Source organism: Cyprinodon tularosa, unplaced genomic scaffold (genome assembly GCF_016077235.1).
Source record: "Cyprinodon tularosa strain WSP-4 unplaced genomic scaffold, ASM1607723v1 ctg169, whole genome shotgun sequence".
Classification (NCBI taxonomy): domain Eukaryota; kingdom Metazoa; phylum Chordata; class Actinopteri; order Cyprinodontiformes; family Cyprinodontidae; genus Cyprinodon; species Cyprinodon tularosa.
In genome coordinates this window covers 583,602-703,398 of record NW_024038523.1, presented here as the reverse complement: position 1 = coordinate 703,398, position 119,797 = coordinate 583,602, and the positions used below count along the sequence as shown (strand labels likewise).

The window sequence follows — 119,797 nt, the reverse complement described above, 5'->3', positions numbered from 1 at the left end:
AGCTCCTACAGCCACATTTTTTCGTAAATTGGATGTTGATGTTTTAAAAGCCGAAAGCTCCGTTTTGCTGGACAGCCACATGTTGCACTGCATTATCACATCGTTCCCTTTTGTGCATTTGAAAACAAATAATCCTTCTAAATATGGCCGAGTGTTTTTCTGGCTTTCGTCTCCAGAATATGTTTCCTCATCCATACACTCTACGTCATGATTAGCAGCTGCCATCTTTCGAAGCGCAGCACTGGATTATCAGACAATACAAAGAGTAATTTCAAGGCAGGGCCACATTTCATTTTTTCACCATCCGTATTTATTTATTTATTTTTTATTTTTTACTCAGTAATGTGAGGGGGTTTTAAATGTAGCAAAGTAAAACTAGTTAGGTTAAAATTTACTCGAGTAAAAGTAAAAATTACATATTTCAAAAACTACTCAGAAAATTACAAATTACTCATAAAACGTACTCAATTACAGTAACTTGAGTAAATGTAATTCATTACTTTCCACCCCTGCCATTAGACAATACTAGCAGAAGTTCCTGGGGGCCCCATGAAACATGTAAAGTTAATACGACTTTTCCTTATTTGTGCACATTAATTATGTTTTTGATGAAAATAATTTCACTAAAATGCCATCAGAACGCTTAGAATATTAAGTGTGTCTCAGCCTCCCCCTTCAGTGTCCACCATATTGGATCAGTCCATTTGCTGCACATGTTCAGAAAGGTCCAAACAGACAGCAGCAAACCATTTGAAAACAAACCATGCAAAGAGCAGTGTTGCCAATTTAGCCACTTTTCAGACCCCTATAGCACTTTGATTTCTAAAAAGCTCCTAGCGCCAAATCTAGCAACTTTTTTTTCTGCTACTGGAGACTTTGGAGACAACATCTAAAAGCAGCGAACTCTGCTCTCCAGAGCAAGTAGATTGGTAACCCCGCCTCCTGCTCTCCTCTATCTTGTCTGCTGTCATGATTCATGCAGCTATTATTTCATCCAAATGAAAAATGGAGAACAGATAAGCAGTTCATGGCTTGTCTACAGTGAAAAGAAGGACTGGGTTATTTACTTTGGCCTTTTTGGAAACACAGGAAGGAGCAATCAGCTAAGTGAGCTTAGTGCTTGGAAAAAATCTTTCATTCCTTTAGAGACAGCATGAAAAGTCAGCTGAGTACAAAACATAGAGAGGAAAACAAGAAGAAAAGGGACAAGAAGAGAGGGACACAACCTAGAACAGATAATGGATGTCTATTCTATTAACATTTATCTATCTGTTGAATGGATCTGTTTTATGTGTTGTCTTCTCAATTCAGAGGGTCCCCTGCCTGTCTTTGCCAAGGGCCCCAAATTTCCTAAATCCGCCCCTGAGTTTAAAATCATCTCATCAAGCACTTAGAAAATAATAACTGAATAGCAAACCATGTAGCTTTTCATGGTGGTCTGAATCATGTGAGAGTTTCCTATAATTCGGATCCACCTTGTGCCAAAAGAGGCTGTGCTCCTGAGGACGGCGTCAGTAGATTATTGCTCGCTGAGTGAACTCCTCCATGGTTAGTTTTCTTTGAATCGCTGTCTGCCCCAAATCCCAAACAGAATGCTGTGCCATGCTCTGCCAGCTGTGATTTTAATTATACTATTGTGAATATAACAATCTTAAGAGACACAAGTACTACCCTACAACTAGTCACACGGATGAACGGAGTCAGAAACTTAAGCAAACGAATGAGGCGCTACTTTTATTAAAGGATATGCTTAACATCAGCTAGTATTCCCTTTTTTTTAAAGGTTAATCTTTTCCTTTAACTCAAGTGATTTTGTATTAGTTTATTAAAACAGGATATTTAAAATGAGCCTCATTGTAGCAGATGAAAAAATGCACCTGGAAATAGTTGATAAACTGGTATTAAACTCATCTCATAAAACAGGAAGGGTATTTTTATTAATGTACAAGATGGAAATTATCTCAGAAAAACATTTTTTCAAACAAATTCACCCTGGGGCTTAAAGTAAAAGCCCTTTAGTTGCAGGGAGACAGCAGAAAACACTTTGCCTCCTAAGAAGACGCGGCCGTCAGAGGGAGGTATGGTGGATGGCTCAGGAGAGGCAGCATCTTTCGCTGTATTAATTCATATGTTCCTCCCAGACATAGCAGCTGTCACAGTCAGTTAGCGGAGACGCATCCCCGTCCCTCTTCTGAGCAGTCCTGTGACATTTCCATCCATCACATGACAGCAATTGCTTTCCTAACTGAGGGAAATTTACGTCCTCTTAGGAAAAGTCAAGGTAAGTGATGTTACTTTGGTAACTGCGGCTCAGTGGGAAGAGTCGTTGTGCAATGCGATTGGTGGATTTATTCAGGCTCCTCTGGCCAGAGGTCGCTGTGCCCTGGCTGAGGCACATAACCCCAAGTTGCCTTCTTATCTGTACATTGAAGGTGAGAGTGACGGTTGAATGTCACTCGATATGAAGCGCCCACAGTATTAAGTGTAAATGGAGGGAAGACGCAGTGCACAAATGCATCTAAATAGAAAATATAAGTAGGAGAAGTGTGATTCTGAAAGATGCTCTCAGTAGTGATATAAGAAGACGGACCTGAGCAGAGCCACTGGAAGTACTTTTCAACAGGGGGTGCTGTGAACATTTTCGTTGTTTTTTTGTTTTTTGGGACAAAATACCTATGGGCCTATTGGCCTATTTAAAATACGATAAATAAAAATAGATAAAGAGATTGAGATTCACTGCTTTATTGTCATATACACTTCAGTGGATGCAACCAGGGTCTGTAACACAAATACATCATCAGTTCTCAGGTAAATATATGCGCTATTAATTTAACTTAACAATAAGATTCTCAGACTTGAAGAGGAGAAATAGTTTGCAGACTCACGTTTCCAGAAAAGTGGTTGACTCTTTGACTCCAGTCGGTGTGGGGGTGTTCCAGTGTTTGTCTCATTCGGTGGAGGGCGGACAGGGTTTACCCAGAATGCAATTGTTTGTAGGAGAACGGAGAAACTAACTGCCACTCAGATTTCCTGTGGGACTTGAACATACTGTGGTGCAGATGAATCCCTTGCTCAGTGTGAAACTCAAACGATCCCTTGGAGGAAAGTGGATCCAAACCTCCAGAATTATTTGAAAAGCAGTTATTCACAAAGGGGCTGTCTTTCTTAAATTTAACTTTGGTATGACTTTTTATCAATATGAAAAACTCACACGAAGAGAAAAGACAATTAGGAGAAATTTATTGATACAATTACTTTGTCTTTGGCGCTCAGACCTCGGCAGGAAACAAAGCGCTTAATTTTGATGAATATGCATGAACAGGAGTAAAGAACTGGGCTGTTTCCCCCCCAGGCCTGAAACTGGTGGTGGAGTGGAGATAGATGAAGTTGGTCAGTCTGTAGACTGCTGAGCTTTATGGGGAGATCCAGTGGACTGTGTGAGCTGATATTAGAGCTTCACTCAGTGACCTGGAAGATGGAAGTCCAGTTTGGATAACACAGGTTGAGAGAACCTGTCCATGATGAGCAAGCATGAAGTGACAGTGGAGAGGAAAAACTCCACATTAGGAAGAAACCTCTGGCAGAACCAGGCTCAACATGGCGGTCTTCTGGTTGACCGGTTGAAATGAGACAGGGAACACAGTAAGAGTCCGGGAGGAATGACGCTCTGATGAAGCTTTAGCTACGATGGTGGATGTAGGAGAGCAATGAGTTTCTTCAGTTGAACTTCCACCTAGGCTCCATTTTTCTGACTGCTTTCAGGGAAACAAATGACAAAATGTGATCTTTCTCTTCCACTTAATGCCGCCACTGCCATCTAGCAAACCAAGCCGGTGCCACAGAATGTGAGAAAGTTTTATTACTACAATGCCAGGCAGGAAATTTGAAACTGGATGTTGGCTGGAAGGGCTTTTCTGATCCAATCACGCTAGGTTGGGGTACGGGTGCTGCAGCTGGGCCTGCCGGTTCATCTGCCATCAGAGGCGGGTGGACAGTCTCCTCACTCAATCTGCTCTCCGTTGTCATGGTTACGGTACTAGTGTTCTTCGTCACTGGTGGTTTTCTAGAAAAATCCGTAATGTGTTTCTGTGCCATATTTCCTCCTTGTTTCGGTCATTAGACCTTTGCCATTTCTCAATATGTGATCATGTGATCGTAAGAATGCAAAAGTCGTTCCAATTGACAAGAACAAGAAGAAATGTCAAAGAAATGTCAAGGTCCCCGGATGTTGTTCTTCGCCCCTCCCACTTTACCCAGCATGCATCGGAGCAGACTTGTCCATTCTTGAGATTGACAGCTGTCCCAGCATGCACTGCGGCGGTGGCAGTTTCCAGGTTAGCGCTCACAGAGCTCCGAGTATTAAGTTAAAAGTTCTCTTTTCTGTTGCTGTTGTTCAATAAAAGGACGTTTTAAGATCTTTTGGGGCGAGAACATTATTCTTTTAAATGTCACTATATGGCCGATTTACTGATTTAATGCGCAATTTAAAAAAAAAATTCAGAAGTTGAGAGGACTGCAAGCAGCGGACCTCCGAGGCTAACGTTAGCCCTACTGGCTCTGATGGCGATTTTTTTGTTTTATTTGGCAAAATGTTCATTTGATTTGTGTTAATCTGACTGTGTTAATTATCCCCCCCCCCCCCCCCCCCCCCCAATGAAAAAAAAAGTCTGAATTTATTATTATCTAGAGACTATTAATAACAGGAGGTAAAATGCAGCTCCAGACGAGCTAAGCGTGTGGTGATGTCATCAGTATGCTTCTGTTCAAATTTATTTATGCTGCGTGCTCCCGTTCTCCCCGAGTTCATATTTTCCTGTGTTGTTCTCAAAAAACATACTCGGCGAGAACACGACTTCATACTTACGTTGTTGAGAATTGAGAAATGGCCAAAGTAAATGTATTAGTCTGTTGCCACAAGCAGGATACCTCTTTACTCGACGACCACTTGCTCACTTGAGGTTGTCATAACAATGTAACTTCCGTGAACTTGTGTTGATTACACCTCAAAATAATTTAATTAAAATCAAAATACACGTAATAGTAAAACAAAAAAAGTCATAATAATTTCCCAAAATATTCACAAGAAACTTATAAACAGTGCAAAGTATTTTTAATACATCAATAAAAAAAATCTCCCTCTCGCCACTAGGGTGTGCTGCAGTACCCCCACTTCCCGCGGCCATTGATCCAAGATGAGTGAACCTAAAAATGAAACAGCTGTCCCTGAGCCACCATGAAGACAGACAGGAGACAGAAAACTGCAAGACACAGAAATTAGGGATGAGAGAAACTAAACAGATGTTAAGATCTGTTTGCTGAATCAATCCTCAACATCGGGGTGTTATTCAACCCGACGTGCTGCACTAATGCAGAGTCAAATGCTATAAATTCTAATAAAGATTCATAATTCATAAAACACATTTATAAAAAATTTAGAGGATTATAAATCAAATTGTTTATTTTACCCAAAGCAAATATTCAATATTCACGTTCTGTTGCTGAATTTAATTTGTTTGCTCTGTCATTTATAGCTTATCAAAGTTACGGAGCGAAGCTATCTGATTAGATTTGATCATTTCTTTGATCTTCTTCTTGTAGATGAACTTGAGCTTCCTGTTTCTGTCAAAAGGAAGGCAACACAAAAGATGTAGATTGCTTGGATCTATTGGAAATTATAGAAATAGCAGCTACATTTTTATTAGGGAAAGACTGAAATCAACAGGATAAACTTCAACAAAATCAAACAGACAGATCAGTTATCAAATCAGGTTTATTGGTATGTGTTCATATAAGGTTGTCTTTTAATTCTGGTGAGCAATAAGGTCAGCGACAGCCAGCATGAACCGTGCCATCAGGTCAGCAAAGCAGAACCACAGTAAGGAAATCCAGGATCTTTTCCACAACGCCAGCAAAACCAGGAGGATATGGTAAGGCATACAGGCGATCACAGACTACAACACACCCTCCTCCCCGGTACATGCAGCTGTTAGGTCTCCTGTCTGTGTGGTTTGTGTTTTGTGTGTTTTTGTCTTCCTTCCTCCACGGCGCCTGGTCCTGATTCACCTCCTCACACACCTGCAAAGGGTTATCTCATTAACGGAGTGCTCTTAAGCTGCTGACTGCCACTCCTTCGACACCAGAGTCTTTTCCAGCTGTGGGTACTCGTCAGGAGGTCATCCTGCAAACTGGACGTTTCAACCTTCTCTCCCTGGAAGGATCAACTGAGCTTCAAACTGAGCTGGGGATTCAAACTGGAGGTTTGGATCCACTTTCCTCCAAGGGATCGTTTGAGTTTCACACTGAGCAAGGGATTCATCTGCACCACAGTATGTTCAAGTCCCACAGGAAATCTGAGTGGCAGTTAGTTTCTCCGTTCTCCTACAAACAATTGCATTCTGGGTAAACCCTGTCCGCCCTCCACCGAATGAGACAAACACTGGAACACCCCACACCGACTGGAGTCAAAGAGTCAACCACTTTTCTGGAAACGTGAGTCTGCAAACCTTTTCTCCTCTTCAAGTCTGAGAATCGATATTCCCACTGAACTTGAACTAACCGCAGTGTCTTCCCCTCACCTTTTAGTTCCGGTTGTCAGAGCAACATTGGAATCTCAACAAGCTTCTCAATAAACCTGTTAAAGATTTTCCCTGGTCTCTTCGTATTGGTTTATCTGCATGTGGGTCCGAGCTCTTGATAAAATAATGACAGCAGCAAACACTGACTGCTTAAATAGACTAAACAACTTCTTTGGAAGGTTTGACTCAATAAACAGCACTCCAGCAGTGAAAGCCGTTCCACACCAGGGGGAGGAGGGACTCTGCCTTGAGATAGCTGCCGTGTGGAAGACTCTAAGGAGAGTCAACCCAAGGAAGGCCCCAGGCCTGGATAACATTGGGTGTTCAAGGAGTGTGCTGGTGTCCTCACAGACAGCTTTAACACCTCGCTGGACCAATCCATAGTGCCAGCATGCTTTAAGTCTGCCTCCATTATTACGGTCCTAAAGAAGTCAGTGCATGTCGCACTGATTCCTATCATGATAAAGGGCTTCGAAAGACTGCTTAAAGAACACATCGTCTACAGTCTGCCGCCAACATTCGACCCATTTCAGTTCGCCTTCTATCGGAACCGCTCCACTGAGGACGCCATCTCCTCTGCTCTCCACCTGAGCCTAGCACACCTGGAGGAGAAGAACACCCACATCCAGTTGCTGTTCCTTCAGTTCAGCTACACCATCATCATTCCACAGCAAACAGCTGGGCTTCAATACACCCCTCTGCTATTGGCTGCTAGACTTCCTCACCAACAGACCTAAGTCAGTCCGGGTCGGACAGAACACCTCTGATGTCATCATCCTAAGCACAGGCTCCCCTCAGGGCTGCGTCCTGAGCCCCCTGCTGTTCACCCTGATGACACATGACCGCGTCCACAGGTTCACCACCAATCACATGGTGAAGTCTGCAGACGACACCACGGTGGTGGGCCTCATCAGAGATGACAACGACCAGGACTACAGAGAGGAGGTGGAGCAGCTGTTGGTGCAGAGATAACAGCCTGATCCTGACGGTGGATGAGATCATGGTGGACCTCAGGAAGAACCGGCCTAACCACGATCCGCTGCTCATCAACAGCTCAGCTGTAGAGGTGGTCAGCAGCACCAAATTCATCACTGACACCCCCACTGCAAAAACAATCCAGAAATAAGTAAAAAATGGCTTAAATTAAGTATATTTAGCCTTAATTTGAGCAGGTAAATAAGATGATTTGCCAATGGAATGAGTATTTTTACTCTTAAAATAAGATAGTTAGATAAGATTTACTTGAAATAAGACGATAAAATAGTTTTTTCTTATTTTAAAAGGAAATTGTCTTGTTCCATTGGCAAAGTGTCTTACTTACCTCCTCAAATCAAGGAAAAACACACTTATTTTAAGAAAAAATAACTTATTGAGATTTCTATTTTTTGCAGTGCTGGACTGGAAACACCACCTCACTGAACAAAAGGGCACAGATGCGCTTGGACTTCCTGCGGAGGATGAGGAGAGCCCACCTGCCCCCTCCCATCCTCCCCACCTTCTCCAGAAGCACCATAGAGAGCGTTCTGACCAGCTGTTTCACTGTGTGGTGTGGAGGCCTCAGACTGGAAGAAGGTGAGAACAGCAGAGAGGATCATGGGGGCTCCTCTTCCCTCCATTAAAGACATTTCATCCCAGCGCTGCGTGTCCCGAGCCCGTGACATAATCAATGACCCCTCACACCCCCAACATGGACTGTTCTCCCTGCTGCCCTCTGGGAAGAGGCTTCACAGCATTCAATGCAGGACTAGAAGGTTCTGCTACAACAATATAGACATGAAGAGTGTGCAGTGAGCAAACAAACATAACATTTGGAACAAGTAAATTCATTTATCAAAATGTTGAAAACTAAAGTAAATATTAGAAATTGTTTTAAAATTTTTATTATTATTATTTTATTTTAAAAGAGCTCAAATACTTAAAATGAATCAAATCCTCCATAAAGAGGGGCTTTAGCTACAGTCATCCATAGGGGAACCTTCAATCATTAGCACAAAATGAATATTAGTTAAATTTTATCCTGTTACCATCAGTCATAAAACTAAGAAAATTAAGTTATCATCCAGAATTGTAGAAAAAAACTTTCTTTCAAAAGGGTATTGCAATGATTTTGCTTTTACTTGAGTAAAAAGCTTAAATTGATTCTCTAACTCCTGCTAAACTGTTTTTAAACAGTACGATTTTTACTTCTACTTCAGTAACAAGCATTTATACTTTTCGCACCTCTGAACCTGAGCTACAATAATATTATTTAGACTCAGTCTAAGTCCAAGCCTCGATAGAAGTGAGAAGCCATGAAAAAAACAACAAAATAAGTCTCGAATGCATGCATCTCATGGGAAGACAGACGTTTGGTAACAGGCAGAATCATATTAAACTCCAGACAAGAAAACATGTAAATTGATCTGGATTAGAAACACCTCAGAGCAACAGCCTGGCGGGGAAACAGCTGCAAACAGCAATTCCAAACAAATTGGATAAACGAAAGGAATAGAACATAAACCCGGCAGCAGGGAGATGCAGATAGAGATTAAAATGCAGATAGGTAGGATGACACAGTGACTGGAACGCTGACTAAATCTCTATGCTATTCTGACATCACCACCGAGGCTATCACTATTCATGAGAGCCCTATGTTACACATGAAACATTCATTTTACTTCCCTTAAGGTGCTTCACAAATGTCTCCATCTGTTGCACCACGTTTACTCTGGAGAATTCAAATCGGACCTTGTTAAAAAGCCACAGCGGCTTCAATAAAAACATTCAAAGATTGCTTTGCAATACATGTTTATTTAAGAACAGGCAAAAAACAGACACCTGTAAGGCGTCATATAGGTTATACAGAGACAAACAGTGAGAAAGCTGGAGGAACATTCAGATCAAATCATTCATGAACTCCACACAATTTTTTTTTTTGCATATGCTGAAGCTTCTTAGCGACACGCTAAAGGTCAGGCTGTTAATGCAATTGTTGCTCTGCAATTGCTCCACTGGGTGGAAAGAAAATCATGAAGATTAATGACACAAGCGTCGACAAACGTTGAGGCAATAACGCGCAGTTGGCCGACAAAGAACAGACGTGTGATGAAAGGAAAACTAGCTGAATCCTTTTCTCGGCCACATGGGTGCAGAGGGAGACACTGATGCAAAGGAGCATGCATGGAAAGGTGAGGATGGCAAGGGCAAGAGGGAATGAGACAGCGGAGGAATGGGGAGCCTGTGAGGAGTGGCGGTGTCAGGGTAGATAGAGGGAGGTGGGTAGTGATTAGGTGCCAGAGGGGGAAGGAGAAGGAGGGGGCGTGTTGGTGTGTTTTCTTATTCTGCTGTTGATTCACAGGAAATAAGGACTCTTGGTTGAATTAAACCACTTCCTGTTGCTCTTTCCTTTTCTGTCTATCACTTAGATTAAAATATAACAAGAATCATTCTAATAATGTGTGTTTATAGGTTTCTATTTCATAAATTAAGCATTCACTGTTAGGTGAGTTTATTTCGTTTCATTTTGCCTTTTTGTGTGATTTTGCAGGTTTTTGTATCATAATTGATACATTAGAAATGTACACTCACCGGCCACTTTATTAGGTACCCCATGCTAGTAACGGGTTGGACCCCCTTTTGCCTTCAGAACTGCCTCAATTCTTCGATTGATTCAACAAGGTGCTGGAAGCATTCCTCAGGGAGTTTGGTCCATATTGACATGATGGCATCAGACAGTTGCCGCAGATTTGTCGGCTGCACATCCATGATGCGAATCTCCCGTTCCACCACATCCCAAAGATGCTCTATTGGATTGAGATCTGGTGACTGTGGAGGCCATGTGAGTACAGTGAACTCATTGTCATGTTCAAGAAACCAGTCTGAGATGATTCCAGCTTTATGACATGGCGCATTATCCTGCTGAAAGTAGCCATCAGAAGTTGGGTACATTGTGGTCATAAAGAGATGGACATGGTCAGCAACAATACTCAGGTAGGCTGTGGCGTTGCAACGATGCTCAATTGGTACCAAGGGGCCCAAAGAGTGCCAAGAAAATATTCCCCACACCATGACACCACCACCACCAGCCTGAACCGTTGATACAAGGCAGGATGGATCCATGCTTTCATGTTGTAGACGCCAAATTCTGACCCTACCATCCGAATGTCGCAGCAGAAATCGAGACTCATCAGACCAGGCAACGTTTTTCCAATCTTCTATTGTCCAATTTCGATGAGCTTGTGCAAATTGTAGCCTCAGTTTCCTGTTCTTAGCTGAAAGGAGTGGCACCCGGTGTGGTCTTCTGCTGCTGTAGCCCATCTGCCTCAAAGTTCGACGTACTGTGCGTTCAGAGATGCTCTTCTGCCCACCTTGGTTGTAACGGGTGGTTATTTGAGTCACTGTTGCCCTTCTATCAGCTTGAACCAGTCTGGCCATTCTCCTCTGACCTCTGGCATCAACAAGGCATTTCCGCCCACAGAACTGCCGCTCACTGGATGTTTTTTCTTTTTCGGACCATTCTCTGTAAACCCTAGAGATGGCTGTGCGTGAAAATGCCAGTAGATCAGCAGTTTCTGAAATACTCAGACCAGCCCTTCTGGCAGCAACAATCATGCCACGTTCAAAGTCACTCAAATCACCTTTCTTCCCCATACTGATGCTCGGTTTGAACTGCAGGAGATTGTCTTGACCATGTCTACATGCCTAAATGCACTGAGTTGCCGCCATGTGATTGGCTGCTTGGAAATTAAGTGTTAACGAGCAGTTGGACAGGTGTACCTAATAAAGTGGCCGGTGAGTGTATGTTTGTGTCATTTCCATTCTTTTGCATCACCACACTGGAAAAAATCGAAATCTAGATAAGTATTTTTTTCTTAAAATAAGTGCATTTGTTCTTGGATTATGGAGGTAAAAGAGACATTTTGCCAATGGAACAAGACAATTTACATTTAAAATAAGACAAAACAATTGCATTGTCTTATTTCAAGTACATATTATCTAATTATCTTATTTTAGGAGTAAAAACACTCATTCCATTTGCAAACTATCTCATTTAACTACTCAAATTAAGGGTAAATACACTTAATTTAAGAAATCTTTACTTATATCTAGATCGTTTTTCCAGTGTAAGGACTAATTCATGAATACAATTATTTTGTTATTAATTGTACTTTTTCACTTCAAAACCAGCTGATGCACGGAATAATAAAATTAAGCTGAAAACCTAAAATATTATGATTAATAGGGAGTTTTGTTAATCTTTGTACCTTTTTTAATGGTTTTGTAATCATTTTATAATTTTTTTTAATATCATGCTTACTATATTACTTGATTAAAAGTTTTTCTCTCCACTGTCGCTAAAAGCATGCTTGGTGTGAGGGTTTGCTGTACGGTCAATGAGTCGATGCAATCAACTGCTTTTTCCGTAATTCCTTGAGTGTCGTGAATTGTCACTATAGAAATAAACAGAATTACATTGAATTAAATTAATCAGATTTTATCCTTTTTTTGTGCAAAAAACTGCTTGATAGGAGACCTTATTTTCCCATTGTTTGCTGCTGTTTTAGAACCTGAATGTGTCCTATCTTTTTTTTCATTTTGCACCAAGTTATTCTTTCACCTTCTTACACCTTCTAGACAAGGCGAGTCCTGAAGGCTGATCTTACTGTCGCCTGAGAGGCTGTTTTTCAGTGTGAGATGTTTTGGAACAGGAGTTCAAAGGTTATCCAACATCCCTCAGTTTGTCCCAAACTGTCTGAAACTTGTTTTGGTTACGTTGCATGTTAATCCCTCCCAGCTTATGTTTAAGCGTTAAGTAGTGAAATCCTTTATTTGACCCAAACAGACAGAATATTGTGGACCGTATCTGTTCTCCTCGAAGGAATTTAATGAATGCTGCTTGAATGAAAAACACCGATCCGACCATTTTTTCCCAAAAACACGTCTTAAGTATGGAGGGTGATGAGTGCCGCAACACAAAAAATAAATAACCAATGAAATAATTAATCTTTAAGTTTGAAATAAAATCTTTATATTTTTCTGAGGCTCATATAATGCATTTTATTCTTATTAAATCAATTCTATATTTTGTTTTCCGGTTTTAATAAATTGATTAAACTGGATTATTATTATTATTATTAAATTAAAAACAGAACATTAAAACAGAGACGGAAGTTTGAGGAACTTAGTGAAAACTAGGAGACGCTTAGGAGAAACAAACATAAGAAAGAAGAGAATCCAGCAATGAGGAACTGCAGAGGAGGTGTAAATATGGGAGACAGGACAATAAATAGGCCAATCAGCTGACAGGGAGCAGGTGTCATCAGAGGGTGAGAGATCATATCTCTCCTATCCTGGCTTCTCTTCATTGGCTTCCTGTTAAATCCATAAAAGAATTTAAAATCCTCCTTCTCACATATAAATCCTTAAATGGCCAAGCTCCATCTGATATCAGAGATCTGATTGTTCCTTATGTTCCTAACAGAGCACTTCGCTCTCAATCTGCAGGTTTACTAGTGGTTCCTAGAATTTCTAAAAGTAGAATGGGAGGCAGATCTTTTAGTTCTCAGGCTCCTCTCCTGTGGAACCAACTACCAGTTTTAGTCCGTGAGGCAGACACCCTGTCTACTTTTAAGGCTAGACTTAAAACTTTCCTTTTGGATAAAGCTTCTAGTTAGAGTGGCTCAGGTTATCCTGAGCTATCTATAGTTATGCTGCTATAGGCTGAGACTGCTGGAGGACATAGGGACCCCTTTTTCTGCTTCTGTCTCACACCAAGTCTGGTTCTGCTGGAGGTTTCTTCCTGTTAAAAGGGAGTTTTTCCTCTCCACTGTCGCTACAGGCATGCTTGGTGTGGGGGATTCCCTTCGAGTCAATGAGTCGATGCAATCAACTGGTGAATTGGCGCTACAGAAATAAACTGAATTGAATTGAGGTGTGAACAGAAGGAGAGGAGCTAAGGAGAAAGGAAAGGGGCACTAGGGGGCAACAAAGAACTACCAGGCAAAACATCTGGATCTAAGGCCCCGTCCACTAGAAGTCAGACCCTGGCCTAAACGCACAAATTTTTCACCAAACCAGCCTCTCATCCATACGAAGCCGGCGTTTCGGGGGTCTGTAAACGATCTTTTTTTTATTAGGCCTTCAGAGTGGGACGATTTTGAAACGCCGTTTTCGCGTTTCCATCTTTAAGCTCTAACCGCATTTTTTTCCTTACACGTCATAGCGTCGCCTCTAAACACGCATGCGCGACACAGTATCACAACAACAATGGCGCTGTACTGTGTTGAATGGTTGCTGCTCATGGTACTCACCCTGCTGTCGGGCTTACAACAGAATCTTCTTCTTCTGGAATATCTCCAGGAAGAACAGAGCAATATCGACCACATAGTTCAGCACCTGAATTTGACTGAACCACGAAAATGGACCCGCAGGGCAACCATGTATAAATATTAGTGCGCATGCCCAACATTTCGTCGCCTATTTTTGCTTTGGCACCACAGCGCCACTTACAGGCCTGGCATACATTTTGCAGCATTTTCATGCATTCGTGTGGACGATCACATTTATTTTACGTCTCCGTCTTTACGACAAACATTCTGGAAAATATTAGCGTTTCGTGTTCGTTTTGACTTCGTGTGGACGGGGCCTAAATCTAGCTAGAAAATTACTTAAATGAAGCTAAACAGAAATAAAACTAATGACTAAAACTAAAACTAGACTAAGGAATAAATAAAACCAGAAATGCTTAAAAGAGATAAGTGAAAGAAATAACAAGGGAGAGTTAAACTGGGAATTCATAAATGACATAAATCATGACAAACACAGAATAACATAAAATAAAGCATAACTGAGAATCCAAAAAGAACATTTTCAACACAACCAAGAAGTTCAAAAAGGGCAGAATTATGTCACAAAGGATTTTGTTAAACTTGCTGCAAGAAAGTAACTAAAATGTTCTCCATCAAAGAGACTGAGATCTGCCACCAGAGGTCAGAAAACAAGGAAAGGGTTTGACAAAAGCGGGCGTTTTGAAAAAATCACTTCTTCTGTGAGAGAAGTAAAGGTCTTCGAAAATAACCACTAAAAATGTTTGTATTGGTGTAGAAAATAAAACGTTTTTATGTTGTGTTGAGCCCCATTTTTCCAATGGATGCTGCTTAGACTGTTGTCCCTTACATGGATCTGCTCCGAGTGAGGAGGCAGTGAAGGAAGCAGCAGCTCCAATGTGAGGCTGAGGAGAGTAAAGCGGAAAAGGGATGAAGAATGGAAAATAGAGGGAGGGGAGTATGCTCATGGGGCTCAGTGGGCTGATGAATGCGGCTGCGAAGAGACGTGGTGGGAGTTGCACAAACAGTCAAACAACCAGCCGTGGCTCCTGCATCAGGATAGAGATGGAGCTTTGCTTTCCTGAAGGGAAGCCGGGATCTAATCAGGAATAAAATAGGGGAGAACGTTCTCATAACACGTGGGATATAAAGAGAGGCGGGAGAGAAGGGTGAAAACAAAGGATAAAGCTGCAGAGGAGGTTGAGTGAAACAAGAAAAGCCACAAGACAGGTGGACAGACATCAAAGCAGGTAAGGAAAACTTCTACATGAGAAATAAATACGTTTACAGACTAAAATTTTAAGATACCTGATCATTTTAGGTGCAAAAACAATACTTTTTAGTAAAATAATCATAAGGAATTTAAAGTAGTTCCTTCTAATTGTGTTTAATTTGATGTTTCAGCACAATGCAATGATTGCTTCAGGAATATAAACATGCATGATGGATTTGCATAATTTTGTAAAACAGCAGGACTTTAAGCGCGCTGAAATTCTATTAGTGGCAGAGAGATTAATTTGTAGGAAGGGAGGGCACTACATACAGTGACAACAAAGACTCCTTAATGATTTACTGCCGTGATTATTTATTGGTGAGGCTGCGTGAATAAATCATGAGGCTATGACAGCATGAATCAACAGACCACATCACATTCCTTTATGCAGAAACCAAAGATCCAACAGGAAAAGACTAAAATCCTGGTTTGGTTCAGGATCTTTGTGGTGCAAATGAGTGTGCAACAGTAAAAATGAGGCGGCTAGTGACACATTAACGTTGGTGGGGAGGAGAGGATCGATACGAGATTCCTGTGCACTTGATGGTGAAGACAAAGGACCGTTTTATAGGCTCAAAGGAGTTAGAGTGGCTGCAGATTCCCCTTGGGGTGAGTAACCGGATTCCTGTCAGACGCTGCCATCCAATGGTGAAGCTGTGGCATCCTGTAGTGAGTGTGGAGGAGAACGCCTTGTCTTCTTATTCTTACTAAATTCCAATGTTCCCCCCTTTGAGATTTTTATTTGAGAGACCAAAGAAAAGCAGTGCATAACTGCAGGTAGAGTAATATCTCTGTTAGGTTAAAAAATGTAGGTTTGTAAAAGAGAAACTGAGTCCACACAGGAAAGAGATTCAATAGCTCCTGCAGAAGTGGAAAGAGCCCAATCCAACTTCCAACTCTTTCCCCGACCCCCCCTCCCGCAGTCGTCTTTTATTACCAGAACATAACACATGGTTACAAAACAGTATTGTTCTGACAGAACAATTGATCAGGTCATAAGACAGGATGCCCCACCAACTGAATCACAAGACAGAGTGGAGCATCTCCTTGCTCCAGTGTTTCATAAGCACACACACATTAATTTTATAATCATTATTGAATAAACCTAACAATCAAAGTAGAGCACTCCACAAATCTTGCTTTAACAGAAGTAAGGCTCTAAAAACTAACAAAGCACATTGCTGCATCCCATTAACAGACATGGTGGTGGTTTCATCATGCTACGGGGATACTCAGAATTAAAAAGATTTGTAGTTGAAAATGAAACTAAACATTGAGGTACACGGTGATGACTTATGCAGACTGAACCCCAGTGGGCCTCAGCAGATGGCCGCTCACACTGAGCCTGGTTCTGCTGGAGGTTTCTTCCTGTTCAAAGGGAGTTTTTCCTCTCCACTGTCGCTACAAGCATGCTTAGTGTGAGCACTGCAAAAAATAGAAACCTCAATAAGTTATTTTTTCTTAAAATAAGTGAATTTTTCCTTGAATTGAGGACGTAAGTAAGACACTTTGCCAATGGAACAAGACAATTTCCTTTTAAAATAAGAAAAAACTATTTTATCGTCTTATTTCAAGTAAATATTATCTAACTATCTTATTTTAAGAGTAAAAATACTCATTCCATTGGCAGATCATCTTATTTACCTGCTCAAATTAAGGGTAAATATACTTAATTTAAGAATTTTTTTACTTATTTCTGGATTGTTTTTGCAGTGAGGGATTGCTGAAGAGTCAATGAGTTGATGCAATCAGCTGGTTTTCCTTAGATAGAAAACTTTGAATCAATCTGATTGGATGATCTGGTGAACTGGAAAGTGCCTTGAGTTTACATGTGTTGTGACTTAAGAGATAGAAATAAACTGGATACAAATTGCATTGAAGCAAAATGGATAGCAAACCTGCGGAGGCCTAGTTGTTAAGGCATAGAGCTTGGAATCCTGAGGTTGTGAGTTCGAGCCCCACCCATACAGACTGCCACTCTGGTTCCCTGAGCAAAGACCCTTAACCCCACACTGCTCCCTGGGCGCCGTAAAAATGGCAGCCCACTGCTCCCCAAGGGGATGGTTTAAATGCAGAGGTAACATGAGATCAATAAAGTTCAATTATTATAAAACCTTTTTATTTTTCAATGTTTTCACTTCAATCACTTAAAATCCTCCCATAATACTGTCATATTTATGGTTTTACAAGAAAAAAAAGTGAAAAGATTTAGGGCCTGATCTTCAGGAGGTTTACATGTTAGAAGACAGGAGCCAACATGTTTGAATGAATACAGCAGATCTTCTTCCAAGGTGCAGAGTGATTTGTCTTCTTCAGCCGAGTGTGCAAACCTTTTTTTTGTGTTTCTTTAGTACCATGTAGATCATATTCTTACGACAAAACCACACAAATGGAAATAAAAAAACATTTACCACATGCAATCAGAAACTCAACTGCAGCTGCAGTTTTTGCATCTTATTTATTACTTCTGAAAGACAGGAGTAAACACACATGCAAACATATCTATACTTATTATTAATATAAAGGAGACATTAATATAAAGTAAAATAGGATGGAGAAAGATTCTGTGTGCAAGTAAAGAAATTGGAACCATCATAAATAACAATGGTACAATCAAATTAATAAAAAAAAAAAAAACTTGAAGCCGAGGGATTTTTTCCCCCTTTTTATTTTTGTTCTAAAAACTTTGAGACAGGCAACAAGGTGCACTATAACTATTTTGATGTATTACCATTGTTTTTTTAAATAAATATCATTATTATCCCCATTTCCTTTTGCACATACCAAGGGCGTAGGTTTGATTTCAACTTTGGTAGGGACACTATTCTTCAGTTTCATTGGTCCTTTGCAAAAATATGCATGCTCTTTTTTATGCTTAATGTGAGCTTCAGGGCTCATTTTGTTTAAAGAGAACAGCAGAATTTCTTGCTACATTAATACAAATCTTATAAGCACTACATGCACTAGATGCTGTTTATCAATATTTAAAGCATAACTTGCTCTGATGAATGTGGAATTAGGACTTTTTCCACTTTGAAAAGGTTTGCATTTAAATTTACCTGCGACTAAGACAGTGTCTGTTTAACCAAATATAGTCTATAATATGTGGATTTATCCTGTGTTTTCTTTTGAAGATATAGAATTGTGCAGAGGTAAACCCCACTCTTATTTTTTTTTAATCTAATGTGCTCTCTCTGGATCATGCAAAATAATACATTCAAGAGACGGCAAAGAAATGTATTGTATTTACATGTGCACTGGAACTAGAAGAGGAACTGACACTGAGCACTTAAAGTATTAATATTAGTAGTTGTACATCTGGGCTGTAGTTACTCTGTGTAGCTAATTTCATGTATTTTATCTATGACGGAAACAATCATATTAACAAATGATTTAAATAATCGTGAACTAATTTAGTAATTGATTAATCATAAACTGGAGTATAGAGCAGGAATTATACCAAGATTGTAAAAAAAAATTAGCATTTAAGAAGTAAAAAAAAAAAAGTTTTTGTCTGTCAGTATTCTCCATCCAGAACTCCTCCAAAGGAAACGTTTAAACCATCGGCGTCGCCAGACCCCATTTACTGGGGCACGTGCCCCAGTATAAATGAGCTGTGCCCCAGTATAAATCTCATGAATATTTGCAACAGTATTACATTTTTTTAATGCATCAATTTAGATATTTCCAACGGAAGGAGACGTATATTTCTACTCAAATGCGCAGCAAGTGTGTTGGTAACTCCAAATTGAGGATGTATTAGCGCCCCCACGTCACCGCATGTCACTGCATGAACTGCAGGTAAACTAACACGCTGCTCTCAACTGAGTTGGATGGGACACTGTGCGGCCGCGACGCATTTTTAGTTCTGGTAATGTTTCTTACCTGTCAATTTTATTATTTTCCCAGTGAAACCACATGATTTATAAGATACTAACTGAAAATTACTGCATTGGTTTGTAGATGGATATCAGGAAATTCCTCACACGAAGCAGAGACAGGGAAGCAGTAAAACAAGATGAGAGAGAGGGAGGTAAGGTCCCGTAATGAATTAGTGATTTAATGTAACCAGTTACATTAGGAACGTTATAAGTAATATGATAGATATTTACATAATTATAAATTTGCGTTTTTTTTTATGTTTGCTGTAGAGAATGAGAATGAGGGTGCTGGAGTAGGAAAGGGAGGAGGAGGCGAGACTGACAGGCAAGAGACAGGTGAAAGACAGGAGAGACAGGACCATGAAGGTGATGAGGATGCAACAACCAGCTTCCACAAACAAGAAGGGGACATTAGGGACTTAGGGGGAAAGCATGATGGTCCTAAACAAGTGAAGTTGTCCCACTATCCCCTGGGGCAAATTTGGAGTAAAAAAACGTTCATTTAATTCAAAATGGTTTGAGCTTTTCCTGGTTAAAAAAGAAAGCCTTGTTATCAAGGATATACAGTGTGTTTTCAACTTGCTTGATAACATCATATTCCCAACACTAAAGCAGGTCATCCAGATCTCCCTCACAATCCCAGTCTACAGATGGAGTTGTGAAAGGTCATTCAGTGTGTTGAGAAGGCTCCACACTTGGCCGAGGTGCACAATGGGACAAGATAGGCTCCATCATCTTGCTATTTTATCAGTTGAAAAGGAAGAACTTTCTAAGCTGAGTCACAAGTGATTGACCACTTTGCAAAAATGAAAAATAGGAGGTACACTTTAATGCTCAAAAAATAAAAGGAAAACTTAGTTCGGGTTGAGTTAAACTTTCCCCTGAACTAAAACTCGGAAACCTAGGAATTAATGATTACTTCAGAATGTGTATAAGGAAACTTTTTATTTTTAAAGTTGTTGATGTCTTATTTTTTATAGCTGCAATGTTGAAAATGTTCATGTTTGTTAAAACAAATATGCTCTTATACTCATTAATATCTCAACTGGTAATTTTGGTAGGAATGTATCAGGGTTGGGCAGTGTGCTTGTCTGTATTTATGTATGGAAGGAGGGGCATATGCACTAGGGGGCCAGTGCCCCAGTAAAGCTTTGTGCCTAGCAACTCCCCTGGTTTAAACGTTTCTGTTTCACCTGGTTTCATTTCATAAAAGATCTTCTTTAAGGAGCCTTTGGCTATCTGATTAAAAGATAAAATAAAAGAAATCCTAACGTTGTTAACTTACATTTCTCAAGTTCCACAAATCAAAAAACTCTCTCCTGCTTCTTTACAGAACTCCAATCAGAAGCTTTCACCTGTTTTAGCGTAGATAATACGTTTTTTTATTTGGACTAGTTTCGTAGCCCAATATTAATTTATTTTAGCGTCTTTTTTTTTCGCGCTCCAAGCACCCGCGCGCGCGCACATACAGACTAGAAAACACGCAATCAGAAAGAGAGAAGGCGGAACTTAAGGCAGAATAATCAGAGAGTTAAACCGTGCAGCACAGTTGATGCGCTGCTATGTGAAAGGGACAGGAAAGAGCAGGCAGCTGCAGCTACCAGGCAGAGAAGCTGCGAGAGGAAAAGAAGCAGCTGCTGTATAGTAAATTATAAACATGTTGCTCACATCCAATTATTGGTAGGGACAAATGGGTCCTTCCAAAATTTTGGTAGGGACATGTCCCTATGGTCCCTATGCAAACCTAAGCCCACGGCACATACTAAAAAAGGAATTGCATGCGCAATTTGGTGCCTCTGATTTGAAATCGTTGAAAGTCAGGCCCTTAGAGTATAAAAACTTTTCTAAGGTAAAGCAGAAGGAAAATTATGAGTTAATGCTTTTCATTTCTTTTCTTGCATTATCCGAGCAGCGCTGTTGACCTCCCCCTATTGATCTGCAATGGCTTTCCGGCTAAATGAGCTCCTCTTCATCTGTCTAACCATGACACAGGGGTGAGAGAAGTGATGTTGAAATTATCCCGAATGTGTTTTCCATTCCTTCTTCCCTGACCTTTTGTTTTTCTCTGATTTGTTCAGTGGCTGTATGATCCCTAACAACCACTGGGGTGAATGGAACGACTCTCAGCTCCTACCCACCATCCAAAAACTTATGAAGGGATATAACCGCTACCTAAGGCCTAATTTCAACGGTAATTATTAGACGGAGAACCTTTACCATCAGAGCCATTGATTTTTAGGTGCAGATTTAAATTTGACCAAAATCTTTGTTTACAACAGAAGGTCCAGTTGAAATCGGAATGAGTCTGGATATCGCCAGCATCGATGCCATCTCTGAAATAAACATGGTCTACCCCGCTCCCTTTCATTCTATATTACTGTTTGGATGTGTTGATTGGAAAAATATAATCTAAAGTCTTCTTAATGCTTTCAGGACTACACTGCAACCATTTTCCTCCGTCAGCGCTGGCGGGATTCTAGGCTGGTGTTTCCCGGGAATGAAAGCGTGAGTGTAGACGGACGGCTGGTGTCGTTGCTATGGATCCCTGACACCTTCATCCCAGACTCTAAGCGCTCCTTCCTCCATGATGTGACGGTGGAGAACCGTCTCATACGTATATTCAGTAACGGCACCGTCCTTTACGCCCTTCGGTATGTTGCTCTTCTTCATGGTTCTGTTATTTGCGGCCATGCTCTGGCCTCCGGTTTTACTCCACTAATGCGTCATCATTCAGTCATGTTACTTCAGGGTGATGCTTCGGCTTCCCCAGACTGTTTGATTTTTTTTTTACCATGTCCTTGCCTTCTATGAAAATTTGACTCGACGTTTATTCTGTCTCGTCACCCTGAGGCACAACTTTGGTTTGAGTCTATAAAGAGGAAAAGAAAGATCAGCTTTGTGTTACGGTTGGTTACATCCCAGCTTTGCTTTAATTAAAACAGACACTGATTCATGAGTGTGTCTAGATGGTGGCAAGTCAATTTGAGCATGAGTCAAGAAGCTCCTCTCATTTACAGAGAACCTTTGAAATGTACATTTATGACATCGCTATGGCATCTTATGGTCAATAAACTATCACTAGATTTCAATAAGTGTTAAAGTTAAACATGAATTGTGCATAAGAGAGCATTTTTTATGCTGAGACATCAAATATAAGTCTCTGTGCCTCTATTGCTCCAGTTTAACTGAGCTTGAGGGATGATATCGGTGTGAAGAACTTATAGAAACTTATCCAACGGCAATGATCATCATCCTCCACTTTGCGAGTCATCGACTGTAGACACTAGTCTAGTTTTGGGGAAAAAAAGAAGGGGGATGGTGTAATTTTTTTATTTTTTTGGAAGCATACATAGCCTAATTAATATAGTCTATTAAACTGAAACCATATGCATGGTATAGTTTATTACATGTCAGGTGTGCTGGTCATTGAACCTTAGAGTAGAACTGCAGTCAGTCTCTGGACTGGCATGGCTATCACTGCCCCTACATAGTTAGCATGGCTATCACTGCCCCTACATAGTTAGCATGGCTATCACTGCCCCTACATAGTTAGCATGGCTATCACTGCCCGTACATAGTTAGCATGGCTATCACTGCCCCTACATAGTTAGCATGGCTATCACTGCCCGTACATAGTTAGCATGGCTATCACTGCCCCTACATAGTTAGCATGGCTATCACTGCCCGTACATAGTTAGCATGGCTATCACTGCCCCTACATAGTTAGCATGGCTATCACTGCCCCTACATAGTTAGCATGGCTATCACTGCCCCTACATAGTTAGCATGGCTATCACTGCCCTACATAGTTAGCATGGCTATCACTGCCCCTACATAGTTAGCATGGCTATCACTGCCCGTACATAGTTAGCATGGCTATCACTGCGCCTACATAGATAGCATGGCTATCACTGTCCCTACATAGTTAGCATGGCTATCACTGCCCCTACATAGTTAGCATGGCTATCACTGCCCGGACATAGTTAGCATGGCTATCACTGCCCCTACAGAGTTAGCATGGCTATCACTGCCCCTACATAGTTAGCATGGCTATCACTGCCCGTACATAGTTAGCATGGCTATCACTGCGCCTACATAGTTAGGGACTAATTTCCCACTGGGATCAGCTTCATGTAGCCTCGTGAGACCATCCTGATCTTGCGAGCTTTCAAGGTTTCACTCGCAGATCAGTCTGGAGACTCTCCGTTGAAGAAAATTTGGAGCCGTTCACCAAACCAACGTCCAATCAGCGTTGGCTTTGAGGCGGGTTGAGGCATGACGCAACGAGAAGCGCAACAGTTCAGTCTAAAGAACATGGCGGCTTCAGCTGATGAAACTAGCGTTAGCTTGGCTATCGAGCAAGTTTTATCGGAATTACAGAGTATTTCTTCACTGAAAGAAGAGCAAAACACTGCTCTGGAGGCTTTTCTCAGAGGAAAAGATGTTTTTGCTCTCCCGACTGGCTTGTGGTTGTATTTTTGTCGTCGCTCTGTTAGTACGTCATATGCTTCGTTGATCTGATTGGTTTATTTGGCCCGTCTATCACCAACATAGGCCAATCAGCTAACCAGTATTTTCGCCCCTTCCCAAAATTACTTCAACGGAAGGTTTCCAGATGGATATGCGGAGCAAATCCATCTGGCAGAGTCAGGTTAAGCTTCATAGTCATGGTAGGACACTTGTGAGGGACCAAACTTGAATAAGGACAAAAGGTGTTCAAAATTTGAAAAAGTACTTTCATTTAATTGTGTCAAAAAATTGTTAACAAAGGCTCAAAAGCAATACAAAATATCTTAAATAATAAATAACATGGATCTGGGCCCAACTTAACTGAGGTCAACTGAGGATCCACTAAACAAAGAACTAAAGGCTGCTTAAAAAGGGATGGAGTAACCCAAGTCTACCACATGAGGGAGGCACTACGTAACAAAAGAACCAATAAATACAAAATTAACCATTCTATGAAACAAATCAAGCAAAACTAACTTTTACTTAGCAGAAACAATAAGTGAGTATTTAAGTGACAAACTAATTGAAAACAACTTGAAACAAGTCTCCCCCGTCAGTCTTTCAAAAATGGTACGCTCCAGGTTTCCTCCTCCAGCTGGTTTGCATCAGCAGCACCTCAAACAAAAGAACAAGTGTAAATAAACCATTCAAACAGACATTAAATAAAGTGTGCACCCATTAGAAAATACCTGTCTAAAAGAAATAACCAACTTAAAAATAAACTGTAATATAATATAAAGCAAGAAAAAAAATACTAACGCGATGTGGTGGTGGGAGGATCATCCACCACAACACTTCTTTCATTTTATTTATTTTGCTCAAGCTAATCGTTAGCACACATCCCGCTAAATGTTGAAAGGACAATATTATTGGCTTTAGTGTTAATGTATAGTAGATTATTTTAAAGATTTTTTTAAGAAGGGGGATGCCACCCCCCCTCAACTCGTGTACTGCCTGTAGACGTATTTCCCTCTCACGGTGCAGCACAGCTGCTCTCATTCACAAATTACTCTGAGCAACATAAACTCCTCCCATTTCATCTTAGAATGGAATGTTGTTACCTAATTTAACTTTGAATTAGGATTAAACACTACAACACTGGAAAAAAATGGAAATCTAGATGTCATTTTTTCTTAAAATAAGTGCATTTGTTCTTGAATTGAGGAGGAAAAAGAGACATTTTGCCAATGGAACAAGACAATTTACATTTAAAATAAGAAAATACAATTGCATGGTCTTATTTCTAGTGCATTTTATCTAATTATCTTATTTTAAGAGTAAAAATACTCATTCCGTTGGCAAATTATCTCGTTTACCTACTCAAATTAAGATTAAATACACTTAATTTAAGAAATCTTTACTTATATCTAGATCGTTTTTCCAGTGAAGATGATGGGATTAAAGAGAAGAAAACAGATAATTAATTATGCAAATAATGGTAAAACCATAAAAATGATATGTAGCAGGAAAGACAGCTAATATAAGATCTTTAAACTGGTATAATATCTCTGAATTTCAACAAGTTCTGTCAAGGTGAAGTGGAGGTTTTTGAGGAGCCAAATGCAGAGGTGAGTTCTTATAGTATTTCAGTAGTTTAATGGAGTTTTCAACAGGCAACAGAGGCAGGAATTTAAAAAAAAATCCAACACAAACATGCAAAATAAACCAGAACCATGGAGATATGACAGAAAACATGCATGAGGAGCTGAGTAAAGAAAAGGAACTGCCCAGGGAGAGTATTTATGGGAGACTGAACAAAGACAGGACTAATGAGCTGATTGGGAGCAGGTGTGAACAGAGGCTTCTAGAAGGAGTTAGGAGAAAGGAGACCAACACAAGGGGGCAAGCAAAGAAAAACCTAAGAACTCAAATATTTATTTATTTTTATTTTTTTTTAAAGTTTATTTGATAGGGACAGACACACATTTACATAGACAAACTGAATGAATCAGCAGTCCCATGTTTGCAGCATCGTGCAATAGCAACAGCTAATTCGCAGCACTTGTCCCTAGATGGGCTTTTAAAAATAACTCTAAAAATTGAAGTGAAATCATTTGAACTAACACAACATAATATATATACAAACAGAGAAGTGTAAAAAAATAAAATAAAATAAAAACTGAGTACAGGTCTGTTTTTGACATAACCAGAGTTTTGTTTGATTTTTGAACATACTAAAACTGGTTGCAGACTTTAAGTGAACAGGAAGTGAGTTCCAAGCTGCAGATCCTCTCACAGACAATCCACTTTGAGCAAAAGTGGTTCTTCCAAAGGGGACCTTACAATTTCCATCCAAAGCTGCTCTGGTAGATCTGCTATTGCCCTGCAGTCTCTGTATGCAATCGCTTAATGGTATTGGTGCTAGTCCATTTAAACACTTAAAAATCATTTTTAAAACGTTATAATTTAGGAAATTTGTAAAATCCAAAATGCCAAATTTAGCCAAAATGTGACAATGATGGAATCCAATTGGCTTTTGATATAAAACCTTTAAGGCCTGATTATAAAGACTTGCTAGTGGTTTGAGAATAGTTTGATTAGTCTGAGACCAGACAGTAGGTAAAATGTGAGAGGATCAGTGAGTTCAGAAACATCTCTGCACAGTGAAGTGTCAAACAATGTCTAATAATTTTAAAACAGTTTATATTTGATCGAACAGTTTTGCAGATTTTATCGACATGGCTCTTAAAAATTAACTGAGCATCCAGAATTAATACTAAATATTTTTCTTGTGATACTTGTTCAATAGGGACCCCATTGATCTGAATGTTCAAAGACTGTAATGATGTTTTCTTAATTGAGAAGCAAATGCACTTTGTTTTATTTGTATTGAGAGTTAAGCAAGAGTCCTTTAGTCATGTCGATAATCTCTGCAGACTGCTCTGAAGTTTTTCACTGACAACAGTACCGCTTTTGTCCGATGTATAAACAATGGTGTCATCAGCATACATTTGCAGATTGACTTCAGGACAAATGTCAGGAAGACTATTGACATACAAACTGAAAAGGACCGGACCTAAAGTGGTTCCTTGCGGAATCCCTGTTGCAATTTTGCAGAAGACAGATTTACTGTTATTAATGACAACACATTGTTCACGATCTTCCAAATATGATTTAAACCAAGACAATGACCGTTCTGAGAAATTAAATGATGAAAGCCTGTGTTGTTTTTTATGTCGCAACACAGGTCATTATCCAGAAAATAACAATAAAGCTATAAAACAAAGAAAAACATGGAACAACGTGAAAACTTAACATAACCAAGACCATGACAGATATATTATGTTAGTATTTGACTAAACAAGACATTTTTTAACCTCAATAATGAATCAGATGGTAAATTCTTGCTAATATAAAAATGTCCGTAGCTCTATATGGGTTATTTATTCTCCAGGTGCACAATTCAATGTTTATAGTATTTTATTGTTTATCTTTTAACTCTTCACTATTATGTAATTCTTATACGTAAAGTCCCCATTTGTGTGACAATTTTTTCTATAATTTTTTGCTGCAGTAAACGCCAGAATTTCCTCATTATGGGACAATAAAGGCCTTTTTTCTATTCTATTCTAACACACAAAATATGAGCAATCTCTGTTTTTCAAATAGTTTTTCTGCTTTCAATAATCGTTTTCTGTTTCGTGCTTCATTAATGAAGGGATATTTATATTTGGAAGGAAGGTTAAAAAAAAACATTTCTGACACTCGTGCTTTGAAAACTCTACAGCATCACAGCAACGATTGCCTGCAACATGGATCTGACCAAATACCCCATGGACAAACAGGTGTGCACCCTGCAGCTGGAGAGCTGTGAGTACTTTCCCTCCACCAACCCTCTATCAACTATGTGACTGACCACAGATCAGCCTTCCATTAGCTCTGTCATTTTCCTCTTCATCATCATCCTCATCATTGTTGTTGTGAGTATTAATTTGTGTAGGCACTGCATTGCTGTGCAGATTTGATGCTATAACTGGTAGTTAGAGTTTGTGTGCTGCATGTTCAGGGGGCTATAACATACAGGACGTGGTGTTCTACTGGACAAGAGGGAATGATTCAGTGAAGGGTTTGGACACCCTGCGGCTGGCTCAGTACAGCGTGGAGAGCTACTACACATCAGTGTCGGAGGCTGTGTACGAAACAGGTACACAGCGGAGTCGTGGCGAAGCAAAGATGTTTGCAATACATCATTGTTATGTGCTTAGAGAACTGCATTGTTTTTTATGTCGCAACACAGGTCATTACCCCAAGCTGGTGCTGCATTTCTCCCTGCGCAGGAATGTCTTGTTCTTTATCTTGGAGACGTATGTCCCCTCCATCCTGCTGGTGGTTCTCTTCTGGGTGTCCTTCTGGATCAGCCAGTCATCAGTCCCAGCTCGAACATGCATCGGTCAGTAGTTTCAGCTTATTAAGATTCTGTTACACCAGGCAATCCTCTGAAGACCCCAGCAAGTTTAATTATGCTGAAATTAAAATGGGGGAATTAAAGGAACCATGCAAAACAGAAAAAAATGTTGCTAGTGCAATAGGAAAAAGGTTTGGATTTCTTTGTTTGTTCTTTGTATTTTGATAAGCTTGGGCTTATAATTACCTACCGAATTAAATTCCATTTTAGGCTGGTTAGTTGTAATTATATCCTTACATGTTTGATGCTTTGAAACACTGGGATTTTTTTCTCCAGTCCTTGTGAGTCTGTTCCAGCTTCATTACAGTCGGTTGGTTCTGCTGGACAGAACAAAGACTGAAGTCTTCAAAACAGCTCAAATGAAACAAGCATGGAATGCAATGCTATATTTATACTGTATTTAACCTAAAAACATCTTGTTTTGTTTGCCAAACACCTACCTGTGGCTTTGTGTGTTGATAACTGAGGGCCAGTCAGCCTGGATATTGGGTTTGTGCTGAAGGCCACTGCCTGATGATAAAACCAAATGTTTACCAAATATCTTGGTGGATTTAAAGATGGCTGACGGTGTCATTCGATAAGGTGGAACAAATTTAACAACTGTTTCACTATAGATCTATTTGTATATGGTCTAAGAAATTACCTGTGCTATTTAATTCAATTCAGTTCAATTTATTTCTATAGCGCCAATTCACAACAAATATCATCTCAAGGCACTTCTCTAAATTTTTTATCCAAGGAAAACCAGCTGATTGCATCGACTCATTGACTCGAAGGCAATCCCTCACACTAAGCATGCTTGTGGCGACAGTGGAGAGGAAAAACTCCCTTTTAACAGGAAGAAACCTCCAGCAGAACCAGGCTCAGTGTGAGCGGCCATCTGATGAGGCCGACTGGGGTTCAAGGAGACAGAAGCAGAGATACAAAAGACAGCTGTAAAGGCGGCCCCGTCCAGGAAACACACAGACAGGGAGACGAGCTCCGAGCCAGCTCCCATGTCAGAGGATGAAAAGAGCACATCCAGTTAGTCACAGACAGAGAAACAGGACTACACTGGAAAACAGGCCGATCTCCAACATCTAGAAACAAAGGTGTTGATGGCAGCAGCACAGCTGATATTTCTCTCCAGGATGGAGTCACAGCCAAACAGGAACAGACCAGATGAAGCTACTATGAGAAAAAGCAGAGAGAGCAGAACGTTAGAGATTGACCTAACAGATTCTGCAGAGTGGGAGAATAGAGATAGAATGATGAAAAAGGGGTCCCTATGTCCTCCAGCAGTCTAAGCCTATAGCAGGAGAACTATAGAGATAGCTCAGGATAACCTGAGCCACTCTAACTAGAAGCTTTATCAAAAGGAAAGTTTTAAGCCTAGCCTTAAAAGTAGACAGGGTGTCTGCCTCACGGACTAAAACTGGTAGTTGGTTCCACAGGAGAGGAGCCTGAGAACTAAAAGATCTGCCTCCCATTCTACTTTTAGAAATTCTAGGAACCACTAGTAGACCTGTAAAAGGCGGCCCCGTCCAGGAAACACACAGCCAGGGAGACGAGCTCCGAGCCAGCTCCCATGTCAGAGGATGAAGAGAGCACATCTAGTTAGTAACAGTCAGAGAAACAGGACTACACTGGAAAACAGGCCGATCTCCAACTTCTTAAAACAAAGGTGTTGATGGCAGCAGCACAGCTGATATTTCTCTCCAAGATGGAGTCACAGCCAAAGAGTAACAGGAATCTATCCATCAACTGGGACATGGAAACCACAAAATAGGCAAAAGTCAGAGGCAAGCTGATTTTTTTTTATTTTGTTTAAGAAGGAAGCCATCTTTGTTAAAACAGAAAAGCCATGACTGAACAGAGAAGGATGATTGTAGTTTCAGCTTGCAATCATCTACTGATTGGTCCTAGAATTCATTCTGAAGAGGTTTTCTAAGGACTCATCATAATTCAAATGGACAAACACAAAACAAATACGCAAAAAAGACTCCCAACAACCCAGGAGACGACGGGCGGGTCTTTGTCTTTGATCTGACTTGAAATGTGATTAGAAGAATCGACTTCCATGTTACATCTCAATGCAATAGTGCAAGTTAGTTGGTAAAGACAACCTGATTGGTGTTGAATGTGATCAGAAAACAAAGTCTGGTTGCCTCCTATTGTGACTATGAGAAATTTTATTTTCTTCAAGAAGCAAATCAGTTAATTTGACATTTTTCCCAACATTCTCCAAGAAGTTTTCTTCACTATAGTTTCTATAGTGAAGAGAAAATGAAATAGTATTAGAGTTTTACATCCATTGCTGAATGTAATAGCGGAGCAAAAGCTCCAGTCTGAGCCGCATCAAGGGCATCATAACTGGCTACGTGTTCCGGCAAACAACAGAAAGCCAGGCAGCCTCTAACTAGGCAGCAGAGGTTCTATGTAAGAAAAGCACAGCTGATTGGATCTCGTTATCTGAACCAGAGGCACCAAACAGAAGACCGCTCATTAAAGTAACCGTGCAAAGTTGACTGGATGAAGAAACAGGAGAAATGGATCAGTTTGTCAGTGCAGTATTGCTTTTAATGGGCTGTGTGCACATATGGAGGTATTTTTTATATCAGATGTGACTGTGGACTTCTTTATCACCTCTTACATGTGATGTTCAAGGCAAAGATGCATTGGTTCATGAATGTATGGGCTTCTAAAGATTAGGTTGAAATGTAACATATTCTATTTTCCTAGCTTTTCTTAAGGCTCATGTTCTGTTTGCTTCATGGTGTTGCAGACTTTTAGGTCTGTCCTAACTAGTGCTGCACCGATGCCATTTTTTGGCCCCAACACCGATACCCGGCTGTGCAGTATCGGCCAATACCGAGACAATCTGTTTGAAATTGATGTGTGTGTGTGTATATGAAAAACTGTAGACTACTTGGATGTAAAATAATTGCCATCATGGCTTTGTCAAGCTGCTGCCTACCTTTGTGAAGCAGGAAAAAGACTACCGCATTTTCGCGACTATAAGGCGCATATAAAAGTCTTTTTTGTCCCTCAAAATGTGCGGCGCGCCCTATGTGTGTTGTTACTGCGGACATTGTTGAGACCGCCATGAGAACGTTAAAGGGGGAAGTGCGGGCGTGGATTGTGTATAAAAGAACAGGTATGTGCTTTATGCAGAACATTGTTGTCTTAAAGGAATAGTACACCCAAAACATGATTAGCCTTCATTTTCTACTCACCCCCATGCTGAACAACACTCTGGAGTACTTTTTTGATATCTCAAATGCATCTGGAGATCTGGGAGGCTTCTTGCTGTCTGCTGACATTCAAATAATGAAGGTCTATGGCGCCCGAGGCAGAAAGGTCCATAAAAGTCCACAAAAACGTGTCAATATTCCTCCATACTGCCCGTCCAATGTATTCCAAGTGTCCTGAGTGGGTAGCGTCCATAATTTACTCGAAACGAAGTCATTTAGAATGTTTTTAGAGCATAAACAGTAGTGTATAGGATTTCCTGAAAGCGCGTTCACGAGTCTACGGAAACCGCGGCAGACCAAACCAGATGAAAGTGCGCATTCAGCTCGGCAAAGAACTCATGCTCTTCCTCAACACTGAAGTCCTCAGACATTTTTCTTTCGTTGTTTCTTTCTTTGCACAGGTAAACAGCACATTTCTTCTTCAACGCTTGCATTATCGGCAGAGCAGACGCTGAATGCGCACTTTCATCTGGTTTGGTCTGCCGCAGTTTCCGTAGGCTCGTGAACTCGCTTTTAGGAAATCCTATAAACTACTGTTTATGCTCTAAAAACATTCTAAATGACTTCGTTTCGAGTAAATAATGGACGCTACCCACTCAGGACACTTGGAATACATTGGACGAGCAGTATGGAGGAATATTGACACGTTTTTGTGGACTTTTATGGACCTTTCTGCCTCGGGCGCCATAGACCTCCATTATTTGAATGTCAGCAGACAGCAAGAAGCCTCCCAGATCTCCAGATGCATTTGAGATATCAAAAAAGTACTCCAGAGTGTTGTTCAGCATGGGGGTGAGTAGAAAATGAAGGCTAATCATGTTTTGGGTGTGCTATTCCTTTAACAACCCTGAAAATGGCAAAGAGACACGCCTATGAAGCACAGTTCAAACTGAAGTATATCAGCTACGCAGAGGAACATGAAAATCGAGCAGCAGCGAGAGAATTCAAGATTCATGAATTGATGGTTAGCAAGTGGAGGAAGATGGAAAACGAACTCCGACAGGTGAAGAAGACGCAGATTATAGATGCTTGGGCTAACTGTTGTTCGAGCTTTCGCAAAAGCCAGCATCATTTCCGAGGAGCCGCCCGGCACGGAAAGTGACTCTGACAGCGAAGAAGGGGAAATTGGCATGTCTGATTTAGCGCAGCTGTTTAATTCACACTGCAAAAACCATCTAGAAATAAGTACAACATTTCTTAAAATAAGTGTATTTACCCTTAATTTTAGTAGGTAAATAAGACGATTTGCCAATGGAATCAGTATTTCTACTCCTAAAATAAGACAATTAGATAATATTCACTTGAAATAAAACAAAGCAATTTTTTTTCTTATTTTAAATGTAAATTGTCTTGTTCCATTGGCAAAGTGTCTTACTTATCACCTCAATTCAAGACAAAATTCACTCAATTTAAGCAAAAATAACTCATACAGATTTCCATTTTTTGCAGTGCAGAAACAGAGGATGATGACTTCGATGGGTTTGATTAAAACTTTGTAATAAACATGAATAAAGGACAATCATACTCAGTTTTGCTCCCGCTCTATTTTTAAATATACAGTAGATGGAATTTAAACGTAGTAGAGGACATGTACCGGTATATAAAACCTGCGCCCTATAGTCCAGTGCGCCTTATGTGTGTGTTAAATACAGTAATGGCACACATAACTGAGACTGCGCCTTTTAGTACGGTGCGCCTTATGGTCGTGAAAATACGGTAATGCAAAGTGAATCCAGTAGAACTTTTTATTGCCTCCCAGGAATGGGTGACAATAGTTGAATAAACTTTTTGCTCTCAAAATGGTATCTATGCCCTATTTGTTGGTACTCACTGATACCAATACCACCATTTTAGTGCTTGATCGAGGCCCCGCCCCATACTGCAATCGGTGCAACACTAGTCATAACCATATACATAAAAAAATAAATATATTATATATTGAGTGAAATGTGAAATGTATGGCTTTTATCGTATGTTTACCATAATGTTCCATTAATCCTATCCAAACAAAAATATGAGCTCTTTAATTTATTCTGCTTTTGATTACAGGTTTGGTGAAAAAATAAAAAGTGGGTCAGATTCTCTTTCCAGGAAATACACATGATAAATATCTGAGCTTAAACACAAAACATTCCCCTTAAATAAACTACTGCAGGCTTTGCGGAGCTTATTTCTACTTTTTAATGATTAGTTTAGAAACATGTCATCTCAGGTCAACAGATTACAACCTGAAATACAGGGATGTCATGGGAGTCAAACAGCACTATAATGCTCAGAAATACTGGAACTGCCTGGTTGTAGATTTAAACAGTTTTTGTTTAAATACGTGTATCAATAGACGTAAAATAAAATATTACCTTTTTTTCTTTTTTTTACAGCTGTTACTAAAAGAAAACATTTTTATATTAATTATCCGCTGGGATTTTGTACTGAATAGAAGGACCACTGCTCTACTGAAAGGAGTATTCACAGAATATTTGAAGTGCAGTGCTGGCAGGAAGGTCATCAGCATTCATTTTCTCACCGGCTGTAGATAACCGTCTTGGCATCTTCACTGAGCATAAATCATCAATTGGACCTTGTGGCTAAAGCTGATTGCTGGTCAGGAGGAGATGTTAGTAAAACTGCTGCCTTTTTAAACCCCACTGGTGCAAAGAAACGCTATATAGGAGCATATGGAAGGATTTTTGTAACATTATTGTTGCAAGCAAATAATACTTTTTATAAATTGTAAATTAAATTTTGATTAGATGTAAAACCCAGAAATTATACTTTGAAAAACATCTTAACCAAAATGAAGGTTTGGGAGTAAATTAGCTGTGTGAAAAGAAATATATATATACATTTATATTTCTATATTACATATTTTATATTGTAAAATTTTATTTTCAAAATCAATTTTTTGTTCCGGTCTTATACGTTTCCTTCCATCCAAATACCGTTTTACGGATCAGATTCTGTTTAGTTGTTAGGCGGTGTTTCTATGGAGTGAAGAATGAAGATACATTTTGATAGATCTTCATTCACGTTAGCAATGTTTTTATAACTGAAATGCAACCGTTTGTATTAAGCTTATAGTGAAGACAATGTAAATGGTAAAACTAAGTTTAAAAGCAATTAATTTATAAAGCAAAATCTGAAAGAGAGCAACTTAAAAGAGTCAATTTTTTTTTAAATATAATAGTGTAAAAATAAAGTTTAAGTTGTTGCACTGGTTCATTTTCACTACTGAAAACTCTATGTTTACTAAACCTGAAATCAGTCAAATTGAGTATTTTTAGATATATAAAACATAAATCCTACAAGTAAAATTTAGTTTTTATTAACTTTCTTAAATTCAATTTCTGCTACAAAAATTTAATTTAGAACCTCTTTTGTTACTGTTCCCACTAGAAATGTGATTTTGATCAGGAAGAATCTTATTTGGCTTTTAGTAAATGTAAAAACGGCTTGCCATATCCTGCAATAAGTCGATCAGCAATCTTCTCCTTTGCAGCTGTTGCACCGCTTCTGTCATTTGTACATATTTTTTTTTCCATTTCTGCATAAAAATCTATAGTTCCAGTGAGGTGAAATTTTCACTTCCTGTTGCCATGGTGACTCGTCAAATCTGATGATGACTTTTCATACTTGTTACGCAGGTGATCAACTCTGAGTGGACCTACTTAGAGTTGACTGAACTAATTGATAGCAGCTGTTGTGAAAATTAAAAACTCAGAGTTTCTGACCTTAGGATGGATCAATTTAAAGTTGTATCTGAATTTGTTTAACCTGCTTATTGAAACGAACCCCTGGAATCTAAAAATAGCCCAGAAGCAAAAGATTTCTGCACACTTAATCTGTGCAAGATTCCATTGAATGTAAATAAGGTTTAAAAAAATAATTTAAAAAGAAACGAATCTCAGAAAACACTACAAGTTATTCTTAAAACACTTTTTTATTAATAAGTTTTTAAAAGTTTCATTTGTAGGTTTGCAAAACACATTCTGTGATGCAACAATAGTGGAGCAATTTCACTCCATACCGGAGAGAGCACTTAACATAAGATTGTTTATTATAAAGTTTCACCAGTGATCATTCTGTGTTAAAAAATAAAATAAGATCAGGGCGATAAAAAAAAAAAAGAGAAGAAACTGTTATGGAAAAAATCTATCAAACAGTTTTAATTAAGCCCGAGTAACATTTCTGCTTTTTAAACGTCTTTATTTCAGTCGTTATTCTGAAAGCAAAGGCTTTACATGTTCTGTTTGCAGACCACGTTTCTCACAGGATGGTCCATGTTGTTGCACCGCCTCCTGCCTGTTTCCCTGTAAATGAGCAATGACTCCTGTGTTTATAAGCATCCAATACAAACATGTCACATTTTACAGCTTTATAAAATAGTGCTGCCATAAATTGCTACGACGTTTTAGAGGTAAATGTTTTAGGATGCCTAAAATCTGCTGCAGCAATAAATTTATCCTAATTTACTACTGGAACTAGGACACCGACTATTAACATTTTTCAAAAATCCTAAACTATCATTGAAATAAATAATGTGTTTTTAATTTAAAGAATTCCCTAAACAAATTTAGAAAAGTTTAACATTGACACACTGGAAAAAATCTAAATCTACAGTAGATAAGTCATTTTTTCTTAATATAAGTGCATTTGTTCTTAAATTAAGAAGGTATAACAGACATTTTGCCAATGGAACAAGACCATTTATATTTAAATAAGGAAACACAATTGCATTTTTATTATTTCAAGTGCATTTTATCTAAATATCTTACTTTAAGAGCAAAAATACTCATTCCATTGGCAAATCATCTCATTAACCTAGTCAAATTAAGGGTAAATGCACCTAATTTGAGACAGTTTTACTTATTTCTAGATCGTTTTTCCAGTGCAGAGCAAACACAACAAAAAATGCCTTCTAAAAAATAAGAAAAAATATTGTGTTTTAAGTGAATAATTGCTTATTTTTAGCAAAATAATCTGCCAGTGCAGCAAGCAAATGAGACTTGGTAAGATTTCTTAAAACAAGAACATAATGTCCAAGTATTAAGCATCCAAAAAAACTTCAATCAAGTATAAAAATCTATTTTTTCTTTTACTCGTTAAGATTTTTTCTCTTATTTTAAGCAATTTATTCTCATTTATTAGTCATTATTGCTTAGAATTAAATGTCCTCTAACCAATTATTGCTCAAAATAAGCATACAGCAGGCTTAAAAACAAGGCAAATAATCTTAACAATATTCAGTCTTACTAAGAAAATACATTGAAAAACAAGTGTAATAAGACCAAAATGCTGAATTCAAGTTTATTAAACTTGTATAGATTTTCCTTTTTTGCAGTGAACAAAGCAGGACACTGCAAAAACCATGTAGAAATAAGTACAGAATTTCTTAAATTTAGTGTATTTAACCTTAATTTTAGTAGGTAAATAAGACGATTTGCCAATGGAATCAGTATTTCTACTCCTAAAATAAGACAATCAGACAATATTCACTTGAAATAAGACAAAGCAATTGTTTTTTTCTTATTTTAAATGTAAATTGTCTTGTTCCATTGGCAAGGTGTCTCACTTATCTGCTCAATTCAAGCTAAAATTCACTCAATTTAAGCAAAAATAACTCATGCAGATTTCCATTTTTTGCAGTGGAATCGTCATTTTTTCTTCTTAAACTCAACCTTCTGTGAATATATTGTATTTTTTTCCTACTCCAAATCACAATTGGATTGTTTCTGCAGGAGTGACAACCGTCCTGACCATGACCACTCTCATGATGGGGGCCCGTACGTCTCTGCCCAACGCTAACTGCTTCATAAAGGCCATAGACGTCTACCTGGGCATCTGTTTCACCTTCATTTTCGGTGCACTGTTGGAATACGCCTGTGCTCATTTTTACACAATGCAGAATCAAACCATAGAGGATCTTCACAGGGTATGGAACAAGCACCAAGGTTTAACATTCTGCTAAATACACTGAAAAGTTTTTCATTCATTGATGCATCTGTGTGTCTATCAGGAACTTTTGAGGGAGTTTGTAGAGTCTAATGGAAACGGCATGGTCCCCATTGTCAGCTCCAGCCAACCAAACCAGTCTGCGGACGTGGGCCCCAGCGCGGAGGAGCCGACGGAGGAGCCAGCGAACAGTGACATTAAGAACCATGCTGCTTCAACAGAAAAAACGCAGAGTCAGGGCTGTGGCCTGTCATCTGTGAAGGATGCTTCACGCAGAGCAGCTGCTGTCTTCATAGTGGAAAATCCACATAATATTGATCGCCATGCCCGTACCGTCTTCCCTACAGCTTTCCTCTTCGTTAACATCCTCTACTGGCTGTACTATCTCTTTCTCTGAGTACATCTCATATCACCACCCTCACTGGATACAAAACATCTAGAAATCAGAAATAAAAATTCTTAAATTAAGTGTATTTACCCCTAATTTGAGCAGGTAAATGAGGCAATGAAATTGTGTTTTATTATTTTGGCATTGGCAAAATGTCTCTTATCTACGGAAGAGGATTAGGGCCACTGAAAAAAAAAAGTTAACTGATTTTTAAATTTAATTTCAGTTTAATATGGGAAAAATAATCAGAATTCTGATTTTTTTTCTCAGAATTCTGACTTTTTTCTCAGAATTCTGACTTTTTTCTCAGAATTTTGACTTTTTTCTCAGAATTCTGACTTTTTTCTCAGAATTCTGACTTTTTTCTCAGAATTCTGACTTTTTTCTCAGAATTCTGACTTTTTTCTCAGAATTTTGACTTTTTTCTCAGAATTCTGACTTTTTTCTCAGAATTCTGACAGCTAACAAACATGTTAGCATAGTCATAGCCATGTCTGTATTTTTATTTTGTGCAATCACAGCTTAAAGTTTTTCTAAAATGTCTCTACCAGCTTTGCACATTTAGAAAGTAAATTATTATTATTATTATTATTTATTTTAGTCTCTCAGGTTACATGAAAATTCTCGATTAACATACAGTACATGTTCAGTTCTTGAATGAGACTCAGAATTAGATTAACGAAAATTGAACCATTTCATTATTTCATTATAGCTGGTATGAGTAAGAGTCCTGCTGAAAAGTCACCACCATCATAATATTAAAGCAAAAGTCCGGTCAGAAAAAATAATCAATGGATAATTGTTTAATTTAACGAATTTATAATTAATCAGTAAAAAAAAAATACATATATTTTCCGCTGTGATCACTGAGTCTGGGAGCGGCCATTTTTGCCCAAATATAGTAGCCCCTCCCTCCTGCCATCTTCCAGCAGTGACGTCACGGTGCGGTAAGCCTAGCGCCATTCTCCCCGCTTTCCAAGCTAAATCAATGGGAACTACTAGACACATCTGCAATCAACAACAATTATTGAAGATTTCCAGAGGACTTCACCATTGAAATTCACCAGAGCTATAGTGAAACTGACAATGCCCACGTGCATGGCAGCTGGATGCTGGAATACATCGGGTAAAAGTGAAAAAAAAGGAGTTATTCCACCTTTCTGATTCCTGATCCTCCACGGACGGGTTGGTCGTTGGATCGCCAACTCGAAGAGGGAGGATTTGCCATCGAACTTCTGGCCAGAGAAAAAACCCGTAATATGTAGCCAACATTTGGAAGAAGAATGTTTTCAAGATGACTTGGATAATAGCGCGTTGTGACAAACACCAGATACAGCACTGGGACTTGATCAACAGCCGATACCGCACCGTGACGTCACTAACCAGTAGGTGGCAGTAGTGTTCTTTGACAAACATGGATGCCTCCAGTAAAGCACATTCACATGAAAATTACTCTGAATGAAAAACACTTAATATTTATTGAACTGTATGGAATAATTTCAATGACTTTTAGAAGTTTGTATTTTGAATATGATGGACTTTTCCTTTAAGACATTTATCGGCTGTAATAAAACAGAAGGCCACACATGCAGGCTAGTTTAGGCTGCTACCTTGAACTGCTGCTATTTCATATGTGAACTTTCTTAGACTCTGCAGGGTATAGAAATAACACAGCTCTGATTTGGCAGCTCTATTTTCCTGAAAAACATCAGCTGCACTTTGAATTCAGTGTGTTGCTTCTAGCCTGCTGCTTCAGCCCCCTAAACCACCCACCTCCCATGGTCAAGGTCTATACTCACCGTCTGACATGAGCAAGACAGGTGTTCTTTTCTCTATGGGGGGATGAGTGTATTGCTCCATGATATATTAAGCAGCATGGAGATGGACGGAGAGATCACAGCTGAAATGCCACTCAAAATAATACCACAGTGGCCGATACAGACTTATTTGAACAGTTGTTTCGTTGACACCAGTTCTCTATTTGACACGCTTCCGTAAAGCTATTGCTATGGAAAAAAAACAACAAAAAACATATAATTGTTGCTTTTGTTAAATGTTAGATTGGTGAAATTTACTTAATAACAATTTATTATTCCTTGCAGGATGAAAACAGGATTACAGAATCAGTCAGTGTGCTGGTCTGTTCTGCTAAACAGAGAAAAGGGAGAAACGTTTTTAACTTCCTGGTATCCATCTCTCTCTCTCTCTCGCTCTAAAGCAGGGCATACGCTGTGATATTTCTTTGAACTCTCACCCTGAAACATTCCACTACTAAACCAGACACGTCTTGCTGTACTAATGGTTTTTAACAAAAGTCTTTGGAGACTTTTCTAACACAGTTGGCTGCAATGGGTTTTATTAAGTGTTTGCAGGGGATGGCAGAGAATTGTGCTGAAGTAAGAATAATACTACATCATCACACTTTAACTCATGAACGAGTAAAATGCATTTTGTAAAAGGCTACACAATTACAGTAGTAGCCATTCAAAATTTCTCGACTTTCCTTGACTACTTCTTAGCTAGTTCCTGGCTGGTCCTTCGCCGTTCCTTGGCTAGTCCTTGGCTGGTTCTTGGCTAGTCCTTGGCTGGTTCTTGGCTAGTCCTTGGCTGGTTCTTGGCTAGTCCTTGGCTAGTCCTTGGCTGGTCCTTGGCGAGTCCTTGGCTGGTTCTTGGCTAGTCCTTGGCTAGTCCTTTGCTGGTCCTTGGCGAGTCCTTTGCTTGTCCTAGGCTGGTTCTTGGCTAGTCCTTGGCTGGTTCTTGGCTAGTCCTTGGCTAGTCCTTGGCTGGTCCTTAGCTAGTCCTTGGCTGGTCCTTGGCGAGTCCTTTGCTGGTCCTAGGCTGGTTCTTGGCTAGTCCTTGGCTGGTTCTTGGCTAGTCCTTGGCTGGTTCTTGGCTAGTCCTTGGCTAGTCCTTGGCTGTTCCTTAGCTAGTCCTTGGCTGGTCCTTGGCGAGTCCTTTGCTGGTCCTAGGCTGGTTCTTGGCTGGTTCTTGGCTAGTCCTTTGCTGGTCCTAGGCTGTTCCTTAGCTAGTCCTTGGCTGGGTCTTGGCTAGTCCTTGGCTGGTCCTTGGCAAGTCCTTTGCTGGTTCTTGGCTGGTTCTTGGCTAGTCCTTGGCTGGTTCTTGGCTAGTCCTTGATTGGTCCGTGGCTAGTCCTTGGCTGTTCTGTGGCCAGCCAAGGACCTTGGCTGGTTCTTGGCTAGTGTTTTGCTAGTCCTTGGCTGTTCATTGGCTGGTCACCTGGAATTCCTTTTTAAACACCAATCTTTACACTAAAAGATTCTTTCTGTCATTATTTTGCAGACGTTAAAATCTATAGAAAAGCAGGTTTAAAAAATATGTACGCCCAGGAGAAGGGGGTCACTCCAGTGGCTGGAAGATGGAGGGGATTTTTCTTGGAGTTGAAGGGAAGTTAGCTGCCATTCGGCCGGTGTTTGACTGGGAAGGGCCATTTTGATTGGCTGCTACTGTATTTAATAACACTTCATAATATCTAATATTCAAACTTACATACCTAAGTAAAAGTTATGTGCAAATTCTATATCAAAATTCAATTTTAAAGACTATTAGGAAACTATTAAAACAAATAATGGTTCAAGAAACGTTTTCCATGCAAAGGAAATACTTTGCCAAACCATTTTTTAATCATAAATCCTATTAAAACCAGTAACTCCAGTGACAACACTTCCTCCTTAACTCCATATTAGCTTGACCTCCAAACGTCACGGTCATTTCAAGTAGGCTTGAGTACAAGAAGGAGAGCTTTGTTTTGACATAAACATTAATGTGTGTTTTTGTCTGTAGCACTTTTATTTTTAAAACAAGCTTGCTCGTTAATCAGCGAAGTACGTCACCGTTGAATGAGTAGTCAAACTTTTTACTAAAGTAAGAGTTTAAATATTTAATGAGGATATTACTCAAGTAAAAGTAAAAAGTAGTGTACAGAAACCCACTACTAAAAGTATATTTTTGTCAAAAAGTTGCTGTAACTGAGAAAACATAACTAGCTACTTTCAACCTCTCAGAATAATTAATACCTGCTTAATTTTTCCTTTTTTTAATTTGTAAAAAAATATTTAAAATCTTTGTTTTTCCACATGAAAGACTTTATGTTTTTTTCACATAAAATCCTAAATAAATACACTGGTGTTTGTGGATGGAACATGATGAAATGTGGGAAAATTCAAGGGGTATGAATACTTTTGCGAGGCACCGTAACAGAAGGCTGCATCGAAATGCCTTTATTAAACAAATCATATAGATGTGCTTTTTTTTTTTTGTTCTTGCTTTGGCTGTATAAATTCCACATGTGTAAATAAACAGAAAAAAGACTGAATTATTATTTGTTGGTAAATTTTAATGGAAAACCTCCATATTTAAGTGTTTTAGGATCATTTAAAAAATGAACTGCTTGTACAGCGAGAAGCACATTTATTAGTTCCTCCTCCGGGCAAATGTAAAGTGCAAAATTTGAAAGAAAAGCACAAATTTTAAACGAAAAAAAAAACCATAAAATCTGTTCTTATTGGAAAACTTTGATCACAGAATAGCACTGCTATGTTAGTCATTCATTCACTAAGAAAAGAAATGTAAATGCTGCAAATGGGGTTTCAGTTAGTTGGTCAACCTGAGTGGAGAAGCCACTAAATAAAATAACATATCTGGAAAAACAACATATTTTTTTAAAACACTGTACATGCACTGCAAAAACAATCCAGAAATAAGTAAAAAATGGCTTAAATTAAGTATATTTAGCCTTAATTTGAGCAGGTCTTATTTTAAAAGGAAATTGTCTTGTTCCATTGGCAAAGTGTCTTACTTATCTCCTCAAATCAAGGAAAAACACACTTATTTTAAGAAAAAATAACTTATTGAGATTTATATTTTTTGCAGTGTGGGTGTGAATATTGTAACCCAAAGTCGTTAAAATGCAGCAAGAAAACACGCGAATAATTCTGCTAAAACAATGACTCAAGCATCCGGGAGTCAGGAAGATGCAGAAGCATAAATATTAACCGAGTACCTTGGAAACCTTTCAGGTCTGTGTTTTTAAGGAGGATAAACATCGGATGACCGACATTTACACTGCAAAAAATGTAAATCTAAATAAGTCATTTTTTCTTAAAATAAGTGCATTTTATCCTGATTTGAGGAGATAAATGAGAGACTTCGCCAATGGAATAAGACAATTTACATTTGAAATAAGAAAAATCAATTGCATTGTCTTATTTCAAGTGCATATTATCTAATTAACTTATTTTAAGTGTGAAAATACTCATCCCATTGGCAAACTATCTTATTTACCTGCTCAATTTAAGGGTAAATACACTTGATTAAAGAAATTTTTACTTAATTTCAGATTGTTTTTGCAGTGTAGAGTCTGAACTTGAAAAAAACAAAATCTAGAAAAGTTATTTTTTCTTAAAATAAGTGCATTTGTTCTTAGATTAAGGAGAGATTTTGCCAATAGACCAAGACAATTTTCACTTAAAATAAGAAAACACAATTGCATTGTCTTATTTTAAATGTATATTATCTAATTATCTTATTTTAAGAGTAAAAATACTCATTCCATTGGCAAAATATCTCATTTACCTACTCTAATTAAGGGTAAATACACTTAATTTAAGAAGTTTTTACTTATTTCTAGATCATTTTTCCAGTGTGAACCAGACTCGGACTGGGAACGATTTTCGGCCCTGGAATTTTTCCATCTACACCGGCCCACATATGGACCCGTGTGCTTCTCAAATGTGAAACACAATAGGAATACACATTGTGGATTAACCAATCTATCTTCAAGCATCTGCTTTTTGTCCTGAATCTTCTCCACTCTCTCACGTTTTCAAAGCCCAAGAAATGTTCATAAACCGGCTGTATATACGAAATCTCGCCCAATTTGAACCAAAGTCTGTCGATTTCTTAGACCATAAATCTAAAGATTGGGAAACAGTCCAACCTGGCAACAGTGCATGTAAGGTGGGAAACGTTTTGCCTTTAGAAGCAAAACCCCATCATGCACTGCAACATATTTTTGCAAAATATTCTAAAATAAATTTGCCAAATATAAGAGGAAAATCATAGTTGGGTTTAAAGAAAGCATTTAAGTTTAATTATAATTTAGTTTGTTGCAAGGATTTTACAATTTGAAGAAATAGAAAATTACACCATATGCCAACCGTCACAAGGATGTGCCTGTGCTGTATATACTGCATGCATCAATATAGTAGTTACTTTATTATTATTTAAGTAGTAACTTCTTGAGCTCCTTGAGTTACTTGCTGTCACAGATAGGAGCTTTGGCGGGCGAGTAAGTGTTGAAATTAGGACCGGTGTCAGAGATTACCAGTCCGAGCCTGGTCTGAACCTTTTGCAGCAGGCATTCCCAAAGTCGCACCACTTTCCTGCAGGTTTTAGAGGTTTCTCTGCTTTAGCACAGCTGATTCTGATGATTGCAGCTCAGCAAAAGCCTGTTAATCAATTATCAATGTAAATCAGCTGTGCTGGAGCAGAGAAACCTTTAAGACTATTGGAATATTGCTGAAGGTTGCACAAAGAGGAGTGATGCAGAAAAAACAGAACCAGTAGTCGTAGTTTTACTATGTACAGGAAGAAAAAACAAATAAAAACATATAAAAAGGCACTTTAAAGTTAAAGTCTCTCCTAAACATCACATTAGTCAGGTGGGAGCACCTTTACACCATTTCATGTGCTTCCGATAACATCTTTCGTTATGCACTCTCTCTGCTTCCACTTCACGTCTCTTTTTCCTTTGTCACATAAACCCTTTTCTTTTCTTTGACCCATTCAGGGCGAATTAGACAGTTAGAATAGATGGCGAGTCAATAGTCCAAGTGGTATTTTTATGGGCGGCAGCAAAAAACAGCTCATCTTCAGTAGACATATACCTCCACCTTGTGGTGGACTTTTGAATTGTCTTTTACATATGTCCAAATTTCAGAATAAAAAGTTTGGGCTTTTGGATCAATCTGGTAGATGATTCAGATGAAAAAAGAAAAAAAAACAAGGAATAGGGATAAAATCTACACCCTGATATCGATTCGCTTCAGTCTTTTCCATCAAAGCCCTCCTAGGTTCTTTTCTTTAACTCCCATTCCTGCAGAAAAAGAACAAGAAAACAATTTTTAAAGAAGGATTTTTCCATAACTTATAGTGATACAAAAATAATGAATAAAAGTTAGTATTAGATGCATAAAACGGAGCTCTTTAAGAAGGATTGATCAAAAACAATGTTTATAATAACTGAAGCTAGTTTTCTAGAATTTAAATAAAAAATTGAATAATGTAAAATATGTATATATTTGCCCTTAATTTAAGCAGATGACTAATTTTACCCTTAAAAGAAGATATTTAGACATAAATATCTTCTTTTAAGGGCAAGACTTAAAGACTAAAACTTGTGGATATAGTTTTTTTTTTCTTATTTCAAACATAAATACTTATTATTCTACTTCCATTGTCTAATTCGCCTAAATAAATGAAGGGAAAATACATTTATTTCAAGGAAAATTGAGTGCATTAAAAAGGTATTTCATCTTCTCCAAGAGAACAATAACAATAATAAAATAAATATCATCGTTACATCTACTTATTTCACGGGACATTAACCCATATATTTCCTGATATTCAAATACCTCAGGGATCACATCATGATGATTATCTTGCGACGCTGCTGTTCATGTTTCGCCACAATCCAATTCAAAGTGGGATACTCTAATTTTTTCCAATTATTGTTTCTTTAAATGGTTTGTTTTCCCTTATCATCATTTGAAAAACACATTTAAATGTGACAAATAACACAGAATAAATCAGAAAAGTCTCTTGCAGTGCATGTCCCTCCCCACTGAATGCCATGACAATAATAGAATAAATCTCTTACTCAAAAGTCTTATTATTTGCCTATAATTTCTTTACTGACACTATAAGGCTAGACTTGTTTTATTTATTACAACCAAAGTGCTTCATTAATTCAATGTCTTTTAAAAACTGAGAACATTTCTACACATGGACGGCTGATGATGCTGTTTGGTTTGTTCTGTTTCAAAATAAAACATGAAAAAAACAATAAACCACAAGTTAGTTTGTTAAAAGAGCCGCATTTTCTTATCTTAATGGCTAAATAAAAGAAATGCTTCGAAATTTTCGACCCATTTTTGTGTAATTTAGAGGATTTTTTGACAAAACAAACAGTTTTAAATATTTATCCGATCTTTATCTGTGTTAAAACTGAGCAGGTAAATAAATGGAGGCTACTCCACCATTTTGCATTTCCTGTCTTTACTGTGGTATCCAGACTTCAAAGTAAAAGCATAAGGCAGGAAGTTTGTTTCTTGGTAAATTTTGCTCAGTGCTGAGAAAAAAAGAGTGATGCATCTCCATGGCGATGGAAAGCATTGCTGACTTCACACCAGTCCTCAGGAGGTTTAGCAGTCTGCCTAAGAATTTGATCAGCAATGCAAACGGGGAAACGTGTGGATGCTTTTTTCTTACTTTTAAAAAAACAGTTTAAACTTCTACACTGAAAAAAATTAAATCAAAAATAATAAATTTTTCTTAAAATAAGTGCATTTTTTCCTGAAATGAGGAGATAAGTAAGACACTTTGCAAATGGAACAAGACAATTTGAGTTCAAAATAAGAAAAAAAAACAATTGCATTGTCTTATTTCAAGTGCATATTATCTAATTATCTTATTTTAAGAGTAAAAATCCTCATACCATTGGCAAATCATCTTATTTACCTTCTCAAATTAAGGGTAAATACACTTAATTTAAGACATTATTACTTATTTCTAGATCATTTTTGCAGTGTAATAGTTTTAGTTATAACCCTAAAACATTGTTTTTATTTAACCTATTATTTACTGACCCTTTGTCTGCCTTTTTTAAACATAAAGACGCAAACCTCTACTTAATAGATTTTTAATTAATTTTAACCTGCAGCAATAACGCTAGCTCTACCAATTAGAACAGCAGACATTTATTTTGATTTTTAGACATTTAAAGACTTTGGATTTTTGATTATTCAACATTTAAATTTTTGCATTTAGGTTTTAAAAATAGAAACACAGAAAAAAACTAAACTGGGTTCTTATTGAAACAGAAACTCTAGAGACCGAACCGCATAGGTGAGGTCAGGTGAGCATCATCACCTTGGCTTTCTGCATGACGGTTCCAGCAGACGAAGCACAGATGGACGGCGGTCTCTTTCGCATCTCTGCAGCGCAGTTCACCGGTAGGGCATCGCTGTAGGTGTTCTGAACTCGTTTACCTGACTTCTGCAAAAAGTGAAGGAGAAAATAAAAAGGGAAGAAAGAAAGAAAGAAAAAAAGAAAGAAAGAGATTGAGATTTTGATAACTCATTTATTATCAATACATAATCAACATAGTATCGTATCACAAACTATGTAACAGAAAAAAAACAAGAAAAAACAAACACCAATTTTCTAAAAATGAGTTCTCCTCCTACCACACTACAAATTACTTTCCCATGACTCCAGATGTGCCAAAACGTATCTAAATCTGATACTGATCTGTAAAAATTAAATTCAAGTAATAGCCAAGACTTCACCAAGTTAATAAACAAAGAAACCAGGTCAATATTCAAATCTTCCACCACCTTCCTCTTTCTACTTATGCACACAGCCATTTTGGGATGTCCTAACAAGAAATTAATCAATTCACATTTGCTCTTTTTTGGCGTGTGAATCTAAAACAACAAATAAATCCATGTTTAGTCAACATTTCACCATATCTGTTAATAATAGTTCTCAAAAGCACAAAAAGAGCCGACGGACGAACACAGTCAGAAAAACAATGAAACAATGTTTCTCTCTGTTCACAAAATGGACATTTATCTTCCACAAAAAGATTAATAACAGAAACTAAAGAATTTACACTTAAATTACCATGAAGGATTCTCCATTATATATCTGCATGTTTTTTCGTTAGAGAAGGAAGGAAGGAAGGAAGGAAGGAAGGAAGGAAGGAAGGAAGGAAGGAAGGAAGGAAGGAAGGAAGGAAGGAAGGAAGGAAGGAAGGAAGGAAGGAAGGAAGGAAGGAAGGAAGGAAGGAAGGAAGGAAGGAAGGAAAAAGGGTCGATAAATATACCTTGGCGAGTAGCTCGGCCTCCACAGGTGCACCCAGTGCGCCGCCTGCCAGGCTCTTCTTCAGGTTTTCCTTGACTTGTGTCAGTCTCAGTTCCAGGTCCACCCTCTCGGCCTCTTTGGCCTTGCACGCTTCATCCAGCTGGGACACGCGCTTATTCAGGAAGGATTTCCTCCTGTCTGCTCCACAAAGACAAGGAAAGAAAGCATCCTTTTACTCTTATGTTCCCTCAGAAAGTGGAAGAACCTTTGAAATCAAACTGCTTTTCATTGAACACCAATAAGACATGCTGCGTATTGCTCGATTTCTCCCATTTTCAAACACTTGTGTTTCCTGGATAGCAGCCAGGCACAGGAATTACAGGAAATGAATGAATTAGAAATGGGAGACATTTTTATAAACATGTTGTTTTTAATAACAGCGATAATTATTATTATTATTCCTCTCTCAGATTAGAAACTAGGGTCATAAACAGAGCAGCTACAGTATAAAGCCTGTTGGTAAAAGATGTGAAAGAAGCTTTAAATTCATCCAACAAAATAATCTCACACGGAAAATTGATAAAATAATAAAATTTGTGATCTAAGTACATTTAGTTAGTCACAGAAACACCCAAAAACTGATTATTCAATGTTGCTATAGTTATTGGTAGACTTTCATGTGTGTTTTCTAATTAATTTTTTCCTGATTTGATCAAATTGTCAATATCATTGGATTAATAATCCGTGTGCACTGGTTAATCCTGGGTACAAACATGACTTCCAATTTACCCTGTTTTCAACACTGCAAACACAAAAACTCTGGCGTCTCTTTTAAAGTCTAAACATGTCTGCATAAAAACATTCATTCATTGAGACAGCAGAAAAAAAGGATATAAAAAAAACATGTAAAAACTGTCAGAAAACTGTAATATTAAGTCTTATTTTCTGGTCACTAATATGGAGGATAAAAAGTGCCAAAATTAAATAAATAAATACAGCATTAAATAAATAATTAAATGTGTCAATAATTAATTAAATGTGGAATTAAATAAACAAATGTGTCATTCATTCATTAAAACCACATCACTAATATAAAGTGCCACAATTAAATAAATAAATACAGCGATAAACAATTAATTAAATGTGTAATTCATTAAATAAATAAGGAATTAAATATATAAATGTGTCATTCATTTAATAAAATACGTCTTCATTTTATAAAAAAATATATATATAATTATTTCAGTGTGCATTTAATTATTTCATGGTCCTGTGTCGCAGTGCATCGAAACCATTAAAAGAATCTGTCAAACTCATCCATCAAAGTTAGGGGGCTGTTATCTAGCACCTGATTGGTCACCCTGCACATTAAGGCGAAGCAAATCGACTCGATTTGCGTTAAGACCGCCCCCTAACTTTGATTGGTGAGTTTGACAGATTCTTTTAATGTTTATCGCTGTATTTATTTATTTAATTGTGGCACTTTATATTAGTGACGTGGTTTTAATTAATGAATGACACATTTATTTATTTAATTCCACATTTAATTAATTATTGACACATTTAATTATTTATTTAATGCTGTATTTATTTACTTAATTTTGGCACTTTTTATCCTCCATACTCTAAATCTGCAGAACAATAAATAGGAATAAAAATATGTGCTTTATACAGGCTGACTGGTTCTAAAGGAGGAAAATGATAGAAAAGCCCTTTCTGTGCTTTATATGCAAATCTGTAAAGTTTGTAAAATGGTGCCTAAATTTTAAGACATTTATGCACAAAAAAATCCATGTGAGTCTGACAACAGAAAAAAAAAAAAAAGGTATAAATATGTGGAAAAGCCCCTCATTTATGGTCTAGAAGTAAAGCTTAATGGAGGATAAACTGACTTCTGGCTGCAGGAAATGTTCACAGCGGCGTCCAGGCAGGAAGCGATGCGGATTAATAGGTGATGAAACCAGTTTAGAGTCGACTTATACTGATTGGATTGAACCAACAGGAAAATAAAGCAAACACAGCATCTATATTCTCCTCATAAATCAGAGCTGATTTTCATAAAGCCCTAATAAAGGGCTAATAGCTAAGAAAACTATTCACATATTTATACATCAGTGCTGTTTAATTTTATGGTTCTAGATAATTTATACATTAAATGGGTGGATCAGCTTATCTTTATCTTTCATTACATATAAGACTCCTAGATGCTGCAGAGACCAACTCTACCCCATAAAACATAAAAACTGATTAGTAAAAGAACATTGACTCCTTAATAATCCTCCTTATTCTTATTAGAAATATTGAATGACTGTATTTTTATTGTTAGTGTTTGGTTCATATACCAACTTTAAAAGGTCAAAGTAGGACCTTCCACATGCCAGCATCAGTGCTGCCACCTTCTGGTTTAGAGGAGAACTGCTTGATCCAGAGGTGGTGGATTACTGGACATCCACATGGTGGTGGTGGGACGTAACGGTTAGCAATAATATGCTGTGGGTGGACATAATCTGTTTGTGTATGTTCGTTTCATCATTCTGCTTCATTCAATCTCTATTCTCCCACTCTGCAGAATCTGTTAGTTCAATCTCTAACGTTCTGCTCTCTCTGCTTTTTCTCATAGTAGCTTCATCTGGTCTGTTCCTGTTTGGCTGTGACTCCATCCTGGAGAGAAATATCAGCTGTGCTGCTGCCATCAACACCTTTGTTTCTAGATTTTGGAGATCGGCCTGTTTTTCAGTGTAGTCCTGTTTCTCTGACTGTGACTAACTGGATGTGCTCTCTTCATCCTCTTACATGGCTGTGTGTTTCCTGGACGGGGGCCGCCTGTGGAGCTGGTTGACAGTTGCCTTTTGTATCTATGCTTCTATTTCTATGTCTGCTTCTGTCTCCTTGAACCCCAGTGGGCCTCAGCAGATGGCCGCTCACACTGATCCTGGTTCTGCTGAAGGTTTCTTCCTGTTCAAAAGGAGTTTTTCCTCTCCACTGTCGCTACAAGCATGCTTAGTGTGAGGGATTGCTGAGGAGTCAATGAGTTTTCCTTAGATAGAAAACTTTGAATCAATTTGAATAGATGATCTGGTGAACTGTAAAGTGCCTTGAGATGACGTGTTATGAAATGGCTTGACGTGCAGATGTGCAAAAAAAAATCTTCTAACATCAACCTAAATCCATAAATCCAAATAGAGCGGAAATAATCCGGGATTAAGATGATACAGATGAAGGATCAAAGATCCCGGTTCTTCAGTTCTGTGAAAAGTTGCAGGAGGAAACGACAAACTGCCTGGTTTACAAAAGGTTGTACAAAGCATTGTCGGTGTTCTGTCAGATGAGTATACCCCGTCAGAACAGCATACCTATAATCAATATCCCTTTGGTTTATTCCTGTTTATCCCTTTAGTTTATTTCCGTTTATCCCTTTAGATTATTCCTTTAGTTTATTCCCGTTTATCCCTTTAGTTTATTCCTTTAGTTTATTCCCGTTTATCCCTTTAGTTTATTCCTTTAGTTTATTCCCGTTTATCCCTTTAGTTTATTCCTTTAGTTTATTCCCGTTTATCCCTTTAGTTTATTCCTTTAGTTTATTTCTGTTTATCCCTCTAGATTATTCCCGTTTATCCCTTTAGTTTATTCCTTTAGTTTATTCCCGTTTATCCCTTTAGTTTATTCCCGTTTATACCTTTAGTTTATTCCTTTAGTTTATTCCCGTTTATCCCTTTAGTTTATTCCTTTAGTTTATCTCTTTAGTTTATTCCTTTAGTTTATTCCCGTTTATCCCTTTAGTTTATCCCTTTAGTTTATTCCTTTAGTTTATCCCTTTAGTTTATCTCTTTAGTTTATTCCCATTTATTACTTTAGTTTATCCCTTTAGTGTATTCCTTTAGTTTATTCCCGTTTATCCCTTTAGTTTATTCCTTTAGTTTATTCCCGTTTATCCCTTTAGTTTATTCCTTTAGATTATTCCCGTTTATACCTTTAGTTTATTCCTTTAGTTTATTCCCGTTTTTCCCTTTAGTTTATTCCTTTAGTTTATCCCTTTAGTTTATTCCTTTAGTTTATTCCCGTTTATCCCTTTAGTTTATTCCTTTAGTTTATTCCCGTTTATCCCTTTAGTTTATTCTCGTTTATACCTTTAGTTTATTCCTTTAGTTTATTCCCGTTTATCCCTTTAGTTTATTACTTTAGTTTATTCCCGTTTATCCCTTTAGTTTATTCCCGTTTATACCTTTAGTTTATTCCTTTAGTTTATTCCCGTTTATCCCTTTAGTTTATTCCCGTTTATACCTTTAGTTTATTACTTTAGTTTATTCCCGTTTATCCCTTTAGTTGATCCCTTTAGTTTATTCCTTTAGTTTATCTCTTTAGTTTATTCCTTTAGTTTATCCCTTTAGTTTATTCCTTTAGTTTATCCCTTTAGTTTATTCCTTTAGTTTATCCCTTTAGTTTATTCCTTTAGTTTATCCCTTTAGTTTATTCCTTTAGTTTATTCCCGTTTATTCCTTTAGTTTATCCCTTTAGTTTATTCCTTTAGTTTATTCCCGTTTATCCCTTTAGTTTATCCCTTTAGTTTATTCCTTTAGTTTATTCCCGTTTATCCCGTTAGTTTATTCCCGTTTATACCTTTAGTTTATTCCTTTAGTTTATTCCCGTTTATCCCTTTAGTTTATTCCCGTTTATACCTTTAGTTTATTACTTTAGTTTATTCCCGTTTATCCCTTTAGTTGATCCCTTTAGTTTATTCCTTTAGTTTATCTCTTTAGTTTATTCCTTTAGTTTATTCCCGTTTATTCCTTTAGTTTATCCCTTTAGTTTATTCCTTTAGTTTATCTCTTTAGTTTATTCCTTTAGTTTATTCCTGTTTATCCCTTTAGTTTATTCCTTTAGTTTATCCCTTTAGTTTATCTCTTTAGTTTATTCCCATTTATTCCTTTAGTTTATCCCTTTAGTTTATTCCCGTTTATCCCTTTAGTTTATTCCTTTAGTTTATTCCCGTTTATCCCTTTAGTTTATTCCCGTTTATATCTTTAGTTTATTCCTTTAGTTTATTCCCGTTTATCCCTTTAGTTAATTCCCGTTAATTCCTTTAGTTTATTCCCGTTTATCCCTTTAGTTTATTCCTTTAGTTTATTCCCGTTTATCCCTTTAGTTTATTCCTTTAGTTTTGTACAAAAAATAGACTTCAAACTACCTCCATGGGCGTGTATCCCTTTAGTCACCTACAAAAAAAAACAATTCAATTGCTTACTTTTTGGTATTTTTAAAGCGTAAGGCGATCTGAATTAATTATTTTCTTTTTGTATATGACTAAAGGGATGCATGCCTGTTGAGGTAATTTAAAGTCTATTTTAAATGCAAATTTGACGTCTTGCACACGCGTATTGACTATGTGTATGCTGGTCTGACGGCGTATGTTCATCCAACTGAACAACGGCAGTGTGATAATAAATAACAGACCTACAGGTTGATCTTTGTTCAACATTGAAGAACAGATTTCCTACTGCTGTAGATTTATTTATTTCTCTTTTTGCCAATGTGGAAAACACAGGATTAAATCCTGGGAGCACCGGTGTATTTTTAACCCAAACTGATAGAGTTATGTACTGTAGTATTTGCCTTATTCTTCTTCTTCTTCTTCTTACCTGAGGCCACTTTAAGCTCCTCCTTCAGGTCCCTCTTCTGCTGCCGCAGTGTCACCAGCGCGTTTCGGATTCCGTCCCGCTCTTTTTCCAGCCCCTCTTTTTCTCTGAGGTAACGTTTGGCGTCTTCCTCGGCTCGAGTTTTCCCATACCTTCCATAGGGGTTGGTATCTGGGTGGGAGCAAAAAGTGAGGGGGTCAGACGTGCAGAGGTTGTGGGAAAAGGACAAAACTCCTGACAATGATTTCCCTTCCTGCTTGATGAATACTCAATTTGTTTTGTTCCTTTTTCGGGCGATAAAGTGAGATTAACACACTGGTTTCAAAGGACTGAATCTCTGAGTTTTAACTTTGTAATTAGGTGGAAACATGTAGATGATATGTGAAGATAAGATAGCAGACAATAACTCAGGGGAGAGGTCGAGAGGTGAGGCAGCACATCTAACGTGAGGGTCCAATAAATCTCCGATTACATCCTAAAACTCCTCACCATAAAAAGCGCAGAGGTATCTTTAGTGTCAAAGAAGCAGATAGATGAATTCTCAGGGAACCAAAAACACTAATCTGCTCTGCTTGTAAAGCTAATGACACAACAAGGCTTTTGGGAGGTGGTGAGTGAAAAGGGAGATTGCTGAAGGAAGATGACAGGGATCAATATGGAAAGAAGCAGGATTGAGGGAAGGGGGTAAATTATAGGACTGACAGCAAACTGGCTGAGCTCTAGACGGCGCCTACAGGGAGAGAGCGATTTCTAAAGAGAAACAGAATCTGTGACTCCGAAGAGAGACGTAACTACAGCATACTAACAGGAAACATCTGCGTTATCTCTTTTTAAACTCCCTTTATGCTCTCTGGAGCGATACATGGAAAGTGTGGGTGAGTATAAAGCTGACAAAACACTGCAACATAATTTCTGTAAAAGCAAAAAAGAAAAAAAAAGCTCTGCACGGATCCATGTTAACCACCGGCTGGAGAAAATGCATTCAAACATGTAAAAGAGCCATGAAATCAAAGTAGTTTGTGCGTTTTTGTGTTGCTGGGTTCATTAAAGACTGTTGATGTACCCCCAGTTTGGCTCAAAATTACAAATGTTTTATCTATTTATTTATTTTATGTATATTTCACAACAAGGAGATAAAAGTAAAAAGTAAGAATTCTCCCATAATATCAGTTCTGAATTAATGAGGCCAAACTAATGATTTAACAAAAATGAAATCATCTGTTCTGATGGAAACTTGTAGGAAAATTTTTTTTAGTGCTTAGTCCTGTTTCTCTCATATTTCTCACATACCTATGGGTTGAGCTTTTACTGTGACTAACTGAATCTGCTCTCTTTTATACCTCAGACATAAAAACTGGCTCATAACTTCTTCTTTGCCAGACAGCGGCACCTATGGAGCTACTTTACTGGTAGCTTCGCTAACGTGGAACGGATTTATCGATCTGTGCTTCTATGTTCCTTCTGTTTTTCTGCTCTCTAATTGAACCCCCATTCAATTTTGGCAGACTGAGCCTGGTTCTGCCTGTTTAAAGGGAGTTTTTCCTCTCCACTGTCGCTTCATGCATGCTCAGCTTGATGGATTGCTGAAGAGTCAAGAACAAAATGCAAATAAAAGTTTGCCATCTTTACATGCTAATCCAGGACGAGACAATCCTGCATATTGTAGAAACATCACCTCAGTGATTCATTTGATACTGAAAACTTTTGTTATGTAACGGGTGGAGTGTCAGCTAACCATTATTTTGCTAAATTTTAAATTTTTTTTAATTATTATTCAAACTGGAAATGGTTCCTTAAAGAAGATTTTATACAGAGTTTAATCCAGGTGAAGATGAAGTTAACACAAGTTCTGGATGGAACATATTGAAAGACAAAATGTTTTATTTTTTAATCTTAGATAAAAATGTTTGTATATTTCTGTTTATCATTTTGGTTTATTTGCTGCTCTGAGTCGGTCGCTCTTTCAGCTGTGGCATGTCTTATAGTCTGTGTACTCTGAACAAGAAACAAGAAAAACCTGCTTGCAACAACTTAACCCAAAGGTTTATCTTAACATAAACCACTGCACTAATGTTTCAAATTTTGAAAAGCTTCCCATACGGGAAGAAAGCTAAAAACACACAAATGGCAGATATATTTTAACAATTATTTAACTGAATTCACAAACTTTGTTTTAGCAGGGAACAAAACAAATCAGTTTTATAGCCACAACATAACCAGTGCTAAGTCTTTTTTGCAGCTATTTTTCTTTGTATGGTTTTCTTAGTATGTTTGATTTGGTGATAAGTGGAGGCGTTGCAGAGACAAGGGTGGAACTAAACTGAGAAATACCGGCTGTTTCTCTGTAACTCCATTTTGACGCTTTGTGTTTTGTGCTTCGCATGTGCGACTCCACTGCCTTAATTCCCATCGTTCCCAGCTTGAAGGACTTCTTGCATAAAATCCACTGAGCCTCATGTATGTTCCCTGGTTTTAGCCATGGAGGAAACTCTTGGCTGGAGACAAATTTTTTTTTCACATTTACACTTGCTCAAATTTTCCAGACAAAAAGTTAATGGTGCATCTCCCAAATGTCCCGGCCGCAACAACGCTTTTATTGGTGCCGCTATCGGGACGGAAAAAAAATTGTCAAATTTTATGTTTCATTTAGATTACAAAAATAAATCGTAATAAAATAGGGATGCACGATATTGGGATTTTGGCCGATATCCGATATTTTAAAACTCATGTAGCCGATAACCGATATCGATACCAATGTTAAAGCTGGACAAAAATAAGTAGTCATTGAAAATAGCAGTTTTGTTATCCATTTCTGACACTTTGAAAAATAATATACTCAAATATATTTTCATATGCTGATATCAAACTGATTTTTAAAAACGCGGTATCGATCTATTTTACTTTCAAAATCTCGTGAAATTTCATCGTTCTGTTACAAACTCTCGTGATATTTTGCAAATTCTTGTGAGATTTTGTTAGAAAAATAGATCGATACCGCGTCAATATATCAACATATAAAAATATGGCAACATTTCGTGAATTTTCGGGGGATTTCGTAGCATAACGATGACATATAGCAATATTTCATTAGTAAAAGAGATTGATATGGTGTTTTTAAATGGCAATATATCAGCATATGAAGATATTGGGATATTTTAATGTATCAATATTTTTTCCCTCGTCTTTAGAAGTTTTTAAGTCTGTAAAAAAATAAGTTTTTGAGGAAGAAGAAGAAGTAATTTTTTTTTTTAGACTTTAGAAACTCAGAAGCTGATCAAATATCGGGTTAAATATCTGTGGGGTGGCCGATGTCCGATATTCAGTTTTAAGGCCGATACCGATAGGGGGCCGATTATATTGTGCATCCCTATAATAAAAATAATCCTTTTTATTATGTTTAAAAATTAAGACCTACAAAAGATTGATTTAAGACATTCTAATACCAATTAAGGCCTTAGTTTTATTTTGAAGAATTCAATGACTTTTAAGACTTTTTATGGACCCGCGGGAACCCTTAATCAAGGAAATGGAACCTAGTTCAAACATTAAACTGGTATTTTTTATGGAAAATCCGGTTATTTTTACATGATTCTTAAAATTAGATGAAACAGGTGAAGCAACTTTCTTCATTTTTTTCAGAAATGTGCAGCAAACCAGACGCTTTTCATCACTTTTCACCTCATGAACGAAGCTCTCTTTCTATTGGAGCATCTTTCAAGCAGAAGAATAAATGTACTTACTGGAGCCGGTCCGCTTCAGGGAAACTAATGACTTGGCTTGGTCAAAGTCGCTCTGGGAGAAACTGGAGCCACTCCTCCCTTGATTCACTGATTTCTCCCTTGTCTGGGTGGAGCAGAGAGGAGAAGCAGCGAGAAAAAGAGGGGAGGAAGATTACAAAACAATTTAAGAACAACAGTCATAAGTTTAGGATTAAACTTAATAATCAGACATTAATTAAAAAAATGTTATATGTGGAGAAAACAGATTTGTTTATGGTCTGTTAAACTGTATTGACCTTTGACCTTCTTCTCACTCGTCTGAAAAGTCTTTTTTTTCCACCTCTGGCCTTAAAAGCGACATGAAACAGACCACCGTCTATTTTTCTGTCTTTCATTCAGACAGTGACGCTTCACCACAGCTGCTCATGCTCAGTCCGATCACATCAAAGCAAAACCTTCAGAAGCCAGGAAAGAGAGCGTGGGCATTTCAGCACGTGGGCCTCACCTGTGTGACCTCAGCGGGAACCTCGTCGTACGTCCTGGAGTCTGTGGAGGTGCTGCTGGAGGAGGTGGCCCACCTGGGATCAGAGCAGAGAGGAAACACGGGAAACAGGGCAGAGGTCAAAACGCTCCCAATCGGCTTCGAACTCGTCCAGATTATCCCAGACATAATCAACGCCTCACTCACAGGAAGGAATTTCGAGCGGCGTCCCGGATGTGTGCGAGGGTCTCCACGTCGACGTAGTCGTAGTGCAGGGACTCCGGGTCTGTGGCGCAGCCTGTTTCCGCGAGGATGACGCCGAGCCACCGTCCAAGTTCATCAGAGCTGCTCGCCTATCAAACCACAAGCATTTCTAATTTATTTCATCTAGGAGGCAGGGAGGAAGGGCCGGCTGTTACAAAAACAAACATCTAAACTCTTATTGCAAAGTTTTGTTCTTTTTATCCTCTCAGGGGTCAAATATTTTACATTTTCTTTACTCTGCTTTGGTCTCCACCCAAACATGCTGCTCAAAGGAGGAACATTTATTTGGGCTTTATAACTTAACACCAACCTCATTTGAAGTTATTTGAAGTGATTTGAAGTGCATATCCAAATGGAAAAGCAACTAACTGAGGAACTGTAAGACCAAATTACACGTGTGATACATCATTTCAAAGCTAACATCTTCGAGTTTCTGAGGTAGTAGAAAATTGGGTGAGTAAAACACAGCCTAAGCTGCATCAGTTTAAACATGACTCAAATATGTTTTTTTTATTCCCGAAAATAGAAGGTCTTTTTTGAACAGTGGTACTAAAGACATGTTTGATAATAGGTATTGTACTACCTTTGTTCTACATCATGTAAACCACAAATGGAGAAAACTTCAGACCTCTAGCTACAGTTCCAGAGCTGTGGGGCTTTGAACTTTTGGTGTTACCAGCGTCTCCAAATCTCTCCAATTTGTGCCAAATGCTTTTATTCAACTATTTGACCCATAGCATAACACTGGGGCATTTTCATCACCACAAAACATTTATGAAGTAAGTATTTTTCACTTTTTTTCAGAATCAGTGCAAAAAACCAAATGTAACATTTGCGGATCCAGACATTGAATTGAAAAAGCTTCCTGGATGGGAAGCGAAACGTCTTTAAACCTTGGAAACCAAGTCCAGTGGATTGTTGTTTTTTTTTACTTTTACGGAACATTTATAAACCTAAAATAACATAAAAATCTATTTAAAAAATAGATAAACTGCTGCTTTTCAAGCTAAAATAAGCCCCAGTGCCTTTTCTGAGCTGTATTTTTATTTTTATTTTTTTCAGCCTTAGGCATTGTCATAAAACGAAATCAGCATCCAAACTTAAAAAATATCAGTGTTGTTATTATTCAGCTTGGAGCTGCACACATTGATCTGCTTTATATAATCTACCCACGTGTAGGATTGTTCGAAACCTTATTTCATTGGCTACAAAGCCAAACAGCCCACTTGGTTTTAACCAATAACAGCAGGACTCTATGAGGCGTAATATTGCTCTACTCGGTGCGTCATTGGCTAACAAAGATGCGGAAACTTTAGTCTTGTAGGCAGAGATGGGAAGTAACGAAGTACAAATACTTTGTTACTGTACTCAAGTAGATTTTTCTGATATTTTTACTTTACTACTTATTTTTATGGCTACTTTTTACTTCTAATCCTTACATTTTTACACAAATATCTGTACTTTCTACTCCTTACATTTAAAAAAATTGTCTCGTTACTTTAGTTTTGAATCATTTCAATGGAGTTACCGTTATTATTTTTCACGTCATCAATACCAAATTCAATCTAATTGGATGGGAATCTACGTTGCATTTGACGCACCACTACAAGATGAATCGACAGATTCTGCGGTATTCATTCGCGGCAAATCATTGCAGCTTGGTGGCGGTGGCGTTAGCATAGTAGCATGGACGACGAGATGATTGAAAATGAACACAACGGAGATCTAGTCCTATTGGCAGACATCCATTTAAAATGTAGGCAACGGCATGAAAAAAGTGGTTTCTACTTTTACTTTTATACTTTAAGTAAATTTACAAGCCTGTACTTTGTTACTTTTACTGGAGTAAAGATGTTTAATCAGTACTTCCACTTTTACCAGAGCATTTTTTAACACAAGTATCTGTACTTTTACTCAAGTACGGAAAGTGAGTACTTTTGCCATCTCTGCTTGTAGGTAAGAAGACGAAGTAAAGAAACACACCAAACATTGCAGGCAAACAACTGTGGAAATAAGTATTAGGAGTAAATATTAGCATGATGCTAAGCATTAGCTATGCAGCTAACTTTTCTTATGTCAAAAACTGGATGTTATACGGCGATTTTCTTATCATGGAATATTTTTATTATGAATAATCTGGATTATTTTTAATCTGTGGACCCTTATGGACAAATGGAGTATAAACAATTGGAGATTGGATTTATAAAACGGCTTCTGGACGCCTTTAAAGGTATGTTTTTGTGGCTGTTTTGTAATTTTTACATTTTAACATGCTTCTATATCTGTGTTAATTGTGCTTTGGTGCTCTCTGTTTCCATTAAAGCTACAGTGTGTAATAATTACAGGCATATAAAGTCAGAAATTTAATATATTATACATAACTATGTTATTTATCATCACCTATGAGCTCAGCCTTTTAACCATAATATTTGCGTTGCCTTAGAATTCGTTATTTATAATTACATAGGAGCGGGTCTCGCAGCCATGGAGGCTGACATCTTTGCGCTACGGCAAGCGCAGAGGCAACAAACTAGCGATTGCGAGATCTCCCATGACGCTCAAAAATAACTACGGCAAGTTGAGAGAGATGAACTGAGACGGTACTGAACAGTAGATGGCAGTATTATGCCTGAGAAGCGTTTAGTCTGCCTGAAACCAAAGAAGAAGAAGAAGAAGCAGGTATACTGCGCCTCAGTAACAAGAAAGGTAAACAAGGCGGCAGGCGTGAGTGACTTTGCAAACTGTTTGGCACTGTGTGGCCAAACATCAGACGAATGGAGGATCATGCCTACTCTGTATCACAACGAAAAGCGGCGGACACCGAACCCCCGTCATCTAAGAAGCGGAAACACGACGAGAATAAACGCAAGCGTGACAAGAAACGGCAAAAAACACGGATCAACATTGGCACGGCATTTACACGATGGAAGTCACTGATGGAGGAAAAAGGTTTTCAAAGTGACGCTCAAGTTGCCAGTTTTCTCTTGGACAGGTAATTAATCCTACACACACAATTGTCTAATATCACTGCAGTTTTTGGAGTACAGGATGCTCAGACCTGTCTAAAACAATAACATGCTGCGTGATGATGCTGTTACTCTCCAGTATACTTATTCAGCAACGTCCCTGACGTTTCACAGGTAATGATTCAGTAATTTTCTGTAAAATAATTTTCTGGATATATACCTCGGTTACTTCTCTCCGGCTCCTTTGGAGATCTTCAAGCCTTTCCTCCTCTGCTCTCACCCCGCTGGCTCCCCTCTCTCGCCTGGCCCTAACTGCACGGCCTCCCTGCCTTCGCCCTTGTCCTCTCCCTCTCCCTCGCGTTGTAACCCCCGTGCCACCAAAATGACTTGGACTCTGTAAACGGGGAATATATATTCTTCCAGCGAACACAATCTCGCTGTTAAACTAATGACTACAATTACTTCGTCTGTTTATATCACCATGCAAAGCAGCTCACCAAGACGTCACAACGATGTAGAAAAAATAACGGGTATATTTATTATCTTAAGTCTACATGAAATCTATACCCTACACAGACTAATGAAACACTATCTGTAAAATTATCTATGTAAACAAACCTCATCACTTGAGAGGGTAGGTGATGTGGACGTCGTAGAAGAAATTTTGTCCCGTAACGCTCGCCGTACTGTTGGGGGGGAGAAGCGGTGGGGGGGAGATGTTCATGTTGCTGCGGTCTGTAGTCTGACCGCTAGATGTCGCTGAAAATTACACACTGTAGCTTTAAATGAAGTCAGTGGTTGAGTTGTGGAGAATCTAATATTTCCAACAATGTCTAACATGTCTATATTGGTAAATATAGACATGTTAGACATGTTTAATTGTATGATCTGGTGAACTGTAAAGTGCCTTGAGATGACGTGTTATGAATTGGCGCTATATAAATAAACTAAATTGAATTGAATTAAACATTTTACCCTTGTAATTACATGCATTCTGAGTTATTAACGTTTTGAGAGGTGAAGCGCCACCATCTGCCGGCTGTGGAGAAACGCGACAATGATCAGAAGATCTGCATGATCTGAAAGCTCCAATATTTTCATAGGGTCTAGAAAAAAGAAAACCGTCTTTCTGAAAGTAGAGGCAGTTATTTCGCTTTTTTTCACCTCCAGAGCCACCATCTCCGTGCTGTCCTTCAGGATACGGAAGGCGAAGGGGTGTTTGGGTCCCAGCCCGGGGACCACCTCACAGCCATTCAGGGGAAGGGAAGGCAGGGAGCTCCGAGGGTCCCCCCTGTCCTGGTAGAAGTGCAGGGAGCCTCTGCACACACAGCACCAGTGCTCTCGCCACACCTGGTTCACCAGCACCAGCAAGGAGCCTGAAAGCAGGGAAGGAAATAATAAACTGTACAGAAAAATCGGAGAATAAAGGAGGTCCTGAGAGGATCCGGTTGCTACCTTGCCGAGGATCGCTGCTGGATGTCCTGGAGTCGCCCGAACGGGACGACTTCTTCTTGGAGAAACTGATGATGCGTGTGATCTTACGTCCTGCAGCGAAAGCTCCACGTTTCACCTTAACTAAAACAGAATTGGAGCTGCTTTACATCTATCTGTAGTAGGGATTGGGACTTTTTTTCATCTCCAAAATGTTGCAACTACTAGCGGGTTTTTTTTCAAAGATTGTCCGGTTTTTAACAAGTTTTTCCACAACTTTAACACCACTCTGTGAAGTATCACTGAGTGCACACTGCAAAAAATAGAAATCTCAATAAGTTATTCTTTTCTTAAAATAAGTGCGTTTTTCCTTGATTTGAGGAGGTAAGTAAGACACTTTGCCAATGGAACAAGACAATTTCCTTTCAAAATTAGAAAAAACAATTTTATCGTCTTATTTCAAGTAAATATTATCTAACTATCTTATTTTAAGAGTGAAAATACTCATTCCATTGGCAAATCATCTTATTTACCTGCTCAAATTAAGGCTAAATATACTTAATTTAAGCCATTTTTTACTTATTTCTGGATTGTTTTTGCAGTGCACCAAACTATTCTGGTGTTATCTGATCCAACAACCATCCTGCACATGTTTTCTTTTTCACCTACATGACTATGGAGTCAGTTTTGATCTGTGATTGTTCGGAGCAAAGAAGGCATTTTTTTTTTTTTTATTAAAATGTGAAAAAGTTGCAAACCAGAAATTAGGCTTTGAGGAACGTTTTAATCAAAAACAGTTTTTAGAGCAACTTTGCTGTTTCTTTTCAAATGTTATTATTTTCAAATTTACTTTTCATATTTACTTATTTTAAATATGGAATTTCTTGTTTTGTTTAGCTGTTTTTTTTTTTTTTTTTACAAATTTGATGCTTTTCATGTTTTTTGCTCCATTTGGTAATTGTTTTTAAATTGCTTTCTTTAAAATTTGATTGATCAATTAACTTTACTGATCTCACAGTGGAGAATTTATTTTTGTTTTTTAACCTTTTAAAGCCCAAACCAAGAATAAAACAAAACAAAAAATTACTTTTTTTAGGGTTTTAAGTCCTTATTTGGCCTTTTAACAAAATATGTAAAAGGAAAAAACAGAAATACATTTTTGATATTAATAATTTATTACTATGCGATAAGTCAAGATTATTTTTTGTGTAGTCTTCTACTGGCTGTTATCAGGTATATCTGATTGTGTACAATAGGATTTTGAGCAAAGTTTTTACCATTAAATTATGTAAAAGATGTCAGACGCAAAACATTTCAGAAACCGTTTGTATCAAATATGATACATTTGGCATTATAGGGTTAAATTGAGTTTCACAAACTGCATTCTTTTCAGTTTGCTTTTTGAAATATTTTGCAATAAAACATGAAAAAAATTAAAACACTTATTTTTATTAAAACATTTTTGTTATTTTTCTGGATTCCATTTTCTTAAATCTAATCTACAAATGGATGGACGGATGTGGATTTGTTCCTACGGCTTTCATTGGATTTGATTCGCTTGGCTTGCCACGTCCTTGGTAGGTTTACAGTTTCTCCATTTCCTTTCTCTCGTTTTGAAAGCTTTTCTAAATAGCGCTCCGTACAATTTAATTTAGAGGTAATTTCATTAAAGGGGGTTGAATAAAAAAAAACTACAAATATCTTATTATATTTGATGACAATTTGTATGTATGTTCTCTTTATAGTTAGGGACCATTTTATGTTAGTCTACAGTGCTGGATTCAGACTTGAACCTCCAAAAGCATTTAAAGACAATTACTAGGTATGCTTTCTATCACCTGAAGAACATTTCCAAGACTAAAGGACTAATGTCTCAGCATGATCTGGAAAACTAATCCATGCGTTTATTTTTAGTCGCATTGATTACTGCAACGGTGTTTTTACAGGTCTGCCTAAAAAGTGGATCAGAAAGCTGCAGCTGATCCAGAACGCTGCTGCCCCTGTCCTCACTAAGACTAAGAAAGTAGAGCACATCACCCCAGTTCTAAAGTCCTTCCACTGGCTCCCTGTATCTCAGAGAATAGACTTTAAAATACTTCTGTTAGTCTAAAACTCTCTGAATGGCTTAGCATCTAAATACATGCTATCAGTGTATCAACCCTCCAGACCACTCAGGTCTTCTGGCTCCAGCCTGCTCTGCAGACCTAGAACCAGAACTAAACATGGAGAAGCAGCATTTAGTTCCTATGCTCCACTTATCTGGAACAAACTTCCAGAAAACTGTAAAAGTTCCTTTAAATCAAGACTAAAAACACATTTGTTTAGTATTGCCTTCCACTGTTCTAGTTAAACAGTTCAACTAAAACATATTTTCTTTAGTCCAACTGTTTGTAATATTCTATTATTATTTCTGCATTTTTATTTTATTTTTTATGTTTTCCTACTTGCTTTGATTCTGTTTATCTTCCTGTATTTTAATCATGTAAAGCACTTTGCATTGTCTTTGTACTGAATTGTGCTATATAAATAAATTTGCCTTGCCTTGCCTTACAAAAACTCGATCCGCTGCAGTTTAAGTTCTGACATGACAACATTTCCAAGGAGAATGAAAACATGCATGTTTAAACCGAGCAGGAGGTGAAGAAATGTCTCACCGTTCTCTTTGCTGCTCTCCCCCACGGAAACGCCCACGCCGTCTGAATCGGACGTGTTTCTGTCGACAGACAACCTCTGTGGAGGGAACAAGGAAATCACAGTTTTAGATTCATCAACGACGTCTGAATCCCACCCAAGGGTCGCTCAGCATGAGAACAAGTTTGACTGACTTTAGGTTAAGAGTTATAAAGACACAGAGAAAGAAACCACCTATCATGTGTTTGCCCTCCCTCCGCGGCGGCGGCTCATCTGTGTTTCTGTGTCAGAGGCTTTTCTAGTTTATGTTGGAACAATTTTCCTGTTAGCTTCGGACGATTTTCAAAGGCTGACTCACTGCCGCCTCTGTCATTGTAGCATTAACACAGGCATCCTGCTTCACTGCGCCGAGCCAAACAACTGTTTAGGAAAATTGATGGTGACAGCACAATTGCTACTTAAATCCAACTTTTCCTCACCTCAGCTGTGTGATTATACCCTGGGAATAGAAATGACAGGGAAGCCTAAGCATGAACATCCTCACCTTGTCAAGCTCGGTTTTCCTCTGGGTGTTGGGAGATGTGGCTTCCTCAGGTTCCCCGCTTTGACCGCTTGCCTCTTTCACGACCTACATGCGAGGAGTCCATTTAAATGTCCCTAAATTCTCAGTCTACATTTTTTACACGAACATGTCGACTCTACCTTTAACCACTTGTGAGCCTGTTCCCTGCTTTGAACCGCCAGCACCAGGCCATCGCCGTTGGGTAAGGTGAACCTCAGCTCGTGCTGCTTCTTCTTGCTGTCTTTAGGTACGTAGACCACGGAGCACTGCGGCAGCAGGAGGTCGACGTAGGGACACGTGTCTTTGGAGTTCTTATAGCACTGCAGGAAAAAGGAAAAGTGTGTTCTGAGTTATTATAATTGCCAGCTGCTGTGCCATTCATTGCGAGATTCATTTTAATGCAAGAAAATTTTCAGAACTACGCTGGTGAAGATTCTCAGTCATCCAGGTTATAGTCATTCCAATAAAGTTGTTTTAAAAATCCACTGGAGTGGTGTCTGCTGTTCAGTACAGCGAGGAATGCTCTGATCTTTATCTGGAGAAACCGAACAACCTTTCCACAAATTCATGGCCCAACACAGTAGATCGCCCTCCTCTGGACAAGATTCTGCAGTACAACTACACTTTATGGACAAAGGACAGAATGTTCACATTTTGGACAAAGAAGACAGGTGGTTTGAGAGGGGTGTGAAGGAAGCCATCTATGATAATAAAGAAAAACTAACCTTAAACAGAGGGGGGGGGACTCAGATTTCAGCTTTCAAAAACCTACATAGATAGAGCTGAGTCCTTCCCGCTATCATCGCAGCCCTAAACCCTTTACAGGGGAACAGAGGACCTCACCTTTTCAGCCAGGCCAACGATTCCCTTTACCAACCCCCCTTTCAGAGACATAGGCCCCGTCCACACGAAGTCAAACCCTGGCCTAAACGCACAAATTTTTCACCAAACCAGCCTCTCATCCATACGAAGCCGGCGTTTCGGGGGTCTGTAAACAATCTTTTTTTTATTCAGCCTTCAGAGTGGGACGATTTTGAAACGCCGTTTTCTCGTTTCCATCTTTACACACTAACCGCATTTTTTTTTTACAACATTACCCAACATTTCGTCGCCTATTTTTGCTTTGGCACCACAGCGCCACTTACAGGCCTGGCATACATTTTGCAGCGTTTTCATGCATTCCTGTGGTCGATCACATTTATTTTACGTCTCCGTCTTTACGACAAACGTTCTGGAAAATATTAGCGTTTCGTGTTCGTTTTGACTTCGTGTGGACGGGGCCATAGACAGGTATGTTGAATTGCAGGCTAACAAAAGAAGCCAAACGACCCCCATTCCAAAGAGATTGACCCGTTTGTCCATTTCAATTTGCATGTTTTCTAAACAAAAACAAGGCTTTGTTGCGCTTCTGAATAAGAGCCTTAAACTCAAAGCTATTTCTGACATTTTGAATTGAAATAGCTTCCTGGATGGGAAGCGAAATGTCTTCAAACTTGGAAACAAAGTCCAGTGGATTGCTTTTTTTTTTTTTTTTTTACTTTTTTGGTTGTACAGAACTGTGATTGGGAAGAAATATAACTCGTATGTTTTATGTCTTTGAAATACCCAGTGAAACCAGCTCTCCTACAGGTTTCTCAGCTAATGTGTTTGTATTGCATATTTTGAGAGTTGTTTTCCTGTAAAACGTAGCTAAGTTTGCTGACATAGACTACCGTAATTTTGGGACTATTAGCCGCACCTGAATATAAGCTGCAGAAGCTAAATTGCATGATTTGTACATATACAAGCCGCACCGGACTATAAGCTGCAGGTTTTTTATGTTTAGCACAAACTGTCTTGCGCTCGCTGTCATTCTGTCTCGTACCGCTCGCGGTAGAAGTCTGCTTCCGGAGGACTTCCGCATTCCCGCGCGGCTACCGTACTTGTGTGTTGAAGCAAATGTGACGTCAACATGGTTATTGTTAAATAAGCCATAAGGTCGTAAAATGGGAAGGAAGTCGCGGCTTATAGTTTACGGTATATCAAGAGTATTTCAGAACTAGGACCACACATTGGAAAAAAATCTAAATAAATTATTTGTTCTTAAAATAAGTGCATTTGTTCTTGAGGAGGTAAGTGTGACACCTTGCCAACAGAAAAAGACAATTGACATTTATATTTTTTTTTAAAAACATGGCCTTCTCTTATTTCAAGTGTGTATTATGTAAAAATACTAATTAAATTGGCAAATCTTCTTATTCACCTTCTCAAATTAAGGATAAATACATTTAATTAAAATAAAAAAAATGTTGACTTATTTCTAGATAATTTTGTAGTGCACCTCATGATTAATTTATCAATTATTTTTGCAATAATCGATTAAATCAAGAAGAGATACTTGAGCAAATTCATATATTTTTTTAAATACATATTTTAATTGTGCATTTTAACAACGTAAACAATAGATATAGATTTAATTATTTCTTTAATGCAAATTTTTTTAAATATATATATAATGTTTATGAACGTTTATAGATCATATTTGTATTTTTGTCTAAATTACTGATTTGATCTGACTACCAAATCAGTTGATGATTATTTTAATTATCGATTATTAGAGAGATTAGCTGTTTCAGTCCTCCTATTGATCTGTTGGCCATGGAACATAATAAATTAAATACAGGTCTGCAGAATGATTCTATGGAGTCAGAAAGGGGTCAAAATGTTTTTAAACTTCTAAATCTTAGTTGAAACTGAAAAAAAGAAGTTGATATTGAAAGTCAATTAAAATTTTCTTCATAACTTATTGCAGTTTGAGATTTTATATTTTCATATTCGAATCCATTTCTTTCATTTTATATAATCTTTTTGTTTAGTTTTTAGTACTAAATTAAGAGGTTTTTTTCCAAGCTGAGGGGAAGAATTTAGGTTCAAGTCTTATTACTTTATGTTTGCTTTTTTAGTTTCTCAGATTATAAGGTAAAATTTTGAAATTCAATGTGAACTTATATTTTTTTAGTTTCAACTAAGAAACTGTTTGCGGGTTTACAAACATTTCGACCCCTTTTTGACTCCGTAGTTCAGCTCTTCAAACACTTAACAATTAATCCGCCTGGCTGTGTTTTAGGAGGTGAACCTCTGCCCAGCTTCCAGCATTTAGAAATTTTTTTAACCCGTTTTTCTATCTAGTTCCTCTTGTATTTAGTTCCACCTCTACCGTTTCGAAAACATCCTCGTAGCATAAAGATGCTGTTTGCTTGTTTAGGTGCGGGTTTGTTATGATAGCCCCTCAGTTCCACTGCATGTGGGAGCGGCATGTATACGCCCAGGTTCAGCTGCGCTGCAGCTTCTCTACCGCCACCCTGCTACTGGGAGAGTTTTCAGATCGGAGCGACTCTGCACTGCTGAGCTTTGCTTACCTCAGAATTTCATCACCACACTCCTTTAGTCAACTTATTTAACTTGTTCTACCAGCGTCTCATATGGCGCCTCTTCATTTAATCACCATAGGTTTCTTTTTTTCAATTACAGCTAAGAGAGTAGAAATATTTCGTTTTTTCAGTTACTCTTTCGATTTATTTGTCATATTTTTATGGCTGTCTTTTACCAGTATAAACATATGTTTTTATTACATAAATAATGGAAATAATTAATCCATTAATTCCAGTTGATGCGTTTTGTCCTCCATATAACTCAGGGAATTTGGAACCCTCAACTACAGCATAAGATTTCAATAAAATGCATAACTATTAGTGTTGCACCGATACCAATACCAGTATCAGGCGGGGCCTGGATTCTGCATTAAAATGGTGGTATCGGTATCGGCGAGTACCAACAAATACCATTTTGAGAGCCAAAAGTTTATTGAACTATTGTCACCCATTCCAGGTAGGCAATAAAACGCTCTACTGGATTCACTTTATTTCTTTTTCCTGCATCAAAAAGGTAGGCAGCAGCTTGACAAAGCCTTGATGGCAATTATTTTACATCCTAGTAGTATACAGTTCTTCATATATACACACATACATCATTTCAAACAGATGGTATCGGTATGGTATCAGCAGAGATGGCAAAAGTACTCACTTTCCGTACTTGAGTAAAAGTACAGATACTTGTGTTAAAAAATACTCTGGTAAAAGTGGAAGTACTGGTTAAACTTCTTTACTCAAGTAAAAGTAACAAAGTACAGGCTTGTAAATTTACTTAAAGTATCAAAGTAAAAGTAGAAACCACTTTTTTCATGCCGTTGCCTACATTTTAAATGGATGTCTGCCAATAGGACTAGATCTCCGTTGTGTTCATTTTCAATCATCTCGTCGTCCATGCTACTATGCTAACGCCACCGCCACCAAGCTGCAATGATTTGCCGCCAATGAATACCGTCGAATCTGTCGATTCATCTTGTAGTGTTGCGTCAAATGCAACGTAGATTCCCATCCAATTACATTGAATTTGGTATTGATGACGTGAAAAATAATAACGGTAACTCCATTGAAATGATTCAAAACTAAAGTAACGAGCCAATTTTTTAAAATGTAAGGAGAAGAAAGTACAGATATTTGTGTAAAAATGTAAGGAGTAGAAGTAAAAAGTCGCCATAAAAATAAGTAGTAAAGTAAAGTAAAAATATCAGAAAAATCTACTTGAGTACAGTAACGAAGTATTTGTACTTTGTTACTTCCCATCTCTGGGTATCAGTATTGGCCAATACTGCACAGCCGGGTATTGGGTATCGGTATCAGGGCCAAAAAATGGCATCGGCGCAATACTGATAAATATTTGTGACAAAATGTGGAAACCTTCTGGGAGTCACTGGAAAGCTGCTAATAATTAGGAAAAGAAAAGGAGAATCTTTTACCTGCAGCCTGTTCTCCCGGATAACGGTGAACTGTTTGGCCCACTGGCCGAATCGCTTCTTACGCAGCAGGAAAGCACAGATGCGACAGTCTCTAACAGGAGGTATGTTGCTCTCCTCTGAAGGCCACTGATGAGTGACGCCGGCGCTCCTCTCCTCTTCGTCCTCCTCGTACGATTCGTAGGAACTGCTCAGAGCATCGGAGTCATTGTCTAACGGAGCAACGGAGACGATGAAGGAAGGTTTAGTGGATGAAAAAGAAGAAGAAGAAACTGGGACGTCTGTGGGGGGGGTTTAGCTCACAGGAGTTCTTGCGGTGCAGGTTAACTGAAGTAGGCGGGGAAGGGTTTTCCGTATCTTCATAGACGTCGTCGATAGAGTTAGGAGGGCTTGACCTGTCTGCAAATAGAGGACACCAAACCCAACTTACTCAATATATCTTTACTTTAAGGTAAAGAGCAGGGGTAACCGAATCAATCCGAATAAAGAAAATAATCAACCAGTAAAGGACATTTTTTAATTATAATCCGTTACTTTAAACAGAATTTAACACCGAAATAAAATGAAGTTTGACTAAGCCATTCTCAAGCACATATCAAGGAGCTCATTTTGAGCCTGGATCCAGATTTATTGTTGATTCTGTTCATGGTGGAGAATCCTGCTTCACAGCAGCAGGTTGAGCCAAACATCCTCTAAATGTGCAGGGTCATCTTTGAGCACGCCATTTCACTTTTCTTTCACCAGTTCACCGCAGTTCTTCCAGCAGTCCACACTTTCTCTGCTCTCTTTATCTCATGGTCTTCTCCTTCTTTCCCATCGCCCGGCTTGCCACAGGTTTGCCTGCTGTGTCTAAAAGTAGCAGCAGCAGCAACACAGACTGACAGCTCATTGGCTCATTTGGATCACGTGCAGCCTGGAGCCGGACGCTCCCCAGGGCTTTACCGTATTAACAGGAGAAGAGGCGCAAGTGAAGTTAGACACTGTCGTTGGACAACATGCGGTAATTTGTAAATGTTTTAAATCAGGTTGGGTCCGGATCCAGACTACGGTCCGCTAATCCGTGACCTCTGGTATAGAGGACAATCAACTTTGGATATGATTTTAATTTCAACATCACCAGCCGCAGCACTGTCTCAGTTGACTTTCTCTGGTTGCGCTACAGTCCGTATCCCCGGCTCCAACTTAATTAATTTTATTTTTCATTAAATAATAGAGATGCAAATAAATAGAAATAAAAAGTTCTCAGATAAGATCGGAGGTGTATCTATAACTACGCAACCAATTTCATAAAATAAGATTATGCTGTCTATGTTAAATTAATTCATTAACTTTATTTTAATCAAAAACAAAATAAAATAGCACAATATCACACCAAGATCCCCAATAAACCTGCTTTTCAGTTGATTGCAGGCCCACAAACGTCCCTTTTAGGACGGCAGAGGTCCCAAGCGCCACCTGGTGGTTATCCGGGTACATTGCAGTTCTAAACCGTGACCTCTGGTATAGAGGACAATCTTTTATTTCCGCGTGGATCATCTAAATCAGTGGTCCTCCTAATTGTCAATCATTCTGGTGATATGTTTACGTAAGGTCTTCCTGTGTGCTCTTCCCGTTAGCTATGTTTTTCTGCGCACCTTCATGCATATCTCTATGGTTATGGAAGCAAATTGTTACCATATTTAAAATGAAAAAGCATTTCCAGATATGCTTTTTCATTTTAAGAATGTGGCTGCATTATTTGGCTCATAAATGTAATTGGTAATCAATCATCCTGTTTGCATTTTCATTTTCTTCTTTAACACTGCACATTTTATGCCATAATCAAAGAGAAAACACAGCAGACATTGCTTTTTCGTTTTCATGGTCTACCAGCAAAGTACTGTCCATAACTCGAAAACGAAAAAGCATTCTGAGCGGCGTGGGCAGCAGAGTGACGTCAGCAGCCGCTCTTCCTCAGGTCCTTGCTGCATTGGTGTTATGCCCAAAAATGCATGCCTGCTGAGGTATGCATCCCCAGTCGCGGGAGTGCGCTGGTCAAACTGGTCAAACAATGCAGCCACATTCTTAAAATGAAAAAGCATTTCTGGAAATGCTTTTTCATTTTCAAATTTTACATTTCAAATTGAATTGTGGTATGAATTTGCTAGGGTAAATTTAAAAAAACAAATCTCAAATGTCTTTTTCTTTTCAATTTTAATTAAGTAAAAGGATGAGGAGTGTTGAAGAAGAAAATGCAAACGGGATTATTGATTACTAAATTCATTTATGAGCCAAACAATGCAGCAACATTCTTAAAATGAAAAAGCATTTCTGAAAATGCTTTTTCATTTTAAATATGGTAACAATTTGCTTCCATATGTGGTATGCTAGGGTTTCAGACAGTCATTAAAGCTCACCTTTCTCACCGTTCTTTGAAAATGGCCGATGGTCGCAAGAGAAAATGTGTCTACGAAGTGTATGACAAGAAAAGAAAGGCCTCAGAAGAGGCAGATATATCCCAGAATGCTTTGTGTGAAGTGCTCTCCTCGCAAAGGATTCTGGGATTCCCTGTCACAGCTGCCCGCTGTCGCCATAGGCTGTCGCTACCCGACAACAGCGACTAATAACAAAGATGATGCACACTACGCAGTGCAGAAGGAGGAGTTACATGACCAATGTAGCAAAAAGCAGTGATCATCTGTCTGAACGGTCAGTTAACTGAGTTTGCTATAAAGTCCAGTATATATCCCTGTTCTATATAGTGATTGAGGCATTTAGGGGTTAGAGGGATGTTCAAGCGATGAGAACAGAAGCTTATAAACAGAGCATGCATGAGGAGAAATGGGCTTTTGCACGCTCTCGCACGAGTTTAATAGGTGTTCCCTCCATGGAGCCGGTACAGGGTTGTGCATGTGCATTTTCTTTAAAGTGAAGAGGGCGGGTCTTTTAAAAAAATCTTGAAAGTCCTCCACAATACCTTTAAATCTAACTTCTGCTTTGCAATTATAACTGAAAAAGGAAACACATAAACATATCTGGATGATTTTTACAAAAAAGCTGTTAAAAATTGGGGTTTTCTATAGAAAACTGTCCCAAAAGGTCACCAAGTTCATCTTAAATGTGCTGACCTCGTGTGATGATGTACTCAGGAGCCATGCCGGGACTGAGAGGCACCGCCTCCTCATAGTACTCCTCAGGAGGAGGCGTTGTGGGCAGCGGGGGAGGGGAGTCTGTACAGCTCTGCGAAAGGCAGACACATAAATACAAACAAAGTCAGGCTTCCTCTTTAGGCCAAGTTTCCACTTTTTTCCAAAGCCAAAGAGTAACAGAATCTAAACCTCAGCAGTAAAAGGTTTTCCATAAATTAAACACATGGGTGGATATCCTAATCCTCAGTTTTCCAACATCATGGTGACTGCTGATGTGAGCAAAACTGGGGAAATCCCACATTTATCCAACAGTATCCCTGTGATATATCATCGCTTTGAGTTCATAGTGCTGCGATTTCTATTTGCCAAATCAGGCGTAGAGAATTAGTGTAGAAGACAACAAAACTAATCTTTGTTGTGTTACATCTGCAACAGATAGGAAACATCGGAGCATTTATCTGGGATGGCTGCACTTGCCTGTTTTAAAGAGTCATCTTGTGTTTTCTTGTCGTCTTTCAGGTAATCTGTGATGTCCCTCAGGTCCCCAAGCTCACAGTCTGGGACAAACAAGAGAATATGCATTCAAAAGTTTAAAAAACTCAGGAGCATCTCAATATACACAGAGGTGTACATGTTGCTTCATATTGCTGGTGCTCACCAAATTTCTCAAAGAGAGACTCCACGAAACTTGTCCCATTTTTGTACACAGAGGAGTTCACATAGATGTAGTCTGGACCTGATTCTAAAGGACAGAGTCAGCAAACACGGTAAGGATATCTGCACAAAACAATGTGAGTGCAGGAAATAAAATTAACAAAGTAATCAAAGTTCAGTTGTAATAACAGTGTAGAAATACTGGATCCAGTTGGGCCCATATGAATGGACTGCTGTGTTTTTATTTTTTGGAAATTTCATAGAAATAGAAAAAAAATAGAAATGATTTACATCTCTAAGAAAACATGTGCTGTTAAAATACAGTTTAAGGTCATATTTGCAGTATTTAAGTGTAGACGGTGTATAGACGGTAGACAGAGGACTTTCTGGGCGATGCCAGTAGAACCTGCTGGAAAGAAAATAAACTGCACAAAAAAGCAGGGGTCTGTTAGCCTGATAAACCAGACTAAATGTGAGATTAAATGTGTAATTTAGTCTAGACCCGATGAATGAAACATCGCAAGATTGTTGATGAGAACAACCTGTTGTTTTTCAAACCGCTGTCTGTGCCTGTGAGGTAGTAGAAACAAACAGCCTGTCGGTAAAACGGCGAATACGTTCCTTCTTAAAAATGCATGACCGTAGAGCCTCTTCCTGCACACATTTCAACGAAAACACCACGTCTAATCCTTCCAAAACTGATTCCAAAGCTGAGTCAAAAATCGGCATCATACCCAGCGGTCCTTTGCACACGACTATGCCGAGAGAGGGCCGCTGCAGACGGGCTAATGTTACCCTGGCTGCAGTTAGCCTCGGAGCTCCACTGGTTGCCGCAGTCCTTCCAACTTTGGAAATATTTTTTTTAATTACGCATAAAATCTGTAAATGGACCATATAGTGACGATTTATATAATATTATAATATTCTCCCCGCAAATGATCTTAAAACATAGCCTACTTTTATTGAACAACAACAACAGAAAAGAGAACTTTTATCTTTCAAAGGAGTGCTCCATTCAATTCAATAGTTGGTGCCATCTTTCTTGTTGTGCTTTCTCCAGAGTCGTGCAGCTTTGTCATCACACCCTCAAAACTCCGCCTGCTTTGCACCCAAAAATTTAGGGCCTGGGGCATTGATCGAGGTTATACCCCTCGCAGGCAAAAATGTTTTTTTGCCGCTGGCGGCTGGGGCTAGTTTACTAGGCTACGGGTCTGTTTCAAAATGCAGGTTTACTGAAAACTCTAAAATTTTCTAAAACTGAAATCAGGCAAACTCTAAAGCCGTTTCTCAAGACACAAGAACACGAGTACGGACTCGTTTCCTCGCCATCAGAGCCAGCAGTCTTTCACACACAGCTATGCCGAGAGAGGGCTGCTGCAGATGGGCTAACGTTAGCCCTTGCTGCCTGACACTTCACTCACGCTCCGCGTGTTTCACAAATTGCGTGAAAAACATGTGACTACTATAGCCACTAGGTGGCAGTCTGAGAGCCGCATGACACCCCTCGCAGTCTGCTTCTTGACCAGACTGGGAGGGGTGTCACATATTTTACGGCAAGAGAGTAACACACAAAAACAGTATAACAATACGCCTGTTATTATCAGAGCAAGATTTTGAGGGAGTAGAATGATAATCCCTATGATCTAATGTGATAAAAAACGGTGTGGTAGCGACAGGTGGGTGCTTTTTTTTTTATTACAGACCAAGCACAGAAACTCTCGATGGATTTTAATGAAGTTAAAGATTAGCTTGACTTTTGATCCTCAAAGCTGTCAACGGCACTTATATTTTACAAAACTAAAGAAAATATATTTCCTTACATACCCTTTTGAATAACTTTGGCTTATCTTAATGAGGAATCAACTTTGGATATGATTTTAATTTCAACATCACCAGCCGCAGCACTGTCTCAGTTGACTTTCTCTGGTTGCGCCTCAGTCCGTATCCCCGGCTCCAACTTAATTAATTTTATTTTTCATTAAATAATAGAGATGCAAATAAATAGAAATAAAAAGTTCTCAGATAAGATCGGAGGTGTATCTATAACTATGCAACCAATTTCATAAAATAAGATTATGCTGTCTATGTTAAATTAATTCATTAACTTTATTTTAATCAAAAACAAAATAAAATAGCACAATATCACACCAAGATCCCCAATAAACCTGCTTTTCAGTTGATTGCAGGCCCACAAACGTCACTTTTAGGACGGCAGAGGTCCCAAGCGCCACCTGGTGGTTATCCGGGTACATTGCAGTTTTTTTTTTTTTTTTTTTTTTTTTTTTTTTACAGTGTCCTGTCTGGCAAGGTGGCAATAAGAATAATTGTATTGATGCCAAAAGGAGCCCAACAGATTTTACTTTCACAAGTGTAGCGGTATGGCAATTGCCATACTGCTCCACTTGTTTCATGTATATAAATTGCTTTATTATAATTATGCAGGGAGTTTTACAGTTCATATGGACACTGCAATGTAAGTAGAGCAGAAAAACAGAAGAAGAAGAAGGAAAAAGAAAAAGAAAAAAACAGGACAAAAGATGAAAGAAAGAGGAGATAGGAAGGAGACAATGACAAAACATTTTCAGTCTGCTTCAACACCTGTAATGAGATGGAAAAAAAAAAAAAAAAAGAACAGCACAACCAAAAAACATGGTACGAGATATACAATAAAGCAAACACCTTGAAACTATCGCTAACGTAATATTATTAAGTCTGACATGTACTCTGTGTTACCTGAAGATAAGAATGTGGGGTTTCTGTTTGGAAGTGAATCTCTAAGTACCTGAAGCCTAGCACCTGTAGTTGTTTGTGAGGGTGAACTTGTGCATGTAAAGTTTTAACCATAGAAAAAATGCTCAATAGTGGTTGTGGAGAGCCGGAGAGGCACACCCCCCAGAGCACTGAGTCCAGCGCCGGGAGACCCAAAGCCCCAGGCGCCCAAGGGGACCCCAGAAGCGAAGGCACCAAGGCGGGGCCAGCCCCGGAAACCAGACCCCACCAAGGCAGGAGGAGAGACAGCCACGAAGAAGCCCCCCAGCCACCGCCATGCCGGCGCCCCGGGGAGCCGCGGGGACGAGTCCACGGGCCCCGCCGGCAGCCGGCAACCCCGAAGTAGGGCCGGGCACCGAACACCAGCCCCCCCACGGCGCCGACCGAAACGCCCCAGCCCCACAGAGCACCGAAACACGCCCCGCCCCCCAGCACCAAGCCCCGGCGACCGGCCGCAACACCCACCGCGACCGCACCACCCGCAACACTCAGGCGGCCCCGCCCCCGGCCGGGGCCCATGCGCATCCGCCGCGAACCGGCCGCGAGCGCCGCGGGACCCCCCCAAAACGCCCCCCCGGCCAAAAGCGCAGCCCCACCCCACCAAGACTGATGCCAACAGCGCGCAACGAAACACACCGCGCACAGAATCAGCCCGAGAGCAGAAAAGCCGCCCGGCGCAAAACCGCAAGAAGAGCAGACCGCAGCCGGCGCAACCACCCCCCCCCAGCAGCCCGAGGGGCAGCACAAAGCCAGAGCGGAGCGAACCGCGCCGCCCCCCCACCGGACGAAGCCAAAGCAGCCCAGCCACGTCCGCCGCCCCCCCCCGCCGCCCGCACCAGGCCCTGACACGCGGCCAGAGCAGCTCCGCCGCCCCGGCCCCCCACCACGCGCCGGCCATAGCCACTCCAGGCCCCCACCCGCCCCGCAGCCCCACCCGCCGCGATCAGCGGGAACAGAGCAGCCCCGCCATGCCTCCAGGAGGGAAAACCCACCCGAATACCTAGCCAGCGCAGCCAGCCCGCCCAGACCGGCCCCCCAACACTACCCCCGCCGGAGCCGCCCGGACCCCCACACACCAGCGGCGCGCCGCCAGCAGGACCCCCACCCAGCAGGCCCGCCCGCCCCCCGAGAAAACAGACATGCCAAACCCCCCAAAGGAAGAAGAAAAAAAAAAAAAAATTAAAACAATTGCAGTTCTTTTTGAAATAAAAAAACTGGCCTCAGGAAATTCATCGTGATTCACGTGGGAATCACACAGAAATCATGCAGGAAACCGTCCATTTCCAACCAGCGCCCACTGTACCCTCAAAGCTCAGCTGCTTGCCGCATTCCTCTCAACTTCGGAAATTGTTTTTTTTTTAATTACGCTTTGCTGCATTTCCTCTGACAATATGATTCTCTGTTATTAATGATTAATCACTGCCTACGAAGGAATATAACTGTTGATTTGAAGTATTTTTGGTGTTTTTCTTTTTTCCAAAGCAGTGTCTGGTTTTGTGATGCTCTTGTCATGCTAAGTGCTAATAATGCTAATACATGCTAATACTTGTCCGTTGGAAATCTGACCTGTTGTCTGGATCTGCTGTAGGAGGTTCCACACTGAGGTTTTCTTCTCCAGGGTGGATTTGCTAAGGTTCTCTTGGTCCAGCATCTTCAGCAGCAAACCCAGCTCCTTCACCAGCACCTCCACTGCTGCAAAGGGCCAGAGTGAAAGGTCAGGAGGTCATTGCATCAGTTTAGAAACAGAAGAAGAGGGCAAAGATCAGATGGACCAGTCTAAACAAACCCAAAGGATTTATTTAGGGTTTTCTCTGCTCTTTGATTGTATGTCACATTGCTTCACAGTGTAAGCCGTCTCAACACAGACACTCCCCTAAAGTCAGACCAGACTAAACAGAAACGAGGCTCCATAGTCAGGAAACACTTTTAATTGGTAATTGCCTCAATCAGTGAGTGCATCGTTGGTAGACTGAGCATATAACCATGATATGCAAAAATATTTTCCTTTACAGCTACATAGTCAGTTTATGAAAACCGTCCGAACCGTTCGGTTCGACTGTCTCGGTTCGGTCCGCGTGTGTTTCGTTCGGTTCATGCGCTGCTCCTTTTTCTCATAGGCGAAGCGTTTACACTCCAGAGCAGAAGGTGGCGGTACTGCGACCAAAGCCAACCACCAGTAGTAAACAAGAAGAAGAAGAAGCGAAGCAGCGTAGCCGGGTGTAGCAGGAAAAAAAATCAGTTGTTGTGGAGAATTGTGTGAGTATGGCGAGTGGGAAAGAACAGGAGTTGGAAGACGCGCCAGCAGCACTTTATAGGTCTGCTGTATGGGACCACTTTGCATTTAGAGTGACCTACGATGACGGCGGAAAGAAAGTGGTGGATAAAAGTGCAACAGTGTGCAAGCATTGTGCAACACGTTTTGTTTATGCTAACAGCAACACGACGAATATGTCAGGCTAACAATCAACATATACCGAACCGAACCGAAAACCGTGACCAAGAAACCGTGAACCGAACCGAACCGTGGAATTTGTGAACTGTTCCACCCCTAATAGTCACGTTGTATGCCTATAAGACCAAAAAAAATATATTTCATAATGAGAAAATAAAACAAATAAACGATTTATCAAATTAATCAGATTAATCGATTATTGGAATAATCATCAACTCATTTAGTAATCGATTGATCATTAGCTGGAGTATTTAAAACTCTTATAATGCCTTTAGCTGGCAGAGCAACCCACTTAGAGCAGTAATTATGCCAAAATAATAATATAAAAAAAAAAAAAAAAAAAAAAAAAAAATATATATATATATATATATATATATATATATATATATATATATATATATATATATATTCTGCCTTTAAGACAAAAATATTTTTTGTCCGTCAATATACTCCTTCAATTGTTCAAAAATATCCTCTTTCAGGAACTTTTTGTAATTAATTATTAATCAATTAGCATAAAAATAACAACAACAAAAAACCTTCAGAAAGACATTGATTGCAACCAGAGTGATTTACTGTTGTATAAATAAAAAAACAAAATGCGACTACCAGTAAGAGTAAAATTTATGCTTTTTGAGGTAAGTTTATGTTAATGCTGTTGCTGCTAAGCAGTCATCTTCCCTGCTGTTATATAATCTCCTATCATATTAATTTTGTACTCATTTTTTGGCCCAAGAGGCTAAAGCTAACAGCTAACAGCAAGAACAACTAAAGCTACGGCGGAGTTTTCTGTCCCAAAAATGTCAGATCTCCAAACCTCACAGTAATTGTTTAAAATTTAGTTTTATAAACTTTAAAGCCAAAGCTCCCTTCTTGCTATGGGTGGTTGTTTAACTGTGAAAAAAATGGTTTATTTACAGAGAAAATAGAGGAATATATGAATTGACACTTGTGATTCCCAATTTGACACACATAGTGAAAAAACGTGCAGAACGTTTTCAGGAAAATCTTTGTGCAGTACAAAATAAAGCATTGTGTCACTACCCGATCCGACCAGTAAGCACGATCCGTCCTGTGCATGCGCAAACAGAATAACTTTAGGGTAGGCGACACTTTGTTTTTCTTACTTTTTTTATTATTTTGTCTTTTTATGGTGGGGGTTTCTTTCAAATATTTTTGTATTTGCATAAATATTACATATTCTAAAATCAAAATAAAAGCAATTAATAGCCTTTCGACCGTTACTGTGACTGCTTTGAACATGTCTGATGATGACGTCACCTAATACAATGCAGAGAATGTAAAACGCATCCATTTCATCCAGAAAAGTCTTTAATATTTCCTATACAATGCAGTTAAGCATTCTATAATGTTTTAAGTATGTAAACAAATATTTTCAGTAGCGTTATTGCGTAGTTTTACGGCGATCTGGATCTTATTATTCTGTTAGCGCATGTGCAAGGTTAGTGACACTGCAGCATGCTTTACATTTTTATCACAGCTGAAAGTAACAAGCGCTGTACCCCCTGACTGGAAATGGCTGATACAGAAAAGAATAAAAACATATCATCATTATAAAAACAGATATTCTTTCACAATAGCCTGTGATGTTCCTATTTTTTCCAGATCGCTGCTGGTTCTGTATCCCTTGAAGCCTCATATTAAAAGATAGAAATGAGTCACATCATTTGTTGACTTGAAAGCCGGAGATGATGTCCATTCTTTTCTCAAACCAAAACTTAAACAAACGTCCTCCCTAACCCCCAGCTGCTGAATCTTCCCAGAAAGGTTTTGAAAGAGCTGCATGTGGTTCACATTCCTCTTTATCTTATCTTAAACCACAAGGAAGCGCCACGAGAAGAAAACCTACTGCTCGTCTCCTGCTTCCGTTTTGCCAGTCAAGGCCTTCCAGCGTTTACTCTTTATCCTTACATTTATTACCCGAGCTGCAGCTTGTCTACCACACCACGCCTGCAGAGTTCCCACTCCTTCTATCTCATTCCCTCACTCACTGCTCCAAATGGGCTCATTTTCACAGTCCAGTCGAGTTAGGCCCACTGAAGCGTGTGTCTCACCAGGGTCAGACACGGGACAGATGCTGCAAGGCTCTTTGTTCACTGGGCGGTCATACGGCAAAAAGAAATGCTGCACTGAACACACACAAATGTCCACACAAACATAGACAGACCTACATGGACAGAAAAACACAAGCAGGCTCGGTTTGTGTTTTTAGTGAGGTGTGTCTGTGTGACCTTTGGTCTGCAAAGTAAGGAAACTTTGGAAGGTATGGAGAACATATTCTAGCAGCTTTAGGCTCCAGGATGTTTCGCTCTGACAGAGAGATGCTTCATTTAATTACTACTGAGAAGCTGCCAATCTTCATAAGTTGGGAGTTTTACTCTTTGTCCTTTAAAGAAAAAGACTGGGTCACAATCAGAATACAAACTTCTCAAAGTACTTGAAGAATGAAATTATTACAACCTTTTCAATAAATGAAAAGTGTTTTAATTAAGAGTAATTTAATTTGAATATGCTTTACTGGAGGCATCCATGTTTGTCAAAGAACACCACTGCCACCTACTGGTTTGTGATGTCACGGTGCGGTATCGGTAACCTGACTCCGCCAGATGGATTTGCTCCGCATATCCATCTGGAAACCTTCCATTGAAGTAATTTTGGGAAGGGGCGAAAATACTGGTTAGCTGATTGGCCTATGTTGGTGATAGACGGGCCAAATAAACCAATCAGATCAACGAAGCATATGACGTACTAACAGAGCGACAACGAAAACACAACCACAAGCCAGGCTCAAGCCAATTGATAGATCAAACTCTTGCCCAAACCAGTCGGGAGGAGAGAAAAAACATATTTTCCTTTGAGAAAAGCCTCCAGAGCAGTGTTTTGCTCTTCTTTCAGTTAAGAGAAATACTCGATAGCCACGCTAATCTTAGTTTCGTCGGCTGAAGCCGCCATGTTCTTTAGACTCAACTGTCACGCTTCTCGTTGCGTCACACCTCAACCCGCCTCAAAGCCAACGCTGATTGGACGTTCGTTTGGTGAATGGCTCCAAATTTTCTTTAACGGAAAGTAGCCAGACTGATCTGCGAGTGAAACCTTGAAAGCCCGCGAGATCAGGATGGTCTCACGAGGCTACGGTATCGGCTGTTGATCAAGTCCCAGTGCTGTATCTGGTGTTTGTCCCAACACGCTATTATCCATGATGCTGACGACCACTGCACTATGCGAAGCAGAGAATAACAGGGTAATGACGTGTTTTTTCTCTGGCCAGAAGTTCAATGGAAAATCCTCCTTCTTCAATCCAACGACGAACCCGTCCGTGGAGGATCAGGAATGGGAAAGGTGAAATAACTAATTTGCTTTCCCTTTTACGAGATGTATTCCAACATCCAGCTGCCATGCACGTGGGCATTGTCAGTTTCACTATAGCTCTGGTGAATTTCAATGGTGAAGTCCTCTGGAAATCTTCAATAATTGTTGTTGATTGCAGATGTGTCTAGTAGTTCCCATTGATTTAGCTTGTAAAGCGGGGAGAATGGCGCTAGGCTTACCGCACCGTGACATCACTGCCGGAAGATGGCAGGAGGGAGGGGTTACTATATTTGGGCAAAAATGGCCGCTCCCAGACAAAGTGTTTGCGACAAAAAAAAAATATATTTTTTACTGATTAATGCTTGATTCATTAAATCACCACGAACCTCTTAGTTTTAGGTATAGATAATGACCCATAGGTTATTTCTTGCTGACCAGACTTTTCCTTTACAGCCCCACTCCCTAAAAACAGACATAGTTTCCTCAGGCGGGTCTTCCTATGGGCTCAACAATGCTCTGCCATGGCTACAGTCAACATCTACAGCCGGCATGTGTTTGTCTGTTTCTGTTTAAAGACACTGCTTTCCACCTTAGTGTGGTTTCCTTCCATTGTAATAAACAGTCAGAGAATTGGGCATGAGGAATTAATTCACGCAGGGACTTGGAATGCCTCCTCGTTAAGATCCCATTCATCCAGTGGAAAGAAGGAAGTGGAGTTTAGCGGGGAGAGGAAGTTGGCGTTAGGTGGGACGTCTTTAACTGGTGAATGTTGACCTGCTGCCAGCTGCTCCAGCTGTTTAGATCCTGGCTTTGGCTCAGCACTGGACTTCCCCTAACCGGGCGAAAGACAAAACCTCTTCCACAGCATGAGTCACTGAAATATATACCACTCAGCACTAAATCAAACATAACACTGAAATGAAAGGAGTGCTTTTCAGGGATCTGGCATGAAACTAGAGCCCGCAATCATAAATCTGTTTGACCATTTACAGTAGACCCCTGCTTTTGAAAGCTGATTATCTAATTTCAAAATGAAAAAAAAATGGACGTTTGCCAAAATAAGAAACGAGGAATGTTCTGTGGTATCTGCCATGTGGGGCGTTTAAGGCCACTTCTAAAATGCTGTTTACATCATGATTACCTTTAGTACTGGTTCCAATCCATCTAAAACATTACATAATCCCTTAAACCTATAGAACAACTGTTTATTCATTTGAAATATCTTCTTTTGCTGCATTTAATTGACCCTGAAAGTCAGAAAACAGATCCAAGAGTTTCCCCTGCTTTATATGGATGTTGGAAATCTGCTGTGGTGCAAACCGCCTTGGAGTATAAAGCCACAACAGCTAGTTAGAAAATATTCAAATATATACAAACTTCAGACCAAAGTATTCTGGACCGAAGTCCAAAGACTTGGACAGTTTGCATGCACTAAAGCCAGAAATTAGATAAGTGCGTTAAAAGTGTCAACTGACGATCATCTATTGATAAAATGTTGCTGTACCATAATGTTCGGACTATAAGCCGCAACTTTTTCCCGATTCTTCGACCTTATATAACAATGCGGCTTATCTATGGACTTTTACAGCTAACAGCCACTAGGGTAATACCTAAATCTATGGATTTTACCATCCACCATGTTGACGTGACATTTGCTTCAACACACAAGTACGGTAGCCACACGCGTGCGTACTTGTCCTCCGAAAGCAGACTTCTACCACGAGTGGTACGAGACAGATCGACAGCGAGAAAGACGGACATTGCACTAAATTGTAACAGTTAACGTATGCAAACATGCAAATTGAGTTGAATTGTTAATAAATAGGAGCTTCCCCAAACAGTTGCCTCTTTCCCGACAATCCTCTCTTTGCACGAACCATATGGTAATTAAAGATAAAAAAACCTTATAGTCCGGTGCGGCTTGTATATGTACAAATCATGCAATTTAGCTTCTGCGGCTTATATTCAGGTGCGGCTTACAGTCCGAAAATGACGGTACTTCTGCTGTACATTGCCTTTAAAGGCTTCACAAATCTTAAGCTGTGTGATTAAAGATCAGTCATCAGTTGGACGTTTTCTCAACCAGATTGTAGTTCATTCTGTGGTATTAATGCATGTCTAATTTTTATGTATAAAGCCAAAAAGAAGCATGGCAAATGCCTGTCATGGTTCCTTCAATAAATAAAGTAAAAAATAAATAGTAAACCAGCGGCAGTGTTGTGCCTGAACGCGTTCATTGAACGAAAGTTCATGAACTCGTTCATATTTTGGGCGAACGTGAACTGAACGTACTGCATTATTGCCTGATGAACGTTATTGTGAACTCGTTCATTCTGGTGTCTGTGAACGGCACGCTCTCTCAGTTCAGCTCCGTTCAATAGGTTGCCAGATTTCTATAGAGTCCTCCAGGCGAAACCCCGGCTAAATCACACCGTAAACAAGCCTTAATATGTAGCGGGAAAAACACCCAATCTGGCAACACCAGCTACCAGTGTCGTAGCCTACAGCTGCGTGCGTCATCAAAACAAAATGCAGCGTGGAAGCAACAGCAGCGTGGAGGCGACTTAAAACAGGTTTATGACCAGGTGGTCGGTGAAGATGATGGCAACAAGTTTCAGTAAAAAAGTAAAAAAAATCCGCACTTCAGTAACCTTAAATTCCTACCTCAGCCTGGTCCCTCAGTTTGTGTTAGTAAAATCTTCTTGAGCGGAGGTCTTCAACGGGGGATCCGCGACCCCTAGGGGGTCTACGGAGGTACTGCATGAGGGTCTGCATGGTTAGTTGATATTTTTATATTCCCCCCCTGCAATTTTTTCCCCCACTAATTGAAATGTCTTTAAATACTCATTAACATGAAATCAACACACTGTAGTAAACAGATAAATGGAGGCAGAAGATGTCTTTCAGTCATCAATGCACACATTCAGCGACACACAGGAGCTCTTTCAAGCTGGGCACCGTTTCCTTCACAACAACCAGGAATCAGAATCAGAAAAACTTTAATAATCCCAGGGAGAAATTAATTTCTTTACATTACTCCATCTGTAATAGAGTGACTATAGGACACAATTTCATACAATATATATAGTTAGGGGGTCCCCGCTCCATCTCGCCATCAGTTTGGGGGTCCTTGGTCTGGAAAACATAGAAGAGCCCTGTTCTTGATGGTTTTACTATCCATGTAACTTGTTTGTTAAACCTGCCTGGTATAATTTTCCAGGATTGCAGTATTCCTTTTTAGTATGTATTGAAATGGAAAAAAAAAAAAAAACATTTGCACCTTAAAGACTACTTTCCTATTTTTCTTTTAATAATTACTCATAAAAAAGACCATTCAAGCAGCACATTTTTCCTGATGTTTTTGAGAATATACTGTAGGGGTGAAAGCTGCAGCTGCTACTAGTGTGAAGTGAATGGACAGCAACAAAGCGTTAAAGCAACAATGGGGAAATGCTGTCCCCTCAATGCTAATGTAAACCCTGGTTGGATAAGGATTCAAAACTGGATATGAAGATGAAATCTGACGCACAGTTTCAGAGTTACAACTGATAAAATAATTGCTGTCTGTGGTTCTACAGTAGGCTATGGTGTAATTGAGCAATATATGAAAAAAAAAAAAAAAAGAACTATGAACTAGTTCGTTTTTTGGAATTGTGAACTATGAACTGAACTAGTTCATTTTAAAATGTGTGAACTGAACTTTGAACTAGTTCACGTAGAAAGAGAACTTTCCCAACACTGACCAGCGGTACATTTACACTGCCGCTGCTCTGTCAGATGAACATACCCATAGTCAATACCCCTTTAGTTTTGTATGACAAATTAACTTAAAAGTACCTCAACAGGGGTGTATCCCTTTAGTCATGTACAAAAAACAATTTCATTACTTACTTTTTGGCGTTTTTCGAAGCATATGGCGATCTGAACTTAAATTGTTTTGTTTTTGCAAAAACCTAACGGGATAAATGCAAATCTGCTATCTTGCGCATGCATATTGACTATAGATATGCTGGTCTGATGGGATTTGCTCAACTGACAGAACACCGGATAGTCCAGGAAACTTGGCGCAGTTTACTTTCACACAGCCAAACAACATCATGAGGTTAAAACGGATCGTTTCAGGGTCACTATTGGTCCAACATTTCACTAGTCAGGTAGAAAAATGGTGCAAATCAGAAACTTTGCCCTATGAAGCTTTTTAAACAACCTTTTTAAGAGCTTTTTGTTTGTTTTTCATTTTCTTCTTCTTCTACCTAAACAGTTACACAATCTTTTCCTGCTTCCTGTTGCCCAGATAGACATTCATGAGCCCAGACAGACTTTTCAGGGGTTCTGGATCAGGTTCTTACTGGCATGAACACCTAAATAAAACAGGATGATAAAGTTAAGTGTGTTGAAGTTTGGCCTGAAAGTACTGTACCTTTTATATTTACGTTTGTTTAGATTCAGTCAAAGTTATTTCGATTTTGCAATACTGAGATAAAGTCCAAAACAACTGTGAAACAGCCCTTGCAGCTTAACCCCCAGTTAAAATACCTTTGTTCTTGGGTGCAGTCACTAAGAAGTCTTTATTTGTTGACTCTGTCAATAACACCAGAAATCTGGGTGTTTGAAACGGGATTTCAACCCATTTCCACAAAGCTGAATTTTATGGGATATTTTTACAACCCTAAAAACAAATATTAGCGAATAGAATCAGATACCAGCATTTCTTGCATATGCATTTTGAATCTAAATAACTTTAACTGAGCAAAAATCAAATGCAGCATTATAAAACGTAGCACTGGTGGATAATAAAGAACCAGATATTTAACTTCTGAGGTTTGAGAGGCACTTTAAATGTTTAAGATTTACAAAGCTAGAAGGAAAGAAAAAAATGCATGAATTTGAAAAGTTTTACTCAATGCTGTAGGAATTCTAATTATGGCCAGTTATGGAGGGAATTTTGCTCCATTTTCTTTGCAAGCAAAAGAATATGTTTTGTAAATGAAAATTTTAAAAAGGTATCTGAAAAAAAACAAAAAGGTTTTGGGGGTACAGAGGTAGTGATCGCATGACCCATCTTCAGAGGCTTTGGTCCTCAACATGGCTGTTGCAATATTGAGACCCAGCCTGTTGACATTTGCTGCATGTCTTCCCCTCCCTTTCATCTAATTTCCTGTCTGCATACTTTCAAAATTAATAAAAACTAAAGGCCACAAGGAACTAAAAGCTTTGAAAGTTTGAAAGAAATTTGGTTATCTCAAAGAAAATATGATCTGTAAAAGTTACGGTAGTTTGAAAAGAATGCAATTTGTAAAAATCAATCTTAAAAAGTGAACAGAAAATATGAAAATATTACATTTCTAAAAAAAAAAAAAAGTACATTTGTAGAACAAATTAAAAAAATTTAGAAAACAAGAGAGTTACTCTCAAAACCTTAACCCTTTTTTTTTATTATTAAAAGCTTTTCAAAGGTCTCTGCTTGCAGCAATAATGGGACAAACTTCACTCCGTAGTTATAGCTCATTACACTTGCTGCACCGTTGCTGCAAAGCAGCATTCCTTGATCATGGTCCAAAACTCTACATAGCCCAGTGGTGTTAGTGAGTGGAAACACATTGGCCAGAGAAACGGTTTGGTAAACACCACGACCAGGACCTTTAAAAGGACCTTCCAGTTGAAGCTTATTGTTTTTTTGTTGTTTAAACTCTGCAGGGGATGAAGGGTGGGGGTGGGTGGAGGTAGTGGGGTGGCGGGGGGTAACACAAGTTCAGCACCTGTGCTAACATGTCCGAAGAACTTTGATGAGAACAATAATGTGACCTCAACTGGGTGCACATAGGTATAGGTTTTTTTCTTTCTACTCTTCTGTTACGCTAAACGACTTCCCTCATGCTGGGATAAGCTTCCACTCCATGCAATGCAAACACAAACATCATCACAGTGAGTCAAAAGTCCCAGATTTCTGTGATCCCGGAGATCAGATCTGTTTCACAACATCTCCTCCTGCATCCCATCCAGTAGATCAGCTCACACCCACACAGAGACTTTGGCAATTAAGCCAATAAACTGGTTTTTGTTTGCATGTGGATTCACAGTACATTCAAATCATTCACCTTGTAGGTATTCAAGCAAAGTGATGTGTCCTTTTTAATTCTCTCTGAATACTTTAAGTATGACTAATGTAATCCCAGAGCTTTTTAAAAAAAAAACATAATTTGTCATTTCACTTTAAAATCCTGTAGCTGTAGTTGTCTGATAGATCATTTTAACAAAACTCACCCTCAACAGCAATGGATGAAAGTCCCACCATTCTGCAGGATTAAGCAGGAAACAAACCAGCTTGATTACATACAAAATAACTGCAAAAAAAAAACTTATATTTGTATTCCTCTGCCAGAGCTTCCCAGCCTCTCTCTGTCCAATGAAGCCGTTATACTAGAGTTAAGCTGGTCGGCTGAATTCGCACTCCCTTTACCTCTCCCTTCCTCCATCTGATCTGTTATCTCCCTCCACCTCCCTCTCTTTACCCTCCTCTTTTCCTTTTGGGGGGTAGGGAGACGGTGGAGCGGTGTGTGTTTGTGTGTGTGGGTAAGCCTGCTCTCCACTGTAATCCTGGGGATTGTATAGCACCTGGGAAAGGCTTGCTGTGTAAACACACATGCCGACTAATAGCTAACCCGCATTCTTTATTCTCTCACATTCTTTCACCTGAAACTAAAGTTTTACAGATCAACCATTCTAACAAGATGCCCACCGTCAAGAAAAAGTTTAAAAAAGACAATATTTTAGGCAGTGCAACTCCTTAATAAAAAAAAAATGAAATAAATCATCACAAGCTTTTCTTTCCCACAGCTGAAAATCTATATGTTGCAAGTATTGTTTTAGAATATAAAAGCTCAAACGTGAAACGTTAGAGTGATTTCAGCAGAGTGGAGGTAGAGGTGAGGTTTCAGAGTTCCACGTGGATGACTTGTTACCCTGAGGCGGTTCAAGTGCCCCGAACATGATGAAGCATGCTGCCCTCAGTCATTCACTGCACAAACAATCCTCAAAACTACACACTCCAACACACAACCATATGCACCACAACATACAAAGGGTACATAGTTGATCTCTGTCCGTACAGTGGGATTTTATCGTCATAAAAAGAGCTACATCAAAGATGGTGGGGGCCCCCATGTTTCTTCTATTTTAAGTTTAGCTTATAACTTTTTTTTTATCCTTTTTTTAATAATGTTTTATTAAAGTAATACAAGAGGGGAAATTGGATTATTAACTCTAATGCTATGTTCAGACCGCACGCAACAGAGGCAGCAGAAGCAGCTAGTTTACATGCAAAGTCAATGGTTTACAGTAAAGGTTCTGTAGCGCGTCTGAGCAGCTGAAGCAACGCCTCATGAGCTTCGAAGTATTTGACGCGCGAGACGCACTTAAGAAGCAGCAGATCCTGGAGTTGGAAAATCTTTTGCTGCTCGACGCGCCACATCTACCAATCAGTGAAGCTGATCTGGGAGCTGGCAGGGAGACAGACACAGCGCTGCTGATGCAGAGCGCTATGATCAATCCTCAGAAACAGTTTATTAACGCCTAAATTAACTTAAAATGTTGAAACCTGCCGTCAAAATATGTTAAATTTTATTATTCTGATGCCTGCAGTTTGGATCACGCTAACAAAAACGCTAATATCTACTTTTAGCCGCTGCAAAATGTAGCTAAAAAACGCGAAGAGGCGAGCGGGCCAGAGGCTGCTGTTTAAGGGGATTCCCAGTGACAACACTCAGCCGGTGTAAGGGGGTCTGAGCGGCTCATTACATAGGTAATAACATCTTATTACATACACTGTTATTACCTATACATATTTGCTATTATTTTACATTTCATGGGTCTAAAGTAGCTGAAAGTCTTGAAGGAAAGTACTGCCTTCTAAGACAGACTGAGTTCTGACATTTAACTAGGTGACAAAAAAAGTCTCAGCTTATTTTAAGAGGTGAGGGCAGGGGAGGACAAATGGGACATCTTAAAGTCATAGGGAAACAGCCATTCTAACTGTAGCACTTCTGAATTCTGCCGAGTGGCGCATGACTTTACATGAGTGAATAAAGCGAATTTGAGTGGTCACTTATCAAGAGGGCGGGATTGTTGTGGTGGAAGGTTCGCAAGCACGTTTGATCGTGGCTGGTTTCTCAGAGGCATTGTTGCTAAACAGTTAGCAACTTAGTGCTAGTAGGTTCCCAATGGGAAATTATAATGTGAACAAGTAGCACTAAATTGGTGACTTAGAAACGACACCGTCAAGGAACGCTATGGACAGTGGAAATGATTTCCCTGCAACTTTAAAAAATTACTTTCGTAGAAATTAATTACCAATAAAACAAGTTATTCTACTTGTAAAAAACGAAAGGTTGTTGTTGACACGAAGTTAAAATTAGTGTAGCCTAACATGGCCGGCTGACCGAGCTAAAACACGCTAACCTGTTAGCTACTAAGTACAGCTAGCCAGAGCTAGTAGCCAGGATGCTTCCTAGCTCCAATTTAGCTTAGGGACCTACTGGTGTTCCTAGCTAGCGTTAAGAAATATACGTCTGCCCACAAGGATTCGCCTGATTGGCACCTAACGAAGTTTAACAAAAATAAAATATTTCTTCATGGTTACTCTGTGAGGCACACGCTAATGTCTAGACCTTCACGTGTTTTAGGTTTATAACAGAGAGCCTTAGCCCTTACGTATATTTGTGTAACTTTTGTTTCTGTAGTTCTTTTTGAAAAGGCTAAGGATGGTTAGCCTACACTGAAGTATGCTGGTTAGCATACTTCAGTGTAGCAGGCTGTTGTGTTAAACAAGGTCGGCTTTACGCCAAAAATACGACCTTTGACGGACGTCTGGGCTTCCTCTACAGCGCATTTCTGCACAGACGATGGTGCTGCTGAAACTGGAATGGTTTGAATTTTAATAAGTGTTACAGAAACAGTGTTTTAAAAGGAAAAGTCCGGTCAGCAAGGAACAATCAATGGATCATTTTCTATATCTAAAACTAATATGTTCTCAGTGATTTGATGAATTGAATGTTAGCCCGTAAAAGAAAGCAATAATTTTTGTCGCTATCACTGAGTCTGGGAGCGGCCATTTTTGGCCAAATATAGTAACTCCTCCCTCCTGCCATCTTCCAGCAGTGACGTCACGGTGCGGTAAGCCTAGCGCCATTCTCCCAGCTTTACAAGCAAAATCAATGGGAACTACTAGACACATATGCAATCAACAACAATTATTGAAGATATTCAGAGGACTTCACCATTGAAATTCACCAGAGCTATAGTGAAACTGACAATGCCCACGTGCATGGCAGTCAGGTGTTGGAATACAAAGTGAAAAAAAAGAGTTATTTCACTTCTCCGATTCCTGATCCTCTACGGACGGGTTCGTCGTTGGATCGCCAACTTGAAGAGGGAGGATTTGCCATCGAACTTATGGCCAGAGAAAAAACACATAATATGTAGCCAACATTTGGAAGAAGAATGTATTCAAGATGACTTGGATAATAGCGCGTTGTAACAAACACCAGATACAGCACTGGGACTTGATCAACAGCCGATACCGCACCGTGACGTCACAAACCAGTAGGTGGCAGTAGCGTTCTTTGACAAACATGGAACACGTTCAAATGAACACTACTCCTAATTAAAAACACTTATCATTTATTGAACAGTATTTAATAATGTCATATTTAAAGTACTTTTCCTCTACCTTTTTTCCCTCTCCCTTCCTTGGAGGAACCTAGACCAAAAGATTTGTCTCTTTCAGGTCTAACACACTTTTAAAATATACTGCTATTACACCTACTTTGAGTTTTTATGCTTCTACCTCTTCTTTAAACTATCCAAAACTATATCTGTTCCTAAATACAAATGTATTTGTCTTCAACACAGATTGTCTGCATTAACCTTCCTCTGGTGATTCTGTACCAACGCTGTTCCAACTCAACAGATGTACAACATTTAAAAATTGTTAAATAGGGGGGTTGCACATTCTGAGTGATGTTGAACTGTTTCCAAAAATCTAATTGTACAAAAGCCAGATCTTCCTTGAGGGAAGGTACAAGCCTCAAGGAACCGGCACACCCTGTAATGCTTGGTCATGGTCGGACAAACCGCTGCTATATGTGACTGACTGTGAACTCTGACCTCCCAAATGAAACTGTGACACCCACACCCCCGTTGTCCAACGGGAAAGCAGCACTAAAATTAACATGCATCTGTAAAATTCACACCCTTTTATTTCACATCACAGGGATATTGAGGTAATCTCAAATATTTTTAAAACTACATTAAAGATTTGAGTTTGAAGTACTGTAGATAATTGTGATTAATTTAAAGTATAAGAAGCTCAAACAACATAAAAGGAGAATGGTAGTTTATTTTGTATTTGTTTAAGAAAGATGCTGCGGGAACCTACAAAATCACACCCTTAGCTATTGTCTTTGGACATGTACACACAAATTCTTCTAAACCTGATATGACATGAAAGAACTCAGCAGGTTGGTGATCTTGCGGTGTCCAGAAACAATGTGTGGGAGTCTTTGTCAGCTGAAAAATATTACCCTGCTACTTTTTGTTTTGTGAGCAGGCAAAATATTATCTCAGGCTAAGTGAGTCATGGGAGAGAGTTTTCTGCAAATTTGAAAACAGAGGGGTTTTACTCAGTACCACCATATAGTTATATAACTGAGACGTTAAAGGATGATTATTAGAATTCCTTTAACTAATTATAATCACGTTAGAATATCGGGTAACTTTGTCTTCAGTCATCTGGGTTTGAAGTAGTAGAGTCAACATTTGTTAGTGTTTAGAGCTGTTTTTTTGACCTCATTCCTTTCCTAAAAATATCAAAAACTCTTACCCTGAGCGATCTCTGTAGCTAGCTTCTATAGACTTGGGCTGCTGGAGGACATAGGGACCCCTTACCATTGCTCTGCTACCATTGCTCTACTTATTCTACCATTAAAAAAGGTCGGAATACATAAGAATTCAATGCTTTTTATGTTAATTTCTTGAAATTAATATATGTGATATATTCTTTCCCTCCCATTTAGCTGTTAATCACTTTGTTTTAGTCTATGATGTAAAACCTCAATACGATATGTATGTTGGTGGTTCTTACTTGGCAAATTCTTCAAAGATATAAGTGGTTTAAACACATTCGCAAAGCTTGCTATGGCTATAGATGATGTCTGCAGGGAGATATTAAGGCAGATATTTTTAAGTGAATCATAACCTTATCACACTCTTTCACCGTGCATAGATTAGAGAGATTAATGTAGACACCATGCAGAGAAAAGGGAGGTAAACCAGACATTCTTGCAGTTTTCAGTTGTATTAAGACATGTGCCAAACCATGTCTCCTCTCAATAACCTTTGCTCTACCATGATGAAATGCTCTCCTGGTGTACTCCTCAGATTCATGGCATTCCCCAAGGGTGACGTTTCCCTTCTCTTCTGCGTGTTGTCAACATGTCTGGGCATCTACAGGACTGATAACTCCACCGCACACAACAAGTAAATAGAGACAGACGATGCTGCTTGATTGAAAAGATAATGCATAACAATTTAAGGACTGCAGCTGGGACTGGATGGTCATTTTCTGGCAGTTTACGTCATCAGCATAGCAGAAGTAGATCTACAGATATAGAGTTTACACTCATTACGAAATTATTATGAGCATCTTCTGAAACTTGCAATGCAATTTATTGAGAAACCATATTGGTTGTGTACAATCTTAGTCCATGATGTACGGAAGAGGATTAGGGCCACTGAAAAAAAAAAAGTTAACTGATTTTTTTATGTTATTTCACTTTAACATGGGAAAAAAAGTCAGAATTCTGACTTTTTACTCAGAATTCTGACTTTAATCTCAGAATTCTGACTTTAATCTCAGAATTCTGACTTTTATCTCAGAATTCTGACTTTTATCTCAGAATTCTGACTTTTTTTCTCAGAATTCTGACTTTTTTTCTCAGAATTCTGACTTTTCCCTCAGAATTCTGACTTTTCTCTCAATTCTGACTTTTTTTCTCAGAATTCTGACTTTTATCTCAGAATTCTGACTTTAATCTCAAAATTCTGACTTTTTTTCTCAGAATTCTGACTTTAATCTCTAAATTCTGACTTTTTTTCTCAGAATTCTGACTTTAATCTCAGAATTCTGACTTTTTTCTCAATTCTGACTTTTTCTCTCAGAATTCTGACTTTAATCTCAGAATTCTGACTTTTTTCTCAATTCTGACTTTTTCTCTCAGAATTCTTACTTTAATCTCAGAATTCTGACTTTAATCTCTTTAATCTTAATGTAGATGGGCACCATGAAGGAAGAGATGGTGGAGCACTCAGCTTCACTGACAAAGATGTGAGTTGTTTGAGGTGGCCAGTGACACATTGGTGGAAAATGACGAAATTAGGACACTTTTTATGTGCTCGATGGGTCCCTCATTAATGGAGGAGCAGAAGGTCATTAAAACAAGAGAGCTAGTCTCTAAAACAGACATGGCGGTGACCTGATGCTAACATATTTGTTAGCTGTCAGAAATCTGAGATTAAAGTCAGAATTCTGAATTTTTTCCCATATTAAACTGAAATAAAATTTTAAAATCAGTTAACTTTTTTTCTTTTCCAGTCCTAATCCTCTTCAGTCATGATGTCTATATGAATGCTGGAAAAAAAAACAATCAAATGGTCAAAACCGTATCATGTTAATATTTCAACAGTATCAAATCCAGAGCCAAATAGTGTCAAAACTGACTATTTAACACTGATTAACAGTTATTTTTTTTATTTTTTCATGATATCATAGCTTTCAACCCTATCTAGTGCATAGCATCTAGTTGTAATCAGCACTTTCCTCTGCAACGCATAGTTTTAGCTCCTTCAGCTTCAGCATCTGCTTACCTCTTCTAAATTATTTTGTGCTGTACCGCAAAACGCTCAAATTCATTATAGATAAAACATCGACAGCACATTTTTTTTATTAAGGTAACTTTGAAAGTGCTGAGAAATAATGTACCACCTGAATCTGGTTACACGACTGGATTGTGCAAGAATGACCAACGCTGTTGAATAAAACCAAATTTACATAAACGTTGCAAAATATTGAATCTTTCTGTTCCTGGCTTCATCACTGTTTACATTACAAACAGACAGAACTTGTGAGATGCAAGATTTTGGTATAACTTATCTAAATTTCAAAAGCAATGCACACACATTTCGCATGCAGATACTATTTTCCTTCGTGCATAAAGGCAAACATTCTAACACTTGAAAGGTAATCAATGAAAATGACTGATGGTAACTGCTTAAGTCATTGCAATATTCTGCAATAAGATCACAGTCAGATGTTTTCCCTGAGGCCTGGGATCTGAATTTGGACAAAGCTGGATTCTATCTAGATGTATATGAACGTGCTTTGTAGACTGTTGAGCTGCCATTTTATTTGACTGGCACAATATTAAAGTTTTTTTTTATGGTTTTCTTAACTGTTGAAAAAGAGCTATTATGTCCAGTTCCAGTGGCCTCTTTATAAGTTTGTAATTGTTTGTTTAACGGTTAAACGCACTATGAAGTCAGAGTTCTCCCAAAAGTGCACGTGCTTGATAAACGCTCATATAAGCCGTTTTATTTAAAACACGCACATGTAGATTACTCTCCATTACCATGACGCTCCAATACATCAAAGCCATGATCATAATCCTTCTCTGCGATCTTTCGCTGTTTCTATGCACACGTCAACTTTTGTCTCTTGAGAGTGGAACCAACCTGAGAAAATAAGCTTCCTGTGATTGGCTACTTTTCAACAAAGCCAACCTCTTGAGACAGTTGCGGCTAGTAGCTGTCACTACCCGATCCGTCCCAGAAGCACGATCCGTCCTGCGCATGTGCTAACAGAATAACTTATGGGTAGGCAATACTTTGTTTTTCTTATTCCATAAAAGTAAAAAAAAAAAAAAAAAACAATCCACTGGACTTTGTTTCCAAGTTTGAAGACGTTTCGCTTCCCATCCAGGAAGCTTTTTCAATGGGTTGACGTTAGGGGTTTTTACCACTTGCCCAGAAACAATTTTTACTTGCCCAGTATAATGTTTGATAAATATAGATCCTAATATTCATTTTTGTATATATATCAATGAAACATGTTTGTTTTATAAAGGTTTTCTGTAATTCAGTATTTTTTAAGTTTCCAGGTTCCTGGTGTGTATCTGCATGCGTCAGATAATGAACTCAAGCCTACATTACCGTGTTAACATGCTTTTCAATCCTTCCTGCACATTCTTTTCAAACTAAACTTTGCTTTAAACTGTTGTGTGCTTGGAAAAATATAAATTGTAATGTTAAAAATCTAAAAAAAAACTTGACAGGTTAAAAACTTACTACTACTACTCACCAATTTAACATGTTTAGCTCTATAACATTTAAATGCACCACTCCAATGTCTAAGAGAAAAAAATTTAATGAACATTTTTAATGTATGACCTGCATCACTGTACAGAAGACTGCCATATAATAGAAATATTTACACTGTGCGCATACAATTAATAATATTATTTTCCTAATCCCTGACTGATCATTTTTAATCTAGTGTGTATTATAGTATAGATTAAATTCATCATCCAGCTGCTGCTCTGCAGAATTATCTCCCCAAGAGCTGAATCACTAACCTGACTCCGCCAGATGGATTTGCTCTGCATATCCATCTGGAAACCTTCCGTTGAAGTAATTTTGGGAAGGGGCGAAAAATACTGGTTAGCTGATTGGCCTATGTTGGTGATAGACGGGCCAAATAAACCAATCAGACCAACGAAGCATATGACGTACTAACAGAGCGACGACGAAGAGGAGCCAATTGATAGATCAAACTCTTGCCGAAACCAGTCGGGAGAAGAGCAAAAACATCTTTTCCTCTGAGAAAAGCCTCCAGAGCAGTGTTTTGCTCTTCTTTCAGTGAAGAAATACTCTGTAATTCCGATAAAACTTGCTCGATAGCCACGCTAACGCTAGTTTAATCGGCTGAAGCCGCCATGTTCTTTAGACTGAACTGTCGCGCTTGTCGTTCCGTCACACCTCAACCCGCCTCAAAGCCAACGCTGATTGGACGTTCGTTTGGTGAACGGCTCCAAATTTTCTTTAACGGAGAGTCTGCAGACTGATTAGCGAGTGAAATCTTGAAAGCTCGTGAGATCAGGATGGTCTCACGAGGCTACTGAATCATGCAGTTTATTCTCATTATCAGTTTGTATGAAATCGTACGAAAAGTTATGCACAGTAATTTCATACGTTTGACGTTTTTTTTGTCGTATTTCGTCATATTTTTACGTCTTGCCTCAAGACAAGATATCCTTGCGCATGCGCATCTTACGCACCATTCAATAACATAGAATTTAACATACAATTAACCCTGACCCTAACAGCGAGCAACCTAGTTAGAGACATCAAGAAGTAATTATTGCACTGTTTCTCCCAGTTTTACGTCCGTCCGCAGATCTGCTTTTTTCGTCTGTCTGGCTGCGCATGTGCACTGATCTGTTTTTTCGAGGAAAAACATCAAAAAACGTACGAAATACTGTGCATAACTTTTCGTACGATTTCATACGAACTGATAATGAGAATATGTTGAATCACGCCATGTAGCGGAAAATCGCGCAGCTTTTTCAAATCACGCGAGAATGTGTACCAAACAACAAAAATGGCGCCGGCTACGCTTGTGGGTCGTTTTCAGCGGATGTCGGTGATTTTAAAGTAATTTTGAGTGATCCGGCGGGCAAATGCAATGAAATTTGTACTCTCCCGACAATAAAAACTACTTGCCCTGGGCGATCGCGCAATGGTTAACATCGAGCCCTAAATTCAGATGTCAGAAATAGCGTTCAGTTCAAGGCTTTATAAAGAGCCCAACAAGGCCTTGTTTTTGTTTAGAAAACATGCAAATTGAAATGGACCAACGGGTCCAAGACATGTAACAATTTCTAATAATTCAGAGAAACCCAGACTCAAAGTTTTATTTTTGTTTGTCCAAAATCAAGAACGTTACTCAACAGAGCTAAAATGTTAAGCCCATTGTTGTTCCGAAGATCCTTTGAAAATGACTCAATCCATTTGCCAACAAAATGATTTTCCTCTCCTCCATCAGCCATCCTTATGGGGTTGCCCCCCTATAGAGATGCACTTCCTCCTCTTACAAATGACATCACCCATCACCTCCGGCCTTCTGTTTCCTCTTCCTGTCAGCTGACACAGTGTCACTTTTACTTTACTGTCTCTGGTGACCCCGTTCTCATTGCGCTGCTTAGATCCAGCCATCAGATAGCATTGACAGCGTTTAGCTTGGAGACGTATTTCAAAGAGAGCACATTGTAATGGAGCTCAGTTTTCACTCAGCAAATGTAGGTTGACCCCTTGGGGGTGAAACTCCTTTTTCATACTTTGGCAGGTCTCATCTTATGGCTGGGAAATCTTAAACAAACATGTTTGGAACATGCTTCACAAATGCAGACTACGATCTAGGACAGGGGTAAAGGAGAGCATGTGGGAAAGAAAAAGGAAAAGAAAATCTCCCTGCTGTTTTTATTGAACTCAGGAAGATGCTTCAGGATATCATAAAATAAGCAAAGACCCCATACAAGTGTACAAACACACAGAATGCTGTCATGTTGAAAGACGTCCAAGAATTTAGTCTGAGTTACTCAAGTCTGGGAGTTTTCTTCTTTTTTTTTTTAAACAAGCACACAGCTGGTTTGCACAAACCCACAAACCGGCAATTCAGCAGATTTCTTTCTTTACAATTCCTTCTGAAAATGCAGCATTTATCAAGATCCTGCATGCAAAAGTCTGCATTCCGTCACACAGTTACTCACTACTTTATCGTGGTTTTAATCTGTTTGAATCAGATCAAGGGTTATGCTATGTTCACACTGCAAGCAGCAGAAGCAGCTGGTTTACATGCAAAATGAATGATTGACAAGCATCAAGGCGCATCAAAAGGTCCCGCAGCGTGTCTCACCACTTTCGTTGTGAGACACGCTGCGCACTTTCGTCTGGTTTGGTGTGCCGGCTTCCGTAGCATCGTGAACGCGCAGGTGCGCGCTTTCAGGAAATCCTATACACTACTGTTTAGGCTCTAAAAACATTCTAAATGACTTCGTTTCGAGTAAATTCTGGACGCTACCCACTCAGGACATTTGGAATACATTGGACGAGCAGTATGGAGGAATATTGACACGTTTTTTGTGGACTTTTATGGACCTTTCTGCCTCGGGCGCCATAGACCTCCATTATTTGAATGTCAGCAGACAGCAAGAAGCCTCCAAGATCTCCAGATGCATTTGAGATATCAAAAAAGTACTCCAGAGTGTTCTTCAGCATGGGGGTGAGTAGAAAATGAAGGCTAATCATGTTTTGGGTGTACTATTCCTTTAAAGTCGTATGGAAGCCAAATTTAAATGTCAAATCATTTCTGGCTTAAACATGTATATAAATGTACTCTTTATCAGACTGTATAGTCCCAAAAGTTAGAAAAAGCAAATCCTGTCTTAAAATATGTGGGGTTTTTTTCATTACTTTATGCAGGCCAGTTAGTTCTACGTCAGCCTGAACGCCTAAATTCAGCCAATCATATATCAACGGTCATCTGTCAATCAAATTCTTTCAGTCATAGCATCTTGATTCATATGTCACAGCTAAAATAAGCAACGGTTGAAATCAGAATCCTTTCCTTTCCCATTGAGTTGCGTCCCAGTGTTCACGGGGATGGACGTCTGTGTCTTCGGCAGGCGTAGAGCTAACAGAACTGGCAGCGTTGCGAGGCAAGGGCTCAAACATGTACGGCTGGAAGCCTTCTACACCAAACCAAGCTTCTGCCGCCCTGGCGTCCTCTTCCACAACATCTTCGTCCCCGCTTTCCTCCTCTAAATAAAAAATGGATGACGGAGGAGACTCATCCACGACCTCCGACACTAAACTCTCCTCCTCTTGCATGTTTCCTCTGTCCATAGCGTTCCTTGACAGTGTGATTAATTTTTATGGATTTCATTCTTTTCAAATTGGACTCAATTCAAGCTCAATACAAACATTCGCTCCCAATACACACAATGGCTGATAAAATGTTGTTGCCAACATGAGAAAGTTGTTTTTTTGCTCCTCACTTCAGAGGAAAGCCTGTCCCCATAAATAAAAAGAAGGCAATCTATTAAATGAAAATTGAAAAGAATGAAATTCGTAAAATTTAATTTCAATAATCAAAAAATGGAAAAGCAAAATTAGAAACATTTTAAATTGAAAATGTAAAATCTATAATGCAAATAAAAAAAGGAAAATATGAAATTAAAAAAGATATGAAAAGTACATTTTAACTTGTGTAAAAGTTTAGGGAAAAAAAACGATCGACCGGACTTGGTTTTCAAGGTTTGAAGACGTTTCGCTCCCTCAATTCTTGCTTTCTCAATTCAAACATCTTTAAACCTTAAAAAACCAAGTGCAGTGGATAATTTTTTTTCTAAACTTTTACAGAATAACTATGACCTGGATGACTGAGAATCTTCATCAGCATACATTTTAAAGTACTATTTCAAAGTTACACTCAAAACCCATTCCATCCATTTTCTGTCACTCTTATCCCAGTTGGGGTCGCGAGGGGTGCTGGTGCTTATCTCCAGCTGTCTATGGGCGACAGGCCTGTCTACAGGTCGCCAGTCCATCGCAGGACAACACAGAGACAAACAGGACAAACAACCATTCATGCACACACTGGCTAAGGAGAATTTAGAGAAGTCAATTAACCAAACAGTCATGTTTTCTGACTGTGGAGGAAGCCAGAGTACCCGGTGAGAACCCACACATGCTCAGGGAGAACATGCAAACTCCATTCAGAAAGACCCGGGGCTGGGAATCGAACCAGGAACCTTCATGCTGTAATGCAGCAGTACTACCTTCTGCCCACTGAACAGCCCACACACTCAAAACCTTTTTTTTTTTAGGGTTTAATTTCTGGATTTATTATTTTTTTCTTTAAATTTCAATGTTTTGTTTTTATTTCATCTATTTCAGGTGTCACCACAACAAGTCATCACCATCTGCTCAAAGACTTGGCAACGTTTTTACATAGCATTACCTTCCTGACACAACCAGGATTTGAACCCAGGACTCCCCCCTCAGAGCTAAAGAATTTAACCATCTTACCAAGGGGAATATTTTTATTCCTTGTGTAACATATCAAATCTAAAATGACAGAAATCAACAGCTGCATATCAAGCATGCCAGTCTCTGTGTTGTCATAGTGACCGACAACTAAACATTCCAGGGAAATTCCCTCTTTCTTCTCCTCATTGAAATAAAGAAGAAAGAAAGGACAGATGGTTCAAAGTCATCTGATTGCAGAATACTCTCACTGGACAGGTGGCCATAACTGCATCTGAGCAGTTTCTCAATATGGCTGCAGGTCAAAGGTCAGGAAGCCAATCAATAAGAGAGAATGTCTGTCTGCTAGAGTCCCATCTACCCCCTTCAGCATTGGCCTCATTTCTCTTTTTTTCCCCCTCTGATTTATTCAAGTCTGGGATGGCATAAGGGGGCTTGAGTCAGCCTGCTGCCAGACAAAGACCCAACAGATCAGTCAGTATAATTCAGATCCCCTATCTGCCCTGAGTGCTGTGACATCACCACAATACTATGTCTGAAAACAGAAAAGTCTTCACATACTGAGAAAGATGCTATTTTGCAAGTCAAAGCTCAGCTTCACTGATGTTGAAGAGAAAAGCGGGAAAACGCACAGAAACTCAGCCAACATCGGAAAAAAAGGGCGGCTTTGTCTTCGTTTTGGATTTGTAGAGTTTGTGAGCTAGTTCACTTTGAAAGTGGGTCACATTATCCACTTTGCAGACATATAAATATGTTTATAATTTTAGAGGTAATACTTCTCCCCTATGGTGTGAGATAACTATAACTCAGAGAATTTTTAAAAGAGTAAAATAGTATTAGAAATTATATTTTAAAGCAGATGTTCCAGGTTATTCATTCATGGATTGGTTTGTGAATTTTGGGTCCTTGTGATAATACAATAAAATGTCTATTTGTTAGGGTTTGGTTGAGGTTTTGAGGACCCAAATGCAGAGGTGAGTTCTTGAGAATTTAATTGAAGAACTGAGTCAAAATTTCAAAACCCAAAGAACAAAATACATTACAAAAACCAGACAACTTCATGACAAAAACTCAAGTGGGCGGCCAGGAAAAGACGAGGAACACTGAGGAACTGCACAGGGGAGAGTATATAGGGGACAGGACAAAGACAGGACTAATTAGCTGATTGGGAGCAGGTGTGAAGAGAGGATTCTAGAAGGGAGCTATGGAAAAGGAAAGAGGGCAACAGAGGGCAACCAAAAAAACAACCTAAGAACTCAAATATATCCAGAAAAAACTACAAAATAGGAATTAAACCAATAAAACTACAAACAAAGAAAAACATGTATCAAAGGGAAACTGAAAACTCAAAAGAAAACTTAACAGAACCAAGACTGTGACTTTATTAATGTAATAAAACTTACTGTTTAACAACAACTCTGTGCAACTAACCAGATGTCTCTCATAACGACCGATTAAAGAATGCAGATATTTTCTATCTTATGCAACAAGCTGTCATCAGGTTTGATGGGTTCTTCCCCACTATTGAAATGTTAATTTTAAAAAGCTTTCAACAGTAATTTTGCAACCGTTAAACCTGCAGGCATAGCCATGGTAAGAGCAGGCCCTGGGGATTTATGCCATGTTGCATCACAGGCTGTAAAAACTGAGCAAGTATTTTGAAATGAAAACTTCTGTTGAAACCGATTACCTTAAACATTTCAACTAAATCAGCTTTTATGTAAGGAAATAAGATAAAAATATTTTTTGGAACAAGGTTTTAATTTATTGACTTCAAATAAGTAAACTTTATTGAAATATTATACATCTTTTGAGTAAGTTTCATTAGAAAATCTAAACAATTGTGGTTGTTTCACTGAGTCCAGTGTGAGCTTGTTCAGACTAGATAATTTAAAAGACCTGAACATTTAAGTCCTAAATTACACAAAATTTGTTTTGGAGCAAACTGAGTTCTGGCTAATTATTGTGCAGCATTAATGTTTTTATTATTCCACTATAAAAAAAAAAAACTCCCAATCAAGGATGCTGGTGTTCTTCAACTGATTGTTAATATGAAATATAATGGACCATGCAGATCAGACTTCATTGATTGTAACAGGGACTTATGTTGCTGCACACTGCAAAAAAAATATCTAAAAAAGTAATAATTTCTTAAAATAAGAGTTCATCCATCCATATTTCCTGGTGCCTATCTCCAGCTGTCTAGGGACGAGAGGAGGGGTCCACCCTGGACAGGTCTCCAGTCCATCACAGAGACAAACACGCACACAAGGAGAATTTAGAGAAGCCAATCAACCTAACAGTCATGTCTTTGGACTGTGGGAGGAAGCCGGAGTACCTGGAGAGAACCCACGCGAGCTCAGGGAGAACAGGCAAACTCCATGCAGAAAGACCCCGGGCCGGGAATCGAACCTAGAACCTTCTTGCTGCAAGGCAGCAGTGCTACCCACTAGTGATGGGTCGGGCAACACCGATGCGTCGGCGCATGTGTCTGTCTCATAGAGCGAAACCTGTGTCGACGTGTGTTTCGCTACGGAAAAGTCACGTGACCGAAACAGTTCCTGTATCGGTCACGTGACCGATGTTTCGAACTGACTGACAAGCCAAGGATGCGCATCTGCCAACGAGATGCATCTGCCAAAACAATCTTGCGTGTTTTGCGAATATAAAATTCATCAAAAATTATGGAGCTTCCTCAAGCAAAAAGAAAGGTTTCTGCCGTGTGGGACCACTTTGATGTCATTTCGGAAAATAAGGTATTTGTTTTAATTTCCTTGTTTCATCCTGTTCCTCTCAGAGTTTCCACTTGATTCATGTACTAAAATACTTTTTTTTTTTTTTTTTAAGATGACCTTTGGGAACATTTTGATCTCGAAGTGGGGAGGCAGACCAAAAGTGCCACAGCTGATGCCATCCTTGAGGTGCAGAGATACATGGCAGAGGGCAATATTGCAAGGTCCCAGGATCCTCTTGTATATTGGAAAAACTAAAGGACGGTTTATCCAAACCTCTTCCGCCTGGCCTTAAAATTTTTGTGCACTCCAGCTTCATCTGTGCTGTGTGAGCGGGTGTTTTCCACAGCTGGAGAACTAATATAAAAAAAGCGCAACAGACTGAATTTCAAAACTTATTTTTTTTAATAAAAATTTGTAAAAAAAAAATTAAAAAAAATACCAGTGAACAAGCATCTTCATTTACTACATGTTTACTTAGACTTAGACTTGACTTTATTAATCCCTTGGGATTACTCCCTTCGGGAAATTGTATTTCCAGTAGCAGGAAAAATTGCACATACAAGAAAATAGAGGATGTTTAGACACAGTATATACAATAGAAAAATAAAATCAATTAAATAAGGTGTAGGAAGATGTATTGGGGGATGAGGATAGACAAATAAATACAGATTAGAGATTATTAAATTATGATGCAGGTTCTCATTATTCATTGACTGTTTCTAAAATATCAAATATGTTTTAATAATAATACAATGCATCATTCAATGAATTGCATCATATTAGTGTATATAATAGGTCATCAAATCAGTGTCAGTTAACTCTGTCAACTAGGTTGCCTGTAGGGATTTTTAATGTCCAGCAGGTGTCAGTATTCAGTGACACAGTATCGACACAGTATCAATACAGTTTGGTAATGTGTCGAAACGTTTCATGACGCCTCATCAACCCATCACTACTACCCACTGCCTCACTGAGCAGTCCACACACTCAAAACTGCGTTTATGGTTTAATTTCTGGAATTATCTATATCTATCTAAAACTAATAAAGTTGCGGTGATTTACTGAATTTCATGTGAATCAGTAAAAAAAAAAAAATATGAATTTTTGTCGCAATACCGGAGTCTAGCAGTGGCCAGCGGCCATTTTTGCCCAGATTCTTTTGCGCCATTCTCCCCGCTTTACAAGCAAAATCAATGGGAACTACTAGACACATCTAGCCTCGTGAGACCATCCTGATCTCGCGAGCTTTCAAGGTTTCACTCGCTAATCAGTCTGGAGACTCTCCGTTAAAGAAAATTTGGAGCCGTTCACCAAACGAACGTCCAATCAGCGTTGGCTTTGAGGCGGGTTGAGGTGTGACGCAACGAGAAGCGCGACAGTTCAGTCTAAAGAACATGGCGACTTCAGCCGATGAAACTAGCGTTAGCGTGGCTATCGAGCAAGTTTTATCGGAATTACAGAGTATTTCTTCACTGAAAGAAGAGCAAAACACTGCTCTGGAGGCTTTTATCAAAGGAAAAGATCTTTTTGCTCTTCTTCCGACTGGTTTCGGCAAGAGTAGCCTAGCTTGTGGTTGTGTTTTCGTCGTCGCTCTGTTAGTATGTCATATGCTTCATTGATCTGATTGGTTTATTTGGCCCGTCTATCACCAACATAGGCCAATCAGCTAACCAGTATTTTCGCCCCTTCCCAAAATTACTTCAACGGAAGGTTTCCAGAGTCGGAGTCAGGTTTAGACACATCTGCAATCAACAACAATTTTTGAAGATTTCCAGAGGACTTCACCATTGAAATTCACCAGAGCTATAGTGAAACTGACAATGCCCACGTGCATGGCAGCTGGATGCGTGAATACATCGGGTAAAGGTGAAAAAAAAGAGTTATTCCACCTTTCTGATTCCTGATCCTCCACGGACGGGTTGGTCGTTGGATCGCCAACTTGAAGAGGGAGGATTTGCCATCGAACTTCTGGCCAGAGAAAAAACCCGTAATATGTAGCCAACATTTGGAAGAAGAATGTTTTCAAGATGACTTGGATAATAGCGCGTTGTGACAAACACCAGATACAGCACTGGGACTTGATCAACAGCCGATACCGCACCGTGACGTCACAAACCAGTAGGTGGCAGTAGTGTTCTTTGACAAACATGGATGCCTCCAGTAAAACACATTCACATGAAAATTACTCTGAATTAAAAACACTCTTCATTTATGGAACAGGATGGAATAATTTAATATTTAAACTTTTTAAAATTCTGAATGCCTGGACTTTTCCTTTAAATATATTCAATTATCAAGAAATTTCGGCCCAGTAGTTCAGAGTACATATTAAAGATGATTACAAACAACAAGTGAGAATCTAACCTGTTCCTTTAAAACCTTTGAGTACGCTGAATGTTAGGTTTTACAGTACGGATATATGGAATAAAATAATATTCTATCAGGGTCATAACAGCAGCATTTAAAAGTTTAATGAATAGATTCAGAGATTCATCACCTCATAAAGTAAAACCAAGAGTCAAAATAAACCAAGGTGTTCTTTTTTTTCACCAAACAACCTAATAAAAACAGACCTAACCTGAAGTAGATGCAAGAGAACATAAAATTGTCAGCATTTATGCTTCATTTAAAACGGTGATGATTTTCTCAGGTGAAATTTGAAATGAAAGATCTCACATGATTAAAGAAATCTATAATTACAAGAGAATATGTTTCAAGTTTTCTGCTGGATTTTCCCCAGTTTTTTTTTTACCCTGAAAGCCCTGAGGAGTTCCTTCCCCCGCCGACACACAAACACGAATCTCACGACATTAAAGCTGGTCCCAAGTCCCGTATATGAACCCCCGACTGATAACAGGTTAGGTAGGTCCTATTCTGCCAAGTCCCATCAATAAATTGGAACATGTTCCTGTAGTGTTTGTAAGAGTGAGCACGCACACCCCAGGCAGAGTCACCTCACCCCCTGGAACAGTTTCAAACACACTCTGCAGCAGCGCTGAATGCAGCAGTATATCTCCATAGAAACCCTATATAAACAGCCAAGCAGTCATTGACCACTGCCTTTACACAATGCACATGTGCACTCCCACATCAGCTACATCACAGAGATGCCCTGAAACACGTCCCAGCTATGTGAATTATAGTGATCTCCTGCTCTCGTTAAAGAGGGAAATTCCACGTTGCATACTGCTCTACACTTATCCATAATACACAGTTTACAGCGTGATGGGGCATGCATGTATAGATCACTGAATGTGGTATTTTACTTTCTAATCTTGTAACACATGAGGCTCCGCAAGGTTTTATGTTAAAGAACAGCTGATAATGTCTGTTAAAGCTCAGAAATCAAAGAACTGCTGTAGATGAATTTCCTGTCTAACTTAGGAGGGAAATTCCCTGTTAATATTTCTATGCACTAATACAGACGGTGTTAAAGAGACAGTGTGTGACAAATGTGGCTTTTTATCAGCAAAAATACAGTATTGCTTTTATATTAGTCTGGATAGACGTTTATCCTTGGCTCTACCTTTCTTATACCTCATCCAAAATATCTAGGTTATCCTGAACTAATATCTACTAATATTGTGCTGCTATACGCTTAAACTGCTGGAGGACAAAGAGACCCCTTTTCATTATTCTGCTTCATTCATTTTGTCTCTATTCTCCCATTCTGCAGTATTTGTTAGTTCTCTCTTCTTTGTTTTCATCACATTAGCTTCATTTATAGATGGGAGCTGGCTCGGAGCTCGTCTGCCTGGCTGTGTTTCCTGGATGGGGCCGCCTGTGGAGGTGGTTGACAGTAGAGATGACACGGAAGTGGATTTTCACTCCTGTCCCGTCCCACTCTCACAGAAAAGAATTGTGTCCCGTCCCAATCCGGGGCCAGAGTAGAAATCTAAATCCTGTCCCGTCCCACTCCTGGTGAAATTACTCCCACTCCCATCCCGCTCCCATTCAGAATGACTCCCGCTCCTGCACCACTCCCATTCTTGTTGTCTTCAATAACATTTCTGCCAATACATTGAATCTGAATTTCTGTGAAGGGTCAGTTAAACGAATGGTACACCCAAAACATGATTAGCCTTCATTTTCTACTCACCCCCATGCTGAACAACACTCTGGAGTACTTTTTTGATATCTCAAATGCATCTGGAGATCTGGGAGGCTTCTTGCTGTCTGCTGACATTCAAATAATGGAGGTCTATGGCGCCCGAGGCAGAAAGGTCCATAAAAGTCCACAAAAAACGTGTCAATATTCCTCCATACTGCTCGTCCAATGTATTCCAAGTGTCCTGAGTGGGTAGCATCCAGAATTTACTCGAAACGAAGTCATTTAGAATGTTTTTAGAGCATAAACAGTAGTGTATAGGATTTCCTGAAAGCGCGCGCCTGCGCGTTCACGAGTCTACGGAAACCGCGGCAGACCAAACCAGATGAAAGTGCGCATTCAGCTCGGCAAAGAACTCATGCTCTTCCTCAACACTGAAGTCCTCAGACATTTTTCTTTCGTTGTTTCTTTCTTTGCACAGGTAAACAGCACATTTCTTCTTCTACGCTTGCATTATCGGCAGAGCAGACGCTGAATGCGCACTTTCATCTGGTTTGGTCTGCCGCGGTTTCCGTAGACTCGTGAACGCGCTTTTAGGAAATCCTATACACTACTATTTATGCTCTAAAAACATTCTAAATGACTTTGTTTCGAGTAAATTATGGACGCTACCCACTCAGGACACTTGGAATACATTGGACAAGCAGTATGGAGGAATATTGACACGTTTTTTGTGGACTTTTATGGACCTTTCTGCCTCGGGCGCCATAGACCTCCATTATTTGAATGTCAGCAGACAGCAAGAAGCCTCCCAGATCTCCAGATGCATTTGAGATATCAAAAAAGTACTCCAGAGTGTTGTTCAGCATGGGGGTGAGTAGAAAATGAAGGCTAATCATGTTTTGGGTGTACTATTCCTTTAAGTTGCTGTTTCTAACTGTAGTAACTGTTGGTACCTCCATTGTTGTTTTTGAGCGCGGGTGAAAAACTCAGAGCGGAAGCACTGTTGGTTTTTGGGTCGTGTAGTTTTTTTGACTTGCATTATAGTGTAGGCTTCAAGGAAAAAAACTACAAAATGGCGGCGCCAGTACTGGATTTTTTTTCTTTCTATTTTATTTTATTTTTTGGCATCGATCCTAGTTACTATTGGTTTGCTCCCGCCCCCGTCTGCTCCCGTTAATGTTTAATACTGTACCGTCCCAATCACGTGATCGTTACTAATACTGACTCCCATCCCACGGGAATCCCGTGACCCGTGGGATTCCCGAAAAAATGTCAGTCTCTAGTTGACAGTTGCATTTTGTATCTCTGCTTCTTTTTCTTTGTCTGCTTCTGTCTCCTTGAACCCCAGTCGGCCTCGGCAGATGGCCGCTCACACTCCGCCTGGTTCTTGTGAAGGTTTCTTCCTGTTAAAAGGGAGATTTTCTCTCTACTGTCGCTACAAGCATGCTTGTTGTGAGGGATTGCTTTCTAGCAATGAGTCGATGCAATCAGCTGATTTTCTCTAAATGTTTTCTTCTATCTATATGCTCTATAATCCAGAACTCCTCAAGTGGATAAAAATTTGTTTAACTCGGTTTAATATTGTACACATTTGTCTTTAAAGAACCTTTGGCTATCAAATTATTAATCGACTAAGCAAAAAAAATAATCAACAGGTTAATCAATTTGCTAAATATGTTAGTTGCAGCTAAAAATATGTAAATAAAACGGTAATTAGGCATAAATGTGTATTCTGAACGGCCACTCGTCCTTGGCATGAGGACGGCAGCAGACTGCAGTTAAATGCTGCTCTTTTGTCCTGCTAACCGGACTCACCAAACTTAAAATTGAGTTAGCTGCAACCAGTTGCTTTGTCTTTTGTCTCACAAGATAAAGACTCGGTTATATGTTACAAAAAAAACTGAGAATTTGATTACAAGCTGACAGATTCTCTATTCATGTATATATCAGTGGTTATGAGAAACACTCCAGCGGCGCTGTGGGGGAACGGGGATTTCATATGTATACAAATGACTTGAGCTTCGGGAAACAATACAAAAGTTTTTTTTTTTTTTTTTTACTTTAACCAACATAATGTGAAATTCTGAGCCTGAAATTTCCTTCACGTGCTTCGAAAGCTACACTGTGAGAGAAACTACATTCGACCACATCAGCTGGATGAAATCACAGACGATCCCATTACTGCAATGAAGCTCCATGGAGGCAGCCTCTCCCCTGCTACACCCACTTTACTCTCCGCTTTCTAGAGTAGAACATGAAGCAACTAATAAAATCAGCTCAATTATGCAGTTCAAGTACTAAAAAGTTTACAATAACTTATATCAACTACTGTTTCTGGAAACAAATTGAAAAAAAGTGCACTGCAGTCACTTAATGGTGACTTTTAGACAGTTAAAAGGTTCAAAATGTGATCTGTGAAGAACTGTGACCACAAGTTTACATTACTCTGCATTTGATGTTGAAGAAAAGGATCTTAATCAGATGCAGATAGATTAAATAGAACAAACATGTTTGCATTTCTTTGTTAAAGGAGAGTCCTAACTATGTTTTCTTAGAAAATATTCTAATGATGTGTAAGAATACAGTGAGCTTCTAAGGTAATACTAAAGTATGAGGAAACAAAGAATACGAAATCAGAATAGATATATATTTATATAACTCTATAAGGATTATACGGAAGCCCAGAGCGGTCATGTTGCTCCAATACTTTTTCACAGTGGTTTTTCTTGAGGAAACAAGTACATTTTCTCATCATAACAAGATGATTGGTTTGTGTTAAAACTGATTACATCCTTAAATACCACAGAGGGAGAGGATTTATAAGTCATGGCAGCCAATGTGTAATTCTGTAAATAATCCTGTGTTTAACTTTTAGGTAACGAGACGCAGGGGCGCAGATAGGTTTTTGAAACTGTGGGGGACAGTTACTATAGGGCTTGGTCATCGTGACGTAAGCACTTCGCGTCACCGCCATGTTGAATGCGTCTTTTACAGCAGCTCAGACTACTGCCTATGACTACCGCGTACTGTACTCCCTCTCAGCCGTGTTTTAATTTGATTAATTTCACCTTAACTTGATTTCAACCATGGTAAACCGTTGCTGTATTGTGGGCTGTAACAGCTCAACACATGATCGCCATGGAAACATAGAAAATGGGTTAACTTTCCACCGCTTTCCTGACTGGAGGCGTAACCATGGAGACCAAGCGTCAGAGATAAAGAGTCGTCGGCTAGCTTGGATCGCGGCTGTAAGACGACCGAACATAACTTTCCACAGTATTCCAATGTCATTGAGAGTGTGTTCCCTGCATTTTCATTCTGGTAAGTTAAAGATGCACGGTTTTATTTTATAGCCTACTTTGTTTCTTTCCTTCAAAGTTGGGATCTTTTACGGGAAAATAATAAAAACGGCAGCGGGAAAAGGCTCAAATACGCGAGAAACCCGGAGGGTTGGCAGTTAACGTTACTAAATACACCTTTGAAACACATAGCAGCTAGTTAAAAGTACATTACATGCGTGAGTGGTTGTTAGCCTTAGCGGTTAGCAGTTGCTAAACTAGCAGGTTCCAGAGCCCCTCTGATCACAGCTTACCTTCGTACGGATTACTGTGTTCCCACTGTTTGCTGGCTTTATGATGTGCAGCTCCTGAACCCATCCATTCATGAACTGCACATGAGACTCCAGGGACTTGTAGCTTGGGAACTGTTTTGAAGTATAGGCGCTCACTCATCGGTGCTCCACTCATTGCTGGAACTTTATATGGATCCAAATGATTAACAATGCTGATTTTGTCACCATACCGGTCCCTGGCTTCTCTATTTAATGTGTCCCGGTAAATTCCAGATCCTTTTCGGGATTTTAACATCTTTTTTCTCTCTACTTCTGTCTCTTCTTTCAACAACAACGTTGTGTCAGAGCTATGCTTACGTTTGCGTAGCAGTCAATATGGCTGCGACGTCCCACAATGCAACGTGGATCCTGAGCCCTATTACTGGCTATTACTCAGCTATGACAACCCATCAATCTTAATTGCCCATCATTGCAAGAAAATAACATGTATTGGTACCAAGTACTCACCAAACATGCCACATGACGTGTGGAAAAAAAAAAGGTTTTATTTAAACATGGACTGACTTTAAGTGCAGGCTGTAAACACACAGAAACACGAACAGCAAAGCCTACATATATACAAAAACAAATTTGTAAATAAGTACTTTACATGGCTTTTCAATAAATGGCCTCAAATGAAGAAAGTTGTGTGTCTACTTTGTCAAGAACTCTGTAGAACTCCACTTTGTGGTACTCCACAGCAGATTCTGGCCTGTGTGCAGGTGCTGGCCCAGAATATCTCTTTGGGGGCCTATGTGTTAGAGACCGCTTCTCAGCCATATCCACTGCTTCCTTAAAGACTGCCTCAAAGTGGGCTGGCTTTCTTTTGTCCCGTAATCTCTCTTGGACAACTGAGACTGCAGAGACCATGCCCTCCAATGTCTGGGTGCTTTTTTGGAGCGATGTATTCAGCACTTCCAGTTCGCTCATTACATCTAAGGCCAGTGAGCCCCAGTAGCCCCAATTTCAGTAAAATCTCAGGCTTTTAAATGTTGTAAAATCACCAATAGTTTTAGGTGTTTTAGTCCTTTATAATTAAATTTATACATTCAAAAAACATAAGGAAGTTATTATCAACGTCTCACTCTACTTTACAGCTTTGTATTAACATTGCTTTAATGTGTGTTATTGTGTACAGCTGGGGATGTTAAGGGCCATGTTAATTATAGATTAAAGAATTTACTGTTCTGTAGTTTAAGCAATTGTCATATTTGTAACATCACTAGTCTTTCCTGTGACATGCACCTTTTATTTATTTATATATACACACAAACACATTATATATATATATATATATATATATATATATATATATATATATATATATATATATATATATATATATATGAGAGAGAGATTCTTTCCTCCGAGTTACAGTGACATAGACAAACTTGAAGATACATGACATCCTCAAATTTCTATTCTATTAAAATTTCTGTATCTGTATAATGGGTCTGTTCTATATGTTGTCTTCTCAATTCAGAAGGCCCCATGCCTGTCTTTGCCTAGGGCCCAAAATTTCCAAAATCCGCCCCTGTGTAGTGGAATTTGTCTAGCTTTGAAGTTCGTTTTTCTCATGATTCAACCTGTAACAACCTAAACCATTTGGCTTGGCATAAATACGGATTCAAGTAGCCTACTGTAGCCTACATATTTCTGAAAGACCCCCAACAACTCCAGAAAAAGTCGGAACAGTCGATTTAATTATAAATAAATAAATGCCAATCGATTCCCCCTGCCTCCCGCCTTATGACATTGGCACCTCTCTTCACGCTATTCTCACTGACGGTCTCCACTTTTTTCCACGGCGACATCGAAAAGACAACCAAAAAAATGCAAGGTGATGATACCGCAATGAACAGTTTACTTACAGTTGGTGCTTTTCGAAAAAAGGATGCAATTGTTTTCTGTTTTTTCGGTTTGGCTGGCCTCATGTTGATGTCCGGACTCCGGAATTGGGAACTGTCCCGCCACTACTGTCTGTCTGAGTAACCATGGAAACCAGGCTCGAGACGTAAATGCCAGAGACAGGATAACTTTTAGATTTGAATCTCTACGACGCAGGCAGCCTGCAGTTAAACAAAACGATTGCCCGTCTATGATCTGACTGTTTTATGTTGTTGTTGCAAAGCAGTAAATTAGAAAAAGCTTTTTGATTTTCTGTGAGTTTCGCCATATGTTTTTTTTTTTTATATAAAAGTGGGGGGGACGGATTGAGGGTCATTCGAATCTGTGTACGTCAGAACACCCCTGACGTACACGCTATCTGCGCCCTTGACGAGACGACGTTGTTGGTTTCCACTTCTGATTCATGAGCAATTGGACCTATGCCTCCGGTGCCTTAAGGGCAGATTATACTTCTGCAACCGCACGCATCAAATGTCGCTTGGGTCTGGTCGTGAACAAGTTTTGCTGGTATGATTCTGCACCATCGTCTGGAATTTCTAGGGATGCACAGCAGTTCCCCACCAAAGCGCAAGGGGGCGCCTATTCGAGAACTCGACAACAACAATGGGTCCTCTGCAAGACATCACGGTCACAGAGATGGATCTAGAGTTGCTAGACATCGAAGAGGAACAGGTTCTATTATTGGAGTTGGCAAAAAGACCAATTATCCTTTCGTCATAGTCGTCCATTGTAGTTGTTCCTCAGTTTTTAAAAATGGCGCGCCCCACACAGACAGCCAGCAAGGCATACCATGGACCAATCACAGCTGCCGTTTGCGACCGTCCAACACATAGTCAGGATTTTTTTAAGGTGCGCAACGAAGGTTGCAGAACCTCTGCGCGGGGGGCGTGGTCACGCACAGAGACAGATTTGACAGTTGCAGAGGCTATGCGTCAGAAGCATAAATTGGCCTTTAGTGCCGGGTGTTTTCTGAACAGCCCCGGTGTTACAACTTTAACAGCTATAAGATGCATTAACCACCAAAATGAGTCCAGCTTAAATATTATCATTAAAAAAACATATTTGTTTCTACTGTATTCCATACAATCCAATCATCCACCATGACCTGAAAATGAGTGAAAAGAAAAAATAAACTAAAAAATGTATTATTTGTGCACACACAGTACTACAGGCCCCGCAGGCATGGATGGACTGGGAATCCAGGGCTGTTGGCCTCATTCATTACTCATACAGGTTAATCATCTTGTTATCTCAAGAAATCAATAAATACTTTCTCAGGACAACAACTAATGGTTTGACAATGATAAGGAGATAGTTATGTCATTATCTTGATACACTGCGATATTTTCAATCATTGCGTGCAGCTACATCTCACACTGTACGACGAAACCGCAGAGTTTGAAAGTTCACAGCTCACAATGTTTGTTCTCACACTGTGCGACCCGACGCTCTGATGCGATCTACCTGCTCACACTCTACGTCTAAAAACCATGTCAGACTCAGCTCCGCGGTGAGATGGTGCTACTCGGACTATCTATCTGGAAAACAAATGAGTAGAAGAGGAATATGAAACTCACTAGAGTGAAACGCACTGCCTTGAATATTTGGGCAATTTTGTGCTGAAAGCCCTAAAAAGAAAGCCTCGTGAGACCATCCTGATCTTGCGAGCTTTCAAGATTTCACTCGCAGATCAGTCTGGAGACTCTCAGTTGAAGAAAATTTGGAGCCGTTCACCAAACGAACGTCCAATCAGCGTTGGCTTTGAGGCGGGTTGAGGTGTGACGCAACGAGAAGCGCGACAGTTCAGTCTAAAGAACATGGCGGCTTCAGCCGATGAAACTAGCGTTAGCGTGGCTATCGAGCAACTTTTATCGGAATTACAGAGTATTTCTTCACTGAAAGAAGAGCAAAACACTGCTCTGGAGGCTTTTCTCAGAGGAAAAGATGTTTTTGCTCTTCTCCCGACTGGTTTCGGCAAGAGTTTAATCTATCAATTGGCTCCTCTTCGTCGTCGCTCTGTTAGTACGTCATATGCTTCGTTGATCTGATTGGTTTATTTGGCCCGTCTATCACCAACATAGGCCAATCAGCTAACCAGTATTTTCGCCCCTTCCCAAAATTACTTCTACGGAAGGTTTCCAGATGGATATGCGGAGCAAATCCATCTGGCAGAGTCAGGTTACTAAAAAGAAAAACGAATTTGGACAAAGACATGGCTGAGCAAACGTGGCTACTACGGTCTGTCAATTTTACAGAAAGAACTCCATTTCACTCAAACCCCTGCCATGCTTCTGCTTTTTCCTTTGACAAGAAGTAGAAGAAGAAGAATCCTTGTTTGCCCATGACCACCTGACGATGGCCGACTGAATTTCAAACATGTTTGATTTTCTGCCGACCTTACGATTCCTGATCGGGAGTTGGTCGTTAGAGGCTGATCAGGCTGAAAGTCGCCCTGATGAAAAATTCTCGCACTACCAGAGAATCGGCCTGAAAAGGGCAAAAAATCCTACAGTGTATGACCGGCTTTAGGGAGGAAACCTGGGACAATGGGGTAGACTGCAGCAAATCCAGGCTGTTAGATCAAGAAATTCGACTCATTCAAACTTTTCTGTTAAAGCCACATAGAGATGATGGCATGACTGTGAATAGGGCAGAAGAAGAGGTTCACTTTAGAAGAATTTTTAATGACAGGAAGACAGAAGATTAGCAGCACTGATGTCCTTCAAGTGTCGATATCTTTGACGGGTGCAACTATTTCACTTTTGATCCGTCTGTTGGTGTTTTCTGTTTAATTTTATTGGTTGCAATCAATAATACAGCAGCATATACCCCACTCATTTCAAAAAAAGGTGTTTCTTTATCCTTTTGTCTCATTAATAACGATGCTGTTCTATATTTTACTATTGATAGTATTTATAAACGTGCAGCTTTGCATGAAAATTAAATCACTGACAATCAAACGTGTTACACCTACAAATCGAATCGTATTATCTGTTACACCAAAAATCACACAAAGGAAGTAATTAGAAAGTAACGCCTCAGGCAATTTAAAAAACAAATTGTTCTGCTATTTGGAGCAAATCAGGTCAAAGTAATCTAGTCATCACCAGAGGCCAATGAAGGAGACCTGAAGGCAACATAAACAGCGGGCTGGTCCCCGGGGACCACAGTGTGTTAGGTCTGGTAGCATTAGCTGAACCACACGTCTCAGCTAGTTGAGTTGCATTCTTGTGCGTGTGTTAGTGGATCGAGACAGATAGGAATGACAGATGGGGATTGTACACACCCTGGAGAAGACCTAAAGACTTCCTTCCTCGTATACTTTGTCTACACACCAAACAACATTAGCAACAAAAACATCCTTGTATTCCTCATACTTGGGGGAATTTAGGGAGGATAGAAAAAAGCAGAGTATGAGGTGGAAAGACACCAGTAATAAATGTCATTGAAACCTTAGCTTTTTTTTTTTGCTTGAGGGCTTAAAGGAATAGTACACCCAAAACATGATTAGCCTTGATTTTCTACTCCCCCCCATGCTGAACAACACTCTGGAGTACTTTTTTGATATCTCAAATGCATCTGGAGATCTGGGAGGCTTCTTGCTGTCTGCTGACATTCAAATAATGGAGGTCTATGGCGCCCGAGGCAGAAAGGTCCATAAAAGTCCACAAAAAACGTGTCAATATTCCTCCATGCTGCTCGTCCAATGTATTCCAAGTGTCCTGAGTGGGTAGCGTCCAGAATTTACTCGAAACGAAGCCATTTAGAATGTTTTTAGAGCATAAACAGTAGTGTATAGGATTTCCTGAAAGTGCGTTCACGAGTCTACGGAAACCGCGGCAGACCAAACCAGATGAAAGTGCGTATTCAGCGTCTGCTCTGCAGATAATGCAAGCGTAGAAGAAGAAATGTGCTGTTTACCTGTGCAAAGAAAGAAACAATGAAAGAAAAATGTCTGAGGACTTCAGTGTTGAGGAAGAGCATGAGTTCTTTGCCGAGCTGAATGCGCACTTTCATCTGGCTTGGTCTGCCGCGGTTTCCGTAGCGTCGTGAATTTGCTTTCAGGAAATCCTATACACTACTGTTTATGCTCTAAAAACATTCTAAATGACTTTGTTTCGAGTAAATTATGGACGCTACCCACTCAGGACACTTGGAATACATTGGACGAGCAGTATGGAGGAATATTGACACGTTTTTTGTGGACTTTTATGGACCTTTCTGCCTCGGGCACCATAGACCTCCATTATTTGAATGTCAGCAGACAGCAAGAAGCCTCCCAGATCTCCAGATGCATTTGAGATATCAAAAAAGTACTCCAGAGTGTTGTTCAGCATGGGGGTGAGTAGAAAATGAAGGCTAATCATGTTTTGGGTGTACTATTCCTTTAATACTGTGGAAAAAAAATGCTGAAAATAAAGATAAATCATCACATATGCTGTTTGTCCCACTTCCTTTAAGCTCCAGTGAGGAAAAATGTTCATTACATGGAATATAATCACCTCCACATGTAGGCTTGCTGCAAGACTTTTTTTTACAGCTTTAGGAGTATTAAGAAAGATCAGCTGAAGGGCCAAAACAAACCAAACTAAATAAAACAGATTGAAATGGGACACATCAGGTTGCATCTTGCCTAATCAATGCATCATTTAAGCTCAGATGGGAAGGAAGTGGATTTGTTTTTCTTATTGTCAGAGGTAAATATGTTCCTCCCTAGATAAAATAAAATACTGTCAACTATTTCAACACAAAACCGCTGGAAATGTGCAAGAAATTCACTGCTGGTGGGATTCAGAATGAAGCAATTCTAAGCAAGCCCTCCCAGTCTGTGCAGCAATCCCTTCTAGATTAATACATTCACTGAAGATGAGCAGCTGTTTCTTTTTTCTTTCGTTTTTAAAACAAAATATTCCTTTACATCAGATTACAGCCTGTTTTTGGTTTGTTTCTGACTCATTATCGTACCAATATTAGAGCAAACATCAGGAAATAAAACTAAGGAAAGTTGCAGATTGGAGGAAATATTAAGAGCACTCAATAAGTGTTAAGCAATAAAAACAAAGACAGTGGATCAAGCAGGATTAGACAGATGATAATAAAGACAGGTTTGCATTAAGCAGAATTTTTTTTTAGTTTAAATAACTTTTAGAAAAGTCAAAGTAAAGTGGAGGTAAACACAGAGATCTAAAGACACAAGAAGATTCCAGTTTCAGTCTCCTCTCTGTTTCAGAGTCTAAATGAGCAGATCTGCTGATCTTACATGAGGTGCTGTTTGCGTCCATCGTCCAGCTGATGCTCCTGATGTGAGAACTTAGAGCGGATCCATGGTGCTTCCAGTGAGAGGAAGGAGAGGAGAGGAGCTGCTGCTGCTGCTGCTGACAGATCCAGAGGATTCAACAGTAGGAGCAGCAGGCTGGGAACCTGCCCGCTGGGTCCTAAAGCCCGCTAAACAGGTTCCTTCAAAGACAGCAATACATGGCTTTGTATTGAAAATGAATAAAGGAAGGAATAAATAAATAAATAAATAAATAAATAAATAAATAAATAAATAAATAAATAAATAAATTAATTAATTAATTAATTAATTAATTAATTAATTAATTAATTAATTAATTAATTAATTAATTAATTAATTAATTAATTAATATGAATCCAGCAGTGTCAATCAAGAGGAGCTTTTCAGAGTAACTTTTCTCTTTTCTCAGATTTTGTTTTATCAATCAAGTTTCTTTTATTAGTTTATTGATATATATATATATTCTTTTTACATTTTGTACTTAAAAAAGATCTATTTTATATTTTCAAATGTAGCTATATATAATTTTATTTTTTACAGAAAATTAAAATTTTTGGATTAGAATTT

The 119,797-nt window shown here is 39.1% G+C and overlaps 2 protein-coding genes across 3 annotated transcripts; one reads left to right on the top strand and one right to left on the bottom strand.

Annotated features, from left to right (window-relative positions):
- The first annotated feature begins 14,832 nt into the window (after positions 1 to 14,832).
- LOC119780961 (gamma-aminobutyric acid type A receptor subunit pi) lies at positions 14,833 to 37,554 on the top strand. Its single transcript, XM_038281223.1, has 10 exons — positions 14,833 to 15,129; positions 20,946 to 21,027; positions 21,112 to 21,224; positions 21,313 to 21,380; positions 21,467 to 21,684; positions 27,270 to 27,352; positions 27,549 to 27,686; positions 27,780 to 27,932; positions 36,916 to 37,109; positions 37,194 to 37,554. The coding sequence occupies exons 2-10, from the start codon at positions 20,975 to 20,977 to the stop codon at positions 37,524 to 37,526; spliced, it is 1,353 nt and encodes a 450-aa protein (XP_038137151.1). The 5' UTR covers positions 14,833 to 15,129; positions 20,946 to 20,974; the 3' UTR covers positions 37,527 to 37,554.
- A 6,593-nt stretch (positions 37,555 to 44,147) lies between these two features.
- afap1l1a (actin filament associated protein 1-like 1a) lies at positions 44,148 to 119,311 on the bottom strand. Of its 2 annotated transcripts, none has more exons than XM_038281254.1 (19): positions 119,195 to 119,311; positions 78,260 to 78,385; positions 73,929 to 74,012; positions 73,748 to 73,827; positions 73,250 to 73,361; positions 70,446 to 70,541; positions 70,146 to 70,354; positions 65,449 to 65,628; positions 65,291 to 65,374; positions 64,770 to 64,845; positions 62,140 to 62,259; positions 61,849 to 62,060; positions 57,662 to 57,807; positions 57,479 to 57,551; positions 56,995 to 57,097; positions 53,258 to 53,425; positions 47,644 to 47,819; positions 46,686 to 46,811; positions 44,148 to 44,631 (listed from the first exon to the last, which is right to left on the bottom strand). In XM_038281254.1, exons 1-19 carry the CDS (start codon positions 119,214 to 119,216, stop codon positions 44,605 to 44,607), a joined length of 2,220 nt encoding a protein of 739 aa, XP_038137182.1. In that variant the 5' UTR covers positions 119,217 to 119,311; the 3' UTR covers positions 44,148 to 44,604. The 2 variants fall into 2 exon arrangements, with proteins under 2 accessions (XP_038137182.1, XP_038137181.1); XM_038281253.1 differs by lacking the exon at positions 119,195 to 119,311 and adding an exon at positions 88,740 to 88,966.
- Between the last annotated feature and the right edge of the window lie 486 nt (positions 119,312 to 119,797).

Excerpts from the sequence above, each read along its gene's own strand:
- LOC119780961 (XM_038281223.1), top strand. The coding sequence starts at position 20,975 with ATGGCTTTCCGGCTAAATGAGCTCCTCTTCATCTGTCTAACCATGACA. Across the intron at positions 27,687-27,779 it reads GGAGGCTGTGTACGAAACAG|GTCATTACCCCAAGCTGGTG; the intron begins GTACACAGCGGA and ends GTCGCAACACAG. Across the intron at positions 27,933-36,915 it reads CCCAGCTCGAACATGCATCG|GAGTGACAACCGTCCTGACC; the intron begins GTCAGTAGTTTC and ends TTGTTTCTGCAG.
- afap1l1a (XM_038281253.1), bottom strand. The coding sequence starts at position 88,770 with ATGGTGGGACTTTCATCCATTGCTGTTGAGG. Across the intron at positions 57,098-57,478 it reads TTCCCGCTGAGGTCACACAG|ACAAGGGAGAAATCAGTGAA; the intron begins GTGAGGCCCACG and ends TGCTCCACCCAG. Across the intron at positions 46,812-47,643 it reads AGGCCGAGCTACTCGCCAAG|AAGTCAGGTAAACGAGTTCA; the intron begins GTATATTTATCG and ends CACTTTTTGCAG.